Raw genomic sequence first — 144,179 nt, forward strand, 5'->3', positions numbered from 1 at the left:
ATTTACATGTTTTTTTTTTTATTGTAATGTTTTTTTTATAGTAAACATTTTATTTGGGTAGTTTTGGGAGGGTGGGAGGTAAACAATAGACTTATAATGTAAATGTGTGTTAATTTGTATTTATTTTTACTTTCAGTTGTAGTATTACTTTTTGGCCACAAGATGGCGGCCATGAGTTTATTTACATGACGTCACTCTAAGCATAACACACACTTAGAGTGACGCATCGGGGAGGGAACAGCCAGAAAAAGCACAGCTTCCGAGAGAAGCTGTCGCTTTTTCAGCGGGGGAGAGGAATCAGTGATCGGGCACCATAGCCCGATACATTGATTCCGTGGCTACCGAATCTGCGGCCGGGAGTGCGCGTGCACGCGCGCGATCGGCCGCGGGAGCGCGCGGTAGCGCGCATGGTTCCTGGACGTAGTTTCTACGTCCAGGAACCAAAATAGGTTAAAGAGGAACTGTAACATCAAAATGTATCCTGGGGGGTACTCACCTCGGGTGGGGGAAGCCTCAGGATCCTAATGAGGCTTCCCACGCCGTCCTCCGTCCCTCGGGGGTCTCGCTGCAGCCCTCCGTACAGCGGCAACGTAAATATTTACCTTCCCGGCTCCTGGCCAGGCGCTCTGGTGGCTGTCGGCTCTGAAGCAGGCGGAAATACCCGATCGTCGTCGGGTCTGCTCTACTGCGCAGGCGCAAGTCTCCGGCGTCTGCGCAGTAGAGCGGACCCGACGGAGATCTGGTATTTCCGTCTAGTTCCGAGCCGAAAGCAGCCACAGCGCCCCCGCTGGAGCCTGCAAAGATAGGTATGGAACTGACAGTCGGGTTTGTTGCTGGCTGTTCGGAGGGCTGCAGCGAGACCCCCGTGGGACAGAGGACGGCGTGGGAAGCCTCATTAGGATTCCGAGGCTTCCCCCACCCGAGGTGAGTACCCCCCAGGGGATCTTTTTGATGTTACAGAGTCTCTTTAAAGCAATTTAAAGGCCACTTCCGGTTTTTCTATCCAGATATCCGAATCCGCCCGGATACCCCAGATACTGAGGTCGGATATCCGATTCGGATCAGAAAATTTTGAACTCGGATATCCGACACGGATCGGATATCTGGGTATCCGGATCTGACTCCAATCCGGATTTTGAAAAGGGGTATCCAAGCAGCACTGATCGCAAGTATCATCATTTCACAAATACAGTTATGCCCACATAACTCAATTTTGGTTTGTGCTGTGGGCAGAGAAAAGGCTTCCTCTGCATCACTCTCGCATACAGCATCTCCTTGTGTAAAGTGCGCGGAATGGTTCAACTATGCACAGTGACTCCATCTGCAGCAAGATGATGTTGTAGGTCTTTGGTGCTGGTCTGTGGGTTGACTCTGACTGTTTTCACCATCGCTTTTGTCTCGCTGAGATTTTTCTTGGTCTGCCACTTCGATCCTTAACTTGAATTGAGCCTGTGGTCTTCCATTTCCTCAATATGTTCCTAACTGTGGAAACAGACAGCTGAAATCTCTGAGACAGTTTTTTGTATCCTTCCCTAAACCTTGAAATTGCTAGTGATTTTTAAATCGCTACGGTTTGCCTAATAACATAGGAATCGCGGTAGGTAATTTCCACTACCGCGATTCGTCTATTACTTAAGCGCAATTGCACGGCGAAACAATTTTTGCCGTGATTTTGCTATGCAGTACATTGCATAGCAAGATTGCAATCGCCGGCAAACTGCACTCAGACCAAAGGGGGCTGAATAATTACGTACACACCACTTTGCAGTTATTTATTTGTAAAAAATGTTTGGAATCATGTATGATTTTCATTCCACTTCTCACGTGTACATCACTTTGGATTGGTCTTTCATGTGGAAGTCCAATAAAATTGATTCATGTTTGTGGCAGTAATATGACAAAATGGGGAAAACTTCAAGGGGGCCGAATACTTTTGCAAATCACTGTATCTTGCTTTACAAAACACATTTAGGGCTTGATTCACAAAACGGTGCTAACTGTTAGCACGGGCGTACTAACAGTTAGCACGCGAAGTGCCGCTCACAGACTTTTGCACACGCAATAATGCGGATCAGGCGGTATAAGTTAAGTATAATTTAAACCCACAGATTTTATTTGCATATCCATCCTGGTTATTACAACATTTAGATTATGTTCCTAGCACAATGTATGGTGACAATATTGTATTTGTTTTTTGATTTCTCATTGTACACTATCGATGATTATGAGACCTTATTTGCAAAAATAATAGTAATATACCCTCATGTCATACACATTTAAAAAGCCAAGTTCCTAAGGTAACAATGCATGTTTTTTTCTCTTATATTCTGTCACTTTGTTTTTATTTTACAAGTCTTTTATTTTGGTACAGAATATGCAAAAATTGAATTGCTTTTGTTTCAGTTTGTGACTAAAAAGTATACACAAGACATGGGCCTCAACCCTAAAACTCTCTAAACTCCATTCTATAACTTATCAGGGTTAAAATGTTACCACATATGTCTCTTGTAGTTTTGCTAAGACTTTCCCAAGTTTGATCATAATTTTGAAAATTACTTTTTTCATGTTGGATTGAGTTTTTCCCTACCCATTTTTTTATGTGACGTGCATCCAAGCTTTAAAGAGGAACTCCAGTGAACATTTTAGTGTTGGCAGGTGATGTAGCTGCTGCATGGTTTTTGGCAGTTGGAAGCAACTGTAACAGCTATTTTCCACAATGCAACAAGGTTCACAGGCAGGAAACTGCCCAAAAAAAGTACGTACTTTTCTTGTGGGAGGGGTTTCACCACAATATCAGCCATACAGCGCCCCCTGATGGTCTGTTTGTGAAAAGGAATAGATTTCTCATGTAAAAGGGGGTATCAGCTACTGATTGGGATAAAGTTCAATTTTTGGTCGGATTTTCTCTTTAAAGAGAACCCGAGGTGGGTTTGAAGAATATTATCTGCATACAGAGGCTGGATCTGCCTATACAGCCCAGCCTCTGTTGCTATCCCAAACCCCCCTAAGGTCCCCCTGCACTCTGCAATCCCTCATAAATCACAGCCATGCTGCTGACAAACAGCTTGTCAGAGCTGGCTGTGTTTATCTCTATAGTGTCAGTCTGCTGCTCTCCCCGCCTCCTGCAGAACTCCAGTCCCCGCCTGCATCCCTTCCCTCCATGCTGATTGGAGGGAAGGGACAGGGGCAGGGACCGGAGCTATGCAGGAGGTGGGGGAGCAGCTGAGACTGACACTACAGATGTAAACACAGCCTCACAGCATGGCTGTGATTTATGAGGGATTGCAGAGTGCAGGGGGACCTTAGTGGGGTTTGGGATAGCAACAGAGGCTGGGCTGTATAGGCAGATCCAGCCTCTGTATGCAGATAACATTCTTTAAACACACCTCGGGTTCTCTTTAAGATACACCACAATGGGCTTGATTCACAAAGTGGTGCTAACTGTTAGCACGCCTGTGAAAACCCCCTTAGCACGTCTAAACCAGCTTTTCGTGCAGAAAACTTTATCTGCGCGAAGTGCCCATTAAAGCCTATGGGACTTAGCGCGCGCATAGGACTTTGCGCGCATAAAACTTTGCGCGCAAAACTTTGCGCGCGATCTAATTGAGAAATCCGGTGCTAACCTACTTAGCACCCTGGTTGACACGTCTAAAGACTTTAGACGTGCTAAGTATGTTAGCACTGCTTTGTGAATCAAGCCCATTGTATTCTACAACTCTTCACAGTTAAAATTATATCACATGTGCCTCATTTAGTAACAAACTGGTGGTGCACTCTCCACAAATACACTGGATAAATATATGCGTCTAGTTAGGCTTAGTTTATTATGCTGTTGGTTATCTTTTACAGCAGAGAGGAAGTTCTAAGTTTAGGTCCACTTTAAAAAACATGTAATAGGGAGGGTGCGCCACCTACTGGCAAGCAGCTGTGATCAGCGCACATTAGATAAACAATTCAGGTCCTGGCACTAGACAAACCTCTTGCAATATAATTTATTAGGTTGAAATTGTTAAGATGCATTAGTTCTGAAACTATGTATTAGAATACGTGTCAAAAGACAGGAGCGATATCCAGCAGGTCATTAAAAGGTGAGTAATTGCTGGCAATATAACAGGAAAATATGCTTGGTATCTAAGATATCTAACCTAAGATACTTAAAGCGGACCTGAACTCAGAACTTCCTCTGTGCTCTAAAAAATAAGCAACAGCATAATAACCTTTAAAGAAAAACATGTCCTTGTTACAGTTTATAGAGCTCTTGCAATACATTTGCAGTGTGTCTACTTCCTTCTTTCATGGAAGCAGACATAGGGTTAACATCCTGTGTTTACAAATTAGCTGCTCTGCCGAGGCAACACAGCTGAGAGATCAAATTACAGTGGTGATTAGTCACAGATGAGGGGGATTTAGACAGAATTAGACATGCTAAACTCTCTACATACTGTGTATTTCTTTATCACCTTTTATTTACATTTTTTTTAACATAGAGTTCTACACAGTGATATATCAACAATGGCAGTGACTGGCTACATTTACCGTAAATCTGACTGACATTTTGTCTTCTCATCTTATTCTGGTACGTTTTGGACAATTTCAGCACAATAAATGACAGAATATTGCAAAAGTTTTGCCTAGCAGCAGATCCTGGATCCTTTACCTTCACAGTATTCATATTCACTGATAACCTGCCTGGTGGCTCTAGAGTGAAGAAATGATTGACTTTATTGGAGATAATTCAGGTTGGAGTGAGCGTGAGATGTCTCCCAGGCACCACTGCTCAATATATGCAAATTAACCATTGTTGCCCTTAGAAGCTAAACACACCTCCAGAACCGCTGGAATGCAATGATGTGTCAGCTTGTTAATTTGTACAGAGCCATAATAATCCAACATGCATACAGACTGTTTTGGATTGTTTAATCCTCATCAGTGCATGGCATGGATTAATTTGGCTTTATGGAGTAGGGCTTGTAACACCGAGAAGTACAGACTAACCAGCAAGCTCATGGTGACCCAGAACTCATTGGAGTGTGTGAGGGGCTGACACATCATTGTTTTCCAGCGGTTCTGGAGGTGTGTTTAACTTCTAAGGGTAACAATGGTTAATTTGCATATATTCAGCAGTGATGCATTGTGGGAGACATCTCAAGCTCACTCCAACCTGAATTATCGCAAATTCTTTCTGTTTTAACAAAGCAAATTTTTGTTTTTCTTAGTATTTTAGTAAGGGGGCTTTTAGGACCATTGTAGCCCCTCACACACTCCAATGAGTTCCGGTTCACCATGAGCCTGCTGGTTAGTCTGTACCTTTATGGGAGATGCAAGCGACATCCTCTGCGATTCTCTGTAACTAATCAAACTGAACAGGGTTTTTTTTTTTTTTTTTTGCCTCCATGCTTTGAAACCAAAAATTGATTCTGTGTCGATCTAAATCAGTAGCCAATTCCTTTACAATCGGCCGATATTGTCCATCCTGTTCGATCCAGTAAATTGGTCGATTCGACAAGATATCTGCCAACTTCCATCAATCGAGCAGAATGGAACATAATCCGATAAAATGATGGAATGGGATGGTCGATTGAGCAGGAAAACCGTGTCTGGTTATACTTTCTGTGTTGCCTAAATGACAAGACTGACCATACAGAAATATCTGGGCATTTATCATAGTTCACTTGTACCGTACTATATGTATTTAGTAGAGATGATTGTAATCTGCTAATTAAGACTACGTAAAATTTTGCGTAATCCATTCGTAATTTTTTGCTGACTTTAGTGGTTAATAGTAAAGCCTCCCATATGTGTTATCGTCACCGAAATGACTACATATGGTAAGGGGAATAGTGGGGAAAAATGTAAAAAAAAATAAAAATTTAAAAAAAGACCTTGTAGTTTTTGAGCTAATCGATTTTAAAAATGAAAAGGGCCAATGTTTTTTAAACTTGGAAAAATGACAGTTTAACCACTTAAGGACCAGGAGATTTCTGTGTAATCTGTGCTGCGTGGGCTCTCCAGGCCGCAGCACAGATTGTGATTGCTGCAGGGCGATCAGACTTCCCCCCCTTTTTTCCCCACTAGGGAGATGTCCTGCTGGGGAGGTCTGATCTCTGCTGCTCTGTGTGGCGGAGCGGGGGAGGGGGGCTCCTCAAAGCCCCCCTCTGCAGTGATATTCCTCCCTCCCTCTCCACCCCTCCCTCTCTCTTTGGATCTGGGTGGCACAGGATGGCGATCCGTCCTGTACCGCTTCCAATAGGGTTTAGCCTATCAGACGGCGGCGATCCCCGGCCAATCAGCGGCTGGGGATCGCCGATCTCCTTTATGGCGCTGCCGTATTGATGTAAACAGCGGGGATTTCTTCCCCGCGTGTTTACAATTAGCCTGCGAGACGCGATCGGAGACTCGCAGGCTGTTCACGGAGACACCCTCCGTGAACTGACATGGAACGGCTGTTTCCATGGAAACACCACTTTGACCTGCCGACGCCTATCGGTGTTAGGTGGTCGTTAAGTGGTTAAAAAACATTTTTCCTTTGCATCTTCTCAAAAACTACAAGGTCTTTTTTTTCAAAAATTCATTTTTTTTGTAGTAATCACAATTTTATTAGATCAAAATCATAGCTGTACAATAATCAGAGACATCCAATCATAAAATTACAGTGCGGAGACCAAGAAAGCATTTATAATATAAAACTTCATATGCTTAAACAGTGCCCTGGTCTCAACACGATAACCGTACTATTTAATTGTTAAAGAGAATCTGTATTGTTAAAATCGCACAAAAGTAAACATACCAGTGCGTTAGGGGACATCTCCTATTACCCTCTGTCACAATTTTGCCGCTCCTCGCCGCATTAAAAGTGGTTAAAAACAGTTTTTAAAAGTTTGTTTATAAACAAACAAAATGGCCACCAAAACAGGAAGTAGATTGATGTACAGTATGTCCACACATAGAAAATACATCCATACACAAGCAGGCTGTATACACCCTTCCTTTTGTATCTCAAGAGATCATTTGTGTGTTTCTTTCCCCCTGCAGCTATCTATCTTCCACTGAAGTGTCAGGCTGTTTCTTCCTGCAGAGTGCAGACAGCTCTGCCTGTATGTAATTCCTCTGTATGTGAAAGCCCAGCCAGCTCAGAGGACGATTTATCCAGCTTGTAAAAGATAAGAGAGAAGAGAGAAGCTGCTCTAATCTAAATAACACACAGGCAGTGTGCAGAGAGAGGCCTGGATGGGGGAGTTCATAGCAGAACCACAACACTGAAGAACTTGGCAGCCTTCCAGACACAGGCTGACAAGTCTGACAAGAGAGAGATAAGTTGATTTATTACAGAGATGGTGATAGTAGAACGTGCTGCAGTAAGCCAGAACACATTAGAATAGCTTTTGGAACTTGTAGGATGATAAAAAACAGGATGTAATTTTTGTTACGGAGTCAACATTCCAAAAAGATCTCCATTTTTCTTTTTATTTGAACAATAAGTTCAAGGAAAAGAAGAGCGCAGCAGGGGGAAAATGAAGGTAAGAGAAGAAGAAAAGAAGAAAAAAACAAAACAAAAACAAGAAACCGAATACACATTCACAGTCGATCTTCAACAAGAAGTTAAAGAGGAACTTCAGCCTAAACAAACATACTGTCATTAAGGTACATTAGTTATGTAAACTAAAATAGATAGGTAATATGATCTCTTACCCACCCATTGCCTGTTAAAAGAACAGGCAATTGTTTGTGATTTCATGGGGGCAGCCAGGGCCGGGCCGAGGCATAGGCTGGAGAGGCTCCAGCCTCAGGGCGCAGTGTAGGAGGGGGCGCAGAATTCATTCAGGTGTCATTCCAAATTGTGTTTGAAGCAGAAAGAAATAAGAAAAGGGGATACATGGCAGTGACTGCAAGCCAGATAACTAGATATTAAGGTGTTGGGGAGGTTGAAGGCCCTGTGGCGCCTCTTAGTCTAATAGCAATCAGTGTTTGATGGCTCGGGTGGCAGGGATGGAGGGGCGCACTTTGGTGTCTCAGCCTTGGGTGCTGGAGGACCTTGTCCCGGCTCTGGGGGCAGCCATCTTTTTGGTTGAAAGGAGGTGACAGGGAGCATGAGACACAATTCCAACTAACCTGTGTCCTGATCACCCCTTCCAGCTGCACACGCTAGGCTTTAAATCTCAAATTCAAAATTGAAAAAAAAAAATTGCGCCAAAACAGTAGAATGAGAAAAACATCATCAGAAATCCCATCATGCTTTGCACAGCATCAGGGGAAAAATGCCCGGGCAGTTTTCTTCTGTGCAGCTAAACATGAGGCTTGGATAACAAAAACAAAGTTCTGATGCTGTGAAACTGTTAAAGAAACACCAAACCTTTTCAGTGCTGCTGAGTAGATTTTTAGTCTGGAGGTTCACTTTAAATTTGAAAAATTCTCAAATTCACTCAATCCCACTAAGGCATTGACCATATACATCAAAGTCTATCTCTATAATCTAGCCAGTATGACCACGGTCTAAGGAACCTGTCCCCCTTATTCTGTGCGGAAAGTGTTCCTCTATTCTCATCATATTGTTCAACGTCTCTACTAGGTCCGTCTATCCCAGAGGAACATCCACCTAGCATTAGCAATGAGATACCTAACTGAGGCCATTATATGACTAAGGATTGACTCCTTTGTAAGTTTAACTTTACCGGGGAACATGGATGGTAAAGCTATTTCAGAAGAGTGGTCAATTATTTGACATGCATTCATCTCTTCATACCACTTAAAGAGACACTGAAGCGAAAAAAAAATTATGATATAATGAATTGGTTGTGTAGTACAGATAATTACTAGAACATTAGCAGCAAAGAATATATTCTCCTATTTGTATTTTCAGTTATATAGTGTTTTTTTTTATAACGTTGCATCATTCTCTAATATTTGCAGTTTACACACTACTCGGCATTCTAAATGATTTCACAGAGCAGGCTAGTGAACTTTTAAACTGTTCTCTGCAGAAAAAAACAAAATACAGTGCCAGACACTTGAGATAACAAGCTGCAGAAGACAGAGCTCTCTGCGACTTTGAAAGTCGTGTAGCTCAATGGCTCTTTTGCATAGATAACAACTGGAGTTTCTTAACTCTTCCTGTCCTGGAAACAATATTATACTCTGCTCCTAATGTTTTATTTCTTAGCTGTACTACACATACAAATCATTATATCATATTTTTTTTCACTTCAGTGTCTCTTTAAAAGCAAGTTCCCATATACCACGCACCCTGTCACAATGCCACCACATATGCAGGTAGTCTCCTTCCTTTTGTCCACATCTCCAACACATATCCGTCGTTCCATCCTGCCACTTGCAAACCTGGGCTGGGGTACGGAACCAACGAGTTAAAAACCTATAGTGCCTGTGCTTGAAATAGAGGACCTGTGGGCAGACGCGTATCTGGAGGGATGCAGATATGACACGTGCCCCAGGCGACCTCCCTCTTTAATCATCAGGGGGGGCGCAGAGCTGCTGACAGCATTCCTGAGTCTAAGGGAATAACAATCATCCAGCAGCCTGCCCTTCTCAGCCTTTGTCATATATCTACATTACAAGCTATTGAGAGGTGAGCACCGAAGTTTTCGCTCACTCCCTAATAGAGATCATGTCTCAGTCCCCCGAGATAGCAGCAGATGCTCCTGGTCTGGAGGTTACAAGATCTCACATCCATTCAGCTCTGTCATTCACACATTCCTCAGCCTTATCTCAGTGTGCTGTTTACTTACTTTTATTTATGGCACTCTCTGCACTTTAACCATTACGCTGCTGGCATCTCTGTGGCCAGATTTAACAACCTCTCTCTTGTACAGTGTACCTCAGTTGTTAAAGAGTAACTGTCAGGCTGCAGAAGCTAATTTAAACCTCTAGTCTCCTGTGTTAAACAGTTTAGAAGGAAGCCAAAAAGACATTACTGAAGATAAAGATCTCTCTTACCTTTGATGTATGCTTATCAGCAAAGCTTAGAGCTAAGCAGGACGCAAGCCGCATAACATACTGCAAAGCATTCTGGGGCCCTCCCCTCGGCTGCTAAGGAGAAGACGGGATCAAGTTTCAGCAGCTTCTAAAACTCAGTCCAGCCACAGCACAGATAAATCTCGGGGCAGCGTACACTGCAGGAGTCCGCTATTGTTCCTAGCCACATGGCTCATTAATATTCACTGCAAACTAGTGTTATTCAGAATGAGCTGTTCTGTGATCAGAAGCAGGCAGGACATGACGACACATTTGGCTTCACAAACATGGAACCTGCCATGAGCTGTCAGGAGCATCATTCTCTGCATATACTATATACAAATTCTGTGAAATCCAAACGTGGACAGTGAAATGCATATGTAATGTAAGTACAGCCAATCTTTAGCTACTGATATATGTGTTTATTTTCTCTGAGACCCTATACCTAACAGCTCCTCTTTAAAATGCATTATATTTCTTTTTTTTTTTTTTTTTTTTTTTTTTCAAACTCAGCACACAGACCCAAATTCATGAGTAATCAGTTACATGTGGCATTAGCAATACTATTTTATTGCCGTACCCCTGAACTGAATTGTGTGATCATCATGGTTTGGTAGAAGCTACATAGAAGCATTTTCAGTCTTTTTCACACCCTACCTCATCATTAGACGACTGTTGCTGAGCCTGGTATTTGGCTATCCTTCTCAAAAACACAACCTTCACCCATACAACCACACCTTCTTACACATGCCCTTTTCTCCCATGCCCTTCTCCCCTCCCCAGCCACCCCTTCAGATGACCTAACTAAGGTTAGTTGTGAGGCTTCTCCACACTTCTTCACATCTGGCTGCATGTCCCCGCCCCTCATTCATACATAATTCATCCATCCCAACAAACCATTCCCTTGTATCCAAAGTGGCCGGATTTTTCCAATTATTAGCAATAATGCTTTTAGCCACTATTGTGCCATATTCTTTGATCAGTAGGCATCCGGGGCTTTCTTTTTTTTTTTCCATATCTGTATAACTAAAGATTGCTTCTTTTGGTGTAAGCTCAAATTTTTCTTTTAGCAGTTTCCCAGCCAGGAGGCAAATATCATCCCAGAATTTTTTGGCAATCGGGCACCCCCACCACATGTGCAAAGTATCTCCATCCCCCTGTCCACATCTCCAGCACAACACCCTGCGCCTTGCAAACTTGCTAACACAAAGTGGTGTCATATACCATCTACCAATTGTTTTAAATTGTATCAATTGTAACCTTGGGTCCTGAATTTTAAAATTATTTGCCCATATCTGTGGCCAAGCTCCTTCCAGACTGACCCCCAGCTCTCTTTCCCATTTCTTACAGTATGCCGGGAGGTCCCGGCCATAATCTGCAGCACAGATGTCTGAGTATAAACTAGAAATTGATTTGTTCATTTTTTTCCCCAGATAAAGATGTTTCTCAAAATTATTCAGTTCCACCCTCTGGACAAACCGTGAAATCCATTTTTGAGTAAAACTGTGTATCTGAGAAGAACCCCATAAGCTAACCTCATTATTACTTTCAAAAATCGACTTAATTCCCAGAACACGGCTACCTCTAACATCAATGAAGCGAGTTTCCCGACTTATATTATATTTGCCAAACCAAGCTGGGTCAAGACCTGGGGGAAAGTCTGGGTTATCTCGTAAAGTTGTCAAGGGAGAGAGCCCTGTATTTTCTTGCCATTTTTTAATTATCCCGAGCAATGATTTTAGGGTTGGTTTGATCAATGGATGGGACGATAAATTGTAGACCCTATTAATATTTTTAGGAATCCAAGTAAAAACAAGGTCCAGATCGGATTCTTCCTCCTCCAGCCGTGGCCATATCTTATCATTTATATCTGTGGTGGTCTCTATTTTCCAATCTAGGATTCTTGTCAGGTGTACACTTTTATAATAGTTATATAAATTTGGAGCGGCCAGTCCGCCCTGATCTTTTCTTTTCATGGTCAGTTTGTAGTTAATTCTACGCTTAGAATTGCTCCAAATAAAATTCTGAAATATCTTGTGCCAGTTCTGGAACCATGCAGTACGGATGGCTATCGGTAAACTCTGAAACAGAAAAATAAGTTTGGGGAGGATCAGCATTTTAATAATGCCGATCCTGCCGATTAAATTGAAAATGCATTATATTTCTATCTCAGTACCTATCTACTGATATTTAATAGGTTGTCAGACTTTTATTATGTTATAATTGTCACTGCAAATGTTCCATTGCTTTCATTCATATGAGAGTGGTGGCTGCCAAATGTATTTCCTTTTAAACAATACCAGTTGCATGGAAATCCTGCTGATCCTTGTGGTCACTAGGGTCTAAATCACACGTCTGAAACATAAATCACACACCTGAAACATGCATGCAGCTAATCTTTTCAGATGTGTCATAGACATTTGATCTGCATACTAGGGTCTATGGCAGGGATCACACTTGTTTTTCAGTTTTCAACTCGGCTTTTTCTGCGCACATTTTCTGCACACCAAGTGTGTTTCTATGCAGAAAAACTTGTGCTTTTTTCACAACAGCTAATGTAATTGATACAGAAAACTGATAAAATGTGCACAATTATCATGCAGAATGTCAGTTTTTTTTCTGTGCAAGAAAAACACATTAAGTGTGAACTAGCCCCTTGATTAACATGAGTTTTCAGTTTTTCTGTGCAGAAAACGCATATGAAAACAGTCAAGTATGTTCCCTGCCTTAAAGGGAAGGTTCAGGGAGGGTGGTTAAAAAATAAAAATCAATTTCCACTTACCTGGGGCTTCCTCCAGCCCGTGGCAGGCAGGAGGTGCCCTCGCCGCCGCTCCGCAGGCTCCCGGTGGTCTCCGGTGGCCGACCCGACCTGGCCAGGCCGGCTGCCAGGTCAGGCTCTTCTGTGCTCCAAGGCCCGGCACTTCTGCGTCCCACGCCGGCGCGCTGACGTCATCGGACGTCCTCCGGGCTGTACTGCGCAGGCGCAGTAGTTCTGCACCTGCGCAGTACAGCCCGGCGGACGTCCGATGACGTCAGCGCACCCCGGCGTGGGACGCAGAAGTGCCGGGCCTTGGATCGCAGAAGAGCCCGACCTGGCAGCCGGCCTGGCCAGGTCGGGTCGGCCACCGGAGACCACCGGGAGCCTGCGGAGCGGCGGCGAGGGCACCTCCTGCCTGCCACGGGCTGGAGGAAGCCCCAGGTAAGTGGAAATTGATTTTTATTTTTTAGCCACCCTCCCTGAACCTTCCCTTTAAAGTATTAGAGGCAGTGGATCAGAAGGATAGCCTCATTTATTTCATGATGGGGTTACCCTGTCCAAAAAGGTCAGACAGGATGCTGTTGATTGTAGGTGTGTGTGTGTGTGTGTGTGTGTGTGTGTGTGTGGGAAGGGGGGGGGGGGGGGCTGGGGGGCACAATTTTAGTATTTGCCATGGGCGTTGTCTTGCCTAGATACACCACTGCCTGTGGGTACAGAGCCAGTGCCTTTTTCCATTCACATCACAGAGAAAGATTTCCACTTTCTATTGAAAGCATATATGCTCAAAAGGGCTAGGGGCTAAATGTAGAAGAATCTGATACATTTTTGAAAGAATATGTTCTGGCCTGGTTTCCCTAGCGCTCAAGGAAAATACATTTTTTGACTTGTTTCCACTATCCCTCTTATCAATTTTGGTGACAATAGCATGTGTGGGAGGTCTGCTATTAACCGCTAAAGTCGGTGGAAAATTACACAAAGTATTGAAATGATTGTTCCTGATTACGTTTGCATACAAAATGAATTACGATTTTTCCCCAAATTTTGCATTAAGATTTCAATCATGCAAAATTTGCGTTCATCGCTAGTATTTGGTAGGGATTGTGGGAAATGGCCATTTCAAATTCCACGAAAATACTGATTTCCTTTAATGCCAATTTATGATTTCCCGAGTTCTAATTTTCTGATTTTCAGTTTCGCCGATTTTTCTGAGGAGTAGTTTATGAGATATTTTTTGCATCAGAGAATGCAAAAAATTTAAAAGTTGGAAAAACGGAAATTGGAAAAATGGAAAATAGTCTGAAATTACAATAGTGATCAGAATTCTGCAGAAAAATTCAGCATTCTCTGATTGGTCCAATGCTTCGAGTTCAGTGATTGGGCTAAAATTAGAGTTGAGGTAAATCGGATTTCCACAGAATTCCGTTTTCTTGATTTCCGAATGATCACATTAACAGTCCGTGGAAGTGTAATGTTAACCTCTGCACTGCTACGGGCTGTGTGATCATTTCATGTTTGTTTTGTTGTGAGACACTCAGCGACATACTTATGAATGATTAGAGGTGAAACACCCATAAGAAGTATGTTATTTTCCACCCACAGACACTGGCGTAGATGATGTGTGGCGGCAGTGCTGCTCAGCGCTGCTGGTGGGCTTAGGATAAGCTGATTATATTCTGGGTGGATACAGTATACTAGTCTGTGTGTATTTATAGTCGCAGGCAGCGCTCTGAGACAACCGTGGATGAAACACCTGCTGAAACACTGACAGCTCCAGACTTCTTATACTTCTTATGTACACATATACAGGTAGTTCCCGACTTACAAACGACCCATCGATACGAATAGCCTGACAATGTAAAACTTGGTTGTGGGAGAACAAGTGAAATTTTTTTTTAATTTCAAAAAGACTAGTTTTTGAGAAAATTTATTTAAATAATTCTAAGAAATAATAGTTTTTAAACCGGTAAAATCATATTTTTGCTGCAGTACACTGAGGAGACATGGGGACAGAGGTGACACAGCGGGGGGACACTGAAGACATGGGGTAACAGAGGTGACATAGTGGGGGGACAGAGGGGGACACTGAAGAAATGGGGGAACAGAGGTAACAGTGGGGGAACACAGGTGACATAGTGGGGGGACAGTGGGGGACACTGAAGAAATGGGGGAACAGAGGTAACAGTGGGGGAACAGAGGTGACATAGTGGGGGGACAGAGGGGGACACTGAAGACATGGGGTAACAGAGGTGACATAGTGGGGGGACAGAGGGGGACACTGAAGACATGGGGTAACAGAGGTGACATAGTGGGGGGGACAGAGGGGGACACTGAAGGCATGGTGGAGCAGAGGTGACATAGTGGGGGAACAGAGGTGACATAGTGGGGGACAGAGGGGGACACTGAAGGCATGGGGGAACAGAGGTGACACAGGGGGGGGGGGGGACAGAGGGGGACATTGAAGACATGGGGGACAGAGGGGGACACTGAAGATATGGGGGAACAGAGGTGACATAGTGGGGGGACCAGAGCCGGGACAAAGGCCTCCAGCACCCGAGGCTTAGACACCAAAGTGTCCCCCCCATCCCTCCCACCCCAGCCATCACACACTGATTGCTATTAGACTAAGAGGCGCCCCAGGGCCCCCAAACACCCCAACATCTTAATCTCTAGTTATCTGGCTTGCAGTCACTGCCATGTATCCCCTTTTCTTATTTCTCTCTGCTTCAAACACAATAGGGGAATCATAGCTGAGTGAGTCGTGCGCCCCCTCCTACACTGCGCCCTGAGGCTGGAGCCTCTCTCGCCTCTGCCTCGGCCCGGCCTTGGGGGGGGGGGGACAGAGGGACAGAGGGGAAAACTGAAGGCACAGGGAAACGGAAGTGACACGGGGGGGGGGGGGTTGGGACAGGGGATATAGAGGAGGTTCAGGGGACAGAGATTTCACAGTGTTTCGACTTATGGACAGATTCAGCTTAAGAACAAACCTAAAGTCCCTATCTTGTTTGTTACCCTCCATTTGTAGAGATTTCAGAACTATAGACTAGTGTTCCGCCAATCTACTCTGACATGTGCAATCAATAGTAATCTAATTTCTCGCCTACCTGAAGAAGGTAGGAGGTAGACAAGAGGTGGGGTTTCCGGTGTCTGGAGGTGGGACAACAGCAGTCTGTGGCTGTGATGTCAGAGGCCCCTCCCTGAATAGCATAATTCCCCATCCTCCAGGGTTGCATACTGGACAAAAAGGCAAAAAATAAATAATAATTTTGGATATGTGGATTGGGAGGTGATGGTGTACTTTTTTTTTTTTATTACCACAAACAACAGTGCATTTGAAAAATGCAACATAAGTGAAAACGCTAAAATGTATAAAACATGTACATGTGGCCTGCAAAGGGCATATGTTTGTGGAAAATGCATGTAAACATAATTGGTGTAAACTAAACTTAAAGAGGAAGTGTAGTGAAAATAACATAATGAATCAGTGGCGGACAAAGCCAGCGATGGGCCCCTGTGCAGAATAATATATAATAAGTGGGCCCCATGTGAGTGGGTGTGGTCATAACAGATCATGGTTCTATCCAAACAATGCCGATAAGATAAAAGTACATGAACCCAGGTCACATTCTGTAGGCTCTGTATTACTGTAGCACACATTTTAAACTTGTATATGACTGGGGCACAGTATTAATACCGTTTCTCTTGCGTTTCAGAGAGAATTGCGTGGAGAAAAGCCTAAAGAATAATCAGGACCTAACTGGTGCAATTGCATGGGCCCTAGAGGACATGGGGCCCCTGTGCGGCTGCAAGGCCTGCACAGGCCTATGTCCGCCTCTGTAATGAATAAAATTGCTTATTTTTTACCATTTGTATTTATAAATGATTTAGTCTGTGTACGGAATTTTCATTACTGAGAGTTCTATGCATAGAGGGACATAATGTTTGGCAGATGGAAAAAGACGTTATTTCCCAGAATGCAACGAGGTTCACAGACAGCAAACTGTTAGGACCATGGTCCTGATATCCCACTGTGGGAGGGGTTTCACCACAATATCAGTCATACAGACCCCCCCTGGTGATGATTTATTCAAGAAAAGGTAAAGATTTCTCATGGGAAAGGGAGTCTCAGCTACCGATTGGGATGAAGTTCAATTCTTGGTTAAAGTTCCTCTTTTGCCCCCTTCTGAATATTTTACAAAATCCAAAAAACAGTGGCGTGGTTCCAACTACTCACCCTCCTCCTCTCTCTCCGATACAGGACCTATCCTCCAGAACAAATGTTGTTGTGCCTACTCTTGTTATGGGCGGGAGGAGTCATGTGACTACACTGTTATGGAGGGTCCTTAGAAGAGAGAGTGAATGAAATGAAATGAAAGTTTTGCTGAGGGTCCCCATAATTTGTATTGAGGATGTGAGGGACCCATGATTTGTACTTAAACCCAGAGGCGGGACAAGGTCCTCCAGCACCCAAGGCTGAGACAGCAAAGTGCGCCCCTCCATCCCTCCCACCCCAGCCGTCACACACTGATTGCTATTAGACTAAGAGGCGCCCCAGGACCCCCAACACCATAATCTCTAGTTATCTGGCTTGCAGTCACTGCCATGTATCCCCTTTTCTTATTTCTCTTTGCTTAAAACACAATAGGGGAATGATAGATGAGTGAGTTGTGTACCCCCTCCTACACAGCGCCCTGAGGCTGGAGCCTCTCTCTCTTCTGCCTCGACCCGGCCCTGATTAAACCACAGTTTGTTGGTCTCATATACGTTAAATTTCAGGGAGCCTTTTGGCGTTCCTTGCAAAGTAACCCCTTTGTGTCTGATAATCAAGTACTATCGCTTCTAAGATGGTGGCGCCAAATCTATGCCATACCATTCACTGATCTGAAGGTTTTTAAGTCCTTATTTCTTGGTGGAAATAAGTCTTTCTGCTCTCCCTACCTACCCACCTTCAAAATACTCTCCATACTCACCTATGGTGGTTCTCAGTTTTAGTAACTTGGGTAACTTGGCCTCATCCTCCATGTAAAAACGCGCACTGGGGTCCCAAGCTCCTTAGTTACGCCACTGACAAAGAGCCTGAACTCGTGAAGTGTAGCAGCATTTCTCACCATTACCATGAGTAAGATGCCCCGGTGGTGGGTCCTGTTTCTGTTCTCCACATCCGGGTACGCTGGCGACAGGTGTACGTTATAACATAAACATACAGAAGACATGCACTGACTTCCCTGTGGTGCGGGGCTGTTCTGATTTGTATTGCTAATAAGCCCTTCATGTTCGTACTGTATTACGTTGACCTTCTAATAACCCCGATGCCTCCCACTGATGTTCTTGCCGAGCAGCTTCTGCGAAATGACAAGAGGCAGGCTATAAATTAAAGCAGCACCACTCCATGTTTGCCTCTCCACCTCTGCTGGCAGTAGGCCCAGATAGGCTAGCTACCGGCAAACAGTGACAGGGTTATTTCCTGTGATTCCCGCTCATCTTTCTCTTGGCTCCCTCTAGCATATAATCATAAGTCTAGACCTTCTGTTGCTTCTGGAACAGTCATCGCTTCGTCTCGTTCCACCTGCATCAGCACCGTCCCACAGGGCTGCCATCAGGATTGGTTGAAATTTTGTGGGAAGAGGCACAGCTACTGTGGGGATCAGCCCTTTCGCCTGCAGGAAGTCCCAAAGCTGTGGGGGGTCCTAACTACTCACCCTCCTCCTCTCTCTCCGATACATGGCCTTCCCTACAGAACAAGTGTTGTGCCTACTCTTGTCATGGGAGAGAGAAGACATGTGACCTTGGAAGAGAGAGTGAATGATGGGGGAAGGGGGGCATCAACTTTTGCTGAGGACCCCATGATGTGTGTTTAAACCTCATTTTGTTGGCCTCATATACATTAGCCTTTTTGGCTTCTTTGCAAAGTAACCCCTTTGTGCTTCCAAGATGGTGACACCAAATCCATGCCCCATCATTCACTGATCAGAGGGCTTTTAAGCCTTTATTTTTGGGAGGAAATAAGTCTTTCTGCTCTCCCTACCTACCTACCTTCACGATACTCTCATACTCATCTATGGTGGTTCTCGGTTTCAGGTGGGTAACATGGCCTCATTCTCCAAGTGGACAGACATGATCTTCACCCTAAACTTTGAAATCACCCTAAACAGCGCTAGGGAGATTAGATTTGTGAGCCCCACTGAACAACATTACAGAACCACAGGTCTAAATGTATGATATCCCACAGGAAATCTTTGCATCCCCCCCATACTTGTTTACCTGTTTAACCCTCATTTAACAATTGTGGCCCCCATACAGCCTCATGGAACCTAAATTATATCCTTATTCTGCCATATTACAAGTGCAGCCTTATGCCCCCCCCCCCCCCCCATTATGCCTCCCATAAGCAATGCATGAATCCTTATGAGGCACATGTACCGTAACAAGTGTCTTCTTGTAGGCTCAAGATAAAGAATGCAGCCTCATCCCCTTCCCCATATAACAGGTTTCACTGCAGGCCCCCAATATAGGTAATTCTTATAACAAAATAGCAAGAACAGCCTCATTGCCCCTCCCATATGAAGTGCTGAGAGGCATTGGGTGACATGATTAACCTCATACATTCAGTAGAAGTCATTGAAACAAAACCCTCTGCTAGCTCTGCTAGACTACTAGGTCCATGTGAAGTGAACCAAGCCATGAACTCTGATCACAGCTTTGTTGGAGAACCTTTGTACTACCTGACCAGGTGAGTGCTGTAATTGCGCAAAAGGTGGATCAGCGCATCACCAGGCCGCCTCCGAATGGCCTCGAATCAGAGGTGCGCTGAGCCCCCCCAAAAACTGCAAACGCACCTTGAACCCAAACGGAAGCTCTGCATATACACCAAAAGCAAAGCTGTTAAGTGGGAGCAGCTGACCAAAATTGAATTAAATTAGTACATGGCAGGGAAATGAACTGCGCTACTTAAAAACAGACTAGTGCCTACCTGCAAAGGAGTGCAAGCCCCACTTGTGGGGTCGAATACACACCGAGCATACACATGACCTGTCTACCACTGGAGGATGTTGGTTTCCTGTAACAGCTTGCATGCAACCTATTAAGTACTCATCCCTCCCACTGCGAAGAAGTCAATCCTTTATGGGAGGGGCCTAACACTAACTAAATCCTAACCAATGTATATGCATAGCCTGGGTGCGGCTAATCAAATAAATTCGAAAATTTGAAATTGCGCAAAAGGTGGATCAGCGCATCACCAGGTCATGTGTATGCTAGGTGTGTATTTTATCCCACAAGTGGGGCCATGTACTAATTTAATTCAATTTTGGTCAGCTGCTTCCACTTAACAGCTTTGCTGTTGGTGTATATGCAGAGCTTCCGTTTGGGTTCAAGGTGCGTTTGCAGTTTTTTTGGGGGCTCATCGCATCTCTGATTCGAGGCCATTCGGAGGCGGCCTGGTGATGCGCTGATCCACCTTTTGCGCAATTTCAAATTTTCGAATTTACTTGATTAGCCGCACCCAGGCTATGCATATACATAGGTTAGGATTTAATTAGTGTTAGGCCCCTCCCATGGAGGATTGACTTCTTCGCAGTGGGAGGGACGAGTACTTAATAGGTTGCATGCAAGCTGTTACGGAAACCAACATCCTCCAGTGGTAGACAGGTCATGTGTATGCTAGGTGTGTATTTTATCCCACAAGTGGGGCTTGCACTCTTTTGCAGGTAGGCACTTGTCTGGTTTTAAAGAGAGTCTGAAGCGAGGATAAATATCCTGTGTGTGCCCCTGCTAAACCGCCGCTATCTCGCGGCTTAACGGGGGTCCCTTCACCCCCAAATCCCCTCCGTAAAGCGGCGGAGCGCTTCCGCATTGGGGCAGGGCTAACCGCCTCAGCCCTGCCCCACACGCGTCTGTGAGACGCGTATCTCCGCCTCTCCCCCGCCCCTCTCAGTCTTCCTTTATTGAGAGGGGCGGGGGAGAGGCGGCGATGCGCGTCTGATAGACGCGACTGGAGGCAGGGCTGCAGCCGTTAGCCCTGCCTCCAGGAAGGGAAGATTTACGACCAAGACTACGACCAAGTCTTGCGGGGGTGGGTTTGGGGGTGAAGGGACCCCCGTTTAGCGGCGCGATAGCGGCGGTTTAGCAAGGGCACACATGCCCCTGCTAAGTATGAGCTCTGAAGCGAGATTTATTCTCGCTTCAGAGTCTCTTTAAGTAGCGCTGTTCATTTCCCTGCCAAGTGCTGTAATAACAGTGCAGGAGATTTGGGTGCAGCCGGCGCCACCATAGGCTGTAATAGGAATTACGGCTATAGTGGAGCACAGTCAGTAACTTCGGTGCCGTCAGAAGACAAAGCTGAAGTTGCTTCTAAAACACTGTAATTCGCCTTCCAGCAATAATTGGAAGCCGGATTACATTATTCCCCACTATCCACGTGGACCTGGAGGGGTAATAGTATTTAACGCTGCCAGGAACTTGAGCAGCAGCAGGATAAGCATACCGGCTATGTCCTGCTCCTGCTCCCAAGTCTCCTGGCAGCCAATTCATATATATGCCTGCTAGACTACTAGGTCCATGTTAAGTGTACCAGGCCATGAACTCTGATCACAGCTTTGTTGGAGGACCTTTGTAATACCTGACCAGAGGCCTGCTTCAGCGTACAGGATACCCCTTTTTAAAATTCGAATTGCTTCGGATCCAGATACCCAAATATCTGGATCCGAATCTGAACTTTTTGGTATACGAGTAAACTCGGATATCCGAACCCAATATCTGGCCGGTTTCGGATATCTGGATAGAAAACCAGAAGTGACCTAAAATGGCTTAAAATGCTTACAAAAGTCTCTTGAAATGGCAAAAACCCCTTTCGGAGGTCCCTCTCTCTTTCTCTCTCTCTCTCTCTCTCTCTCTCTCTTTCTCTCTAACTATCCGCCCGGATTTTGGATTTCGGATGGGAAATACGAGTTGTCTCGGATAGTCTATTCGGATTTAAAAAAATATCTGAATTGCTATTCAAAGTTCGGATAGTGGAAAAAGTTCGGATTATCTGGGTAGTTCGGATATCCGAAATCTTGCTGAGCACTACTGGTACTGGGCAGTTTTTGTGAAGTTTTGAGTTGTTGAGAAAGATCCTGCAGCTTTTAAGCCATATGTTAATTCCACCCACAGGTGATTTGCCCATATCTGACATGTTGCTGAAAAACAGCTGAAAGATCTCTTGAAAACAAAGCTGTCTACTTTAAACTGGTAATCATCGAATCTGGTAGTTAGGGAAAAAGTAAGCCCTCTAAGAGTAATGTGATTTCGTTTGGGCTAAGTTCTCTGGTAGAGAGGCTGATCATGGAGCTTTCTATGATCCTTTTGGGTTTGCATAGGGTGAGCAGGGTTCTGGTTTCTGATTGCGTACCTATAATTAAGCCGCCGGTAAATTTGGGTGCAGGGTAAAGCTGAAAAACGGCTCACCTTACTCCTGGCAAAAGTCCCGGTGGCGTTAATTACTATTCCCCCTCCAGGTCGCTGTGGATAGTGGGGAAAGATGTAATTCGGCTTCCAGCTATTGCTGGCAGACAAATTATGCTGTTTTTATAGCAATTTGGGCTCAGTGTTTTGACGGCGACCAAATTACTGTCTGAGCGCCGCTTTAGCCATAATTCCTATTACAGCCTATAGTGGCGGCTGCGCCAAAATCTCTGGCACTTCTTTTATTTGCTTCATTCTGATTTCAGATTAAAAGGTGTGCAGTCTCACAGCTGTTTATTCCGCCCCAGGAGGACACCCAAATTCAGATTCACCTGCATTTCTAAAGCAAGACCAGTGGACGAATAATGGAGGAACTGTTGCACACAGCGGTCAGATTGAAGACACTGTGAGGTTGGCCTACTAAGGTTGGAGAATACTGGAAAAAATTATTGATCAAGCAAACCAGTATTGGATAATAATTTAAAGATGGTCTCCTGTTGGGTGCCAAAAGTTTGGATCCCTAACCTGGGTCATTCCAGGCTGTCTTGGATTTATTAAAAATGTGTTCTTGTGGGATTACAACAAATTTTAATTCACTAACTTTTTGCAATATTTACCATTTTACGATATATGATCCGGAGAACGGTTACATTTTTTTTTATCTCTGCATAGTAGACACTTTTCACAAAATCCAGCCCTGGTTTGATGGACTACTTATGTGGAGTCGGAGCAATTTTGGAGTACCTGTTGGAGTCGGTGGTTTCATAAAATGAGGAGTTGGATGATTTTTGTACCGACTTCAAAGCCCTGGCTCTTCACCCTTAATAGATCGGCCCCTGTATCTTGCTGGACCATGGGCAGTCCAAGATGATCGTCAAGAAGACTGCAGTGTTGTTTTTATAGGCATACTGTGTTTCTTAGAGTGCCTATATTGGTCTATTAGTACACTCCTTGGTAAGCTGTCCACTTCCTGCTTATTAGTTTCCACATCACTTACAGTTCTTTGATGTCATCGGCAACACCAATCCCACCATCGAGTCTGTAGAACATTCAGGGAAAACCATAACGGGGTTTGTTTTTGTAAAAATAAGCAATGTGAATAGCACAGCACCCTCCATGCACAGCAAGGAAATAGTCTCACTAACCCTATTAGTTAATTATCTCTCCTACAGATGGCTGCCGCAGTAATCCTCTTTCCTTCATCGTAATCCATTTCAAAGTGACCACTCAGAAGAAAGCAGATTCCTTTTTTCGTTTGGATCAGCAAACATGCCCAGAACCAGGAAGGAGCCTGGTGGCTTTCCACTAAAAGAGCCTTTTCCAAAATAAGTGACGGCTGTTTCCTCTATTTGTTGAGGATGGGAAGGGAGTATCGTGGCAGAGAAGCTTCGCTGACCAGTTCCATTGCATATTCCTGGATGGACACCAAATAATCTACCGATGTGGTGGTGAAAAAAGGTAGGTCATCCCAATATAGCTTATTACTGGTGTTTCCTTGTGCATTCCTGCTGTGGGCAGGGGCCTAGCAATAGCCATAGCAGCCATAGCAACTGCTATGGGGCCCTGAAGAGGAGGGGGCCCAGATGGTGCTTGATGGATGCTCTTTGTCTCTCCACCCACTGACTTAGTCTCAGTGCCCATGGACTACACACAGCATAGATTGCATGAAAATGTATATTGCACAGTCAGCGGCGTAGCTAGGGAGCTGTGGGCCCCGGTGCAAGTTTTACATTGGGCCCCTCAAGCACTCAATATATAACAATTGATACAGTGCACCAAAACCTTCCAATGTCATCCTCAGTATTAGAGGTGCAAGAAGGGGATGGGGAACAGTTTGTTAATGATTACTACTATCCAAATCATCTATAGAAGTGATTATTACCATCACAGGATCAATAAACAGTTAATACTTTGTTTGAGGAAGACCCCAATGGGGCCCTTCTGGCCCAAGGGCCCCGATGCGGTCGCTACCTCTGCAACCCCTATTGCTCTGCCACTGTGCACAGTAAACTCATATCCATAGTGCAGGGACAGGTGGCATTACTTTGGAATGCCTAGATCGGATGGCATCATAAAAAATTTGCTAATGGGCCCCATAGTCTCTAGTTACACTACTGGCTGTGGGGTAACATGTTGGCCTGTCCCATCTCATCAAATGTATGTTTTTGGCATCAACCAGGGGCGTAACTAGAGGGGAGCAGCCCTGCTAACACCTGCGAGCACAGAGCTGAGGGGGGGGGGGGGGGGGGGCTGGGGGCAACTACTAACCTCCCCTTCCTCCAATACAGGGGAATATACTTCAGATCAGGTGTTTTGTGGATACACTTGTTATGGGTGTGACGATCATGAGGGCTACATTTGTGTTATGACCCTTGTGAGATGGGCCTCCAGGCCATGAAGGCCACCAAGGGGAGGCAAGGAAAGGGGTGTGACCATTGGGGGGCCACCATCAAAGTTTTGCTGGGGCCCCCATGAATTGTAGTTTCGCCCCTGGCACCAAATGGATAAAATGAAGTGAACACAGATATTCTCATTTTTTTCCTCAACCTGACCTATGTTGACCTTATTCTCCCATCCTAGTCTAACGCTACCTTCTCTCTCTAACCGAAAGGAAAGAACGCAAATGATGGTGCTTCTTGGCATAATTTGTATGGTGAGATGCTATTGTTTATTACAGGCACATATAATGCAAATTGTATGCAACTTGGAATTGGGCCCATCCAGGGCCAGATTTCTGGGAAGGCCACAAAGGCCCAGGCCTTGGGGGGATGCAGCCCAAGGGGGCACCTGGACATGAAAAAGAGGTTGCCACATATTAAAGAGGGAAGCTGATGCCCTAGGGCAGTGATCAGCAAACTTGGCTTTCCAGCTGTTTAGGAACTACAAGTCCCATAATGCATTGCAGGAGTCTGATAGACACAGTCATGATTCATAAAGGCAAATGCATTGTGGGACTTGTAGTTTCTTAACAGCTGGAGAGCCAAGTTTGCAGATCACTGCCTAGGGAGCTGTTCATGAAAGTGCTTCAGTATATGGATCTTACACATGGATGTGGGGGCTGCACATAGAATGGGAGGGGCACACTGCACAAGGAAGGGGAGTTCCAACACACTTGTCAGCTGCAGCTGCATAGCTTCCAGCTGTCCCTCTTTTGGAGGGACAGTCCCTCTTTGGGAACCAAAGCCCTCTGTCCCTCTTTCTCCCTCATTTGTCCCTCTTTCTGGACTCTTGTACAGATATGTGTAAATATGTATTTTATCTACTGAAAAATGTGCTTAGTTGACTCTAAACTTTATTCCCATCCTTTAAATTGATATATATTTTTTTATTTTTACATGTTAATATAAAGGGAAATGAACCAGGATAAAATCTTTATGGCATGTGTGACTAGTAGTGCGTCAGGGGTGTGATTAGGGGTGTGGCAGGGGCGTGGCTTCAAGGGACACTTAAGTCAAACAAAAAAAATGAGTTTTACTCACCTAGGGCTTCCAATAGCCCCCTGCAGCTGTCTGGTGCCCTCGCCGTCTCCCTCCGATCCTCCTGGCCCCGCCGGCAGCCACTTCCTGTTTTGGTGACAGGAGCTGACAGGCTGGGGACGCGAGTGATTCTTCGCGTTCCCAGACACATTAGCACCCTCTATGCTGCTATATGGTATATGATATATGCTATAGCAGCATAGATGGCGCTATTGTGGCCAGGAACGCGAAGAATCACTCGCGTCCCCAGCCTGTCAACTCCTGTCACCGAAACAGGAAGTGGCTGCCGGCGGGGCCAGGAGGATCGGAGGGAGATGGCGAGGGCACCGGAGAGCTGCAGCGGGCTATTGGAAGCCCCAGGTGAGTAAAACTAATTTTTTTTTGTTTGACTTAAGTGTCCCTTTAAGTGTCCCTCTTTCTCATCTCAAAAAGTTGGTATGCAGCTGTTTTCTAACTGAGCAAATTGTCCAAGGAGAAGGCTGCTGGTGTCAGAGGTCACGTGGATACACAGTACACATGACGTGATCACGAATGATTATTTTGAGTAGTGAAAGTCTACTGTGAGAACATCGCTTAATACTAAACCCCCTGACCTTGCTTGATCTTCCTAATCAGGACAGAAAATCCCTGTACTGTAGTTTCCCTGGGTGCACCTTGCCTCCATTGACATCAAACGAATGCACGCTATGTTTTGGGTGGAGGCTGGGAAGTCAGGCCTGAGGCCCACTAGAGAGCTTTCTGCAGCGTTTTATAACCGCCGGCGCTAGGGCAATGAAAGGCAATAGTGGTGATCCTACAGTAGCGATTGTGATTTTCCGAAATGGCAATCGCAGCATTTTTGGAGCAATTGTGCTTCAATGCAAAAGAAAAATTGCTTTGCAATCGCCGTACAAATCGATTTTGCAGCACTTTTACTACCCAAAACCACTTACTTTACCCCCAAACCCTTGCGAAATTGCAATCGCTATAGAAATCGATGGCATTCAATTGAAAATCGCTTCAAAATCACCACAAGTTGATCCGGAAAAAGCTGTATAAAATCAGTACAAAATCGCATAGCGATTGCGAGTTGCTATTTCTAGTGGGCTCCAGCCAGACTCGAAACTGATATCTAAGTTTTTTAAGTACACTGATAGGTCGAGACACTTTCTGCTTCTGAACTCTTCAGAATTGTTTTTGTCTTCGTCCCTTTCAGGCCCAGAGAAGTGTCAGTCTCTCACATGTGTAATCTTCACTTATCTTTTGCGCCTTAAAGGACAACTGAGGCGAGAGCAATATGAAGGCTACCATATTTATTTCCTTTTAAGCAATACCAGTTGCCTGGCAGCCCTTCTGATCCTGTCTCAAATCCTTTAAGCCATAGCCCCTGAACTAGCATGCAGCAGATCAGGTTTCAGACATTATTGTCAGATCTGACAAGATTAGCTGCATGCTTGTTTCTGGTGTGATTCAGACACTACTGCAGCCAAATAGACCAGCAGGGCTGCCAGGCAACTGGTATTGCTTAAAATGAAATAAATATGACAGGACCTGGCTATACAATAGCCTAATCCTAACTGATGAGGATTTACAGCCATTAAACTCTTGCCTGGGAGAGAACAACTTCTGAGTGCCAGGGATAGATACAAAAGGGTCAATAGTTCATATATTATGGTTTAAGCTGTGCATATATGCTAGATTAAACTCGGCCTAAACTGATAACGACCGCTCCTGCCAAGAATTTAGCATGTGTACAGCAGCTCCCAACCCCCTCGGCCAGCGGTTAGCCTGGTAGATTGCATAGTAACAGAACAGGCTAGCAACTCGCCTGCACATACCCGGCCCTGCAATGTCGTACGGGGTACGGGTTCTGAACCCCACTGGGCAACATGCCTCATACATGTGTATGAGGCTACGGAACTCTTTCAGACTGTGTGAAATACTGTTTCTTTCAGTTGAGCAGAGACAATACAGCCTTAAAGGATACCCGAGGTGACATGTGAGATGATGAGATAGACATGGGTATGGACAGTGACTAGCACACAAATAACTATGCTGTGTTCCTTTTTTTTTTCTCTGCCTGAAAAAGGTAAATATCAGGTATGTAAGTGGCTGACTCAGTCTTGACTCAGACAGGAAGTGACTACAGCGTGACCCTCACTGATAAGAAATTCCAACTATAAAACACTTTCCTAGCAGAAAATGGCTTCTGAGAGCAGGAAAGAGATAAAAAGGGTCAATAGTTCATAGATTTTAGCATAGATTTTAGCTCTGGCATACTTCAATGAATGTGTCATTGAGCAAAAACAATAAAACAGTTAAAACTTAAATAGTAGATTTAAACATAAAATAAAACTGTGGAATATCTTAAAAAGTCATTTTTAGAAGAAGGAAGATAGATACAATTGTTTATTTCATTTGTTTATTTTCGCCTCGGACAGGACGCCCGAGGCGAAAATAAACTAATGAAAAAAACAATTGTATCTATCTTCCTTCTCCTAAAAACATTTTCTCTGGTGCAGTTGCTTATCTTTTAGAGCAGAGCAAAAGTTCTGAGTTCACGTCCACTTTAAAGGACTTAAAGTGGACGTGAACTCAGAACTTCTGCTCTAAAAGATAAGCAGCTGCACCAGAGAAAATGTTTTCTTTGTTACAACTCACAGAACTCTTGTAATAAATCTGCAGTGTGTCTACTTTCTGCTTTCATGGAAGCCTGCAAAGGGTTAACATCTAGGGCTCGATTCACAAAGCGGTGCTAACCCAGTTAGAGACTTTAGGCATGATAACCATTGCACCACACTAGTGAAAAGCCAGTTTAGGTGTGATAAGTTTAGGCATGATAAGTTTAGGTGTGATAAGTTTAGGCATGATAAGTTTAGATAAGTTTAGATCGCTTGCAAAGTCCAGCACGCAAAGCAGCGCCATTAAACTTTATACGAAATGCACCAGACTTTGCTAGCGTAAAACCTTTGATCAGCTGTGCACTGTGGTGCTAACGCAGTTGGCGCTTAAACTTATCATGCCTAAACTTATCACACCTAAACTTATCATGCCTAAACTTATAGCACCTAAACTTATCACACCTAAACTTATCATGCCTAAACTGAGTTTAGGCATGATAAAGGGCTTTTCACCAGCGTGCTAACTGTTAGCACCGCTTTGTGAATCAGGCCCTAGGTGTGATAACCATTGCACCACACTGGGGAAAAGCCAGTTTAGGCGTGATAAGTTTAGGCGTGATAAGTTTAGATAAGTTTAGATCGCACGCAAAGTCACGTACGCAAAGCAGCGCCATTAAACTCTATGCAAAGTGCACCAGACTTTGCTAGCGCAAAACTTTTGATCAGCTGTGCACTGCGGTGCTAACCCAGTTGGTGCTTAAACCTATCACGCCTAAACTTATCACACCTAAACTTATCATGCCTAAACTGAGTTTAGGTATGATAAAGGGATTTTCACCAGCGTGCTAACTGTTAGCACCACTTTGTGAATCAGGCCCCTTGTATTTACAAATTAGCTGCTCTGCCGAGTACTGCCGAATTTCTGTCCTGACACAGCTGAGAGCTCAAATTACACTTGTGATTACTTGAAGATGAGCAGGAAGTAGATAGGCTCTTCTCTTTAAAAACCACACAGGGTGTATTCTCTGTTTTCCTTGTGTCCTTCAGGTCCACTTCAAACTTACAGTACTTTTTTAGCTTCTACGCAGGAAATAAAACTGTTGGATTCTGAAAAAAAAAGGTAATTTTTAGGATGAGTAGGATAGATACAATTGTTTACCTCAGCAGTTTATTTTCACCTAGTGTTTCAAGAGATGTAATCACATCAATGGGAACTACATCCCCCAGCGTGCATCTCGCATCCCCAGTATGCATTGCGGCGGCCAGAGACTTAGGAAGTCCCTGCGGGAACCTGTGGTTCTGCATTACCGGGACATACAAAATGTTGGACTCCATATGGAATGGGAGTCGGGGGCTGGGAAGGGGTGGTATTGAGCAGCATCCCATAGGTAAGTAGGTTAGTTTGAGAAGTTTTCAAAATGTCGCGCAAAGTTCCCTTTAACCTCCTGAGCGGTATGCCAACACTGTGTATACCGCTCGCTAGAATCACGAGTCCTCCAGGAAGAATGTAATATATGTAATGCCCCCACAAGGTTTAGCTAGCACTAGGCTAGCTAGCTAGTATAGGTAGCCAACACCCCTGATCCAGCCGCTTAATACATTACACAGCCTGGCTCCCGGCACAGATCTGGTCTTTCTGTGGGGAGGATTGAGTCTGCGCATGACGTCGGTGACGTCATGATGTCATGTACGATCATCCCCATAGAGAAGACCGGAGCAGTGCGGGGAGGCTGCGCCGATCACTGGATAGAGGCCGGGTAATGTATTAAGCGGCTGGATTGGGGGGATCCGTAGATACCTTGTGAGGAAATGCGGAAAAGCGGCCGCTAGTACTCAAAGTAAGGCGGCTGATTCCGCGTTCAACATGGCAGCTGGTGCGCAGTCGGAGCACGGAGAAACCGCCGCATGCCCAGACAACAGGGCGGCAGATTCCGTGTTCTGACGCGGCAGGTAGCACGCATAGGCCTACTCTTGTTAGTAATGCGGAATGCGGAGAAAACGCCGCACGCACTGACAGCGGTGCGGCGGATTCCGCATTCAACACAGCAGGAACATTACAACACATGTCTGGTGTGGCTGGGACTGATAGTCCACACTGGCTCAGGAGGACGCGCGCGCGTGCAGAGAGGCAGGGCCTTTATGACAGTCAGAAGGGAGTCAGCTGACCAAGCTGGTCAGCTGACAATTTCAGCAACTTCCATTGGTCCAGCACTTAGGGGAGGCGCTAGAGAGCGCTGGTGTATATATACTGGGTGCTGGTCATTTCTCTGGTGTCTGGCGTTGCGATCACTATGTGGTAGCACTCAGACCTTGTCAGTATCTGTGTTTATTAGACAGTTTCGTAGGTGTTGATGATCACGGAGCTCACACCTTAGCCTAGGAATTGTATTATTATCTGTGTTATTATCTAGACCAGTTTCCAAGGTGTTGATGGCCAAGGAACTCACACCTTAGTCTAGGAATTCTGTACCATCTGTATCATTATTATTATCTAGTCTAGTTCCTGCAGTGCTGAGAATCAAGGAGCTCACACTCAAGTCTAGGCATTGTTGATTATCTGTTATGACCTTCTGCTTTCCTGACCATTCTTCTGATCTCTGATTCTGTACCTTTGTCATTCTGATACTCTGTTGCCAAACTCTGCTGGTGTAAGGATTCTGCACCTGTCTACTGTCTCTGTACTTTATCTGTCCGTGTGTTAACGACCTGGCCTGTCCGACCTCGAGAACTCTCCTGTTAAGAGATAGTTCACAGATCTGTCAGTGACACTCCCTCATTGGTGTCACTCACGTTCTGTCCTTCCCACTCTCTGTCTAGCTCCACCCCTTGGGGAGCTTCTGACCTGTGGAAGGAACCTGATCTCAAGCAGTATCTCTCACTGTTTAGCACCCTTCTCTCGGGTGCTCTCCTCAAAGTATTACGGTTGCACTATACACTCTTTATCACTCAGGTGTTCAGAGGTTAGAGATATATCTGATTATCGGTGATACTGCAGATCATCAATAATCGGGTATATATCTGCATTCTCGGTGATACTGCAGATCACCGGTAATCAGATCCTCTTTGTGTTACACCGATCGTTACATACCTATACCAGCTAGCCTAGTGCTAGCTAAACCTTGTGGGGGCATTAAATCTATTAGATTCTTCCTGGGGACTCTAAAGCTGCAAAACCTCCTGAGCGGCGTAACGCTCAGAAGGTTAATATCTATTAAGGGAAATGCTGCAGGAAGACAAGATTACATTGTAGACATCCCTTTGCCATATTGTGATGATGGTGCAGTTTCAGATATGTGGATGAAGTGTGGACTACCTTGTACTTCTCCTATTCTGCCCCCATTATACATCACAACACTTCTCACCTGGGTACAATGCGGGGCCACCATCAGACTAGGTGCGGGCGATGGGCGTTTTCACTTTAAAAAGATCAGGGGAAATAGAAATGAAGAAGTTATTGACTTAAAGGACAACTGAAGCAAGAGGTATATGGAGGATGCCATATTTATTTCCTTTTTAGTAATACCAGTTGCCTGACAAGATTAGCTGCATGCTTGGTCCTGGTGTCATTCAGACACTGCCACAGCCAAATAGATCAGCAGGGCTGCCAGGCAACTGGTATTGATTAAAAGGAAATAAATATGGCAGTCTTCATATCCTTCTCACTTCAGTTAACCTTTATTCGTGGGCACAGCACAAAACAGCTGGCTACTGGGGGTCGGAGAGTGGAGGAAAGTAGAGATCTGCCAATAGGAACCATGAATCTCCTAAACATAAAAAACACAAATGAGTGACTTCATTTCTAGCCAGAATATTACTTCTGAGGATGCTACCTATACAATGTTTTTGAAATGAGCTGCGTAATATGTTGGCGCTTTATAAATACAATAAATAATAATAATAATAATAATAATAATAATAATAATAATAAATGATGCAAGTGTAGCTTGGCTAATAGGATAGAGGTGAATGTATGCAGGGCCAGATTTCTGGGAAGGCCACCAAGGCCGGGCCTTGGGCGGCAGCTGGCCAAGGGGCGACTGGACATGGAAGAGGGATTGCTGCATATGGAAGAAGAGGCTGCACATGGGGGCAACACATAGAAGAGGGGAGCTGCTGCACATGAATGTTAGACATGGAAGAGGGGGCTACACTGGGTGCTGTACAAGAAAGTTGGCCTAGGGGTGGAAAAATAAATCCGGCCTTCAATGTATGTATCATCTGTGTATCCAGCGCCTGGCACACCTACAGATTCTCCCTTTGTAAAAAGTTTTTTCATTAGATAGATTCTGGGTGACAAAGGGATTTTGCTGCTGTGCTTGTGAATTTAATCCTATTGTGGTCAATTAAGAACATCGTATTATGTCACCATCACAGACTCAGCTATCTCACCCTCCAGTTTCAGGGATAACATTCTATTGGAGGAGGGCCGCGCGGCACAGGTGTGATGACATCATCAGAGCGGACAGTGGCATTATGTCATAAGGAGCAATTCAGTTATACCGTCACACAAAACACAAGGGCGTTGTTGCAGACTGCATTTTTATGGCCACTAATCAGTTATTCTTGTCTGCTGCTTTATGTTTAGTCCAGAAAACTGACAACTGACTTAGGCTGGGTTCACATATGACATGGGCTTGATTCACAAAAGAGTGCTAACTGATAGCACGGCCGTTTTCGCACAAATTTTCCCGTTTCGCATGAACGCGAATTTCTGTGCGCAAACAATAACGTTTTTGCACACAAAGGCGAATTTAACTTTATCGTTTCGCGCGAAAAATCGCGATTGCACAAAACGGTAACATTCGCGTGAAAACGGCCGTGCTATCAGTTAGCACTCTTGTGAATCAAGCCCTAGTGTGAAAGGCTGCGTTTTATGTCATGTTTTATGTAAATGTTGTGTACATTTTTTTGTACGTTTTTACTGCGTTATTCATGCGTTGCGTCAGTTCACACATACAAACACATATGCGTTTTGTAGACGTTTTCCATGCGTTTTTATATTTCCATTTATGCAAATCACATGGAAGACAACAGGAAGCGGAAATACAGCAAAACAAATTATTTTTTGGTAGAAACGCATATAAAAGCGCATAGGAAACGCATCAAAAAGGCATACCATTGTGTTCCCACTGACTTCCATTATGTGCGTCTTGGCAGCGTTCATGAATATTATGCAACAATACCAGCGTTTTAAAAAATGCAGGTTTGAATATGCGTTCTTTCCTGCGGCCCATAGACAATAATGCAGATTTTCCGCAACGCTAGCGTCTCTACTATGTGTGCACCCAGCCTTAGTGGTGGTGCTTGAGGAGAAAAATATTAGTGCAATTTAATTTAGATGGCTTTTTCATTTTCTTATTATTTGCTAGCTAAAATAACCTTTCAATCCCTGAGAGACAGTTTCATGGTTGTCATATTATTTATTGTAGTTTTGCATCGTTTGGGGAGAGAAGAGAACCACTTTGGGACCTGTTATTCTTATTATTAATTATTGTATTTGTAAAGTACCAATATATTACACAGCGCTGGACAATAAATAGGGATACAGACAATGGTAGGTGAACATAATGTAACACATGAGGCTTGATTTACTGAAGTGTGCTAACAGTTAGCATAACAGTGATAAGCTGCTTTGCACATGATATTATGCGCGCAAAGGTTTGCACGCGTAAAGGTGTGTCTTCGCCCGAACGGCGTTATGCTTCGCGCGCAAAGTATCATTACGTGCTAAGTATCATTATCACGTGAAGTGACTGCATATCACGCAAACGATATGTAAATAATAAATTATTACTGTATACAGTACATTACACGGCGCGTGTTAAACTTTACACGCGCCGTATTTCATTATCTCACATGTTAATGTAAGCACCATTGCTGATTTCATTGCCAAACTCTATCTTCTGATGGCATGAAGCGCCATAGCTTTCAATGGCATTCCGCACTTGGCGCGTGAAGCCTAATGCCGTTCGTGTGATAAAACGTAACACGCGAACGGTGGAAACTGTTCGTGCGCATAATGCTTTGCACGCTCGTTTGCGAGCCTTTACACGTGATAACTGAGTTATCACGCTTTAGTGAATCAACCCCCAGGTATACAATGGAGGACAAGGTTATACAAGGCAACAGGGTACAAGAAACATGATCATGCGACTTGGGAACTGGCTACAGAGATCCAGTAACTCAAGTCCGAGTCATTCCATGGGAAAAGTGCCCAATGATGGGGGCACATGATCAATAGGGTAACCCAGGGAAGGGAGGACCCTGCCAAAGGCACAGGCACATTTTACATTAGGGGTGACAGCTCCAGGGGATTCTCTGCTCGTCCCGATATCGCTCACCATTACCACCGAGCACCCGATCAAGCATGTCGGCGCTACAGCTTACAGCGCGGATCAGTAAATAATGGCGCACACCCCTGATGCATAAAAATGGCGCCGCATTAAAAAGATACGCTTATCGCTATTTATCGTTAGTACTGCATAATAGTGGCCCACACAGGGAAAAAAGAAGAAAAACGGCACACAGTAACGTTATTTATCAATAGGGCCGTTCATATGCCAAACAGCAGATGTTATTGCCCACAGTAACGTTATTTATCAATAGCGCCCTACATAAGCCAAACTGCAGACGTTATTTAACTGCAAGCCGGTGAATGGATTTAATGTAACACTGTCAAGGTTGGGGTTAGGCACCACCAGGGGAGATTTAGGGTTAGGCACCACCAGGGGGGTCTTAGGGTTAGGCACCACCAGGGAGGTGGTTAGGATTAGGCACCACCAGTGGAGTGATTAGGGTTAGGTACCACCAGGGGGGTGGTTAGGGTTAGGTACCACCAGGGGGGTGGCCTGGAACTGGCCAGTGAAACTCCTTTGCACTACAAAACGCAAACGCAATGGGATCGAGTTTGCGATTTTCCAGTGCAATTTTTTTGGCATTTACAACTGTGTAAATTGGCATCACAACGTATTAGTTTAAACTAGTCCTGCAATTATTATTTCGAACTTCATGTGCTGGCTTTTTGCAAATCGCATGCAATCGGAATTGCAGAAAAACACAATCAAGAGCCCTTAAAGGGAACCTGAAGCGAGTAAAATTATTTAAAATAAAAACATGACATAGCTGCAAATGAGTATTACATACTTACCTCACCGTCAGTTCCTCTCAGAAGCTCACCATTTTCTTCTTACACGGATCCCTTCCAGTTCTGACAATATTTTGTCAGAACTGAATTATACCAGTTGCTGTCAGTTATATATCAGCAGTTGTGTCAGTTAACTTACAACTGAATGTGCAAGGTAAAGTCCATGTTCCATTATGGCTCAAGTGGGTGATATTACAGTTTAACAGTGTGCTGACCAGAAAGCTGTTATGGGGTAACGGCCATTTTTAAAATGGAGGACAGAGAATTCCATTGATCACAGTGGACAAACAGGGTGCAGGAGAGGAGAAAGAGATTGAAGAATAGATTACATGGGAGGCAAGTATGACTTACATATGGTTATTTTTACGTTTTATTTTCAGTTCAGTTTCTCTTTAATGACGAGTCTGACAGACACAGTACCAAGCTAGCTGCATACAATTTGCATTTGATATGCATGCAATCTGGTATTATTTGCATCTCTTTCACCCTCTGGTCCTGAGATCCTTGAAGCCACTTGGTGATACATTACAGTGAGTCTGAAGCCAAATTAAAAAAACAAAAACAAAACAGATACTTACCTGACCGATGGGTCGCAGACTGCTCTCTGCCACAGTGGGAGGCTTTAGAAGTCTTCAGGAGCCCGATTGCTCTCGCAGACGGGCCGCTCCGTACTGCATATGTGCAAGCACGCTTTCTTGCGCACTCACGCATGCGTAGTATGGAGCTGCCCCTCCCGAACACTTCCGAAGCCTCCCACAGCAAGGGATTCAAATGGAGGTGCCAGCGCTGGAACGGGGGGCCCGTGAGAGGAGACGGAAGGCTCCATAGCACCCAGAGCCTTCCCTCTCCTTCAGTGAGTATCTGTTTGTTTGTTTGTTTTTTTTTTTAATTTGGCTTCAGACTCCCTTTCAGGGCTTTATCACATTTTGTGTGTTTTGATGCAACAGCCACAGGGCTTGATACACAAAGTCGTGATAACTGTTATCACGGCTGTGAAAAAGTGCTTTGCGCACGTTTTCGCGCAAAAAAATGTTATCACGCGGCAAAATTCGCATTCGCACGATAATGCGAATTTTCACGTGTTAACGTTCGCATGATAACACAAATTTATCGCTTGAATGCAGAACCTTAATGTGCAAAAATCCCCCTCCTCGCCTGAACTCAAATTTTTGCGCGCGATAACCGTTTTCACGCTAAGTTTCGCGCTAAGCACTTTTCACAGCATGCAAACCGTTATCACTGCTCTGTGAATCCAGCCCACTGTGGGCATTTTCCAAGTCCATAGATTTTCATTTTACCTTTCACATCTAACGCTGCGTTTTTGTGCGTTGCGTTATGCATTACGATGTAAATCAATGTAAATCGCAAGCTCCAAGAAAAATGTTTCAACACACACAGTCACAGTTGAAAATCAAAAAATGATAACATCACCTGTGTTTTTTCCAACGTGCTGTAATGGATTGAAACCACATTAAAAACGCATACTCGTTGTGGTAAAACGCAAAGCACAAAAAACACACACACGCACGCATACATAAAAATGTATGCGTTGACCTTTCACCAACGCATTGGCCTCAATTCACTAAGCTTATCTCCTGTCTTTAATAACGTTTCTAGAGTTATCACCATGGTGATGAGGTATGTCGTATTCAGGAAACATTTTACCTCAGGCAAACCTAAAGTTAACTCTTCTGTCTTTAAATTGGAGCTGGGAAAAAAGGGCGCATGCCGCTAGTGGACAAAAAGGGCGCCGCCATTCACTCCCATAATAAATAGCGTTTAATGGGCGCCGGGTAGGAAAAAAGGGCGCCGGAGCTAAATAAAGTTTATAAACGGCGCCAGGAGCTAAATAAAGTTTACAAACGGCGCCCGGAGCTGTTTAATGATTTATAACTGAACTTGTGGTGATTTACGTTTATAAAATGCACCCGTGCCGAATAACGTTTATGAAAATACTAAACATATTTATCTTATTTAAATAATTAAAACATTATTTAAAGTTTTATCCCTTACTGTTTGTAAAACATTATTATTCACAAAATAAAGCGATCAGTACGTAACGTAAATTGCAAAATATTTTTTTAATCCACAATTAGTAAAACATAATTATCCACATAATAAAGGGGGGTCTTAGGTTTAGGCACCAACAGGGGGGTCTTAGGTTTAGGCACCAACAGGGGGTCTTAGGTTTAGGCATTAACAGGGGGGTCTTAGGTTTAGGCACCAACAGGGGGGTCTTAGGTTTAGGCATTAACAGGGGGGTCTTAGGTTTAGGCATTAACAGGGGGGTCTTAGGTTTAGGCACCAACAGGGGGGTCTTAGGTTTAGGCACCAACAGGGGGGTCTTAGGTTTAGGCACCAAGACAGGGGTCTAGGGGTTAGGGGTAGGTACAGGGAGGGTTACTTAGGCACCAACAGGGGGGTCTTAGGTTTAGGCACCAACAGGGGGGTCTTAGGTTTAGGCACCAACAGGGGGGTCTTAGGTTTAGGCACCAACAGGGGGGTCTTAGGTTTAGGCACCAAGACAGGGGTCTAGGGGTTAGGGGTAGGTACAGGGAGGGTTACTTAGGCACCAACAGGGGGGTCTTAGGTTTAGGCACCAACAGGGGGGTCTTAGGTTTAGGCACCAACAGGGGGGTCTTAGGTTTAGGCACCAACAGGGGGGTCTTAGGTTTAGGCACCAACAGGGGGGTCTTAGGTTTAGGCACCAACAGGGGGGTCTTAGGTTTAGGCACCAACAGGGGGGTCTTAGGTTTAGGCACCAACAGGGGGGTCTTAGGTTTAGGCACCAACAGGGGGGTCTTAGGTTTAGGCACCAACAGGGGGGTCTTAGGTTTAGGCACCAACAGGGGGGTCTAGGGGTTAGGGGTAGGTACAGGGAGGGTTACTTAGGCACCAACAGGGGGGGTCTTAGGTTTAGGCACCAACAGGGGGGTCTTAGGTTTAGGCACCAACAGGGGAGTCTAGGGGTTAGGGATAGGTACAGGTAGGGTTCTGTGTAAGAGTAGGCTTAGGTATAGTTTTAGTAAAATTTTAGTAATAATTACTAATGTATTACAACACTTATTACGAACGTAGTTATATTTATATCATCTTTATAAACAATATTTTCAGATTTTATTATAAGAACAAACCATAAATGACGGTTATTCACAATAATGTACAATTATAACAATTAAACATATATTATTGGTTTTTTTATAAACGTAATTATAAGTTTAACTTTTGAAACAGGGAAGATTAACGTTTTCACAATTTCCGATTTCATAAACATTATTTAATGATTTATAATTTTGTTAAACATTATTTGTAAACGAAATATAGCACACTATATTTATAAACCCTATTAATGATTAATTATTATTTAGAGTTTACACCCCGCGCCCTTTTTGTCCAGGCGCCCTTTTTGTACGTACGCCTTTAAATTACCTCTTCAATCCTTAAAATAACTCCTAACAGGCTGTTTATTAACTGCGTGTGAAAATAACTAAAGAAGAGGTAACTTAAAGAGAACCTGTACTGAGTAAAAATATTTAAAATAAACACATAAGGTAACTTCAAATGTACATTAAATAGTTACCTTGCCATCAGTTCCTCTCAGAAGCTCACCATTTTCTTCTGACAATAATCCCTTCCAGTTCTGACAATATTTTGTCAAATCTGAAATATATCAGTTGCTGTCAGTAAAATATCAGTTGCTGTCAGTTATAGCTGAGAGGAAAACTGATGTACCAGGTAATGTCCATGTTTTCCTATGGCTCAAGTGGGTGATGTTACAGTTTAACTGTGTGCTGACCAGAAAGCTGTTATGGGTAATGGCCATTTTCAAAATGGAGGATGGAGAATTCCATTGATCACAGTGGACAAACAGGATGCGGGACAGGAGAAAGACACTGAGGAGTAGACTACATGGAAGGTAAGTATGACTTGTGTATGCTTATTTTGACTTTTAATTTTCAGTTCAGGTTTTCTTTAAAGGGAACCAGAGCGGATCAAATATGCATACCTGGGGCTTCCTCCAGCCCCATACGCACGGATCGCTCCCACGCCGCCGTCCTCCGCTGCCTGGAACCGCCGATACCGTGTCCCGTCATTACCGCCAGTCGGCCGTCGGACGCGTCCAATTCCCCGCATCACAGTGGGCTCCCTCCATACAAGTACGCGTGCGGCTGCCTACTGCGCAGCCGCATGCGTACGGGTATGGAGGGAGCCCCTGTGATGCGGACAATTGGCCGCGTCCGCCGGAAGTGACGGGCCCGGTACCGGCGGATCCAGGAAGCGGAGGATGGCGGCGTGGGAGCGATCCAGGCTTATGGGGCTGGAAGAAGCCCCAGGTATGTATAAACTCTTTTTCTATTTTAAAAAAATCATTCCTCTCTGGTTCCCTTTAAGGAATGAAGAGATAAGATAACTCTCTCACTGTGTGGAGGTAAGTTTTCTCTTGCCTTATTATCTCTAGCATGATCTTAGTGAATTGAGGCCAATCTCACATATGAAAGAGCCTCTACGGGAAGGGAGCACACTTGCTAGACTGGCGAGAATATTGTAGCAAACAGGAAAACGTGCCCCAACCGCACTCATAATACACGTCAATGGGACACTTTTTTTTTCATTCATCCACAATACATTTTCGCTTTCTTCTCAGCTGTAAAAAAAAATCGAACATCCTTCTGCTTTTTCCTGCATATTGCATGTGCTTGTAATCCTATTGTATTTCAATGGAAAACGGCAATCACATACAAAAAGAAAAAATGCACATGGAAACTAGACTATGGTAGGAATGAAAGTGTGAGCTCCTCTGAGGACAATCAGTGACATGACTATGTACTCTGTAATTGCTGCAGAAGATGTCAGTGCTATATACGTAAATACACAATAATATGGTAGGATATTAGACTTTGACTATGGTAGGATTACGGTAGATTGTGAGCTCCTCTGAGGACAGTCAGTGACATGACTATGTACTCTGTAAAGTGCTGCAGGAGATGTCAGTACTATATACGTAAATACACAATAATATGGTAGGGAATTAGACTTTGACTATGGTAGGATTAGATTGTGAGCTCCTCTGAGGACAGTCAGTGACATGACTATGTACCCTGTAAAGTGCTTCAGAAGATGATCCCTAAATATTGAGGGCATCGTCATGGACTCGTATGATGTCATTTTACATGAAGTTTATTATGCTTAAAGGACCGCTATCTAAAAAAAAAGTTGGCAGTTAAAATCTGACAGAACCGACAGGTTTTGGACCAGTCCATCTCCTCATGGGGGATTCTCAGGGTTTTCTTTGTTTTCAACAGCATTTCCTGAACAGCAGTTTAACTGCCAGAATAGTAAGATACCAACCGACCTCCCTACTCATTTGCACACTATTGTGTCATTTAGACTTTGCAACTGCTGTTTACTAAATGCTGTTGAAAACAAAGAAAACCCTGAGAATCCCCCATGAGGAGATGGACTGGCTGGCCCAAAACCTGTCGGTTCTGTCTGATTTTAACTGCCTACTTTTTTTCGCGAGAGTGGTCCTTTTAGTATGATTTGTTATGAATTATGAATGTACTAATAAAGCTGTGGCCTTTTTAATTCCAATGGTTGTCACAGTCACTTTGTTGGCACTTAAAGGGAACAGGGCCGGTTCAAGTAACAATTGGGCCCTAGGGCAAAATTAGCCTGGGGGCCCCCCAACAGACACCCCCGACCAAAAAGCGTCATTAGAGGCCCTTTGTTGCAGCCAAATTTCCCTCCTGGGCCCCTGAGCTGGCTACTGACCCTCCCCCAATCACCTCCTAACTTAACAGACTCTGCAGAGTCCCTGGGGAGCAACAGTTAACATGGGGGAGGGACACCTTGGGGGCCCCTACAGGCTCTGGGGCCCTGGGGCAATTGGCCATTTTTTCCTATGGTAGCTCCGGCCCTGAAAGGGAACCTGAAGTGAGTAAAATAATTTAAAATAAACAGGACGTAGCTGCAAATAAATATTACATACTAACCTCACCGTCAGTTCCTCTCAGAAGCTCACCATTTTCTTCTTACAGTGATCCCTTCCAGTTCTGACAATATTTTGTCAGAACTGAAATATACCAATTGCTGTCAGTTATATATCAGCAGCTGTCAGTTACAACTGAATGTGCAAGGTAATGTCCATGTTTGCCTATGGCTCAAGTGTGTGATATTACAGTTTAACAGTGTGCTGACCAGGAAGCTGTTATGGGGTAATGCCCATTTTTAAAATGGAGGACGGAGAATTCCATTGATCACAGTGGACAAATGGGATGCAGGAGAGGAGAAAGAGATTGAGAAGTAGACTACAGTGGATGTAAGTATAACCTGTGTATGGTCATTTTTACTTTTTATTTTCAGTTCAGGTTCTCTTTAAAGAGAAACCGTAACCATGAATTGAACATTATTCCAATCAGTAGCTGATACCCCCTTTCCCATGCAAAATATATTCATTTTCACAAATGGATCAACAGGGGGCTTTGTCTGGCTGATATTGTGGTGAAATCCCTCCCACAGTGTGATGTCAGCGCCTCACAGCACTGAGGTCCTGACATCACACTGTGGGAGCCATGTTGCATTGTGGGAAATAACAGCTGTTTCCAACTGCCGAAAAAGCAAGCAGCATCTCCTTGCAGTGACATCACCTACCAGCAGTAAAAATGTCACCATGCGATAAATGTCAGAATGTAAATCAGGGAGAGGAAAGATTTTACAATGAGCAAGCACTGACTAAATTATCTATACATAATTATTGTAAAAATTAAGCTCTTTTTTATTACATTATTTTCACTGGAGTTCCTCTTTAAAGTGAACCAGGAGGCCGCAATAGCAGCATAGGGGGCGATATACAGGCTGGGAACGCAAACAATCACTTGCGTCCCCATGCCTGTCGGCCGGTGACGGCCAAACTGGAAGTGCTCGCCGGCGGGTCCTGGGACATTGGAGCGGGGCTGCGAGGGCACCGATCGGCTGCTGGGGGCTGAGGGAAGCCCCAGGTGAGTAAATCTCATTTTTTACATTTGACTTAAGGATCACTTTAAGGCAGTGAAATGGGGCCTGCCCAGATAATGTGCATCAGTGTGTGTATAAGGCCGCCTGCTGGTCCTCTCTCTCAGCTTGGCCAGGGCTTCGGGTGGCTGGCTTGGATGGAGTTCTGAGAGGTCCGGGGGCGGGGCCTGCATCTTATGCATTGTCTTGCGTGATGGTTTCGGCATTTGCCACACCTTCCTCAGGAAGACCTGAGAAGAAAAAGCAAGAGAGAAAATAATTAGATTACTAAATATATTTTTTACAAAAAACGCATGTGATTCGCATACAGTATGCTGTACGAATTTAAAACGCATATAAAATGGCAATGCAAATTCCCCTCTAATGCGACTTTTGTGGGGCTCATAAACTTATATCATTTGCGCTTTCGTATGCATTTTCCGATATGCACCAAAATGCATGCGTTTCTTGTAAGTGTGCTCCCTGCCGATGATGAAATTATTTAGCGTCTCTCCGTCACCAAATTCACAATACACAATTGCAAAACGCGAAAGTGTTTTCCATTTTGCATTTTACGGTTTTTACTATGTTGGCCTCAATCTAAACACAGGAAAAGTGCAGCAGAACTAAGATTACCTTTATAGAAAATCGGAAATGCATTCAATGTGTATGAATTCCCACGATTCAAATTATTATAACTTTAGGGAACTTTTCCACTACCCTCTGTTTTGCGATCTGATTCTGAAACGCTAACGGATCGCAAAATGCAGGGTACTTTTAAACATATGGAAATGGCAGCGCCATTTCCATTAGCGAGATCCGATTGCGTTGCAATTTTGTCCCGAGTGCACTCGTCGTCTTGCCACATTTTGGATGCAATTGAGCTCTCTATACTGAGTATAGTAGCACAATAGCATTAGTTGAATTTTTTTTTAAACGCTATCACATCGCAGCACGATTGTGATTGCGTTCGTGTTTCATAGTGAAAAAGAGCCCTTACTGTACTTTACCTTTCTCAAAAACCAATTGGAATGCAGCTGGTGTGACAGGGCCATCAGAAGGAGCCCTGCCTGGATACGGAGGCGTGATTTGACCCTAATCCACGGAGCTGATGACCTGATTAACATTTGTGCAGGATTAGGTATGGAAGCTGCTCTCTCGGTGGGAGGTGCTCCTACAAGTAATACGTTACACGATCAGTCTCCATGCCAGGCTTCTGCCCTCTGCGCCATGTACCCTGTGTTATTACAAGCATCTTCCTGATCTGTACCTGGCAGGTTAACGCCAGGCTTACAGGAAAACATAATAAGCCAATTCATCAGAAGACTCTCCCAGCCTGCTGCGTCTGTAAAGACATGTTCAGGACAAACCCCGGAATGATTTGGAAACCCGATATCTTCCAAGAACCAATTTCTCCTCTTGTTATTTGTAAAAATAACATATCAAGTTAGGCTGCTAGCGATGCCCAAGATGTGTTTACAGTCACTTACTGTGACATGCGATGAGATGTGGCTACAAAGTAGAAATCTGTAATTACCGTAATGCTCGACCAAGGCTGGCGGGAAAAGGGCAAACGTCTAAAATTAGAGAGATTCAAGCCAGGGTCCCAGCGCTGCAAGACAAAAGTGCTAACCACTTCCGCACCATGCTGCCCGAGTGTTAGCAGCATCATATAAATGCATAATAATAATTATTATCATTATCATCATTTTGCTAATACATTTCCTTAAAAAATGCCGTACAATAATGTCTCAAACCGACGAGGCCGAATATGCAACCTTGCTCTAATTTTAGAGGTTTGCCCTTTTTATGTGGAAGGAGTTTGTATGTTCTCCCCATGTGGTGGGTTTCCTCCATTTCCTCTCACATTCCAAAAACATACAGCACCCCCACCACCGACGGTGAAAGGGCTCACCAGATAGTTGCCACCTCAGACAACAGGTGGATCTATCGTTCTATGGAATTCTATCCAGCAGATGTATCCAGTTACCACAGTCAGGTCTTCCTCCCAGAAAAAGCAACTCTTTATTCCAGCTTCAATTCTATTCAGGTCAATATTTTTACTTTATGTGAGCTGGAATAAAGAATTGTTTTTATTGGGAGGAAGACCTGACTGTGGTAACTGGTGAATACAGGGGTGTAGCAATAGGGGATGCAGAGGTAGCGACCGCATCGGGGCCCTTGGGCCAGAGGGGCCCCGTAGGGCCCTACCTCAACTACAGTATTAGCTTTCTGTTGGTCTTGTGCTCATAATAATCACTTCTATAGATACTATGAATAGTAGTAATCATTAACACACAGTTCCCCATCTCCTTCTTGCACCTCTGACACTGTAGTTGCCATTGGCAGGTTTTGGTGCGCCGAATCAATTGTTATGTATAGAGTGCTTGGGGGGGGCCATTTTAAAACTTGCATCGGGGCCCATAGCTCCTTAGCTACGCCACTGGGTGAATACATCTGCTGGATAGAATTCCATAGATCTACCTGTTGTCTGAGGTGGCAACTATCTGGTGAGCCCTTTCACTGTTAGTGAGGGGAGGCCGGGCCAAAGCATAGGCTGGAGAGGCTCCAGCCTCAGGGCGCAGTGTAGGAGGGGGCGTAAAATTCATTCAGCTGTCATTCCTAATTGTGTATTAAACAGAAAGAAATAAGAAAAGGGTATACATAGCCGTGACTGCAAGCCAGATAACTAGATATTAAGGTGTTGGGGAGGTTGTGGGCCCTGTGGCCCTCCTAGTGTAATAGCAATCAGTGTGTAACAGCTGGGGTGGGAGGGATGGGGAGGGGCCTCTTAGTGTAATAGCAATCAGTGTGTGACGGCTGGGGTGGGAGGGATGGAGGGGCGCACTTTGGTGTCTCAGCCTTGGGTTCTGGAGGAACTTGTCCCTGCTCTGGGGAGTACAGTACCACCTGGGGTGCCTTGAAAGAGGAAGCGGCTTACTATATACATGGATGTCATTTCCACTATCTATCTCTCTTAATATACAGTATTGTGCTATGATTTGTATCTCTTTATAGGGAGTTTGTTCAGTGTTGAGTGGTGTGTGCAGAAGGATCGCTATAACTACTAATAATGGCAGATACAGTTAGGGCCCTTTTCCATTGTAAAGTGATGCGAATGCGGCTACCTCACCACATCGCATCACTTCCGCTGCTGGTCGCATCAGTTCCGCTGCTGGTCGTGTCACTTCTGTTGCTGGTCGCGTCACTTCTGCTGCTGGTCGCGTCACTTCTGCTGCTGGTCGCGTCACTTCCGCATTGGGAGATGCAGAATTGTATGGAGGGGACTGCGGGCAGTGGCGTAGCAATAGGGGGTGCAGAGGTAGCGATCACATCGAGGCCCTTGGGCTAGAGGGGGTCCACCCCTCAAACACAGTATTAGCTCTTTATTGGTCCTGATTTATATTCACTTTATAGTTTATAGTAGTGATCATTAACACACAGTTCCACATCCCCTTCTTGCACCTCTGACACTGTGGTTGTCCTTCATTGGTTTAGGTGTGTTGTATCAATTGTCACCTATAGCATGCTTGGGAGGGCCCCAATGCTAAACTTGCACTGGGGCCCACGGCTTCTTAGCTACGCCACTGACTGCGGGCAGATGCAGCTACGCGAGAATCTGAAGCATGCTGCAGATTCTCAGATCGCTCCGCACAGCTCAGCACACAATGCACAGAGTGGAAACTGTTCCATTGCCACGCACTGGGATCAGGACACCCACGGTGCGATGCGGGCGGCTATGTAGCCGCATCGCATCGCTTCTAATGGAAATGGGCCCTTATTCTGATGCCGCCTGTATTTGTTTTCAAAATATTTTTATTAGGTGGAAATGTGATAGAAATTATTCAATTATATTTTCAAATAACAATGGAAATTTGCCACCAATTTTTTTAAAGTGAACCTCCAGACTAAAAATCTACTCAGCAGCACTGAAAAGGCTTGGTGTTTCTTTAACAATTTTAACAGCATCGAACTTTGTTTTTCTTACCCAAGCCTCTCCCTTCAAAGAAATCTTCCCAGGCATTTTCCCCCTGATGCTGTGCAAAGCATGATGGGATTTCTGATGTTGTTGTTCTCCTTCTGCTGTTTCGGTGCTAACTTTTTTTTTTCCATTTTGAATTTGAGACTTGAAGCATAGCGCGCGCAGCTGGGAGGGATGATCAGGACACAGGACAGTTGGAACTGTCTTATGCTCCCTGTCAGTCACCTTCTTTCAACCAAAAACATGACTGCCACCATGAAAAAGATGGCTGCCCCATGAAATCACAAACATTTGCCTGTTCTTTTAAAACAGGGTGGGTAAGAGATTATATTACCAATCTATTTTACTTAACATAACTAATGTAACTTAATGACAGTATGTTTGTTTAACCCTCCTGGCGGTTTGTCAAAAAAATCCGCCAGGGGGCGATCGGAGATCAAGAGATCCCGTTCAAAGAACGGGATCTCTTGGAGGGCTTCCCCCGTCGCCATGACGACGGGGCGGGATGACGTCACCGACGTCATCGACGTCGTGACGTCAAAGGGGACTCCGATCCACCCCACGGCGCTGCCTGGCACTGATTGGCCATGCAGCGCACGGGGTCTGGGGGGGGCTGCGGCGACGCGTATAGCGGCGGATCGGCGGGTAGCGGCGGCGATCGGGCACTGCACGCAGCTAGCAAAGTGCTAGCTGCGTGCAGCAAAAAAAAAAAATTATGCAAATCGGCCCAGCGGGGCCTGAGCGGTGCCTACCGGCGGCATAGCCCGTGCTCAGCACGGGCTTACCGCCAGGGAGGTTAAGCTAAAGTTCCCCTTTAAGTGGTTAACAGCAAAAAAAACAAAAACACAAAAACCAACAGGACAAGTAAATATTACAGTATGGATAAACTTACCTAAACAAAAAAACAGTATAAGATGTCTTGTTTAAAATTACATCATCATGATTCTGCCTGTATTTGTTGGGCAGCTTACCTGTACATAGGCAGTACTGAGTTTGCGCTGCTGCTGCTGCTATGCGCAAGCCAACATAATAACAGGTTTGCAGGAAAGCTTGCTTTTTGATAGTTGTTAGTGTTTTGTTTTTTTTAATACTTTTGAACATGTATTTTACATACAGGAAAAAAAGTAATGTTCTTTTGAGTGCACGTTATAACACATCAGAGAGCCTTCTATGCATCCAGGTGGCAGATCTTATGCCATTTATAGATTTGATGTAATCCTATAATAAACTATAATCTATATACAGTACGTCACTAGAAATCTGTTTCCTGCTCAGATATAAAGGAAGGAGGAGCTTCAGGGACCAACAATCCTATCATGGATTAAGGTGTTATTATGTAACTGTAGCTAAACAGTGAGCAAGGGAAGAGATAGGGAGAAGCAATGACAGGAGGATGGTGATGATATCACACAGATTTACATGGAGGATAAAGATGTATTAGTAGGCAGGATGATGTCATAGCCAGGGGCATAACTTGAAGTAGGCGAACCTCTCGCAAAATGTTGCCAGCCTGGCCCTTTCCTGTGCCCCCTTCTCAACTATATAGCAACGTCAGTGGAGTAACTAAGGAGTTCAGTAGCCCCAGTGCAAGTTTTACGTGGGGCCCCAAGCACTCTATTGATAGGGAGCCCCAAAAAATACCAAGGACACCTGCAGTGTCAGAGGGGTGTATTTAACCACTTAAGTACTGGCGGTCTCTTGCCCCCCTAGAGACCGCTGGTACAGAAACGGCGGAATCCCGACGGAATACGTCGCACATACACATCGCAACCACCCGCACCGCCGTACGTCGGGATCCTGGGCTACCCACTCTGCCGTCTCTATGACGGCAGAGTTCCTGTGAGCCGGTCAGGAGCCGCTTTCATTGGCCAGGAGCAATGAAATCATAAGACTAGCGACAAGCAGATTGTCGCTAGCCTGGTGATATTTTCAGGGGGACAGCAGAGGGCAGGGGGGACTAGCGGTGCCAATAGAGAGACACAGAGGCATGCCATTGTGCACATGACATGCCTCTGGGTCCCATTAAGATTTCATTATTCTGCCTCATGTTCTCTTTCACCCCTCAGCTATACAATGTATAGCTGAGAGCCTGAAAGCATCTTTAGAAGTCCCTCCAAGGCTCCCCATTAGTCCATCAACAGACCAGTGGGAATCTGGAGGATTCCCATTGGTCTGTTAATAGGCCGATTGGGAGCCCTGGAGGGACTTTTAAAGGACAACTAAAGAGAGCGGTATATGGACACTGCCGCATTTATTTCCTTTTAAACAATAACAGCTGCCTGGCAGCCCTGCTGATCTATTTGGCTGCAGTAGTGTCTGAATAACACCAGACACAAGAAAGCAGCTAATCTTGTCAGATCTGACAATAATGTCAGAAACACCTGATCTGCTGCATGCTTGTTCAGGGGCTATTGCTAAAAGTATTAGAGGTGGTGGATCAGCAGGACAGCTGGTATTGCTTAAAATGAAATAAATATAACAGCCTCCATATCCCTCTCACTTCAGCTTTCCTTTAAAGAGACACTGAAGCGAGAATAAATCTCGCTTCAGCGCTTATATTCAGCAGGGGCATTTATGCCCCTGCTAAAACGCCGCTATCCCGTGGCTAAACGGGGGTCCCTTACCACCCAAATCCCCTCCGTTCTTTGCGGGGATCTCATCTGCATTCAGGCAGGGCTACTGGCCGCAGCCCTGCCTCACACGCGTCTGTCAGCGCGTATCTCCGCCTCTCCCCCGCCCCTCTCAGTCTTCCTTCGCTGAGAGGGGCGGGGGAGAGGCGGCGATGCGCCGCTGATAGACGGTGCTGAGAGGCAGGGCTGCAGCCGTTAGCCCTGCCTCAAGAGCAGCAAAATCTACGACCAAGTTGGTCGTTGATTTTGCAGGGGGGGATTTGGGGGTGAAGGGACCCCTGTTCAGCCGCGGGATAGCGGTGTTTTAGCAGGGGCACACATGCTCCTGCTGAATATAAGCTCTGAAGCGAGATTTATTCTTGCTTCAGTGTCTCTTTAAAGATGCATTTAGGCTCACAGCTATACTTAGGTGGTGAGAGGAAATGTAAGGTGGTGGCAAACTATGAAGAGCTTTGTATAATAGGATGAGGACTGGATCCTTGGGTAACAAGTAGCGAATGGAGGTATTGGCAGAGAGGGGCTGCATCAGAGAAGCGGGAGGAGAGGTGGATGAGGCGGGAATCAGGGTTCAGTAGGGACTGGTGAGGTGCCTGTCTGGCTTTTTGGTAGACCGCAGAGATGCATCCATCTGAAAATGGCGCCTGTGAATAATGGCGCACAGTGTTGCCGCTAATCCGTTTGCCGCTTATCGCTATTTAACGTTAAAGCCTTATTGTTATTTAGCGTTAAAACCTTATTGTTATTTAGCGTTAACACACAGAACCCTCTCTGTACCTATCCCTAACCCCTAACCCCCCCCCCCCCCCCCCGGTGGTGCCTAACCCAAACCACCCCCTTGGTGGTGCCTAACCCTAAGACCCCCCCTGGTGGTTCCTAACCCTAAGACCCCCTGGTGGTGTATATTGTACTGTAACTATATCTAACCCTACTCTCACACAGAACCCTCCCTGTACCTATCCCTAACCCCTAGACCCCTAGACCCCCTGGTGGTACCTAAGCCTAAGACCCCCTTGGTGGTGCCTAACCCTAAGACCCCCCTGGTGGTGCCTAACCCTAAGACCCCCCTGGTGGTGCCTAACCCTAACCACCCTCCTGGTGGTGCCTAACCCTAAGACCCCCTGTTGGTGCCTAACCCTAAGACCCCCCCCCCTGGTGGTGCCTAACACTAAGACCCCCCCTGGTGGTTCCTAACCCTAAGACCCCCTGTTGGTGCCTAACCCTAAGACCCCCCCTGGTGCTGCCTAACACTAAGACCCCCCATGGTGGTGCCTAACCCTAAGACCCCCCTGATGGTGCCTAACCTTGACAGTGTTACATTAAATCCATTCACCGTTTTGAAGTTAAATAACATCTGCAGTTTGGCTTATGTAGGGCGCTATTGATAAATAACGTTAGTGTGTGCCACTATTGATAAATAATGTTAGTGTGTGCCGTTTTTCTTCTTTTTTCCCTGTGCGCCATTATTATGCAGTACTAACGATAAATAGCGATAAGCGTATCTTTTTAATGCGGCGCCATTTTTATGCATAGGCGCTGTGCGCCATTATTCACTGATCCCCGCAGGGATGGGTGTTACAATTGTGGAATTCTGGAAATGTTTTTGAGATGGAAGTAGCAGCAGGTAGTTAATATGTGGTCTAAATGAGAGTGCAGAATCTCTAAATGAATGGCTCCCTGACAAGTGCAACCATCTTATTTTTTCTATGTTCTTAAAGTTAATGGGAAGCACTTAAAAAAAATCAAACATACTTACCTGTGGAGAGGGAAGGCTGTGGGTCCTATACAGCCTTCCTGTTCCTCTCCCGATCCCTGCATTCCAGCTGTGTCATCCATGCTTAAATCCCCTGCAGGAGGCTTCAGAAGTCTTCAGGAGCTCAAGTGCTCCCAAAGACAGCCGGCTTCCTATTGTGCATGCAGGTCCAGTACGGAGCCGTCTTCGGGAGCACTCGGGGGATTTGAATGGGGTGAACGAGGGCACCGTGAGGAGAATGGGAGGGCTCTATCGCACCTAGAGCCTTCCCTCTCCTTAGGAAAGTATCTTTTTGATTGTATTTTTTTTTTTTTTTGCACTTCCCATTTACTTTAATTCAAAACTAGTAGTCAGTGGTGGCAGGGGATTTGGGCTAATGGGCAGGGCCGGTTCTCTCATGAAGCAAGGTGAAACATTTGCATCAGGCATAGAGATTACAGGGGCAGCATTTTTGTACCTTCCTGAGGTGGAATGGAGTGGCTGAGGGTGAGCAGCGTGTTTGTCACAGACTCACAGCCAGCCAGTGTGCTATTGTGCTGAGCTGCAGCATGTCATGTGAGAACATTAAATGAAGGAGAGTAAATTGTCCGGGGCTGTGTAATCATTCCAAATAGGGGGGGGGCATCTTCACAAGTTTGCCTCAGGCAGCAAAAAGTCGAGAACCAGCCTTGCTAACAGTGCTATTGCTTTGGGGAGATTCCTGCTTCTCCACAGTAGTGGTGGCTCAGTCAAGCCCAGCATGTAGAACTGGGGCTAAATCCTGGCTGAATGTTTGCTGAAATAATCACAAAAGATCAATTTAATGTCTGTACTTGGCTCAGAAAAGGATTAAGATAATCCCCTGGCTTTTTGTTTTGTTTTAGAAAATGTGGTGGAAGCTAGCATCCACCAGGCCCCTAGACTCTCTCCAGGCCCTAGGCAACTGCCTAGGTTTGCCTAGTGATGACCCAGCTCTGACTTGGCTTTTGATTTTGGTTGCACTGTAAATGTGCCCATTAACAATACAATATTTTACGCAGATGCGATCATTCGATTTGATTTGCGGGAGCAGAAGGTAAATATTGATTGTTCGCACTTCTCTCTTCAGATATGATTATGAAATCCAACATAAAATCCAACATTCTGATCGACAAATTCTGTATTCCAATCAACCACAAAATCATTTCTTTCACGTCAATATTCCCCACATGCTGCATAGTTCTCTGTACAATTTAATCATAAGAATTGGATCGAATGATTGCATTTGAGAAAAATATAGCACTATTAATACAATTTTTTTTCTTTTCAGTTTGAGAAGAACTACAATTAATTTTACGGATAGATAGATTGATCTGATTAATGTATCACACAAATATGCTTGGGTCTATTAATTATTATAATTTATATAACACCAACATCTTTCGTAGCACTGTACACAGTACAAAACAATTTACAGGGGCGTAACTAAAAATCACCGGGCCCCCCTGCAAAACTTTGGATGGGGCCCCCTCCCCCCCTCACTTTCTACATAGGTAAACTGAGAACCAATGTTATTTAATTGGCTAGTGCACTGCACACTTGGATGTGTTTTCCTCATGCAGATAAAAACTGACAGACAAGTGTGCTCACAGCCTCAGCTTATTACACTCACTCTATCCCCTGATGGAGCAGAACTGTCTCTGCATACTTCTCCAGCATCACTACAGTACACAGCACTTGGGAAGGGAGTAGAGGGATTGGAGGCATTGTGCTGTACACAAAAGCCTGCTGCACACTAAATAGGGACTGTCTACAAATCTCTGTCTACAAAACTTTGTATGATTCCTTATCAGTGGCTAAACAGATGCTGTCATTAGAACAACTGTGCTGAGAGGAGAGTTTTTTTTATTTCTGTTCACTTAGTTGTCAGTCTCTCAGGACAGGGAAAATACATTTCTCCTCTCACAGGGCTCCCTGAGGCTTCTGGGCCCCCCTGCAGCTGCATCCCTTGCTAGGTCTATTGTTACGCCCCTGAAAACAAATATTGGGGAACATACCGTATATACATGAGACGTTCAAGATACTGTACATTCATGACCTCCAGTAATACAAGTACAAATACATACATCGTTAATGTGTGGATTGAGACATCACTAAAATTGGTACACGTTCATAGGGTAAATTACAGCAAAATAAGAAACAATAGCAAATTACAGCAAAATAAGAAACAATAGGAGGAGGTTCCTGCCCTTGCAAGCTTACAATTTAAAGGGTAGTGGGGGGGGGGGGGTGGAAACAATAGGGAAGGATACACAGCGGATGGGGAAGTGAATTTGCAATACTACCTACAGCAAATTATAGGCTTGTCCAGTGGTGGGCCGAAATTTCACATCGAAATTCGCAATTACGCATCGTAATCGTAATGCGAAATTTCAGAGAAAATCATAATTCATTTTGTATGTAATAGTAATATTTCATAATTTCGTGTAATTTTTTGCTTTATTTTTGCGCAATTTTGCACAACTTTGTGCCAAATTTAGCAGTTAATACCAAAGCCCCCACACAAGCTATTGCTACCAAAATTGCTACATGTGTTAAGGAGAATACTGGGTACAAGTCAAAATTTTTTTTCAAAAAGACCTTGTAGTTTTTGAGAAAATCGATCTTGAATATGCAAAGAAAAATGGTTTTTAAACTTTTGTTTAACCTCCCTGGCGCGTAGGACGGGCTAGCCACTGCAGGGGATCACATGGCCCCGGGAGAATTTTTTTAAATAAAAAGTGTTGTATATTGTTAAAGGGTACCCGAACTGAAATGTGACATGATGAGATAGACATGTGTATGTACAGTGCTTAGCACACAAATACCTATGCTGTGTTTCTTTTTTTCTTTCTCTGCCTGAAAGAGTTAAATATCAGGTATTTAAGTGGCTGACTCAGTCCTGACTCAGACAGGAAGTGACTACAGTGTGACCCTCACTGATAAGAAATTCCCCTTTTTACCTCTTTCTTGCTCTCAGAAGCCATTTTCTGCTAGGAAAGTGTTTTATAGTTGGAATTCCTTATCAGTTAGGGTCACACTGTAGTCACTTCCTGTCTGAGTCAGGACTGAGTCAGCCACTTACATACCTGATATTTAACTCTTTCAGGCACAGAAAGAAAAAAAGGAACACCGCATAGTTATTTGTGTGTTAGGCACTGTACATACACATGTCTATCTCATCATGTCACATGTCACCTCGGGTATCCTTTAAGCTAGCACTTCGCTAGCTAACCATGTGCCCAAAGTCCTTCTGGTTCCCACCGACCGCCGCCGCAATACGTACCCCCCCAGAGATTCCACGATGGCGCAGCCTCCCAATCAGCTCCAGGCTTCACTATGGGGAGGATCGGGACTGCGCATGACGCCATAGCGACGAGTGAAGCTCATTGGTGAAGCTGCGGCTCTCGCGCCAGGTAAATATTCCCGGCGGCGATTGGCGGGATCAGAGAGGTGCCGGGGGACTTGGGGCACATAGTTAGCTAGCTTAGTGCTAGCTAACAAATAAAAAACATTTTTTATTTTTAAAAATCCCTCCCGTGGACGCAGCCACTGCAACTGCGTACCACCAGGGAGGTTAAAAAAACTTTTTCCTTTGCATTTTTAAAATCGATTTTTTGTGTGACTTGTACCCACTATTTCCTTAACATATGTAGCAATCTTGGTGTCACTACCATGTATAGGGGTTTTGCTATTCACTGCCAAGTCGGGACGAAATTACGCGAAAATGACGCAAAATTTTAGGCGATATTACGAATAACTATATGAAATTAATTGAATTTACTAATCGTAATTACGTATAAGCGTGCATGCAAAAATGCATGCAATCCTAATTAGCTGGTTACGATCATCACTGGACTTGTCTGAATAGGTGTGTTTTCAGAGTATGTTTGAAGGTTTTCTGTTTTGGAACGTGATGGACAGGCTGAGGGAAAGAGTTCCAAAGGAAAGGGACTGCCTGTGAGAAGTCCTGGATGCGAGAGTGAGAGGAGGTGACCAGGCTAGAGAACGAAACGGTCTCCCGGGAGGAGCGTAGGTGGGGAGGTATCTGGAGATTAATGAGGAAATGTATGGAGGTGACAGTTTGTGTAGAGCTTTGTATGATAGCGTGAGAAGTTTAAACCAGATCCTTTGGGTAACCAGTGGAGAGATTAGCAGAGAGGGGCTGCCTCAGAGGAGCGGGAGGAGAGGTGGATGAGGTGGGCAACAAAGTTCAGTAGGGATTGGCAGAGAGGGGCTACATCAGAGGAGCGGGAGGAGAGGTCGATGAGACAGGCAGCAGATAAATAAAATAAAAAATGACTATCCTACACCATTCAATTTTCATAAAAATTGATCCGAAAAATCAGCCATTCCCAATCGACTTATATAGTTGAGTCAAAATAAATAAATAAAACAACAAAATCTTTCAATATTTCTGTACAACCGATTGTTTTTACAGAATTGCTGTAAAATCAAATCATTTTATTGTCTTGTGTGTGGCCCTCTTAAAAGAATACCTTAGCGCGGGGAAAATTTTAAAAATGGGAGATGGGAGGAGGCATGTGTAGGAAGTAGAACCTCTCCTCATGCCCTCCGCTCCCCCGCTCTCTTCCAATCCAGCTCTCTGCACTACAGAGTTGTGACAGAAGTTGCTTTGGGGGGCTATTAAAATGTTATGTGGGGACTGAGGGGGACAGCGGAGAACGGGGGGAGTAGTAGGTATGAGGAGAGGTTCCTACACATGCCTGCTCCCCCCGTTTTTACATTTTTTCCCAGCGCTAAAGTATCCATGAAAGTGAACTTTCATGAGCGTTACGCCGCTCAGGAGGTTTTGCCAGTTTGTGCCCCCAAGTATAATACATGAGATCCCATGCCTGAAAAACCTTTAGCTAGCACTAGGCTGGCTAGTAAAAGTGCCCGGCACCCCCCGAACCCCGCCGCTCCCCCGTTTATACATTACCCAGCCCGGATCCAGCGATCAGCGCAGCCTCCCCGGACAGCTCCGTCTTCTCTATGGAGAGAATCGCACATGACGTCATGCGCAAACCTGATCCTCCCCATAGAGAGAACTAAGCTGTGCAGGGAGGCTGCGCAATCACTGGATCTAGGCTGGGTAATGTATAAACGGGGTGATCAAGGGGTGCCAGACACTTGTACTAGCTAGCCTAGTGCTAGCTAAAGGTTTTGCAGTCATGGGATCTGATTTATTATGCGTGGGGGACTCCTGAGGCCAGGCCCAACAGTCGCGTGAGTTGATCTGCCTGTTAGATTGGGCAGACTGCCTGTTATCAGTTGCTCGTCTAGTCGTTTGTCACATGTTCACTCACCCAACTATCGTCCAACAGACCAAGTTTGGATGATAGTTGGGCAATTAAGTTGCATGTATGTATGAGCTTTTAGCCTGAACTGTCATTTTGTCCATTTTGCGTTTTTCAATGATTTGGAGGTGCGGAAGACAATCCACCTCCGTTATCTGCTGTAATCACTGGATTTACAGAGTTCGGAGAAAGCTCGTCTGTTTCTCCTTGAAGAGCAAGTAATGGTCACACGTGTCTGGGAAGGTCATGGGCATTCCATACTGTTGTGACGGAGCCAGACTCATCAGCTCATGTTCTTTTTATAGAGTAAAAGGCTGCATTAATGTCTATCCGCTGTGATCTCATTAAGAAGGCCTGTTTGGTCTGCTTCCCATACTCTGTGCGTTGTAAGAATGTTGGCAATATACACTCATGTACAGAGATTGTTACATTAAAGGACTGCTATTGTGAAAAGAGCAGGCAGCTAAAATCTGACAGAACTGACAGGTTTTGGGCCAGTCCATCTCCTCAAGAGGGATTCTCAGGGTTTTCTTTGTTTTCAAAAGCATTTCCTGAACAGCCATTGTAGTCTAACTGACAAAATAGTGTGCAAGTGAGTAGGCAGGCTGGCTGGTATCTTACTATTTTGGCAGTTAAAGGACAACCGAGGTGACGTGTGATATGATGAGATGGACATGCGTATGTACAGTGCCAAGCACACAAATAACTGTGCTGTGTTCCTTTTTTTCTTTCTAAGCCTGAAAAAGTTAAATATCAGGTATGCAAGTGACAATTTCTATCTGGGTCGGGACTGGCTCGGACGATAGCATAACCCTCACCAATAAGTAATGACAGCCATAAAACACTTTCCTGTCAGTAAATGACTTCTGGGAGAAGAGAAGAGATAAAAAGAGTCAATAGTTCAGACTTGAGCTCTGGCATACTTCAATGAAGGTGTCATTGAGCAGAGACGATGAAACAGTAAAATCTTAAAAACTAGATTTAAATAAAAAATAAAACTGTGGGATACCTGAAAAAATTAATTTTTAGAAGGAGGATAGATACAATTGTTTACCTCATCAGTCCTTTAACCACTTAAGGACTGCAGCCTTAAAACCCCTTAAGGACCAGACACTTTTTTTTCCATTCAGACCACTGCAACTTTAACGGTTTATTGCTCGGTCATACAACCTACTATCTAAATGAATTTTACCTCCTTTTCTTGTCACGAATACAGCTTTCTTTCGGTGCTATTTGATTGCTGCTGTAATTTTTAGTTTTTATTATATTCATCAAAAAAGACATGAATTTTGTCAAAAAAAATAATTTTTTAAACTTTTTGTGCTGACATTTTTCAAATAAAGTAAAATTTCTATATACATTTTTGTCTAAATTTATTGTGCTACATGTGTTTGATCAATAAATAGACACTTATTGGATTTTTGTTTGTTTGGGTAACAGTTATAGTGTTTACAAACTATGGTGCAAAAAGTGAATTTCCCGTTTGAAGCATCTCTATCTTTTCTGAGCACCTGTCAGGTTTCATGAGGTGCTAGAATTCCAGGATAGAATAAATACCCCCCAAAATGACCCCATTTTGGAAAGAAGACATCCCAAAGTATTCAATAAGAGGCATGGTGGGGTCATTTGTAGGGTGTGTTTACTGTCCTGGCATTTTGGGGGGTGCTAAATTGTAATCACCCCTGTAAAGCCTAAAGGTGCTCATAGGACATTGGGCCCCTTAGAGCACCTAGGCTGCAAAAAGTGCCACACATGTGGTATCGCCGTACTCAGGAGAAATAGTATAATGTGTTTTGGGGTGTATTTTTACACATACCCATGCTGGGTGGGAGAAATATCTCTGTAAATGAGAATTTTTTGATTTTTTTTTTACACACAATTGTCCATTTACTGACATATTTCTCCCACCCAGCATGGGTATGTGTAAAAATACACCCCAAAACACATTATACTACTTCTCCTGAGTATGGCAATACCACGTGTGACACATTTTTGCAGCCTAGGTGCGCTAAGGGGCCCAACGTCCTATGAGTACCTTTAGGATTTCACAGGTCATTTTGAGGCATTTGGTTTCCAGACTACTCCTCACGGTTTAGGGCCCCTAAAATGCCAGGGCATTATAGGAACCCCACAAGTGACCCCATTTTAGAAAGACGCCACCCCAAGGTATTCCGTTAGGAGTATGGTGAGTTCATAGAAGATTTAATTTTTTTGTCACAAGTTAGCGGAAATAGATTTTTACTGTTTTTTTTTTTCACAAAGTGTTATATTCCTGTAACTTGTGACAAAAATGAAAATCTTCTATGAACTCATCATACACCTAACGGAATACCTTGGGGTGTCTTCTTTCTAAAATGGGGTCACTTGTGGGGTTCCTGTATTGCCCTGGCTTTTTAGGGGCCCTAAACCGTGAGGAGTAGTCTAGAAACCAAATGCCTCAAAATGACCTGTGAAATCCTAAAGGTACTCATAGGACATTGGGCCCCTTAGCGCACCTAGGCTGCAAAAAAGTGCCACACATGTGGTACCGCCGTACTCAGGAGAAGTAGTATAATGTGTTTTGGGGTGTATTTTTACACATACCCATGTTGGGTTGGAGAAATATCTGTGTAAATGAGAATTTTTTTTCCGGGGCGCCTAGAGGCGCTCCGAATGCGGCTATCAGACTGCAGTGGCACTTTGGCCTGAGGAAGTGGGCTAGATCCCACGAAACAGGTTGCCTGTGCTTATTAATAAACATTTCTGTGATTTGTCGTCTATGAGGTAAGACACCTCAACCTATTAGTTTTTAGTGTTTTTAACTTTTTTATACTCCATTGGGCGCCTCTTTATTCCCTTCTGTGTCCTACTCCCCCCCCCCCCCCCCACGTTCCAGTGAGGGGAGTCCCATGCACCGTACTTGAGTTGGAATCCACACCACATCATAGTTTTAGAGTGCATGAGGTTCTTTACCAAGAGAGCGACCGCCTCCAGGATCACTGGCATACCTGAGTGGAGTCAGGTATAAGACACTCCACCTGCCTTAAAGAGAAACTCCAACCTAGAATTGAACTTCATCCCAATCAGTAGCTGATACCCCCTTTTACATGAGAAATATAATGATTTTCACAAACAGACCATCAGGGGGCGCTGTATGACTGATTTTGTGCTGAAACCCCTCCCACAAGAAGCTCTCAGTACCGCGGTACTCTGGGCAAACTGCCACAATGTAACAATGTTCACAGACAGGGAATAGCTGTTTACAGCTGTCTCTAACAGCCAAAACAGCTAGGAGCAGCTACATAACCTGCCCACAGTAAAAATGTCACCATGTAATAAATGTCACAATGTAGATCGGGGGGAGGAAAGATTTTACAATGAGCAAACACTGACTAAATCATTTATACATAATTATGGTAAAAAAATAATGCACTTTTTTACTACATTATTTTCACTGGAGTTTTTCTTTAAGTGGTCGGTTGCCCCGTGTGCAACTCACCTTTGTGAGTATTCCCTTTTCATACACTTTACTTATCCATCTACCTGTGATATACTGCACAATTTGGGCTCCCGTTGTCTTTGTGTTTTTTTCCCAGTACCCTATATCTTCAGTGGAATACCCCTTTTTTGCCATGGTGGACTGCTAAATGTAGGGGGTATTCCTCCGAGACTACCCAGGAAAAAGAGCACCTACCTAGTAAAAGGGAGTACTTGTGAAGTAGAAAGCTGTGGTCACAGAGTTTTGATTAAAAAGAAAATCAAAACTGATCTTTACAGCGCCACAGCTATTGTACAGTGTTTTTTGCAGTGATCAGAAAAAAGACATTCTGTCACTGCGGTGGGGCGGGCTGAACGCAAGTGCAGTCGAACGTTCAGGCCTGATCGGTCAAAGACTGCGTTTTTAGTGTACCCTAGTGACCCTAATATAGATCTGACTGCGATTAGTAATAAGCACTTACAGATACTATATAGTAGCAATGCTGATTAGCGACAGTGATGATGCTAATCAGCAACTAATTAGTGACTGCGGTGTGGTGGGCTGGGTGCTAACTGACGCTAACTACCCAACGAAGGGCCCTAGCTAGTGATTAGAGGGGAGAATAAAGGCAAGCAATGCACTGGCGAGGTGATTAGGGGGGATCTGAGGGCGATCTGAGGGTGTGGGCGGGTGATTGGGTGCCCGCAAGGAGCAGATTAGGGTCTGATCTGATGGGTAGCAGTGACAGGTGGTGACAGGGGGTGATTGATGGGTTATCAGTGGGTGATTAGAGGGGAGAACAGATGTAAACAATGCACTTGGGAGGTGATATGAGGGCGGGTCTGTGGGCGATCTGAGGGTGTGGGCGGGTGATCAGGTGCCCGCAAGGGGCAGGTTAGGGTCTGATCTGATAGGTGGCATTGACAGGTGGTGACAGGGGGTGATTGATGGGTGATTGACAGGTGATCAGTGGATGATTACAGGGGAGAATAGATGTATACAGTACACAGGGGGGGGGGGGGTCTGGGGAGGATCTCAGGGTGTGTGTGTGTGTGTGTGTGGGGGGGGGGGTGATCAGGAGCCCCTAGGGGGCTTATTAGAGCCTAATCTAAAATATAGCGGTGACAGATAGTAACAGGGGGTGATTGATGGGTGATTAGGGGGGTGATTGGGTGCAAACAATGGTCTGAAAGGGTGAGTGGTGCTGTGGGCGATCAAGGGGCAGGGGGGACAGGATCAGTGTGTGTGTGTTTACATACACCGCTGCCTCCTCCCCTGGTGGTCACTTGATCACTGGGACCACCAGGGGAGGAGGCAGCCTGTATAATACACTTTGTATACATAACAAAGTATATTATACACTTACCAACGGTGAGATCGGAGGGTTAACAACCCGCCGGTGCTGCTAATTGGCCGGCGGGTTGATTTCGCGGGTGGGCGGAGCCTAATGCCGGTGGATGCGCGCAATCCCTGGCTAATTAGTCCCCCAGGTGCCGCCGCCGAACGGCGTTACACGGTCCTGGGGGAGCCACCTTGCCGCTGCCCGTAGGTAGTGGGCAGTCGGCAAGTGGTTAAACTGCTTTTCAGGAAATTATGTTGAAAACTGCTCATGCGTGAGAAGGCACTGTAAATTGCTGTAGCCTGTATTTTGTGATCAATTAGCGATCGGAATCAGATGACAAAACAAAGGGTAGTGGTCCTAAAACCTGTTTCCCAGTGGAAGGGGGGGGGGCGCCATTAGGGGCGATTAGGAGATTACTGATCGCCGCAATGGCAAAAGCAATGCATGTAGCCTTTAGGGAATGATGGGGTTGTGATACCCGATCCCAGAACGGGAATCGCAAACACAATCGCCATGAAATATCAGCAAAGACTTTTCAATATTTTTCAGTGTGAAATAGCCCTAAATTTAGAATTATTGGAGTTTGCCATTTTTTTTCAAATGAATGCTTCTTGGAAGTGAACTAGTAAGGACTGCGTCTGCGCTCCGATGTGACTCCATGGTGGGTCGTGTGTCCAGTGCCGGTACCGAGCGCTAACAAGTGGTGTTAAAGCCACTGCCATTTGCCTGCATTTAAAGAGAACCAGAGACAATTAAATAGCATATTTATACATACCTGGGGCTTCCTCCATCAGCCTGGATCGCTCCCACACTGCCTTTCTCCGCTGCTTTTGTCCGCCGGTACCAGGTTGCGTCATTTCGGCCAGTCGACGCAAGCGCAGTGCGTTCCCTCCGTACTGCGCAGGCGCATGCATACAGAGCCGGAGGGAGCCATTGGGCATGCGGAAGACTGGCTGCGTCCGGCGGAAGTGACGGGACCCGGTACCGGCGATAGAGGCAGCTGAGGATGGCGGCATGGGAGCGATCCAGGCTTATGGGGCTGGAGGAAGCCCCAGGTATGTATAACATCTTTTTTTTTATTTGTAAAATACGTTAGTCTCTGGTTCTCTTTAAATTGCACCCAAATTGCAGCGGCGGGCGGCAGACATGGTGCTGAGCTGCTCGGCAATGCAATGTCTGTAAAAGTCATGCAGGACCTGAGTTTGTGATTTTCTATTGCAAAGGATGCATTGCATGCATTTAAAATGGACAAGTCTGAATGAGTCCCACAGATGACATTGGGTCTGTCAACATGTCTGTTTATCTCGGTTGCAGAAAATGGTGCAGTTTTGTGTGTAGTGTGAACCAAACCATAGAGTTTCACCAAATTATTAATAAACTCAGTAATTAAGTCTCATACACAGGCCAGATGGAGTTTGCCGAGGTGGCCATCCCACCCGAGAATCTAGCATGAGGTAATTTAGAGATCCGGCACATTGACTCTTTAAGGGCTTCTTCACACTGAGGCCTTGTTTCCATCTGTGCGCTTCTGTTCACTTTTCAGCAACATGTATCAATCTGTAACACTGATGTGCTGGTAAAAAGCGGACAGAAGCGGATAGAAGCGCACAGATGGAAACATAGACTAAGGGCGCTTTTGGCTTTTTTTAAGCGCCTGCGATTTTCAAATTCGCGAAACCGATTGTGCAATAATTCTCTATGAGAGAGTTCACATCTGAGCGGTTCAATTCTGATCCGCTCACCAAAGCACTGCCTGTACCATTTTTGGGGCGATTTGCCCAAATGGAAGGTATAGGGAAATCACTGTATATAGCGATTTCCCCAGTGCTTTTAAGAATAAATACATTGTATTTATTCTTTTCTGGGTCAAAGAGTTCACTTGCTGACTTGCGTCAGAAAGTGAGAAAACAATCGCTCTGCACTTTACAAATAATCGCAATGTGCAGGTAAGCTAAAAATAATCACGCACAAAATCGCAAAACGCTGGCGTCATCGATTGCAATTTTAGATGTGAACAAGGCCTAAGCGATATATGAATGAGAGCTCTGTTCCCCTTCTTACCCCGCCCACCGGAAGCTGCTTCATCATACCCCTCCCCCTCGTTCCACCCCCCTGTGGAAACAGTACATGCTGCTTGGCTATACCTGCTAGGCATTTATTGAAAAAGGTGCATGAAAATTTGGGAGTTTTGTAATCCCGATTTTACTATTAGTGCACTAAATACTGAATTATTACTATGAGTACCTAACCCTACTCTCACACAGAATCCTCTCCCGAGGCTTAACCGTAACCCCCCCCCCACACACACACACACACTAACACCCACCCCCCGCACAAACACCCCAACTGATGCTTAACCCCCCCCCCCCCCGCACAAACATTCTACCTGACTCCTAACCCTAACCCCCCCACGCCTAGCCTTAACAAATCCTATCGACACCCCCCCCCCCCCCCAATTTCCATAGAAGTGAAGCTGGCAGGTAAATCTGCCAGAAAATTGTATGGTGTGTACCTAGCATTAAAGGGGACCTTAACTGAGAGGTATATGAATGTTTCCTTTTAAACAATACCAGTTGCCTAGCAGCCCTAATCTCTTTGGCTGCAGTAGTGTTTGAATCACACACCTGAAACAAGCATGCAGCTAATCCAGTCTGACTCCAGTCAGAGCACCTGATCCACATGCTTGTTGAGGGGCTGTGGCTGAAAGTATTAGAGACACAGGATCAGCAGGAGAGTCCGGCAACTGGTATTATTTTAAAACGAAAAATCCACATCCTTCTCAGTTTCGGTTCCCTTTAGGACAATGATTGAAGATGTGTATGCAGCTCTACTTTATAACCTGACTTTTGGTGATTCTACCCACTTCATCTACTTCCTTTCTACTTTTTAATAAAGGACACCGGAGGCGAAAATAAACTAATGAAATAAACAATTGTATCTATCTTCCTTCTCCTAAAAATGACTTTTTAAGATATTCCACCGTTTTATTTTATGTTTACATCTACTCTTCTAGTTTTAACTGTTTTATTGTTTTTGCTCAATGACACATTCATTGAAGTATGCCAGAGCTAAAATCTATGAACTATTGACCCTTTTTATCTCTTTCCTGCTCTCAGAAGCCATTTTCTGCTAGGAAAGTGTATTATAGTTGGAATTTTTTATCAGTGAGGGTCACACTGTAGTCACTTCCTGTCTGAGTCAGGACTGAGTCATCCACTTACATATCTGATATTTAACTCTTTCAGGCAGAGAAAGAAAGAAAAGCAACACAGCATGATTATTTGTGTGGTTGGCACTGTACATACACATGTCTATCTCATCATGTCACATGTCAGTTCGGGTATCCTTTAATGTCATATGTTGTATTTTCACTTTTGTAGCATCAAACACTTGCAAAAAAGGCTAACACTTTTCTGTAGTTGCACAAAATGTGTGTGCTATAAATCCCAAATTATAAATATCTATGAATGTGTGTGTATAGATAGATAGATAGATAGATAGATAGATAGACAGAACTACAGCCCTGGGATTTGCTGCAACCACGCTGTCACCTTCCTGGGCTCTCTAATACCGCCCTGTGTCATGCTAATCCCTGGTAAGCCTCGTAGTTCTGTGTCATGTCCTGTTGGGATAGCGCAGTTGTCATTACATCACTGGAGGATGAGGCTGCAGGTAGTATAAGCCTGAGCTCTTCACCTGCTGGGGCTGAACTGGCGAGTCAGGAAAAGACAGCGCTGGATATTTGGGTGCAGCCGGTGCTGCCATAATATGAACTACGGCAATAGCAGCACTCAGCCAGTAATTTGGGCGCCGTCAAAATTACTATAAAAACAGCCTAATTTGGCCGCCAGCAATAGCTGGAAGCCGAATTATGTATTTTCCCCACTATCCATGGCGGCCTGGAGGAAGAATAGTAATTAACACCATCAAGACTTTTTGCAGGATCAGGGTGGGCCGTTTTTTGGCTTTTCCCTGAGCCCAAATTTCCCAACGCCTTCATTAAATGCATGCCTGAACTTGTCAGCCAAATTCCCACAGTTCTCTCATAGTCCAGTCTGCTTCTGCAGGGTGTGTATAGTACAGAATCTGTTTCATCAAGAATCCCAGAGTCCTAGAATTCTCTATGCTTCTGTCCTCTCTAATTGCAAAAGGTAAATACATATCTATTATTATTTATATAGCGCCGACATCTTCCACAGCACTGTACAGAGTATATATATAGTCTTGTCACTAACTGTCCCTCAAAGGAGCTCACAATCGAATCCCTGCCATAGTCATATATGTCTATGTATGTATATTTTAGCCTAGGGCCAATTTTAGGGGAAGCCAAATACCTGATTTGTATATTTGTGGGAGGAAACCAGAGTGCCCACAAGAAACCCACACAAACACAGAGAGAACATACAAACTCATTGCAGAGGTTGACCTGGCTGGGATTTGAACCAGGGACCCAGCAATGCAAGGCAAGAGCACTAACCACTACGCCACCATGCTGCCACACCATGCACCTGCCGCATTCATGTCACTGGGAGCATTCTGCACCTGTGCGGTTCTACCTGCGCAGGCACAGAACACCCCCGGCGATGTGAATGCACCAGGAGCGTAGCAATAGGGGTTGCAGAGGTAGCGGCCGCATCGGGGCCCTTGGGCCAGAGGGGCCCCGAAGGGCCCTCCCTCAACTGCAGTATTAGCTCTCTATTGGTCCTGTGCTCATAATAATCACTTCTATAGATACTTTGAATAGTGGTAATCATTAACAAGCTGCTCCCCATCCCCTTCTTTCACCTCTAATGCTGTAGTTGCCATTGGCAGGTTTTGGTGTGCCGTATCAATTGTTATGTATAGAGTGCTAAGGGGGCCCCATTACAAAACTTGCATCGGGGCCCACAGCCCCTTAGCTACGCCACTGGAATGCACCGTGGATGCGCAGAACAGCCCGATTGACCAGACTGAAGGAGGATTACCAGGGCTGATAGTGGGCGAACAGAGGCACCCGGAGAGGATGGCTAGGGAGGCAACGGTGGGCATGGGGCTGGAGGAATTCCCAGGTAAGTATGAATTCTTTTACCCCCCCCCCCCCCCCTTGTCTCTTTTTAACTTGTTTCTTTAAAAAGCTTTGAAGTATCATATTATTATATTGATTATACATTCATTTTTTATCATTTCAGTGCACAATAACCATCCAGAATGAACTCTGTCACAGCGGACGGGTTTCCACCGAGTCCCGGTCGGCCTTTCCCACCTGTGAGTCGGCCTCATGCTGTTTCTGAGGTGCCCCCTGCTAAGAAGATCACCTTCTACAAGAGCGGAGACCCTCAGTTCAGTGGAGTAAAGTTGGCCATTAATCGGCGTAGTTTTAAGAGTTTTAGTGCCCTCATGGACGATCTCTCCAACAGAGTCCCTCTGCCTTTTGGGGTCCGGACGATCACCACCCCCCGGGGGACGCACTGTATAAACAGACTGGACCAACTTCAGGATGGTGGAAGCTACATCTGTTCCGATAAGAAATATGTGCAGCCCATAACCGGGCGTAAAGCGGGCGCTCATAGGGTCAGTCGCCCGGTGAGCGCTCGAAAGCAAGGCCAACAGGATGAGGCGGAGGAGGAGTATTCTGCAACCCATTTTCAGCAGGTGCCGAAACTCCGGAAGAAGATCGTCCTGGTGAAGAATGGAGACCCGACCGTGAGACGATCCATCCTTCTGAACCGACGGAACGCCCGGAACTTCAAAACTTTCCTGGAGGATGCTTCGGACCTCCTGCACTTCACTGTGCGCAGGATCTACACGATGGATGGCAAGAGGGTAAGTCATCATCACAGAATGCAGATTAACAATGTGGGCAGAGATGGTCATTGGCAGGGGAGGACTGGGACCTTTTGGCCTGGGGGAAAACACAAACCAGAGGCAGCCCCAGCCCAAATGACGTCACACAGGCACCCCACGTCGTGTATGCCAGTAGTCACGTGGAGTGCCAATGCGGAAATACAGGCAAAGGGTGCACATAATACATTTGAGGGACAACGGCCAGGGTTTATGTCATGTCTATCATTCGTGGTTATCGCATGCCGTGATTATCGCACCTGACAACCACATTGGCCTGAGATTTCCCAACATCTCAGATTGATACATTCAACCAATTTCCACCCAAAATGTTTATCTGATTCGATAATATCAAAACGGATGGTCGATCGACTATTAAGTCAACAGATGTATGGCCACTTTAATTCCCCAAAGCTCATTCCTCCCCCCACACACTTTTGTCCTCCCCTTCGCCACCATCTCTACTAATCCCTCGAATATGCCCCTCTTCCACCTCGGATATCTCCTCCCCCATTACCAGACACATCCTTACTGATCTCCCTGCTGGCACCATGATCCCTGCCTCGTTAATGCTAATTTCCAAAGTTTCGGTATCCCTCCTTCCATCACTGTTTTCACTCCCCCCCAAAATCCATGCTTTGCTTACCTGCTTTTTATTGGTGGTCACACTGGTCAGTGTCAGTGAATCACTGCCTGCCCACGACCTACTTCACTATAGTGTGAAACCCTATAGGCCACATCCATACTCGGTACTGACAGGTGGAAAAGCCATAATGATTCGATCATAGTGAAAGAATCTGTTCGTAACAATTGATGCATGTATGGCCAGCTTTAGATTATGGTTTCTAATAACAAGATTAGAGAGAGGAGAAAGAAAGCAAAGCAGAGTTGCAACGACTCGGAAGGGGAATAGTATTTAACACCGCCAGGGAGTTTAGGGGCAGCAGGAAGAGCCGTCATTCAGCCCTCCTGGCGCCCAACTTACCCGCAGCATACAAATACTAGGGGCTCAGACACACTATAAGCGCTTTTATGAGCACTTTTTAGCCATCAGAACTTTCTGAGAGCTTTTTAAAAATGGCTTCCATTGACTTACATTAAAATCATGGTACAATCATGATTACGGTAAAATCGCTCAGAAAAGCGCTTATAGCGTGTCTGAGACCTTATGCAGAGAAGGGGAGAAACTGTGAGGAGAGAAGAGCTGAAAGAGAAGGAAGAAAATGGTTAAGTGACAAGACAATATGTTCTGTACAGCGCTGCGGAAGATGGTGGCGCTATATAAATACTAAATAATAATAATATCAATAATTTGCCTCACCAGGATTGCACTTTTATTTAGCTTTCCTGTATAAGAAGAAGACACAGCCACCCAGCACTAGGGGAACAGGGAAACAAAGGTGAATGAGGGAGGGCTGGTGCACACCAAGAGGGCTTCTGAGCGATTTTCAAATCGACAGTGATTTGAAAAGCGCTTGGCTAATGTTACCCTATGACAGTGTTCTCACAGCAGCATTGTGATTTTTTAAAAATCACAAACACACTGCATGTAGAATTTTTTGGAGCGATTCATTCAAAAATCGCTCTGAAAATCGCTTCACAAAATCGCACTTGCAAATTGCTAGCGATTGCTATTGTGATTTTGGCGTGCACTAGCCCAGAGAGAGGAGGAGTGGAGAGAGACTGAGAATAGCCTGAGATAGAGCAGAGCTGTATTGCAGTCTCACATCACACAGAGGCTACTTGCCTATAATATGACTCCTGTCCCTGCCAGTCTCTTACACAAGTCAGAAAGCAGCTCTCCTGGAGTCTAGGGACTGTCAAAAACGTTTCAACTTGTTTAAAGCCTTGTCCACACATGCAGTCATTAGAACAATGGGGAGAAACAAGACAGATGTTTGCCCACGGACCCTCCAGGCAAGCTCTGCATCATGCTGTGTATATTTACCAGCTTGCCTGCCCTCTAATTGCACTTTTCAGCTAGCCTTGAGTTTCACATTGCCTTATAACAACAAACCTGAATATACCAGACACTGGACTGGCCCTAAATCACTAAATGAAAGGAGGCCTGGGGGGAGATTGCCCCCCTTCCCCCCTGGCCAGTCCACTATGTTTTTAGCAAAATATCGTGGGCAGAGGTTGTCCCAAGTGAAATTTTCATGTCATAATGATCAGTAGTTCCTTAGCTGTAGGGTGATGAAGGAATTTGTAAATGTCGATTTATTTTCTTGCAAAAAGCAAAGCATAGCTTCTCCACCACCCAGGCAAAGATATCTAATAGACAAAAGGAAAGGAGAAGCGCTCCATAGGGTGATAACGTTTTTACTTCTACAAGACACACAAATAAAACCACTTGAGGACCGTAGGCTTACAAGTTACACCCCCTAGTAAACCAAGCTATTTTTTTGCAATTCAGCACATTGCAGCTTTAATAGCTCGCTGCAGAGCCACACAAATTAGCACACAAATGATTCCCTGCCCCCTTTTCTGCCCACCAATAGAGCTTTCTGTTAGTAGGCTCTGATCACTGCTGCCAGTTTTGGTTTTTTTTTAATACATTTTTTATTTTATTTTTAATAAAATTGGTCTTTTTTTTAACTTTTAGATTTTCTTGTCGATTGTGATGGATAGAAAGCAAAGATTGGTTTGTTGATGGTGTAGTAAACGATTGTACTTCCGATCAGAATTATCAGATCGATGGAACGATTTTTCGCTACAAATTAGATCATTAGTGGCCACCTTTAGGGATCCAAATGGTTGAGGGCTGGATGCGGGCTTCCCAGTCGGACTTCCATGTGCCAGTGACATCACAACACATTTCAGCGTATCCACGCCTTCGTTAGGGGAGTCACTGGCACACATACGTCACTATAGATACCTTGGTGCGGTAATGCAAAAAATGGTGCATGTAAGCTCGTGTTTTTGCCGGGAGCCCAAACATAGTTTGGCTCAGTGGGCATTGTGGCGTTGCCATGGTGATTGAAGGGGGTATTTTTTATCTTTGTTTTCTTTCTTCCTCATTTATTATTATCATTATATAATTCCATTGATTTATGATTTATTATCCATAATTAATTTTATTGGCACTATTATTATTATCATTCTTATTCTGTATATTTTATTCTGTCATTATTCCCAACATTATCCGGTTATCCTGTCAGTTTTATGTGAGAAAGTGTTCCCTGAGCTGATTCCTCACTAAGAGACAGCTCAGCAGCCAAGACATCCGTATCTCCATGGAGACTCTCGTGTGTGGGGCGCCACGTCATTACCGCCTCCCAGTGGAATGACGTGGATGGCCTCTTGCGGATTGACGTGTTTGGCATTTCATTAAAAGCCGAACCAATCTTAGCTGTTCTTGGCCCCTTGCAGCATGACGTGGACACATGTCCCTAATACCTTTCCCAACCTCCCCCTGTGCATCACCATGGCGACGCACAACACCCTCTGAGCCACAACATTTTTGGGTTCCATGCTAAAATATATTTTTTCTTGTTACCGTGCTGACATTTCTATGGCGACATGAACACCTATGACCTCCTTTTGACCCGACATGTGAGTGCCACTCACCATGGCCAACTCCCTTGGCCTAGTAAAACATACCAACACCCCCACCCACACTGCAGGACACACTCTCGATTTTATACTCACTAAATCCACCACCATTACAGACCTTGACTTCGCACCCTTCCCACCCTCAGACCACCACCTTCTCACCTTAAACCGCCTCACGGAAGGCATCTCCCAACTACCAACCCACCCACCTGGTCGATGGCAGCGAGACCTACAGTACATCGGCTCAACCCTAGTGTCCTAATCGACCCCCTCCATGCCCTCTCCTCCTTTCTCCCCACCCAAACATGTCCTAATCTTGCTGCAGCTCAGTATCATCAAACCCTCTCATCGGCCCTAGAGGAAGCTGCTCCCCCAATATTCTGCCGCAACCGCCCCCTAACCCCCAGCCTTGGCACACCACCCATACACGCAATCTCCAAAGGGTAACGTGCCACTGAACTGAAATGAAGGAAAACTTGACTCAACCAGGATTTCTTACAGTACAAGGCTAGCCTGCTGCATTTCTGCATACTGCCCTTGCTGATGCAATGCAGGAATACTTCACCAAGCTCATCGGAGCACAAGCTTCCAACCCCCTGCTATCTCTTTGCCACTTTCAACTCCCTGCTTAAAAGCACTCCCCCACCCTACATTTGCACCCTTTCTGCCACAGATTTAGCCACCCACTTCACCAACAAAATGGTCTCCATTTGTCAGGAAATATCCAGCCTTCAATCCTCACCTCCCACCCCTTCCATCCAGCTCCTCCACCTTATCCTCCCCTCACCTGCTTCACTCCTACTACCACTGAGGAAGTCAACCACCTACTGCAGACTTCCTATACCACTACCTCCCCTCTTGACCCCATCCCTTCTGACTTACTCCATCATCACTTCCCGGATTTGGCCCCAGTCCTCACTGCCCTATTTAACCTCTCCTTATCCACAGGCACCTTCCCCTCAGACTTCAAGCAGGCCACTGTACTGCCCCTGCTCAAGAGACACTCCCTCAACCCCTCACTACCCTCCAACTACCACTCTATTCCCCTTCTACCCTTTGCCTCAAACTCCGTGAGCTTCTGGTTCACAAACACCTGACCCAGTACTAGGGTGACCAGGTGTCCTCTTTTGCAAGGACAGGTCCACTTTTCCCGACCTGTCCGGGGCATCCTGGCGGGTTTTAGAAATGTCCGGGTAGTGAAGAGCCGTTTGGGAGCTGAACGAGCCGGCTCTTTCAAGAGAGCCGAGCGACCAAGCCAGAAGAGCTAATGCTTTCTAAAGAGCCGGAATTTCCATCACTAGGCTGCGTCTCCATCATCAGCTCCCAAAGAGCCAGCTCGTTCCAAACGGCTCTTCGGCAATCAATCTCTGTTGCTCTGCTCCGTCTTCCGCCCTATCCACTGAGAGCAAATTGCGGAGCAGAGGGGCAATAACTTTGCCCGGAAAGGAGAGGTTTGAGACAGGTCCAGGCCTGGATTTACATCACAGAAGCCTACAGGCACAGATGTCCTGGCGCCCTGGACTTTGCCCTCCATGAACCTACACACCGCCTGCAGAACCGCACCACAACTGTGCTGGCTGGCCCAGCTGTCAGTTCTCCATGGCTTCCCCAGTTCATCATAGCTACAGGTGTCCCTTAGCATTAGGTAGCCAGAGGTACCCTCAGTATTAAAGGAATACTATCGATTGAAAAGACTTTTTTTTTTAATACTCTATATTAGTGTACACATTACCACTAGTGCTAGGGGCACTTTATTTATTCACCCAGGTCTCTCTCTCGCTATCCCTGCTTAAAAATTCATTTCTCACACAGCTCATAGTAGTTTGGGTCACCCTGAGCTGCTTGGTTACTCTGTCACACAGCTCACAAATATATGTCACTGTGTCACTCACAGCATGCAGCAGACATGAGGAGAAATAGGCTGATCTGAGGTGGTAACAGGTAACTAAATGAGCTGGAATATTGCTGGAATATAACTAGCTATACCACCAGTCTGTGTTTACACTCAGACTGGCTGCCTGCTTGAGGTGATTCACTCCAGGCTGCATCCACTTTACAAGCTGCTGAGAGGGGCAGACCACTGTCTACAATTAGCATTGTTAGTATCTTTATCAGTCAAGAGAAGCAAAGATAATAAACACACATTGCTAGAATCTTTAACCCCTTACCACCATATCAATAAGATTCTTTCAGTAAGGTGATAATTAAACTATAAACTGAGGAGTTGATAGCAACTCCCCTGTGCAGAGATATGGTCTAGCCCTCTGGGAGCTCAGTATTAGATACATTTTGTATCCAACACTGACCCCAAAACTGACTGAGGATTTTACAGCTGAGAGGAACAGCTGTGTGAGGAATCAAATTGCTCCTATTACTTGCCCTAATGTGTGCTACAACATACAGCATTTAAAAATAAATGCATACATCGATAGTATTCCTTTAAGTACAGTAGCTAATAGTGCCCCTGACTGAGGGGAGATCTCATCAGTAGAATACTGAGAGCTGGGTTAGTGATATCTTATTTACACTCTGCTCGGGACTCTGCATAGGGAAGGAGGGAGGGAGGCACTTGGGAAGGGGAGTGAGCTGCCTTTCCATCATCAGGCGCATATAGGCATGAGCCTACAGTGCCTTATGGTAAATCCAGGCCTGGACAGGTCTGTAGCTGTTTAGAGCATCTGGGTCTAAGGATGGTTTCTTGAGTAGTGGTATGACGATTGCTTCTTTCAGACAAGAGGAAACCACCTTTCTTGTAAGGAACCGTTGACTATTTAGTGGAATGCCGGTGTAAATAGCTCAGGGCATTTCAACATGAACTTAGTGGAGCCAGGGACCAGATCGCAGGTAGTCTGGCAAAGGTTTGAGAGGATATCCAAGATGTCTTTTTTAGTGATTACCTTGAAATAAGACCATGGTGGTAGGCTATTTTGGCATCCATTATTTGGCTCTGCATAGGTTTCGGGGCTGTGAATTTAAGTGCCAGATCGTATGGAGGAGACTTTGTCTGAGAAGAAGTGAGCACATTTCTCGCACAGTTCCTGTGAAGGTCTGATGCTGGATTTCCGGCAAGATGGATTGCAGAGATTGTCAACCGTGTGGAAAAGTTGGGCAGGTCTGTTGGCTGCATTTGCAATCTCGTGAGACAGTAATAAGGACTTCTTTTTGTTGATCAGCGTTTGATATTTTTTCAGGTGAGCAATTAGGGAAAGTTTGTCTTCAGGGGACTGTCGTTCCAGCCTGCGTCCCTGTTTCTTTAGTTCCTTTACAGAGTTGTCAAACCAGCGAGTGTGATGTAATGGTGGGGAACGTTTAATCTTTAGGGGAGCTATGGAGTAAAAAGCGGCTGAGACATTGTGGTTATATTTCAAGAAATCCTTTAATGAGAAAAAGCTCCCCTGGGGGGTACTCACCTCGGGTGGGGGAAGCCTCTGGATCCGATCGAGGCTTCCCCTGTCCTCCTCGGTCCCACAGCAGCGGCGAAAAAACTCCCAGAACGGCAGGGATGTAAATATTTACCTTCCCGGCTCTAGTGCAGGCGCAGTATCGGCTCTCCGCTCAGAGATAGGTGGAAATAGCCGTTCGCTGTCAGGCTGCTCTACTGCACAGGCGCAAGAGCGGACCCAACAGAGATCAGCTATTTTCGCCTATCTCCGTGCGGAGAGCCGCAACAGCGCCCCCACTGGAGCCAGGAAAGGTAAATAAATCAGCTCTTATCAGCGCTTGTCAGCCTTGTTGAGAGAGGATTCCAGGACACTTGCGGGGAGCCAGCGCTGGATTGCCTGCAGCTACAACGGAGGGAAAAGCCTCATTGGGATCCTGAGGCTTCCCCCTACCGAGGTGAGTACCACCCAGGGAACTTTTTTTTGTTACAGGTTATCTGTAAGGACCATGAATTCAAGACCTAAGTGGTGATCTGTCAGTCCGTCTACATTGAGATTGTTCTGAAGGTGTTGAGTTGACAAACATTTCAAGGAACGATGTTTTATTAGTTCTTTCACTTGGTGTTTTGTAGCCGGTGCTGTAAAGGAGAAGTGGACCATGTGGTGGTCTGACCAAGCTACTGGATCAATTTTCACATTGGATATTAGAACTTCCGAATGGAAAATGAGGTCCAAAGTGTGTCCTTTTTTGTGGGTATGGAGGTTGATGGCTTGAGAGAAGCCCAGTTCATTCATGGAAAGAAGTCACCCCTAAATATTGTCTGTAACCTTAATTAATGTCCAGCACTGCGTAATAAGTTTGCGCTTTATTAATACAATAAATAAATAAATGTTTTACGATGTTTATTACGACTGTAAATATTTATATTCATTTTCATTGTTATAGACGATATTTAGCAATTTTAATACTTTTATTTGAACATATTTATTATTCTATCTCAGAAAAAGGTAAAGGTATGATAAAAATATTGTTTTAGACAATATTTAAAAACTTCAGCTACACCCCACGCCCTTTTTTCCTTGCGCCCTTACTTGATGTATGCCACCACAGTTAGCATTTGCATAAATGTGGAAGCATGCCTAGGCACCTGATACTTATGCACAGCATGCTGCACCTGTCACTATTAGAAGCGTATCCCAGAATTCAGTGCAGGCATGCCAGCTCTGAGCTTGCAGTTTAGAGGCACTTTGAATACTTACCATTGCATTAACAGATTAAAGTTAATTAACTTTTAATCAGGCTTTGTTCCGTCAGGGTTTGCCCTGGTGGCATTTATAGAGCTGCTGCTGAATTATTTATATTCGCGATGAGTCTTCTCGCTTTCTAACCAGGGCCCTGAGTGACCTTGTCCCAAGATGCCCCAAACTAGACAAAACACAACAAACTTTACCAAGAAAGTTATCTTACTGTTTAGGTCTCTCAGCAGTGGTGTAGCAATAGGTGGTGCAGAGGTTGCGACCGCATCGGGGCTCTTGGGCCAAAGAGGCCCGAGGGGCCCACTTTCAACCACATTATTCGCTCTTTATTGGTCCTGTGCTGATGATATTCACTTCTGTAGATGCTTTGAATAGTATTAATCTAATCTTTAACAAACTGTTTCCCATCCCCTTTTTGACACTATGGTTGTCCTTGGCAGGTATTGGTGCGCCATATCAATTGTTATAAAAACAGGGAACACCAAGAGCCCCAATGGTGTAATTCGTACTGGACAAGGTGGCAATAAGTTTGTATTGCTAAATACTCACAAGTCAGGGTCACCAGCAGGCAACCACTGTAAAGGCAGGTGGGGAGATTGTCCTGAACCCACTCAGGATTAAGAGCTGGTCCACACTAGACACAGTTGCAGGACGGACACTGCAGTCCGGATCAGGGGAAGTACCCACCGTACTGCAAACTGATGAAAGTGCATCAGTTTTGCATCAGTTTCCGTTCAGGTTTTTCCCTGACAGAAAACGTCTCCATCATTAGGAAGCAGTGGGAGGATTTTTTTGGGCCAATCATAAAGCTCAGGCTATCCGTTTTAACATCCGTTTTTTTGCCTGTGGAGCTGGAGATGCGTTTTCTCATTGCTTTCACTACCCCCTGCGTGTATCCGTGGTCCTGATCCGTTGCGTGAAAATGCAGCAGATCCGGACCTTCCGTTCAGGTTTTGAAAACGGATCCCCGCAAACGCAGACGGATCCGTTTTTTACTTGGGTGAGGCTGGCTGCTATTTTCAACATTAGTATCCGGGACTCCGTTTTTCATCCGGTTTGAAAAACGCAGCCACGGATACGTTTCCGGACCTAGTGTGGACTAGCTCTAAGAAGTGGCTCTCTGTAGACAGGAAGAAAGGGTAGCAACCCTCCACCAAGTGTGAACTCGAAATTGTATACAATGAACAGAGGCGCCAAAAGTATAAGATTACATTAAATGAGCTTAAAAACCATTTTAAATGGCAAAATTGAAGGAGGAAGTGGTGGTCTTACCTCCCTCAAGCAGACACGACAACGACTGCGATTCAGACAGTCAAACACATTTATTAGGAACTCCAAAAAGAAATGCGACGCGTTTCGCAGGTTCAACCCCGCTTCATCAGGCAATATAGGGAGGAGTATCAAACAATCTGCACAAGGATTCGAATTAAGCGCCTCTGTCAAGGCAGACTCTTTTTGGAGTTCCTAATAAATGTGTTTGACTGTCTGAATCGCAGTCGTTGTCGTGTCTGCTTGAGGGAGGTAAGACCACCACTTCCTCCTTCAATCTTGCCATTTAAGTTTGTTTTTAAAGGGACACTTAAGTCAAACAAAAAAAATGAGTTTTACTCACCTAGGGCTTCCAATAGCCCCCTGCAGCTGTCCGGTGCCCTCACCGTCTCCCTCCGATCCTCCTGGCATGATTTTAAAAAATAAAATTTTTTAAAAAAAGTGCTGCGCCCCCTCCTGGGCGATGCAATTGTATCGCCCAGAGGGTTAAATGAGCTTAAAGGGACACTTAAGTCAAACAAAAAAAAAATGAGTTTTACTCACCTGGGGCTTCCAATAGCCCCCTGCAGCTGTCCAGTGCCCTCGCCGTCTCCCTCCGATCCTCCTGGCCCCGCCGTCAGCCACTTCCTGTTTCGGTGACAGGAGCTGACAGGCTGGGGACGCGAGTGATTCTTCGCGTTCCCAGACACATCAGCACCCTCTATGCTGCTATGTGGTATATGATATATGCTATAGCAGCATAGATGGCGCTATTGTGGCCAGGAACGCGAAGAATCACTCGCGTCCCCTGCCTGTCAGCTCCTGTCACCGAAACAGGAAGTGGCTGACGGCGGGGCCAGGAGGATCGGAGGGAGACGGCGAGGGCACCGGACAGCTGCAGGGGGCTATTGGAAGCCCCAGGTGAGTAAAACTCATTTTTTTTTGTTTGACTTAAGTGTCCCTTTAAGCTCATTTAACCCTCTGGGCGATACAATTGCATCGCCCAGGAGGGGGCGCAGCACTTTTTTTTTTAATTTTAAATTTTTTAAAATCATGTAGCGAGCCCTGGGCTCGCTACATGATAGCCGCTGCGCAGCGGCATCCCCCCACCAACTCCGATCGCCTTTCGGCGATCAGAGTAAGCAGGAAATCCCGTTCAGAACGGGATTTCCAGCTGGGCTTCCCCGGTCGCCATGGCGACGGGGCGGGATGACGTCACCGACGTCATGACGTCAGAGGGAGTCCCGATCCACCCCTCAGCGCTGCCTGGCACTGATTGGCCAGGCTGCGCAGGGGGGCCAGGAGGGGTGCGCGGCACGGCGGGTAGCGGTGGATCGGCGGCGAGCAGCGGCGATCGGAAGTTACACGCAGCTAGCAAAGTGCTAGCTGCGTGTAACAAAACAAAAATTATGCAAATCGGCCCACCAGGGCCTGAGAAATCCTCCTGCGCGATATACCCCGAGCTCAGCTCGGGATTATCGCCCAGGAGGTTAATCAAATCTTATACTTTTGGCGCCTCTGTTCATTGTATACAGTATCAATTGTTATGTACGGAGTGCTTGTAAGGCCCCATTGAAAAAATTGCACCGGGGCCCACAGCTTCTCAACTATACCACTGTATCTCAGAATAGCGTAATAATAAGGAATGCCACAAAGAAGATAGATTGGCACTTGCAACTCAGCGGTATAAAATAGCTTTATTCATATGGGTATTGCAATATAACACATAGCAGTTTGTTTGCATATAGTTCCTACCCGATTCCTAGTAGCTGTGGGGTGAGGTGGGAGCGGTGGACAGCCTGACGATCGTTTCGCTCACTAGAGCGTCCTCTGAGGCTTTGCGCACTCGCAAAATCCGTCTGACTCACCAGGTTTGAGCACGCAAAATATGGTATAAGAAACCCGATCCTTCAGAACATCCATCTTAGAATCACTTTATTGCACTATCACCGAGAACTGTAGTGCCTGTGCTATCATCTCTTTTTATTGATTATAATAAGGAATGCAGAGGCTGTGGCCGTACTGGGGCCTCTGGATCTGAGGGGCCTCCTTGGAACCTTCCTACAGTTGCTGCATTAGCTCTTTATTAGTGCTGTAGTGGTACTGATCACCTCTATATGTGCTTTGAATAGTGGTAATCCTTAACAATCTATTCCTAGCCTAGAGGTATGGCAGAGATGTGACTGGAAGTGTGGCAGGATGTGTAACAGGGACGTGACTAGAATTGTGGCAGGAAGTGTGGCATGCTACTGAAAGCATGGAAGGAAGACGTGGCAGGAAGTGTGGCAGGAAGTATGGCAGAGATGTGACTAGAGGTGCTGCCCAAATGTGATTGAAAGCATGGAATAAAGTTTGAAAGGCACATGACTACAGGTGTGACAGGATGTGTGGCAGAGATGTGAGTGGAAGGGTGACAGTATGTGAGACAGGCACAAAACTACAGGTGTGGCAGGAAGTGTGGCAGAGAAGTAATTGGAGGTATTGGCAGGAAGTGTGTCAGGCACATGACTAGAGGTGATGCAGGTAGGGATGGTCAATGAGATGCAAATGATTTTGAGTTTGCAGGATTATGCAAATTTTGTATGCAAATGAATGCAGGTTGAAAATGGACCAAACACATTTTACTTTAGCAGGATTTGATTGGTTAATGTTCAAGCTGCATAAATGTGCATACACATTTGCATAATGCTGCATGAACTCAAAATTATTTGCATCTCACTGACCATCCCTAGTGTCAGGAAGTGTGACAGGCACATGCTAGAGGTGTGACAGGAAGTGTGGCAGAGATTTGAGTGGAAGTGGGGCAGAATGCGAGACAGACACATGACTAAAGGTGTGACAGGAAGTGTGGCAGAGATTTGAGTGGAAGTATGGCAGGAAGTGTGACAGGCACATGCTAGACGTGTGACAGGAAGTGTGGCAGAGATTTGAGTGGAAGTGGGGCAGAATGTGAGACAGACACATGACTAGAGGTGTGACAGGAAGTGTGGCAGAGATTTGAGTGGAAGTGTGGCAGGAAGTGTGATAGGCACATGCTAGACGTGTGACAGGAAGTGTGGCAGAGATTTGAGTGGAAGTGTGGCAGGAAGTGTGACAGGCACATGACTAGAGGTGTGGCAGGAAGTGTAGCAGAGATTTGAGTGGAAGTGTGGCAGGAAGTGTGACAGGCACATGACTAGAGGTGTGACAGGAAGTGTGGCAGAGATTTGAGTGGAAGTGTGACAGGCACAAGACTGTAGATGTGGAAGGAAGTGAGGCACAGTCAGGGCCGGATTTGTACTTTCCAGCGCCCTAGGCCGGCTGTCACCAACCGCCCCCCCCCCCCTCCCCATTCTGTCCAATTCAGACTAGTTTGAATGGGCCCTCCTCTGTTTTGCTGCTTTGCCCTGTTCAACAAAGAAGCAGTGCATGCTCTATCCACTCCATGTAATTTTGCTCTCCTGTCTGCATGCACAGCAGGCGATAGTGTTCTGGGCTTGCATACTTCAGAAATGATGCTCATGTATGAGCAGCACTTGTCAAGTACACATACCCATAACACTCCCTCGGCTCCTGTGCACATGCATACAGGAGTGCAAAATCACAGGGAGCCCCAGTGGACATCGCTGCTTCTTTGTCCTCTGTGCTACTTGCTGCCGTCAGAGCCACAAATAGGGGACAGTGCAGCACAATGCAGAGAAGCCCATCCAAAACAGAAGACAGGTAAGTAGAAGGATCCGACACTACACACACTGGCATATATGTAGTGTAATGCTAGGTACACATGATGCAATTTTCTGACAGATTTACTGTCAGGTCGATTATTTCCATCATGTTTGAACTGATTTCAATTTTTCGATCAATTTGCTGTTCACTTCTATGAAAAATCATTCAGAAAATTGATTGGAAAGCAGATCGGACATGTTGGAAATAGTCGATCTGACAGTAAATCTGTCAGAAAATTGCATTGTGTGTACCCAGCATAAGCTCAGGTGCACTTTACACAGTGACAATTTAGCACTTAAGACAGATCTTAAAATCAGTCAGCAGGAAGTTTTGTATCAGAATAACACTTTTTATTGGCTAACCAAAAGAAAAACAGTGAAACTTTGGTTAATGAGCCATCTTCAGACTTTGTTATTGTATACAAGATGTTAGGCACACAGCTTTATATATACAGTCAGCAGGAGATGCATTGATTGTTTTGTAAATATAAATAAATGTAACACAGTTGTCATTCTGTTTCAAAACATCCTACTTTCATTGATGGCTAACACAGTACTTTGCTGGCAAAAAAAGCCAGGAAAGAGTTAAACTCACACAAAGAATGTTGTTGTCATTCTCTAGGAGAAAAAAAAAGCCATAAAATTAACAGATCTGAGGTCTTTAACAGCACTGACCTACTAGTAATAAACCATCAGTCAGGGAGAGGGGAGAGCTGCTAATTCCTGCCCGTGAATGCGTGCTGCATGAAAAAAACTAATCGGAACTCAAGAGTTCTGCTACTTGAGCCCATATATTTTTCTTCTCACAGCAGATTGTTTGTCCCCTCTCATCATACAGGCGACAGCAGATGCTGAGTGACTGGCATAACACACACTTTGCACAAGTGAGAGAGATGCAGGGATCTCTGGAATTCAGGCAGACCAAAGCAAAGCAGGAGAGGTGATTTACTTTGACATGTGACCTCTTATCTCTCCAAGTCCTGCGCCCTGCTGATTTTTATCGCCCTAGGCCGTGGCCTCTGTGACCTTCCCAGAAATCCGGCCCTGGGCACAGTGTAATTGGAGGTGTAGCTGGGCTATGACTAGAGGTGTGACAGAAAATGTGGCAAGTGTGTGACCGTAGGTGTGGCAGGGGCATGACTAGAGGTGGGGCAGTAAGTGTGTCCCTAGAATTTTGGCTGGAAGTGTGATAGGGACATGACTAGAGGTGTGGATGGGTGTGACATGGCACAAGCATGACTGGATGTGTGGTGAGAGAAGGTGTGTCTCAAATATATTTACTCAAAAAGATGGTCCTCTTGACACCTTATAAAGCTGGTATGTGATCGAGGTTAAGAGATTTAGCATGACAGTAAATGGTGACCTGCTATTGAACCTTTCTCGTTATCTAAAAGTTATGTAATCCTTTTGTTCCAGGTTGAGAACATACAAGCTGTTTTGCATTCACCCAGCATCCTCATCTGTGGGGGAAGAGAACCCTTTAAACCCATCCAATCGGAAAATGTGCACAAGAGTACCACTGAAAAGCTACCGGGCCTCCGATCCCAACACAATGGCAACAGCGAGGTCATGGACAACAAGAAAAATGGTGAGGCCACACTGACAATTCATGATCATTGTTGCCAAATCATTATGTATGAAGCTTTCTTGTTAACGCTATTATTATTATTCATTTGTAATAACAATAATAATTCCATCATTTGTATAGCGCTTTTCTCACGTCGGACTCAAAGCGCTTGAGAGCTGTAGCCACTAGGGGCGCACTCATTAGGCCTCCCTGCAGTGTAAGGGAGCGTCGGCCAAGGACTCCTTACTGAATAGGGGTTTACTAAATAGGAAGAGAGAGTTGAGATTCAACCCGAGAATCGAACCCTGGTCTCCTATGTCAGAGACGGGTTCTGTGGAGTCATCAAATTAACAAAAACAGACACTTACCTAGGGCTTCTATCAGTCCCCTGTAGCTGTTATGTCCTTCGCCATCCTCCTCCAATCGCTCGTTCCCCACCGCTGGGCAGTTTATTCATCTAACAAGACGAATAATGCGCGCTCCCGCTCTCGTCTCCGGGAGCTTACTGCGCAGGCACAGTATGAGGTTTTCTTGTACTGCGTCTGCGCAGTAAGCTCCCGGAGACGCGAGCAGGAGTGCGCAGTGCGCGGCGACAGTCGCGCTGCCACAGACACGCGTAATTAGACCGGGAGTGGCGGCGGGGAAGGAGTGATCGGTGGAGGACGGCGCGGGTCATTACAGCTACAGGGGGCTGATAGAAGCCCCAAGGTAAGTGTCTGTTTTTGTTTATTGGATGACTCCACAGAACCCCTTTAAATGACTCACTAGGTGACCAAAAAAAATGTAGTTTTATTTACCTGGGGCTTCGTCCAGTCCCTACAGGACACATTTGTCTCTCACTGCAGCAAAGCTCTTCTCCCGTCTCCACTGGCAGCCTCTGAAGATCACCGTCCCCCTGGATTGGTTGGTGTCTTCTGCTCATGCGCGGGTATGTGCCCACTCCCACCTCATCAGGAGCATAACTACAGGGGCTGCCAGTGGGATCTCAGAGAAGACAGGAGCTGCGGTGAGGGACACACATGACTTGTATGGGCTGGAGGAAGCCACAGATAAGTAAAAATACATTTTTTTTGGTCACCTCATGAGTCCTTTAACCAATTAATTGTTAGTACTACAATATTTTCTGCAAAGCTTTATGAAGTTCACAAGTCACATTATGAAACTTATAAAACTCTGAGTCCACCTTCACAGTCTATGACAAAAGGACACCTGAAGTGAGAGAAGTATGGATGATGCCATCCTTTTAAACAGTTACTTGGCTGTCCTGCTGATCCTCTGCCTCTAATGTCTCTGACAGATGTTTCTGACTGAAACTTGATAGGATTAGCCCTATGTTTGTTTCAGGTATATAATGATGCATGAAAAATCAGTAGGGCAGCCAGGCAACTGGTACTGTTAAAAGGAAATAAATATGGCAGCCTCCACATCCCTCTCAGTCAGTTCAGGTATCCTTTAACTCCCCCTTCATTTCCCTATTCAAACAGCTGAAAAAGGGACATCTTATATTTCTATGTATCTCTAAATAACATCTTGCGTTCCATTCTCACTAGTGGCTGCTGGGAAGTTGATGAAACTACTATGAAACCAAATGTTTTATGAGAATAATAGTTTATATTTTATGCCACTCATTACTAAGCTCTGATTTCACTTAGTAAACAGACATCACGCCTTCTACAAATTACCATTTACCCTCATGAAAATGGTGCGTAGACTCTTCTAAATTATCCCAGCACATAAAGACGACAGTGGGAGTGGGTGAAAAAACTTTTTTTTTCCAGAGTCTCTGGCCAATGAGGAGAAGGCAGGGCATCACAAACCCACCAATGTTATGTCTTTGTCTCACCATAAAACTGATTGCAGCGTCAGCAGACCGGTGACACTCGCGGTGGTTAAGTCTCGGAGCTCAGGCTTGGATTTGCAGCCAGAAAAGTCTAAACAGGAGCGGCGTCCCACAGTGGTGATCCCTTCAGCTTTAGCATCTTCAGCTAATCCAAGGGGTCCTGGAGGCACGTTTGATCTTGGGCAGGAGGCAACTTGTACAAACGCACTTCAAAGTTTAAAGGTCCAGCAGAGAGCACTAGTCTGTCTCGTGAGAACCTGGTTCCACCAGGAAGAACTCGAGGCTCCTCAATCTTCCTAATTCTTTTCATGTAAACTAAATTAATTCTGAACACCTCGTAACTAAGCAGTGATTCACTGTCTGCAGTTACTTCTTAAAGTAAACTTGAGATGGGACAAAAGAAAAAATATATACATACCTGGGGCTTCCTCCAGCCCTCTCCAAACTAATTGCTCCCTCACCGTCCTTCTGGGCCGCCTCCATCGTCCACAATTGGCCCTGGACAGTCCTACGGGCCGGGGGGAATTGTGCGGCCTGGCCGCATGGGTGCTCCAGTACCCATTATGGGAGCACTACGGGGGAGCGCCTGTGTGTGGCTGGACTGCACCTGCGCCGACCAGAGGATTTTCCGGGGCCAACTGCGGACGATGGACGCAGCTGAGAAAGGCGGCGAGGGAGCGATCAGCCTGGAGGGGACTGGAGGAAGCCCCGGGTATGTATATATTGTTTTCTTCCTCGCTATCTTAGGTACCCTTTAAAGCAAACCTGAACCAAACTTCTAGAGGCAGAGAATTAGCAGGACAGCCAGACAACGTGCATTGTTTAACCTGATAACGACCATGTCACGCCGATGGGCGTAAATGCGGTGGCAGCCCCAGGACCGCCTAACGCCAATTGGCATCAAGTCCTGGGGCAGGGTTTTGCAGGAGTTTGCGCGTGCCAATGCGTGTGCATCTACGCTTGAATGACGGAGCTCCGCTCCGCCATCAGTCTCCCAGTGGTGATCGCCACCAGGAGACTGTTAGACGGCAACTAACGTAGTCTAATAACACTATACAGCGCTGCAATCTAAGGCAGCGCTGTACTGGGAACAGCCGAGTGACATGGCTGTCCCCCTGGGGGAGACAGGAGCAATCGGCTCTCATAGGCTGATGCCTACGACAGCCGATCGCTGTCATAGGCTGGCGGCGGGTGGGAGGGTTATAAAAATAATTATAAAATAGCTTTATTTTTTTATTTTTTTTTTAAACCCACAATAAATATTTATAAAAAAATAAATAAACATCTTGGGAGCAATCATAGCCCACCAACAAAAATCTCTGTTGGTGGGCAGGAAAGGGGGAGGGGAATCAATTGTGTGCTGAGCTGTACGGCCCTGCAGCGAGGCCTTAAAGCTGCGGCGGCCTAATTAGGAAGAAATAGCCTGGTCAATAGGGGGGTGTAAGCCCAGGGTCCTCAAGTGGTTAAAAGGAAATAAATATGACAGCCTCCAAATAACTCTCTCCTCGGATTCAATTAAGCACCCCTTGACTGTCATATACAGTATATTTGATAATAGTACTCCAAAATTATTTACAAATGCTTTCCAAATATTGCTTTATACTTATTAATTAAAATAAACATACTGTGATGGATTGCTAGTGACAAGTTTAGGTACCCCCTGAGCTCAACCTAAGTATCTCCTGGGGTACGCCATGTGTTAATCTAGGGTCCCTTTTATGAATAACTAGGGATGGTCAATGAAATGCTAATAATTTGGAGTTTGTGCCAGTTTTATGCAAATTCATGCAGCTTGGATTTGAACCAGTTGTTACATTTGTTGGATCTGCATACATTTGCATCGACTTAGAATAATAAGTATCTCATTGACCAACCCTACAAATAACATTGTTTACCTAGTGTCACCTCACCTTGCTGCTACTGCTGCAGAATTTCCTGCCTTTGTTTCATGGGCACTGCCATCTTGCTTTTTCTTAAAGGGAACCCGAGGTGAGGAAATATAGAGGCTGCCATATTTATTTCCTTTTAAACAATACACGTTGCCTGGCAGTCCTCCTTATTCTGTGTCTTTAATAATGTTAGCCATGGACCCTGAACAAGCAAACTGCAACACACAAAATTGCTCACTACCAGTTCAGACATCGGTATGACAGGCAAAGGGTGTATGACCGTACACCTGATTGGCTGACTGGCGCCTGCTGGCCAGATAAAGGTAGGAAATTGCCTGAACTGGTAGTGAGCAATTGTGTGTGTTGCAGTTTGCATTCAGTTTGGAGGTGATGGGGGCGAAGTCCCTGGAAGTGAGAGAGCCAGGGCTCGCCCACATTTCCCTCTGGGTATCGCATGGTGGTTTGGGGGCCCCAGTAAGGGCTCGTTTCCACTATTGCGGTGCGGAATCGCCTGGATTCCACCGCGGACAAAATCGCATGCGGATGCGTTTCCGCATGTGGATTTCCCAGCGATTTCGCATGCGATTTCGCATGACAAGGAGCCAGGCGAATTTAACCATGTCACTGCCTGTGTAAAGCTCCATAGCTTTACATGCGAAATCGCACGCGAAATCGCGGGGAAATCCGCATGAAAAAGCCGCATGCGATTTCCCTATTAAAAGCATTCCTGCCGCACACGAAATCTGGCGGCTCTGCCGTGCAGATTTCCCCCGCACGCGAAAAAACGCACCCGCACGACGCACAAGTGGAAACAATCCCATCCACTTGTATTGCCTATGTGAATCCACATGCGATGCCTGCATGCGGATTCGCTATAGTGGAAACGAGCCCTAAGTGAGAGAGACTGGGGCCCCCGGCTGTCGTGCGAACCAGTGTTTGTGACCCTGAACAAGCATGCAGCAGATCGGGTACTCTGACTCAGCTGACACAGGTTTAACTGGATTAGCCATATGCTTGTTCCAGCATTTTGACTCAGAGACTACTTATGCCAGAAGATCAACAGGACTGCCAGGCAACTGGCATTGTTTACAAAGAAATAAATATGGCAGCCTCCGTATATCTTTCACCTCGGGATCCCTTTAAGGTGCACCATACAGTTTATTTAAATGTCGTCTCAATTCTAGAATTACAATCTATTTTTCTGACTGATTGTAACTTTACAGACATCTGACCAATGTCACACAAGTGTTCAATTTTCCCCCAATTATTATTATTATTTTTTTTTAATGCTGAAAATTTTTCTTGGGTCTACAAAATTAGGGTTAGGTGTTTTAAATAGATTACACATTAGATTCAATAAGCACAATGAAAACCTACAAAAAGTAAAACTACTATACCATTTGTTTTGCCCAATAAGACATTCGATTAGACAAATAACATCTAACTGGGCAATAAATCGTGTTTTCCACAATCAACCTAATACGAGATCAGGAATGGCTGTTCTTGGTGATTGTAATGTTGATGATAGGTTGATCGCGGCACCAATCCACGGTGCGATTGTATAGTGTATGCTCAGGTTTAGGGAACAACCAATTATTTTATCTAAATATTGATCAATTTTATATTGGGCAGGTCCGTTCTTTAGCTATTTGATACTGGTGGGAACCTGGGTCTAGGTTTGTTTAAGTTTTATAATTCACTTAGCCCTCTAGCAGCCAATTTATTTAGAGTCTTGCAACTAGTGCTCCAGGCAAATTTATTTTAGCAAATTTTAAAAAAGGTCTTCTTTATTACATTACCTTCCTTCTAATTAGTACTGCCGTAATGTGTATTTATGGTCACTTGTCACTAGGGGGCAGTGTTAGACAATAACAGAGAACTTCTGCTTTCAGTTTGTATATATTTTGCTAGTAGAGAGAGATCAAAGCATTCCAACAATTTTCAGCACACTGTGGTCAAAAGGAGTGTACTTATCTCAAATGAAATAACTTTATTGAAGCTGCTAATGGGTTAAACACAAAACTAACAAACTGTTTACATTGTCATCATGTGAGCCCTCCATTTTGAATGCATTCATTAATCAATGCATGTTTTCTTTTATTTTGGCATGTTGACGCCCTTCAGCAAACTTCGGACTTAAGGCCAAGAAGAGCGTTATCCATCCTCGATCTGCATCCAGCAATAAGACCAGGTTCTCCCTGTCGTCAGAGAAATCCTATCCGAATGGTGCGAACATGTCACCGGCTAACAGCGGCTTCGCCTCTAGCCCACATGGAAAATCAGAGGACACGGCGCACTCGCTTGTGAACGATGACATTGAGAAAAAGGTCCATGTGAACAAGGACGGCAGTCTTTCAGTGGAGATGAAGGTGCGTTTTCGGCTTCTCAACGAGGAAACCCTTCAGTGGTCCACACAAATAAAAAAATCCGGCAAGGGAAAGTGTGAGCAGCTCTATTTATGTGATGAAAATGACAAAAAAGAGAACCCAGAGACATATTCCGAGACAGATGAGTCATTTTACCCGTGTGATGCTGACTCGTACAGTTCAAAACTCAACGATGCAGATTTAGAGGACATGTACTGTGAACATTGTGGCATGCAATGTCAAGACTATGACATTTGGAAGAACCCAATGCATGTCAATACCAACCCAAAAGAGGACTACGTGAAGAGGGCAACCTGGCAAACTCAGTCAACAGCTTCCAGCACTTCTTCACATCACAAATTGGCGTGCGAAGAAAAAACATCCGCAGGTAGTCTCCATAGCATGTCTTCGGAAGAGTACACAGAGCATGTTCTTCACAAATCTACTTGCTATTCTGAAACCAGAGAAAATGGAGAGACCACTATAAGATACTCAATGGTTAGTCAGTGTACAAGTCGTAGTGGTCAGTCATCTGCAGCCTCAGATGTGGATGTATCTTCAGATAAACCCAGGAAGAACACAGGAGACAGCCAGCACAGGTCATGTTCTAGCCACAGGAGTCAAACATCTTTGCACAGTCAGCATTCTGAAGGACAGACGAACTTGAAAAGTCAAGGTGGAAGCTTTGAAGACTGCAATGAAACGTCACCCACACCTTGCTCTGGGGGTGAATTCTGCAGCCAGAGAGTCAGTGCAGTTTCACAATCTTCACTGCGCTCCAGAACAAGTCGGAAGAGTCTGCTCAAAAGAAGCAGTACTCACTCCAAGAGCTTTGGGTCCAACATAAGCTACAAAGAAGACGAAGAAGAAGATGAAACTAGTGCCAAAGCGACTCTGAAAAACATGCTTGGCATTTCCACAGAAAATGAAGCTTCTGAACAACACAGCGGTAGTGAATGCACTCAACAACCAGAGGCCACAAATGAACTTAATACAACTGATGGGAAAGAAAATGGAGGGCATGCAACACCAGATGTTACTCTGGGATCCAACAGTAGTGAGTGTGATAAATGCTCAACCAAATCAAGCTGTCATTCCAAAACTTCATCCAAAAGGAATGGACGAAACAAGTCCTGTGGCCAAAATAATGATCAAGTTTCATGCTCTTCTCCTGCATTGTCTGATGTTTCTAAACAAAACAGGGAGAAAATGTTAAATCACCAGGAAAGTCTAGAGACCTGTGAAGCCACTACAGCAGACGGTAGATCTAGTTGCTCCAAAATGAGTAGAAAATCCTATGGTGAAAGCCGTGGACAGAGCATTCAGTCTAACCAATCTCTCAAGTCAATGCCGCCACTGGCAGAGCCAACTTTAGCTCATGAGCTAGAAGACCAACAAGTAATAGACCAGGAGGAGAGTTGTAAAGAAATTCCAGAATCCTATCACGAAAGAGAATCTGAAAACTGCACAGCAGCTACTGTAGATGAAAATGATCTAGCCAGTCCTCCTATTTCACGGTCATCGAGTAAGTCGGAATCCTTTAGTTCTAAATGCAATAACATAAGCTGTCCAGAAAAGGACAAAAACTACAGTCTTAGCTCAAGAGTTTCATCAGCAGCTGAGAACAAAAGTAAACCTGTTTCCCCTGAAGTTAGTGATCAGAATTCTTCAAAAGGAAGTGCCAGAGAGATGTCTCAAAACAGTCAAGAAGATGAAAAGCCAACTGACCAGCGAAAAGCTTCTGAAACATGTAGCAAAATATCAGGCTGTGATGCTAATGGCATCCATAGTCCATCACCACCAAAAGATAAACCAGTCAACAGGCATTTGCGATCATCTCAGTATAAGTATTCCAGTGCCAGTTTGAGCAGTGACCCAATGAAAAACATGAATGGAGAAAAGATGGGCAGCTCAAGGTCTTCAACCCCAGCATCAAAGGGGATGATGGCCTCAAAGACCAGTATTGAGACCTGCAAAATGCTAAAAAATGCTGCATCGTGCAATAGTACAGAAGATATTCTCAATACCAAAAAGCGCAAAAACAGTTCTAGCTCTACAAAAAGAAAACTCAAAGGAGGATCACTCGATTCTGAAAGCCACAATGAGCTTATACCTTCTGCATTGCCTAATGTGACCCCAGAAGAGGTAGTAAATGAATGGCTAAAGAAAATACCCTCAGAGACTATGGCTGTCGAATATGAAGTTGAAGAATGCCAGAAAAAGGTCAGTATGGAAAATGAAGCTTCCAAAATGGACTCTGATAAAGCAGACATTGGTGAAGTGAATGAAGTCGTCACAGAAATACAGGCCAATGATCAAGCAGAAAAGGTGACTGATGTGGGTGATATCAATACTATCAATGAGACAGAGTTCACAAATTTGTGTGATAAAGTAGAAAATGACGAACGTTTCTTAGCCAATAACCTCAAAACAAATAGTGAAAATAACAATGCCGTAACAGTTGAGTCTACTTGTAATAAAAAGATATTTCCGAACCATGTACATACATCTGTGCAAATAATGAAAGCACTGCTAAATCCTTTACAGGAATCCAAATTTGACCGGTCGAACAGCTTACCAGAAGTATCACGAACGATGGGAAGAAAGCTCAGCAACTCCGCAAAAGTACTGATCTCATGTCTTGCGAGTCTTCACCTTCTAGATGATGGCCCAAAAGATCCCACAAAAATCCCAAATGACTTAAATACTCCCAAGTACATTGAGCTATTAAACATATTTCAGGCACTATGGTCAGAAGGTCCAAACAGTAAGAGTATAACTAGTATGAAGTCTGTAAAGCACTATTCGAGAGAGGATGAACTGACTCCTGTTTCATCTTCTGGAGTTGATATCAACAGCGGATATGGTGGATCTGGTGATGGCAGTATAACTGGTGGAGGTGACAACATGGTGACAACTGAAAAGTCAGAGGACAATAAATTAACGGCAGTAGCTGAAGAAGTGGAATGTACTGCTAAATCTATCCCACAATGTGTGAAGAAACCTTCTATTTCTGCAGATCAAGATGACGATATTAGTCAGCCACCAACATCAGAAGCTGTTGATGCTGGTTTTGATGAGGCTAAACCATGTGTCATGGATGAAAATATGAATGAGAAAAAGGTGGGCAACAGTTTTGACAGAGATGTAGAAGACACTGCTGTAAAGCATGAAAATAGCGATCCTATGAACATCGTAAATAATGAGCATACAGAAACTGCAGCAGAACAAAGCACGAGCATGAGTGACACCATGAACATTCATAGTCATAGCGGGAATGAGACAAAATCCAACGAGTCTAACTCACAGGAGACAAATTGCATCAATTCTCCTAGTGAATGTCCATCAACCATCATATCTACCTCTGATTCAAATGGCAAAAATGATCCAATCTCTAATAATCTGGGAGGCGAGACAGACCCAGTTTGGGTACTCAAGCTACTGAAAAAAATCGAGAAAGAGTTTATGACTCATTATGTGAATGCCATGAACGAATTCAAGGTGAGGTGGAATCTAGAGGACAATGAAAACCTTGACGAAATGATACTGGAGCTTAAGAACGAGGTAAGCCAAAGGATTCAGAAAAGTATTTCAAATGAACTGAAGAAAATTAAAAGTCGAGCTGCAAATAAGGTGCCAAGACCACCTGATGACGGTCCAAGGCGCAAATCTTCTTTGCTGGCAGAAGAAAGGAGAAGACGCCTGCAAGCACTGCACCGAAAGTCCATCCACAATTACATAAGTAGTGAAAACAAGGATGGAGGCACAAATGACTCATGTGAAACTGATGAAGAAGATCTTACGTTCAGTGCTTCTTTTGCTGATGACAGCAGCGGACTAGCTAACGATGACTTCTGCCCATGTGATAAATGCATAAGACAAAAGAGGGCATTAAAACTAGCTAGGCCAAAGCCTCCTGCTGTGGATGCTCCCATCATTAAAGCATTTGACCTTCAGCAGATCTTGAAGATAAAGAGAGAGCAAAATGAAGCAAATGATAATGGCGCAATCGTTTCATCAGTTCAGGAATGTAAAAAAGATGAGGAGTCTGCAACAGGAAAAGATTGTTCTAATGGTGGAAAGGATGAAGAACCTACTGAATGTGAAGCTGACAAAGTGAAAATAACAGAATCAGACATTTTGGAACAGGAGAATCAAGATAATGAGTGTGATATCCAGGAGGACATATCTGTAGTTGAAAAAAGTGAAGTCTGCGAAACAGAAGATCTTCAGTGTGAAGCTATGCATGAAGAACAAGTGGAGAACAAGGATTCTGAAGTGGAGAACAAGTCCCCTGGGGACTTAGCTGATGAAATAGAAAATGTCAATACTGAGGAATCAGACAAAATTTCTACAGGTGTTGAAGAAAAACAGCTGAGCATAGACTGCCCACAAGATGACCACAACACAGCAGTGAGTGGAGAAGTGGAGAACAAAGATTCTGAAGTGGAGAACAAGTCCTCTGGGGACTTAGCTGATGAAATAGAAAATGTCAATACTGAGGAATCAGACAACATTTCTACAGGTGTTGAAGAAAAACAGCTGAGCATAGACTGCCCACAAGATGACCACAATACAGCAGTGAGTGAAGAGGAAAATCAAAATAAGCAAGAGGATTGCCTTGAAGACCTAGGTGAGAAACCTGGTCAAGAGGTGGCATCTGAACATGAGGAAACTGCAGAGGTCTCTGATTCTGAGGGTGAGCCACATTTGCCAGATAATGGTGATGCAATGGATAAATGTCCAGAAAATGGTGACTGTCATGAAGAAAAAAAATCCGATAACCCTGTCATCAACACAGAGGAAGACTCTGAAAGCGAAGAAAGTGAAACCGTGGAATCTCACAGTTCATGCATCCAAAAATCTTGTTTGGGTCAAGCCTCTCTTATAACACAGAATGGCTCTGCCGAAGAACCAGAGGAAGAATGTAAAGAAGTGAACAATTCCTTAGGAGAAACATCACCAAATGGACATTCAAACGGTTCGGACAGCAAAAAATCACAAATGTACCCTGAGAGTTCTGAAGAGGAGGACGGGGACTCTCCACGAGCAAGCCCAGTTGGTATAACTAAAAGTGTAAGTACTGGGAAGGTGTGTGTGAACAACAAAGAAAGTTTTGAAGACCATGAATCAAAGAAGGGTTTGGAGGATGATGTTCTTGATCAAGATGACTTTGACTTTTAGGGAAGCTAATTTTTAGATATCTTCAATTGCAACCGACATGGGAAGTTACACAAGCCCACGCTGAAGAAAAAAATGGTAGAAACTATACTTACAACGCAATTTATGATTTGTTTTTCCACATATTTAATTTATTCACATTATATTGCTAGTATGGCTAAAGACAAAAAAAAGTTGTAGCAGCATTTTTTTCTTCACTTAAAACTGTAACTTAATATTTCTGCGGCACTGTTGGGTTTCTTGATTTAATTAGCATTGTCACAAAGATTAATTGGCCGGTAGATCCAGGACCATGATCAAGGCCGGATTTGGATATATTACCGCCCAAGGCCCACTATCACCAACCCCGCCCTTGGAGGGAGCACAGGACCAGTGCTCCAATACTCTTCCCTGTGGAAGCAATGCAGCCACGGACTGTGATTGTGACTGCTGTGGTTTACATGTTTGGCAGTCTAACTTCCTTAGTGTGCCAGCCCGCTGCCCGCCCCTTGCTTCCTCATGCCCTAGGTCATGGCCTTTGTGGCCTTGCCTCAAATCCGGCCATGACCGTGATTGGCTCACAATACCACAGGTGAGATGGTCAGTTTGATGCTAATAGTTCTGCCATTTATACAGATTTATTGCAAGCTGTATGCAGCTTGGACATGGGCCAATAAAATGCATATTATCTCTAATGAAAAATAAATTAGTTCTGTCCAATTTCTAGATAAAGCCAATTTAGTGTATTTTTCACTCCATAAGATGCACCTGAACATAAGTTACACCTAGGCTTAGAGGAGTAAAACCAGAAAAAGAATCTAAATAAGATGCCAGGCATCTTCTGGAATGGCCCCGTTTACACTTAATCAGTTGCTCTCAGTTAAAACTAAAAGGACAACTGACTTTCAAAGTAATGCCCATGTTTTCCTATGGCACAGTTCACACTATAGGCGTTTTAACTGAAAGATTCTCCGGTCCTCCAATTATCTCCTCCTGACCTACCCACACATTTCTCATTCCCATGCAGGCTTACAAGACTTCTGAAGAACTGCCCCCACCCTATGGAACTCCCTTCCACTCCCCCTCATACTTTCTCCTTCCTTCAACACCTTCAAGCTAGAGATGTCGCGAACGGTTCCCGAACCATTCGCAGGCGAACATCTCTGCATCACTGGGACTTCTACTACTTCCGGGTCGCTATGACCCGGAGTAGTACGCCTGCGCTGCCTGGCGGAGCGCGTCCTAGATCGCGCTCCTGTTGCCGGGCACTTTCTGCGCATGTGCGTGACGTCATGAACGACGTCACGCTCATGCGCAGAGAGTGCCCGGCAACAGGAGCGCGATCTAGGACGCGCTCCGCCGGGCACTGCAGGCGTACTACTCCGGGTCATAGCGACCCGGAAGTAGTAGAAGGCCCAGAGATGTTCGCCCGGCGAACGGTTCGGGCCATCTCTACTTCAAGCAAGCCCTCAAAACACATTTCTTTAAAATGGCCTACCCCACATCTACCCCACTCTAAATCTCTCAGTCAACCACCTTTTCCACAGTCCTACCTTGTGTGTCCCTCCCCCACCCTTTAGATTGTAAGCCTTTGGCAAGGCCTCCCCCCTCCCTTAGCGTGTCCTTCTTAATTTTATTACCCCAACAATAACACCCTTCTCATGGACTAACTAGGACTTGGGACTTGTTTTGCCAGGTCTCTGTAAAACAAATGTTATACCCTGATTGCATGTATAACCTTGTGCTAGGTTGTATAACCGTTTGCTACCTCTCTGTCTGTCACCCCTTGTTGCAATGTATGTATCCCTATTTATGGTCCAGAGCTGCGTAATATGTTGGCACTTTATAAATACAATTAATAATAATAATGCACTGCTATAGAGAAGAAAAAAAACGCGTACCAACTGATTAAGTGTAAACGGGGCCTTAGTGTCATCTCCAGGTGTCCCCTCAAGCTGCCTCCCCTGCTCCAATGCTAAAACAGAGCCTACACCAGGTCTCCTCCCAATCTGTCTCCCCTCCTACCAAGGAAATATAGGGCTGATATCAGATCTCCCCCAAGCGGTCTCTCCTCCCCCTTCCTCGAGCTCAGAAGGATCCTCTGAGGCCCCCGCAGAGTTGTGGCAGTGGAGCTCATCTCTGACTAGTGTGCTCCTTCCAAATCCAAATCTAAAAAGCTTTATTGGCAGGACCAAATACATTTAGCATTGCTAAAGCAAAACAAAACCTTAACATGGGGGGAGGGATTGTGGGAATAAGGGAAGGTAATAGATATACAGTCCATAGGAGTGTGGGGGACGTAAGGGATGGTATGGGGGGATGAGATATACAGTTCATAGGGGAGGGGAGTATAGGAAGTATACAGTCCATGTGGTATCATGTTCCTCTCAGTTGGTGGCAGGCAGTGATTTATCGGGCAGCTATTTGCACAGTTTTTTTCCTCTTCGCCCAGTAGGATGTAGAGTTTCCTCTCCTCATCTGTGGAGGTGAAATCTGGGATGTGGGCGGAGAGTCTCTGGAAGTAAGCAATCCTCAATGGTGTATATTTGCTGAAGTGTAGCAGGAAGTGAGCCTCATCCTCCAGGACCCCCTGGTCACATTGCCTGCACAGTCTCTCCTCCCGGGGCTTCCATGTCTGTCTATGTCGCCCTGTCTCTATCTCCAGGTTGTGGGCGCTCAGACGGTACAGGCTCAAGGTCTGTCTGTCTGTCTTTGTGGTGGTGTAGCCTCTCCAGATATGGAGCCGTTGTGTACTCTCTCTGCAGTGATTGGTTGACGGTGAGTTTCTGGGATTTCTTTATGTCACTTCTCCATTCCTGTAGGTATCGGTGAAGTGTCTCTCTCCTTCTTCTTTCATCCTCACTGATACCCCTGTGTGTGACCTGGAGACGGTGGAATGTACATGAGGTTACTCTGCTGAGAACGTGGTGCATCCTCGAAAAGGGGGTAGTGGAGACCTGACACTGGCCCTATATCAGCTTGGGGAGAGAAGACAGCTTGGGTTGAGACCTGGTGCCAGCCCTTTTTTTGATCCGTTATGGCCCATACTCACGGGCGGCAAAAGTGGCCTGTCGCCAGCACACGTGAGCGTGTGGGCGACAGGCCGGCGACAGCTCCTCGCCAGGTCCCTCCGCGTACACACGCAGAAAAGGGACCAGCGGCGCGACGGAAGCTGTCGCCGACATTCCTCCTCCCCCCGCCGGAAGCTCTGAGTACCTCAATAGAGGTTGCTGTCGCTAGTCTGCGTACTCACGCGGACTAGCGACAGCTGCGGCGGAGTTGCGGCGGCGACTGTCGCCAGGCGATTGAACATTTCAATTGCCTGGCAACATCAGCGACGGGCGACAGTTCGGGGTGCGCGCCCGTTCCGGGCGACAGTTCGGGGTGCGCGTGGCCCATACTCACGGGCGACCTGTCGCCGCAACACGCGCGGCCCGCGTGTTGCGGCGACAATTGTCCCTCGTGAGTATGGGCCATAAGATGTACAGGCATGTTCCTTTCACTTTTTCGGGTGCTGGGAGGGTTCTGGGTCTTGTCCAGAAACAACAAGTATCATGTAAGAGTGACTTGTCCTGTATTTTGTACCAATGTCTGTCTTGTCATGTATATCAATGTCTATATACTGTTTGTAAGACTTAACCACCCTGGCGTTCTGATTAAATCGCCAGGGTGGCTGCGGGAGGGTTTTTTTGAAATAAAAAAAAAACTATTTCATGCAGCCAACTGAAAGTTGGCTGCATGAAAGCCCACTAGAGGGCGCTCCGGAGGCGTTCTTCCGATCGCCTCCGGCGCCCAGAATAAACAAGGAAGGCCGCAATGAGCGGCCTTCCTTGTTTTGCTTAGATTGTCGCCATAGCGACGAGCGGAGTGACGTCATCGACGTCAGCCGACGTCCTGACGTCAGCCGCCTCCGATCCAGCCCTTAGCGCTGGCCGGAACTTTTTGTTCCGGCTACGCTGGGCTCAGGCGGCTGGGGTGACCCTCTTTCGCCGCTGCTCGCGGCGAATCGCCGCAGAGCGGCGGCGATCAGGCAGCACACGCGGCTGGCAAAGTGCCGGCTGCGTGTGCTGCTTTTTATTTCACGAAAATCGGCCCAGCAGGGCCTGAGCGGCAGCCTCTGGCGGTGTTGGACGAGCTGAGCTCGTCCAGACCGCTCAGCAGGTTAAAGAGGAACTTTAACCAAGGATTGAACTTCATTCCAGTCAGTAGCTGATACCCCCTTTCCCATGAGAAATCTTTACCTTTTCTCCAATAGATCATCAGTCACATGTGTGTGGCTGATATTGTGGTGAAACCCCTCCCACAGTGTGATGTCATGACCATGGTCCTGACAGTTTGCTGTCTGTGAACCTCATTGCATTGTGGGAAGTAACGGCTTTTTTCCAACTGCCAAGCAAGCAGCATCTTCCTGTGTACAAAGAACTCTCAGTAAAGAACATTCCGTACAGATCACCTGGCAGAACTAAAGATGTCCCCACCAGTGATACATTTCAGAATGTAAATCAGGGAGAGGAAAAATTTTACAATAGGCAAACACTGACTAAATCTAAAAATTAATATTGTCAAATGTAAGCAATTTTATTTATAATGGTATTTTCACTACAGCTCCTCTTTAAATGTACGGGGAGATGCTCTGATAGATAACAATCATTGTGCAGAGGCTGCATGGACAATTTCACTACACGGGGAAGAATGCAAGAATTAATAAAATACAGGTACATGTATTCCAATGATTACTATACATAAACATTTTGAGTTACTCCTCCTGAGTGTTAGCTGTGTTCCTTAATCATTTTTGGTTTGTGTAAAGTCTATCTCATTGTGTAAGCTGTTGTACATTAATGACAGAATCACTTCAAGCACTTTATGACTGTGTGGGATGGGGCTGTGAATGTATTTACCAATGTGACATGTCATAAAAGTATGTTACTTTATTGGAAAATAATAAAAAAACAAAAATAAAATACGTAGCTCTGTGTTTTTGGGGTGAACAAATTCAACTTAGACTCGATACAACAACCAGGGCAGTTTCTGGCCATTTTGGCGTCCTAGGCAAGGCTTAGGCAACTATTGTCTTCCTACCTCAATCTAGTGAACAGGAAGATCATAACCTGCATCAATTAGTTTGTGAGCACCAATGACAAATTACATTTTTTATATATATATATAATTTATATATTAGTTTTCATAGAAATAATAATATTCCTCAAAATAAGTTTGTCATATGATACACAAATTATTACCAGGCCATATACAACATCTCACTGGCCCAAACTCACTGAATCCATATAAGAAATCCTTCCAATTAAGGTTGTGAGGGGTGTGTATCCACTTTATAAACACACACGCGTGCTAAACGTCAGCAGCCTGTTTAGCGCTAATGGAGCAGTCGGATGCCGAAGCGCGCAGTGGGCGACACAGGACAGGTAATGTATAAATGCACACAGGGGACACATTTATACACTAGGGGGCAGCGGTGATGCACTGAACAATCCCCGAGAGATTTCATGCTAAGATTGATGGGGAATGGGCCTGCGGTGTATGGGCAGCCGGCAGATCTCTCTCTAATCAAATCCAATCAGAGAGAGATTTGTCTCTTGGTCGATTCTGCCCATCATCTCTGACAACTCCTGGCTGGCTGTGTGAGGAAGTCTCAGACAAGGAGGATTGTACTGCTTCCCCTGCAGAGCCAGTCCAGGTTTGGGTTGTGAGGGGAGTGGGAGGGAGAGGAGAGCAGGGCCGCCTTTGAACATGATGTGCCACACACCGCCACTAATCTGCCACTCCCCTGCTTGTTCTGTAGAAAATGCTATGAGACTACAAGAAAATGGCCACAAATGCAGACTCCGGTGGCCATTTTCTTGTAGTCCCACAGCAATTTACTACAGTACCGCATGAGCAGAGGAGGAGGCAGAGTGTGGCACATCAAGCTGGAAGGGGGCCCCACTCTCCACCCCCTACCTTCCCTCCTAACAACTCAATTGCAGCAGAGGCAGCTGGGGAGGGCAACCCCCAACCCCCCCCCCCCCCCCCCCCAAAAGCTGTTTATATATGTTTATATATGGGGCTGTTCACCGGGTCCCAGACACACTCGAGCCCCATAAACCAGGCCCCCCTGTGATGCCCCATCGGTGGCCTTGTAAAGGACACCTGAACTAAGGGGGATATAGAGGCTGCAATATTTATTTCCTTTTGAACCATACCAGCAGGGCTGGCCCGCTCATGAGGTGGGGTGAAAAATTTGCCTCAGGCGGCAGATCTGGGGAGTGCCGGCACCCGCTGCTGGGGGCCGCCCGCCGAGCTGGAGGGGTAGCTGACAGAAAGGGGGTATTGGGCCTAGTGGTGGGGAGGGGAGTCAGACCCCCCTCCCTCGCCTGGGTCCCCCGATCTGCGCTCCTCCTCCAGCGTTAACTACCAGCCTGCATATGATGAAGAGGCAACGGGCGGGGGAATCACTCACCTCTTCCGCGTTCCACCCCGCATTCCCCACCGCTAGGCCCAATACCCCCTTCCTGCCAGCTACCCCTCCAGCTCGGCGCCCCCCCCCCCCCCCCCACACGGCTGGGGTGGGGGGGGGGGGGTGATTTTTTCTAATTTTGCCTCAGGCGGCAAAAAGTCTAGGGCCGGCCCTGCATACCAGTTGTCTGGCAGTCCTGCTGATCTCTTTGGCTGCAGTAGTACCTGGATCACACACCTGCAACAGAAGTCCGACTAGATTAGGCCAGACTTCAGTCAGAGCACCTGATCTGTTCAGGGACTGTCTAAAAGTATTAGAGGCAGAAGATCAGCAGGACAGCCGGTCAACTGGTATTGTTTAAAAGAAAATAAATATGGCAACCTCCATATCCCTCTCAGATGTCCTTTAAGAACTGTTGGCCATTCTTCTCCGGGGACGAGAACTGTACAGACATGCTGCTCGGCAATGGCTGTACTATGCCCCTCCCCTTTCATATCCTCTTATTTGTTGCATAGCTCTGGTTTAGCTTTGGTAATTACAGTTTCTGTGTAATCAAAATTTGCAGTTTCGCAGAATTTTACGAGTATTACATTAACCTCCTTGGCGGTATGGACGAGCTCAGCTCGTCCATAACCGCTGGAGGGTGCCGCTCAGGCCCTGCTGGGCCGATTGTAATAATTTTGCACTTTGCTAGCTGTGTGTGACTTATGATCGCCACCGATCCGCCGCTACCTGACGCGTAACACAGGCCCCCCCCGGGACCCCTGCACAGCCTGGCCAAACAGTGCCAGGCAGCACTGTGGGGTGGATCAGGAGTCCCAGTGACGTCACGGCGTTGATGACGTCACTCCGTTCATCGCCATGGCGACGGGGGAAGCCCTAAAGAAAATCCCGTTCAGAACGGGATTTCTGGACGGGTCTTCGCGCCGGCGGAAATCGGAGGGGTGGGAGGGAATCTGCAGGGAGGGGGGAATCATGTAGGAAGCGCTAGGCTAGCTACATGATTTAAAAAAAAATAATAATTAAAAAAATAGTGCGCAGCAGCCACCCTGGTGAAATCAATAGAACGCCAGGGTGGTTAATTGACATTACATAAATATTATTACAACTGGCAAAACAAGTGCTTGCTAGAAGCAAACATGCCCTATATGGCTCTGCAGCTGCCACAGCTGGCCAGCATGGAGAAGCACTTCAGTGGTGGTTGTGTCAGTGGCGGCAAGCCAAGCTCACTCTTAAGTATCCCATCTGGCAATACCCATATCTGGAAGCGGTTAGTATTTCCTATCGCTGTGACCTTGATTACCCCACAACAAAAGTTAATAACACGTATTGTGATTGTTTCCTGTTGTTGTGAGTCACTTGTCTCTGAAGAGAGCTCTGCTTTGGCCGGTGAGCTGGACATAAAAGGTTGTCCTAGCTGCAAAGGACAGAACTGCTAGTTAAGTGGCTTCGTAATAAAAGAGCACCAGTCAGAGATGGATTAAGGTTTAATGTGACCCTAGGCAAGATAGCAGGTCTGGTTCATCCTACATCACAGTTTTTCTGGTAAGGTGAAGCGATAGCAGAGATAAGAGGCAGTGTCAGCCAGGCCTCTTGGACAACCAGCAGGCCCTAGGCATTTTCCTAGCATCTTTTGTGGACAGGTCGCCCGTGAGTATGGGCCGTTGAACAGGCGCGCACCCCGAACTGTCGCCCGTCGCTGATGTCGCCAGGCGATTGAAATGTTCAATCGCCTGGCGACAGTCGCCGCCACAACTCCGCCGCAGCTGTCGCTAGTCCGCGTGAGTACGCGGACTAGCGACAGCAACCTCCATTGAGGTATGCAGAGCTTCCGGCGGGGGGAGGAGGAACGTCGGCGACAGCTTCCGTCGAGCCGCTGGTCCCTCTTCCGCGTGTGTACGCGGAGGGACCTGGCGAGGAGCTGTCGCCGGCCTGTCGCCCGCACGCTCACGTGTGCTGGCGACAGGCCACTTTTGATGCCCGTGAGTATGGGCCATAAGAACCTCTCCACTTTATGGACTGGCCTTTCCTCAGTTCTGGTGAGGCAAACGTGGGTGCTATAAGCTGGGAGTTCTTTGGCAACAAAGAATCTTGTGTCCACTAGAGTTGGGCCGAACGGTTCGCCTGCGAACGGTTCCATGCGAACTTCCGTGGTTCGCGTTCGCGTCCCGCAGGCGAACCTTTGCGGAAGTTCGGTTCGCTTCATAATGCACATGGAGGGTCAACTTTGACCCTCTACGTCACAGTCAGCAGGCCCAGTGTAGCCAATTATGCTACACTAGGCCCTGGAGCCCCACCCCCTTTATATAAGGCAGGCAGCGGCGGCCATTACGGTCACTCGTGTGCCTGCATTAGTGAGAGTAGGGCGAGCTGCTGCAGACTGTCTCTCATAGGGAATGATTAGTTAGGCTTAGCTTGTTCCTGGCTGCATACCTGTTCTGTGAACCCACCACTGCATACCTGTTCAGTGAACCCACCACTGCATACCTGTTCAGTGAACCCACCACTGCATACCTGTTCTGTGAACCCACCACTGCATACCTGTACTGTGAACCCACCACTGCATACCTGTTCAGTGAACCCACCACTGCATACCTGTTCAGTGAACCCACCACTGCATACCTGTTCAGTGAACCCGCCACTGCATACCTGTTCAGTGAACCTGCCACTGCATACCTGTTCTGTGAACCCACCACTGCATACCTGTTCTGTAAACCCACCACTGCATACCTGTTCAGTGAACCCACCACTGCATACCTGTTGTGTTCAGTGAACCTGCCACTGCATACCTGTTCTGTTCAGTGGACCCGCCACTGTATACCTGTTCAGTGAACCCGCCACTGCATACCTGTTGTGTTCAGTGAACCTGCCACTGCATACCTGTTCTGTGAACCCGCCACTGCATACCTGTTCTGTTCAGTGGACCCGCCACTGTATACCTGTTCTGTTCAGTGAACCGGCCACTGTATACCTGTTCTGTTCAGTGAACCCGCCACTGTATACCTGTTCAGTGAACCCGCCACTGCATACCTGTTCTGTTCAGTGAACCTGCCACTGCATACCTGTTCTGTGAACCCGCCACTGTATACCTGTACTGTTCAGTGAACCCGCTACTGCATACCTGTTCTGTTCAGTGGACTCGCTACTGTATACCTGTTCTGTTCAGTGAACCCGCCACTGTATACCTGTACTGTTCAGTGAACCCGCCACTGCATACCTGTTCTGTTCAGTGGACCCGCTACTGTATACCTGTTCTGTTAAGTGAACCCGCCACTGCATACCTGTTCTGTTCAGTAAACCTGCCACTGTATACCTGTTCTGTTCAGTGAACCCGCCACTGTATACCTGTTCAGTGAACCCGCCACTGCATACCTGTTGTGTTCAGTGAACCCGCCACTGTATACCTGTACTGTTCAGTGAACCCGCCACTGCATACCTGTTCTGTTCAGTGAACCTGCCACTGCATACCTGTTCTGTGAACCCGCCACTGTATACCTGTACTGTTCAGTGGACCCGCTACTGTATACCTGTTCTGTTCAGTGAACCCGCCACTGCATACCTGTTGTGTTCAGTGAACCCGCCACTGTATACCTGTACTGTTCAGTGAACCCGCCACTGCATAACTGTTCTGTTCAGTGAACCTGCCACTGTATACCTGTTTTGTTCAGTGAACCCGCCACTGTATACCTGTTCAGTGAACCCGCCACTGCATACCTGTTGTGTTCAGTGAACCCGCCACTGTATACCTGTTCTGTTCAGTGGACCCGCTACTGTATACCTGTTCTGTTCAGTGAACCCGCCACTGCATACCTGTTGTGTTCAGTGAACCCGCCACTGTATACCTGTACTGTTCAGTGAACCCGCCACTGCATACCTGTTCTGTTCAGTGAACCTGCCACTGTATACCTGTTCTGTTCAGTGAACCCGCCACTGTATACCTGTTCAGTGAACCCGCCACTGCATACCTGTTGTGTTCAGTGAACCCGCCACTGTATACCTGTTCTGTTCAGTGGACCCGCTACTGTATACCTGTTCTGTTCAGTGAACCCGCCACTGCATACCTGTTGTGTTCAGTGAACCCGCCGCTGCATACCTGTTGTGTTCAGTGAACCTGCCACTGCATACCTGTTCTGTGAACCCGCCACTGTATACCTGTTCCTTTCAGTGAACCCACCGCATCAGTGCGCATACCTGTGCAGTTAAGTGAACCCACCTACCTACGTGAGTGCACGCAGTGTGATATACCACTCCGTGCATACCCGATATGGACAAAACAGGTAGAGGAAGAGGTAGTGCCAGAGCCAGAGGAAGGCCACCCGGCAGGTCTGCGCGAGGTCGTGTAAATGTAATTTCGTGTGGACCTGGCCCACAGTACAGTGCTCGGAAGAAGGCACGTCCCATCACCTCCCAAGATTGTCAGGACGTGGTTGAGTATTTAGCGACACAGAACACCTCATCTTGCTCAGCCACCAGCGCTACTACTAGCACCACTTCCGCTGCATTTGACACTTCGCAAGAATTATTTAGTGTTGAAATCACTGATGCACAGCCATTGTTGTTACAGCCAGATTAATTTTCACCAGCTCACATGTCTGAGTTACGCGGCAACACTATGGATGTAACGTGTAAGGAGGATGAAGGACCTACTGATGGTGCATGTTTGGATTTGTCTGAGGCAAGCAAAGCTGGGTAGGATGATTACGATGATGACGATGATAGGGATCCTCTGTATGTTCCCAATAGAGGAGATGAAGAGGGGGACAGTTCAGAGGGGGAGTCAGAGAGTAGTAGGAGGAGAGAAGTTGCTGAAAGAAGCTGGGGCAGTGTCCGGCACCATGTATCGCCACCTATGTACAGCCAGCCAACTTGCCCTTCAGCATCAGCTGCTGAAGTCCCCATAGTGCCCACATCCCAGGGTGGCTCAGCGGTGTGGAATTTTTTTAATGTGTGTGCCTCAGATCGGACCAAAGCCATCTGTTCGCTCTGCCAACAAAAATTGAGCCGTGGAAAGGCCAACACTCACGTAGGGACAAGTGCCTTACGAAGGCACCTGGAGAAAAGGCACAAACAGCAATGGGATGGCCACCTGAGCAAAAGCAGCAGCAGCACACAAAAGAAAAGTCACCCTCCTTCTCCTCTTCCTCCTTCAGGTGCATCATCTGCTTCTGCCGCTTTCTCCCTTCCACCTTCACAGGCACCCTCCTCCACTCCGCCTCTGCCCTTGAGCGCTTCCTGCTCCTCTGCCCACAGCAGCAGTCAGGTGTCCGTGAAGGAAATGTTTGAGCGGAAGAAGCCAATTTCGGCCAGTCACCCCCTTGCCCGGCGTCTGACAGCTGGCGTGGCGGAACTGTTAGCTCGGCAGCTGTGTACCATACCGGCTGGTGGACTCTGAGGCCTTCCGTAAATTTGTGGCCATCGGAACACCGCAGTGGAAGATGCCAGGCCGCACTTATTTTTCGAGAAAGGCCATACCCCAACTGCACCGTGAAGTTGAGAGGCAAGTGGTGTCATCTCTTGCGAAGAGCGTTGGGTCAAGGGTACACCTGACCACGAATGCCTGGTCTGCCAAGCACGGGCAGGGCCGCTACATTACGTACACAGCCCATTGGGTCAACCTGGTGGTGAACGATGGCAAGCAGGGCGCAGCGGACCAAATTGTGACACCTCCACGGCTTGCAGGCAGGCCTCCTGCCACCTCCTCTCCTCCTGCTACATGCTCTTCGCTGTCCTCCTCCTCCTTGGCTGAGTGGCAGTTCTCCTCTCCAGCTACACAGCCCCAGCTCCGCAGGGCCTATGCTGCATGCCAGCTACGACGGTGTCACGCCATCTTAGACATGTCTTGTCTCAAAGCGGAGAGTCACACTGGAGCAGCTCTCCTGGCTGCTCTTAAGAAACAGGTGGATGAGTGGCTGACCCCGCACCACCTGGAGATAGGCAACGTGGTGTGCGACAACGGCAGCAATCTGCTTGCCGCTTTGCATATGGGGAAGCTGACACACATACCCTGCATGGCACATGTCATGAATCTAGTTGTTCAAAGATTTGTGGCAAAGTACCCTGGCTTAGCGGATGTCCTGAAGCAGGCCAGGAAGTTCTGTGGGCATTTGAGGCGGTCTTACACAGCCATGGCACACTTTGCGGAAATTCAGCGGAAAAACAACATGCCGGTGAGACGCCTCATTTGCGATAGCCCGACTCGCTGGAATTCGACCCTGCTTATGTTCTCCCGCCTGCTAGAACAGAAGAAAGCCGTCACCCAGTACCTCTACAACTACAGTAGAATGAAACAGTCTGGGAAGATGGGGATGTTCTGGCCGACAACTGGACACTGATGAAAAATGCATGCAGGCTCATGCGGCCAGTTGAGGAGGTGACCAACCTGGTGAGCCGCAGTGAGGGCACCATCAGCGACTTAATTCCCTACGCTTACTTCTTGGAGCGTGCTGTGCGTAGAGTGGCGGATGAAGCTGCGAATGAGCGTGACCAGGAACCGTTACGGCAGGAACAGGCATGGGACCAATTTTCATCAGACCCAGCTGTTTCCTCAACACCTGCGGCAGCACAGAGGGGGGAGGAGGAGGAAGAAGAGAAGTCGTGTGCAGAAGATGAGTCAGACTCAGAGGATGATGAGCAAGGTGTTTCTTTGGGGGAGGAGGAGGAGGGGACGGTGGCAGGAGAACACCCGCAGCAGGCGTCGCAGGGGGCTTGTGCTGCTCAACCTTCCCGTGGTATTGTTCGCGGCTGTGGGGAGGAGGTTGACTTACGTGACGTCACTGAGGAAGAGCAAGAGGAGATGGAGGGTACTGGATCCGACTTTGTGCAGGTGTCGTCTTTTATGCTGTCCTGCCTATTGAGGGACCCCCGTATAAAAAAAACCTCATGGGGAATGAGCTGTACTGGGTGGCCACACTACTAGACCCTCGGTACAGGCACAAAGTGGCGGACCTGTTACCAACTCACCTGAAGGTGGAAAGGATGCAGCACATGCAGAACCAGCTGTCAACTATGCTTTACAATGCCTTTAAGGGTGATGTGACAGCACAACGCCAGCAAGGTACCACTGCCACTAATCCTCCTCCCGTGTCCACGCAGTCAAAGACAGGATGCTCCAGCGATCTCATGGTGATGTCGGACATGCGGACGTTCTTTAGTCCAACGCCTCGCCGTAGCCCTTCCGGATCAACCCTCCACCAACGCCTGGAACGGCAGGTAGCCGACTACCTGGCCTTAAGTGTGGATGTAGACACTGCTGTGAACAGCGATGAGGAACCCTTGAACTACTGGGTGCGCAGGCTTGACCTGTGGCCAGAGCTGTCCCAATTTGTCATCCAACTTCTCTCCTGCCCTGCCGCAAGCGTCCTGTCAGAAAGGACATTCAGCGCAGCTGGAGGCATTGTCACTGAGAAGAGAAGTCGCCTAAGTCACAAAAGTGTTAAGTACCTCACCTTTATCAAAATGAATGAGGCATGGATCCCGGAGGGCTGCTGCTCGCCCCAAGACTAAGTCAGTCCCCGCACACACAGCATCTCTGCCTGCACACCGTGTGACTGGCTGCCTGGCCTGCCCCAAGAAGACTAAGTCGCTCCCAGTCCCTCCACACAGCATGTCTGCCTGCAGGCCGCTTGACTACCTTCTCCGCCACCACCAACAGGGTCCGGGACTCCAGGCGGATTGCTGAATTTTTTAGGCCGCTGCGGCCGCTGTAATAATTTTTCTGGTGCGTGTACATGACTGCCTAATTTTTCTGGCTGCACTGCGGGCAGCTGCAACAACAAAAGAAAAGGCATGTACATGCGCCCATTCCCCTTCGTGATCATTACTTGCCGTGGTGAAGGGGCTTGCGTATCACAATGAAGCAATGACCGGCACCTAGATGAGTGTCTCGGGGGGCACACCCACGATAATAAGGTCGTTGCCTCATTGTGATCAGACCAAATTTGATCAGCTGGACAGTCACTGTTCTGTCATTCAGCTACATCAGCCAGGCGACCATATGGGCTGTAAAGCCACCAAAACCTGCACTCTCGCCATGGTGCGCACCAGTCCAGCACGGCCGTCACTACACAAACAGCTGTTTGCGGTGCGTTACACGGTGAGTTTGGTGTGTCAGTGTGAAGCAGTACCTTAATTACACTACCTGATTGATGTATACACATGCAAGATGTTTTAAAGCACTTTAGGCCTGTCATTTAGCATTCCATGTATTTTCTGCCCTTAAAACGCTGCTTTGCGTCAAATCCATATTTTTCCCGGGGACTTTTGGCGTGTATCCCACTCCGCCATGCCCCCCTCCAGGTGTTAGACCCCTTGAAACATCTTTTCCATCACTTTTGTGGCCAGCATAATTTTTTTTTTCAAAGTTCGCATCCCCATTGAAGTCTATTGCGGTTCGCGAACTTTAACGCGAACCGAACGTTATGCGAACCTAAAATCGGAGGTTCGGCCCAACTCTAGTGTCCACAACGTGTTCTAGTTGATCATTATGCTTGCTTAGGCATTGCACCCTGGGTAGTCCTGCATCAGCTGTCAGAATTGAGTCTGATAGTCCTAGAGTTGGCACCAAACCAATTATCTCTATTGCACAAATAAATGGCACAATCTTGACAACTTTTGTACGAGACCACAAAAGAAAGATCTCCACCCCTTGTCCTAGGCTTTCTTCACCTTTTCTGATCTGGGCCGTGTCACTGTAAGGTTCTAGAAGAATCGATAAAGTTTTGACTATCATTGACTCAGGGGCCTGCTTCTGCTTTCAGGACTGTTCTCTTGCATCATAATTTAATAAGGAACTGTCGTGAAAATCTTAAAATTTAAAACACATACAAATAAGAAATACATTTCTTCCAGAGTAAAATGAGCCATACATTACTTTTCTCCTTTGTTGCTGTCACTTACAGTAGGTAGTAAAAATCTGACATTATCGACAGGTTTTGGGTTAGTCCATATCTTCATGGGGGATTCTCAGCATGGCCTTTATTCTTTATAAAGATATTCCCTGATAAAGATTTATACACTGATGCTGGCCAGCCTCCCTGCTCATCATACACTTATTTGGCAGTTGGACGGAGCAACTGCCATTCACTAAGTGCTTTTAAAAAGAAAACCCTGAGAACCCCCATGGGAAGATGGGCTAGTCCAAAATCTGTCAGTAATGTTAGATTTCTACTACCTGCTGTAAGTGACAGCAACATAGGAGAAAAATAATTTATGGCTCATTTTACTCTGGAAGAAAAGTACTTCTAATTTGTATATGTTTCCATGTATTTTAAATTTTAAGATTTTCGCGACAGAGGTCCTTTAAACTTCCTCTCTGCAATAAGGACTAGACAATATACATCCAGTTACAGTAGATGATGCAACAGAAAACATATCTGGACCAGTCACTCAGGACACATGCCCTCTGCTTATTAATATTGTTTTGTCATTATTCCATCTCCACTCTTTCCAGTTATTCTTTCCTCACTATGGCTGCAGGTGTACACTCTCTATTCACTGGCATCTGGTAAACACAAGCAAGGGAACCTGTGCTCATCCTATGGAGAGCCCACAACTTAAAGCGGATCCGAGATGAAAAACTAACCATAACAAGTAACTTGTCTATATATCTTATGTACAGTTTAGATGGTTTAAACAGCAAATCTGTCTGCATACTGCTTTAATAAAATATGATTATTTCTTCCTGGGATACAATGACAGCAGCCATGTTGTTTGTAAACATTACACAGAGGCAGGCTTATCTGCACCATCAGCACTCAGGGCTCGTTTCCACCATAGCGAATCCGCATGCGGCGCCGACATGCGGATTCGCTTGGTACATTGAAGTGGCCGGGGCTGTTTCCATATGTGCGGCATGCGGGAGCGATTTGGCGGCGGGCCAAATCTGCACGACGGGACCCACAGAATTCGCCTGCGTCGGGAATCCATGCGAATCGCCGCTAATGTATTTAATAGGAAAAACGCATGTGTTTTTTACATGCGTTTTTACCCGCGATTCGCGTGCGATTTCGCACCTTTTTCAATGTTATTTTGCCCTGGCAGAGTCATGGTTACGCGAAATCGCGGGTAAAAACGCATGCGGAAACGCATCCGCATGCATTTTTAGAAGCGTCGGGATGCCGGCAAAATCGCGTCGCAACAGTGGAAACGGGCCCTCAGACTGAAAAAAACGAATCCCCCCTCCTCCCCTCTGCCTCTGAAATCTCTGGCTAGTAATACCTCCCCCTCCTCCTGCCCAGACTGAGCTCCCATGAGCCCTTGCTATTGCCAAGGCTCTCTGAAAACTGTGGGTGGGGCTTATTTAGTTTATAGGGAATTAGAGTAATAAAACAAAAACAAAAAAGTATTTGGCTTGAGGAATGCCCTATAAACAATAGGAAAGGAACACAATTATGCAATGAGTAAAAGTTCATCTCGGATCCGCTTTAAATGGGAAAGGAGGTGTTGGAGGGAGTGGTCAATTCACACACAAACAAAGATTAACCCTCCACAGAGTCCACACTCATACACTCACATCAAGCAGGAACCTCTATTTATAATAAATACAACTTGCACAAAATTCACACTCAGTTGCACTAATTTGAATGAAATTTGTTCTCGGTTGTACCAATGGAGGATGTTTGCATGCGAAGGCATTTTGTACTAAACCGATTCATCGGGATGAGGTCCCTCCAGCAAAAGGGGTTCTTTTAGCCAGGTGCTCCACCCAGCTAGATTTAATGAGCACCCAGCTGTCATCGGCCAAGTAAGTTTGCACCTACAAGGAATTTGTCTTGGCAGTTGCTTAACAAACACAAACAAAAACAATACATGACAGACAGTGTGTATATTACAAGTCAAGGACATTATGCAAGTATAGTGGCAGTAAGCAATGTGAGAATTGTTCATTTACAGTTCTGTGCTGATTACTTTCAAGTCCTAGCTATAAGCAGAGTTGCGCACAGAAGCACTGCATTCTCTTATATTGCCCCACCCGACTGGAAAATAATTCTGGGGAGAACACTGGGGCTGGAGAGGGTTGAGTAGGACCCCAGACCTACTCAATACTTTGGGGATTACTGCGTCGATGGGCCCTCAGGGAACCCTCAGAGAACGAGTTGGTATCCTAGAGAAAGACATATGTCATCAGCAGGCTAAAAATACCTCACATACATTTGGCTGGATGGTGTAATGGTTAAGGGCTCTGCCTCTGACATGGGAGACCAGGGTTCGAATCTCGGCTCTGCTTGTTCAGTAAGCCAGCACCTATTCAGTAGGAGACCTTTGGCAAGTCTCCCTAACACTGCTACTGCCTATAGAGCGCGCCCTAGTGGCTGCTGCTCTGGCGCTTTGAGTCCGCCAGGAGAAAAGCAGCGATATAAATGTTATTTGTCTTGTCTACATTTTCCCTCGTGCTGCAGTGGCATAGCTAAGGAGCTATGGACCCCTATGCAAGTTTTAAAATGGAGCCCCCCCCCCCCCCCCCCCCCCAAGCACTCTATACATAACGATTGATACGGCGCACCAAAACCTGCCAAAGGCAACTACAGTGTCAGAGATGCAAGAAGGGGATGGGGAACAGCTTGTTAATGATTACCAATATTCAAAGTATCTATAGAAGTGATTATTTTGAGCACAGGACCAATAGAGAGCTAAAACTGCAGCTGAGGGAGGGCCCAGATGTGGTCGCAACCTCTGCAACCCCTATTGCTATGCCCCTGCCGTGCTGCCTCTGTCCCATAGAAGTGCACCCCTTTTGTCCTGTGCCCTTCTTTCATTCTGCTATGATCAGGCAGATGTCTGCTGCAGAAATTTCAATTAGTCCATGGGGTAGACACTTTAACGTTCACCAGCAGGCCAGCATGACATTCTGTTCTGCAACACAGCTCATTTCTCAGTGTTGTTGATGAACCTCCCGTCGTTGCGACAACAAGAGATGAAGAGGAAGCGACACTTGGAGAAAGCATCTGAAGGAATATTGGCCCGCCGCCCGTGACATCGCTTCACCGACATACAATAGATACCTGGAAATATAGATGTAATGAGCATCTTTGTATGTGTCATGCCGCTGGAATTTCCGCCAGTGCCTCGAAAACAGTGACATATTCCCTGCAGGCAGCTGCAATACACATTAGCATGTTTGCTGCATAACAGGAAGTTGTGAACTAAGCGGGAAATGATGCTCTGGGATTTCTGCAGGAGAGTCTTCCAGAGGTTATCTGCACGTCTCCTGGAGACTAGGGAGAAGGGGGGGGGGGGGGTACTTCTACAAGTAAGATGTCTACAACACAACACTAAACAAAAACATAGTTCCCCAGATTTCCAGAGCCATGCCAGCATTTTAAAGATGGGCCTCCGCTAATGTTGTCTAAGGGAATTGGCTGAGAGCTCCCTAGCTCTTGGTGCACAGGCAGTGGTCTTACACGTGTGAGCTAGGGAGGGGACAGCCGTAGTGTCAGAGAGGAGTAAGCAGGGGAGGGGACAGCTGCAGTGTCAGAGAGGTGTAAGCAGGGGAGTAACAATGAATATACAAGGCTGCGCTGCCCACTCAATCCTATCGCAATTTGCAACACCAATCTCCCAAATCCCCTTCTCAGTTATTTGTATCTTATCAGTCCAATACTGCAGTTTCCAGAAACAGTTCCTGTGTCTCAATATTTAAAGTTCCACAGATTGATATTCAGAGCTTACTGCAGCCAAGTTCACTATAATTTGTGGTGGGATCGCTGTATCAGGGTTCCAGATGTCAGAATATGTCAAGTAGATGAACTGCGCTCTCCACCTTCCTATAAAACAACAAACAAATTGCACATAGCGTGACTCCATACACATGCACTTTGCCACATACAGTCAATCACCACTGTGACAATTGTGCTCGTGTCGCACTCGTGTATCCACTCCCAATTTAGATTGCGCTCACCAAATAGCAGCCACCTCAGAATCAGGTGGGTCTAGCGTATTTTTCACACACAAACTCCAGGCATATTTAAAATCTTCAATGATCTGTTTTAATGTCGCTTTGATCCTCTCCGGAATCATGAAAATGTAAAACACATAAAATACATCATAGTGTAAACTGCATAAAAAAGCACGATAGCCCGCGCAGTGAATGCGCACTCACTTATATCTTCTTGCCATATAGCACATCATATAGGCGGCAGGGCCGGATTTGTACCTTTCACCGCCCAAGGCCAACTATACCGTCTGTTTGGTTGTTATCTCTGTGTGCCCCAATGAGAATTCTACTTATTTTCCATTATTGGATGTCAGTTGTCACAGACAATGACTATTTTAGTAATATGCGTATAGATTATAAGTTATGTTTTCCTTTAGAAATTTTATGTTATGTTTGCTATCTCATTAATGATGGAACCATTGTGTCACTATGAGAGTTAGGCTGAAATGTACCTGCAGGATAGAGCTTACAGGTCTTGCAGGGACGACACATGTACAGACAGGGAGTTTGAAGGTTAAATCTGTCCTTGTAGATAGATAGAATAGCTTTACTGCCCCTCACTGTGCCGCCCCTAAATTTCTGGTGCCCTAGGCCATGGCCTATGTGGCCTTGCCAGAAATCCGGCCCTGATAGGCGGCAGCGAGATCTGTCCTGGCCTCCGGGCATGGGGTGAACGGCGTCCCGTATCCCTCCTGGTGACCCTTTCGCCTGGTCTGCGCTGACTCGCGTCCTCCCCGCTAAGCTGTTCCTCAAACACTTCCTAGTGCAGTGACGTCAGACGCGCCGGCCGTAGCTCCGCCCTACGCGTTTCGTCTAGTCAGACTCATCAGGGGCTGACGTCACTGGCGCGCTCCGTCCTCTTATACTGCACTCCTAGTTCTATTGATGGAAACTTAGATGGAAAATGTGTCCCCAGACTTAGGACTCCACAAACATGGATGCCGGCATAAGTGGCCATCCTGATTCAAGAAATCAAAATTTCAATGTTCAAAATAACTAAGCTAATTCCTACTTGTCTATATGAATGCTCCCTCAGTGTTTCATATTGGGCTAATATTTTAAATTACGCTCTTACCTGTTGGATCACTAGTTTGTATTAATCCCTATGATAATGGGATCACTCTAAAAAACTGACAGCCGTCTAAAAACATGTTCGCCCGGAGGGTGTGACAAATCGCGCTGTCCCCCCCCCCCCACACAGCTGTGCCTCATACTATACATCCCCACCCCCCAAATCAAAATACACCCCCCCCCCCCCCCCCCGTACTCATTATTATTATTAAGAATGATTTGCGGTTTAATAATGAGTACGGGGGGGGGGGGTGTATTTTGATTTGGGGGGTGGGGATGTATAGTATGAGGCACAGCTGTGTGGGGGGGGGGGACAGCGCGATTTGTCACACCCTCCGGGCGAACATGTTTTTAGACGGCTGTCAGTTTTTTAGAATGATCCCATTATCATAGGGATTAATACAAACTAGTGATCCAACAGGTAAGAGCGTAATTTAAAATATTAGCCCAATATGAAACACTGAGGGAGCATTCATATAGACAAGTAGGAATTAGCTTAGTTATTTTGAACATTGAAATTTTGATTTCTTGAATCAGGATGGCCACTTATGCCGGCATCCATGTTTGTGGAGTCCTAAGTCTGGGGACACATTTTCCATCTAAGTTTCCATCAATAGAACTAGGAGTGCAGTATAAGAGGACGGAGCGCGCCAGTGACGTCAGCCCCTGATGAGTCTGACTAGACGAAACGCGTAGGGCGGAGCTACGGCTGGCGCGTCTGACGTCACTGCACTAGGAAGTGTTTGAGGAACAGCTTAGCGAGGAGGACGCGAGTCAGCGCAGACCAGGCGAAAGGGTCACCAGGAGGGATACGGGACGCCGTTCACCCCATGCCCGGAGGCCAGGACAGATCTCGCTGCCGCCTATATGATGTGCTATATGGCAAGAAGATATAAGTGAGTGCGTATTCACTGCGCGGGCTATCATGCTTTTTTATGCAGTTTACACTATGATGTATTTTATGTGTTTTACATTTTCATGATTCCGGAGAGGATCAAAGCGACATTAAAACAGATCATTGAAGATTTTAAATATGCCTGGAGTTTGTGTGTGAAAAATACGCTAGACCCACCTGATTCTGAGGTGGCTGCTATTTGGTGAGCGCAATCTAAATTGGGAGTGGATACACGAGTGCGACACGAGCACAATTGTCACAGTGGTGATTGACTGTATGTGGCAAAGTGCATGTGTATGGAGTCACGCTATGTGCAATTTGTTTGTTGTTTTATAGGAAGGTGGAGAGCGCAGTTCATCTACTTGACATGTAAGCAGGGGAGGGGACAGCTGCAGTGTCAGAGAGGTGTAAGCTGGGGAGGGGACAGCCGTAGTGTCAGAGAGGTGTAAGCAGGGGAGGCGACAGATGCAGTGTAAGAGAGGAGTAAGCAGAGGAGGGGACAGCTACAGTGTCAGAGAGGTGTAAGCAGGGGAGGGGACAGCTGCAGTGTCAGTCAGAGAGGTGTAAGCAGAGGAGGGGACAGCTGCAGTGTCAGAGAGGTGTAAGCTGGGGAGGGGACAGCCGTAGTGTCAGAGAGGAGTAAGTAGGGGAGGGGACAGCTGCAGTGTCAGAGAGGTGTAAGCTGGGGAGGAGACAGCCGCAGTGTCAGAGGTAGGCAGAGGAGGGGACAGCTGCAGTGTCAGAGAGGTGTAAGCAAGGGAGGGGACAGCCGTAGTGTCAGAGAGGAGTAAGTAGGGGAGGGGACAGCTGCAGTGTCAGTCAGAGAGGTGTAAGCAGAGGAGGGGACAGCTGCAGTGTCAGAGAGGTGTAAGCTGGGGAGGGGACAGCCATAGTGTCAGAGAGGAGTAAGTAGGGGAGGGGACAGCTGCAGTGTCAGAGAGGTGTAATCTGGGGAGGAGACAGCCGCAGTGTCAGAGGTAGGCAGAGGAGGGGACAGCTGCAGTGTCAGAGAGGTGTAAGCAGAGGGGAGAGCTGCAGTGTCAGAGAGGTATAAGCAGGGGAGGGGCAGACGCAGTGTCAGAGAGGAGTAAGCAGGGGAGGGGATAGCTGCACGTCAGAAAGTTGTAAGCTGGGGAGGGGACAGCTGCAGTGTCAGAGAGGTGTAAGCTGGGGAGGGGACAGCTGCAGTGTCAGAGAGGTGTAAGCTGGGGAGGGGACAGCTGCAGTGTCAGAGAGGTGTACACATGGGAGGGAAAGCTGCAGTGTCAGAGAGGTGTAGGCAGAGGAGGGGACAGCTGTAGTGTCAGAGAGATGTAAGCAGGGGAGGAGACAGCCGCAGTGTCAGAGAGGTGTAAGCAGGGGAGGGGCAGCTACAGTGTCAGAGAGGTGTAAGCAAGGGAGGGGACCCAGTACAATGGGTGCATTATAATATTGACCATCAACAAATTGGGGCACTACAATAAAAGGCATTATTACAGGGTCACTAAAATGGAGAGTGCTAAAATTGGGCACGATATTCAGGGGTCTAACTACAAATCATTGAGCTCCTCAAGGGGCTCATCTTCTAGTGGTCATATCGTATGTGAGGCTGCTGTGACAGTTCTGCTACAATAAAACTCCCTGCACTTTAACAAGTGTGGCCACAACAAAACCTGCTCGAGAATGGAGGGGGGGGGGGGTCGGACGTTGGGCAGGGTGACACGCTGCATTGGAGGCTATAATTCCCCCATGCAGGGTCAGACTGAGGCACCGAGGGAGGGCCCACCAGAGAAATGTCAGCTTGGAGCCACGGTCCCATGATTTGGAGTTTGTATACTTATGTAGAGTGTAAAGTCCTGCAGAAGATGTAAGTGTTACATAAATACACAATAATATGGTAGGCCATTAGACTATGGTAAGGATTAAATTGTGAGCTCCTCAGATGACAGTCAGTGACATAATAATGCAAGGCTGGCATGTCATGTGACCCAAAGCAGGTCACATAATAGCGTATCTATTTAACAGCCCCCGAGAGATTTGGGCGCACGGTAAAGCCGATATACGGCTTACCCTGCTCCTGCACAAGTCCCAGCGGTGTTAATTACTATTCCCCCTCCAGGCCTCCATGGATAGTGGGGGAAAGATGTAATTTGGCTTCCAGCTATTGCTGGCGGCCGAATTACTCTGTTTCTGTAGTAATTTGTGCTCCGTCTTTTGATGGTGCCCCAATTACTAACTAAGCGCCCCTATAGCCGTAATTCCTATTATAGCCTATGGTGGCGCCGGCCGCGCCCAAATTTCCCATAACATGCCAGGGCCCGTGCATGGACATAGGGAAGCTGCAGAAGTGTAAAAGACGGCACCCAGAGAACTGGCAAGTTGCTTCTGCTGCACAAAACCTTTGCACATAACAAAAGCACAGTCCCCATTGTCCACCTCAGGCATGCCGGTTAATTGAGACTTCAGGGTGCCTGAGTTCCGGATAAAGGGGACTTAGCTGTATTATCTTTTTTTTTGAAGGACTCAGCAAATACTGTATATTAAGAAAAGGTGGGGGGAAAGGCTGCGCGTCCCTAAACACATGCTGCAATTGAATGGTTAATCGCACAGGCATACACCGCCTCTGCCAGACTGAAAAATGCATGCCCTGCATCCAAAACAAGTGCTAACATTTATTAACCTAGGAGGAACTTTAGCTTCCAATATGGTTTGCATGCAAAGTATATTATACTCAGGGCCGTGCAGAGGGTCCTTAAGTGGGGGGTGCTCAAATTTAAAAAAGGGGCCTGGCAATGCCCTTCCCCGCATGCCCCCCCCCCTTCCCGTTTCTGGCTAGAGGGGTATTGATTGTCATGCTGCTGAATGCAGATGCTGGGTGCCATGTGGATTCTGGGTGGGAGTACAGAGTGCCATGTGGGTTCTGGCTATGGTTGGGTATCGAGTGTCATGCGGGTGTTGATTGCAAGAACTTAGTGCCATGTAAGATCTGGGTGCATGTACTGGATGTCATGTGGGTGCTCGGTGCAGGTACCGGGTGTGACATGGGTGCGAATACTTGGCGACATGGCTGTTCTGGGTGCTGGCTATGGGTAGGCTTTGGGCATCACATGGGTTTTGAATGCAGGTACTTTGGGTGCGGGTACTGGTTAAGTGGATGCTTGGTGCAGATAGTAGGGGCCATGTGGAAGCTGTGTGCAGGTGTGAGTACTGGGTGCAATTTTAGGCCTGGGTGCAGGTACTTGGTGGCATGTGAGTGTGAGTACTAGGTGCCAGCTATGAGGGGAAGGGGTGGATGCTGGGAAAAGTCAGTGTGGGTGCTGCAGGAAGGGGCAGGGCCATGCAGAGGATCCTCAAGGGTGTGGTGCTCAAATTTGAAATCGATAAATTGTGTATGTTATAACCCCTCTCCAGAAAGAATAAGGCAGTCTTAACCCCCCCCCCCCACCACCACCACCACCACCACACACACACACACGCATACACACACCTTTATAGCAGTGTCAGGCAGACTTTGTGTCTCCTTCCAACTCTTTTGGTGCTACCACCCTCAAATCAGCAGTGATTGGTGCCCACTGTTAGTGGGTTAGAGTGGGCACAGTGGAGCCCACTATGGAGGCACAAACTCACCTTTCATTACTGGGACTTCTGTCCCTCTTGATCAGCACCCAATCCTCTTTTCAGGCAAAGCAGTGGTTACCAATATGCAGTGGTTGCTAAGCATTAGTAGATGCAAAACTGCAGTAAGTGCCAAGGTGCAGTGGGTGCCCAGATGCAGTAGATGGTAAGACGCAAAGGTTCACTTTGTGGTAAGTTGCAGTGGGTGCCGAGATGCCAAAGTAAAGTCTGTGTCAAGCTGCTTTGGGTACCAAGGTCCAGTTTGTATTGGGTGTTTATTTGCAGTGGGTGCTATGCAGTATTGGGTGCTGAATGAGTAGCAGATGGTGATAAACAATAGTGGGTGCCATGTGAGTGTTGGACATGAGTGAGTAGGGAGTGCCATGTGTGGTCTGGATGTGTGCCATTGGAGAGTACTGTGTCTCATATGGGTTCGGACCAAGCATGGGTACTGGGTGCTGGCCATGGACGGGTACTAGGAGTATATAATGGCTTTGGAACTTGGTGATGTGTGAGTACTGTGCCATGTGGGTGTTGATTATGGGGGTATGTGGGTCTTAGGTGCAAATACTGAGTGCCAAGTGGGGACTGGGAGTGAGTACATTGTGACATCTGGGTGATCGGTGCTGGCTAGTGGGGTATTTGTTGTCATGTGGGTGCTAAAGGCAGATGCTGGGTGCCATGTGGGTTCTGGGTGCTGCACAGGGTGTCATGTGGATTCTGGCTGTATGGGTGTTTATCAACCATCATGTAGGTGTTGATTGAAGGTACTCAGTCCCTTTTGAGTTCTGGGTGCAAGTACTGGATGTCATATGTGAGTGCTTGGTGTGGGTGCTGGGCACCAAGTGGAGGCTTAGTGCAACTGGAACTACTGCATATGAAACATGTGGGTGTTAGGTAGTGTTGGGCGAACATCTAGATGTTCGGGTTCGGGCCGAACAGGCCGAACATGGCCGCGATGTTCGGGTGTTCGACCCGAACTCCGAACATAATGGAAGTCAATGGGGACCCGAACTTTTGTGCTTTGTAAAGCCTCCTTATATGCTACATACCCCAAATTTACAGGGTATGTGCACCTTGGGAGTGGGTACAAGAGGAAAAAAAAATTTAGCAAAAAGAGCTTATAGTTTTTGAGAAAATCGATTTTAAAGTTTCAAAGGGAAAACTGTCTTTTAAATGCGGGAAATGTCTGTTTTCTTTGCACAGGTAACATGCTTTTTGTCGGCATGCAGTCATAAATGTAATACATATAAGAGGTTCCAGGAAAAGGGACCGGTAATGCTAACCCAGCAGCAGCACACGTGATGGAACAGGAGGAGGGTGGCGCAGGAGGAGAAGGCCACGCTTTGAGACACAACAACCCAGGCCTTGCATGAGGACAAGAAGCGTGCGGATAGCATGCTTTGTACCACCATGCAGTCATAAATGTAATAAAGATAAGTGGTTCAATAAACAGGGACCACGCGGCAACGCTAACCCAGCAGCAGCACACGTGATGGAACAGGAGGAGGCGCAGGAGGAGAAGGCCACGCTTTGTGAGACACAACAACCCAGGCCTTGCATGAGGACAAAAAGCGTGCGGATAGCATGCTTTGTACCGCCATGTAGTCATAAATGTAATAAAGATAAGAGGTTCAATAAACAGGGACCACGCGGCAACGCTAACCCAGCAGCAGCAGCAGCAGCAGCACACGTGATGGAACAGGAGGAGGCGCAGGAGGAGAAGGCCACGCTTTGTGAGACACAACAACCCAGGCCTTGCATGAGGACAAAAAGCGTGCGGATATAGCAGCAATGCTTTTTGCCGCCATGCAGTCATAAATGTAATACAGATGAGAGGTTCAATAAACAGGGACCGGAAACGCTAAACCATCCCAGATGTTCATCGGTCATGTTACTTGGTTGGGGTCCAGGAGTGTTGCGTAGTCGTTTCCAATCCAGGATTGATTCATTTTAATTTGAGTCAGACGGTCTGCATTTTCTGTGGAGAGGCGGATACGCCGATCTGTGATGATGCCTCCGGCAGCACTGAAACAGCGTTCCGACATAACGCTGGCTGCCGGGCAAGCCAGCACCTCTATTGCGTACATTGCCAGTTCGTGCCAGGTGTCTAGCTTCATGCCCGGTTTCAGGTCCAGCGGTGCCAGCCACAAATCCGTCTGTTCCTTTATTCCCCTCCAAATTTCCTCCCCTGTGTGCTGCTTATCCCCAAGGCAGATCAGCTTCAGCAACGCTTGCTGACGCATGCCAACAGCTGTGCTGCACTGCTTCCACGATCCTACTGCTGCTGGTGCTGGGTTAGCATTTCCGGATGAGGTACAGCTTTGAGATGCGTTGGAGGAGAAGGAGTCAGAGAGGTAGGTGCTGCTGTTGTTATCCAGCTGTTTGCGGCGTGGGCAACACCCGCGCCGTAGCAGGTGAGGAATCGCTGCCAGGCTCCACAAGGTTCACCCAGTGCGCGGTAAGGGAGATGTATCGACCCTGGCCGAACGCACTCGTCCAGGTGTCAGTGGTGAGGTGAACCTTGCAGGCAACGGCATTCTTCAAGCTTCGGGTTATTTAGCTGACCACGTGCTCATGCAACTCAGGCACTGCAGAGCGCGCAAAGTGGTAGCGGCTGGGAACCACGTAACGTGGGATGGCCACTGACATCATGCCCTTGAAGCTGTTTGTCTCCACCACTCGATATGGCAGCATTTCGCAGGCCAGAAGCTTGGCTATGCTGGCTGGCTGTTACTGCCACGGCCCGGGGGTCATTTGCTGGCAATTTCCTCTTGTGCTCAAACATCTCAGAAACAGACAACTCAACCGTAGCGCTGCACACCGAAGGGCTGTTGGTTGTTGTGTTTGATGAACACTGGGAGACCTCAAGAGCACTAGTCCGGAAAGTGACAGTGTCAGCATCGTCTGATGTTTGTGAATGTTGTGAACCACGCAATGGCTGGGCTACTGCTGCTGCTGAGGCGGGTCTGGTGGTGAGTCTGGTGAACCCAAGGGAGGCAGTGTTGCTGGTGGTACCCTGTCCTGCCGCGTTTGCCCACAGAGTGGGATGTTTGGATAGAATGTGGCGGCTCATGCTGGTGGTGGAGAGGTTGTTAATACTTTTCCCCCTGCTCAGGCGGGTCTTGCACACCTTGCAAATCGCCATGGTAACATCCTCAGTGCAGTCTTCAAAGAAAGCCCAGACTTTAACTGGCTGAGGACTCGGACCTCGTGCGTGATGTGCTGGTGCTGCTTAACCCACTGCTGGACGCTTGAGAGGTCATCCAAGTAATTATCTGGTCCTGTTCTTTTGGATCTGTGAGGGTTGTTGTCCTGGACAACATGGGCAGTATTGAGTGGGTTTTCTTGGGTGCTCCCCTGTGGCCTGTACGTGAACCGTCAGGGGAAACACCTCTTCCCTTGCCCCTCCCTCTTTCACCGGATTTCTTCCTCATTTCACTTATCCTTAAAGTACACGCTGACTGGCAGCAGTACAGTGGCAGTACAGAAATGCTATACAGTGGTGGGTGAGCGGTGTACCACTATTGTCAGCAGTGACACAGAGCACAATGCTATACAGTGGCGGGTGAGCGGTGTACTACTGTTCCCAGCAGACACAGAGTGGAAGTAAACACAATGCTATATAGTGTGGCTGAGCCGTGTACACAGAGTGGCATTAAACACAATGCTATATAGTCTGCTATATAGTCACCCCGAACAGGGTGATGTTCTGCAGAACCCGAACAGTGGCAAACACTGTTCGCCCAACACTACTGGGAGGGAACGCAGATTTTAGTACCTAAACACACGATACAACATGTTTTCCGGGGTCGGACTCTGAGGCACATACAGATGGTCCCGATCATCATCCTCATCATACAACTCTTCTCCTGAGTCTGACCCACCCACCACCTCTGCCACCCCAACATCCCCAGACACAGACCCCTCATCGTCCTCAACATTAACTTGGGATGCTGGCCTGAGCCAGACCTCCTCCTCCACATCAGGCCCCATCATCTCCTCAATGGCAGCCCTCATTAATCGCTCTGGCGACGGACTGATGGACACAACGTTCTCCTCCGGGGAGGGCTGCTGCTGACCACTGGCTGCTGGGGTGGATGTTATAGCTTGCGTGGGGCGTTGGCTGTTGCTGTTGTTGGGAGTGCTGCTCACAGCGGAGGTCTCTGGGGAACTCATGTTGAGCTCATATAGTGGTTGACGGTGAGTGGAGTATTACTGATCCCAGCAATATACACACTGACTGGCAGAGTACGCAATGCTATATAGTGTGGCTGAGCGAGGTACACAGAGTGGCAGTAAACAGAATGCTATATAGTGTGGCTGAGCGAGCGGTGTACCACTATTCCCAGCAGACACAGAACAGTGAACAGAATGCTATATAGTGTGGCTGAGCGAGCGGTGTACCACTATTCCCAGCAGACACAGAACAGTGAACAGAATGCTATATAGTGTGGATGAGCGAGCGGTGTACCACTATTCCCAGCAGACACAGAACAGTAAACAGAATGCTATATAGTGTGGCTGAGCGAGCGGTGTACCACTATTCCCAGCAGACACAGAACAGTGAACAGAATGCTATATAGTGTGGCTGAGCGAGCGGTGTACCACTATTCCCAGCAGACACAGAACAGTGAACAGAATGCTATATAGTGTGGCTGAGCGAGCGGTGTACTACTGTTCCCAGCAGACACAGAACAGTACACAGAATGCTATATAGTGTGGCTGAACGAGCGGTGTACTACTGTTCCCAGCAGACACAGAACAGTACACAGAATGCTATATAGTGTGGCTGAACGAGCGGTGTACCACTATTCCAAGCAGACACAGAACAGTGAACAGAATGCTATATAGTGTGGCTGAGCGAGCGGTGTACCACTATTCCCAGCAGACACAGAGTGGCAGTAAACAGAATGCTATATAGTGTGGCTGAGCAAGGTACACAGAGTGGCAGTAAACAGAATGCTATATAGTGTGGCTGTGCAAGCGGTGTACTACTATTCCCAGCAGACACAGAGTGGCAGTAAACAGAATGCTATATAGTGTGGCTGAGCGAGGTACACAGAGTGGCAGTAAACAGAATGCTGAGCGAGCGGTGTACTACTATTCCCAGCAGCGACACACAATGACTGGGGGGGACCCTGGCTAGCGTGGCTGGAGCGCGAACTACCCTGCCTGCCTACCCAAAGCTAAACCCACAGACAAATGGCGGAGATATGACGTGGTTCGGGTATTTATTTACCCGAACCACGTGACAGTTCGGCCAATCAGAGCGCGTTCGGGTCCGAACCACGTGACCCGTTCGGCCAATCACAGCGCTAGCCGAACGTTCGGGGAACGTTCGGCCATGCGCTCTTAGTTCGGCCATATGGCCGAACGGTTTGGCCGAGCACCGTCAGGTGTTCGGCCGAACTCGAACATCACCCGAACAGGGTGATGTTCTGCAGAACCCGAACAGTGGCGAACACTGTTCGCCCAACACTAGTGTTAGGTGCAGGTACTGGGTATCACATAGGTGCAAATACTTGGCGCCATGCCTGCACTGGGTGCTAGCTCTGGGTGGGTGTTGTGTGTCACATTGGTTCTGAGTGCAGGTACTTCGGGTACTAGTACTGGTTATGTGAGTGGGTGCCATGTGGAGGCTGTGTGCAGGTGTGAGTAGTGAGTGCCATGTTGGGGCTGGGTGCAAGTACTGTGCCATGTAGGTGTGAGTACTGGGTGCCAGCTATAGGGTGAAGGGGTTCAGGTATTGGGTGTCATGTGGCTGTTTGATGCAAGTACTAAGTGCCATATTGAGGCCGGATGGGAGTATTGGGTGCAGGGTGCTTGGTGCAAGTACTGGGTGCTTGCTATAATGGGGGTTACTGGTTGAGTGTAATGAGGGTGCTTAATATTGGTGGGATTGCTGTGGGTGCAGGGGGTGGGAGGTCACTGTGGGTACTGCTATGAATGGCATAGTTGCTGCTAGGGGAGGTCGAGGTCAGTGTGGTTGCTGGGGGAAGGGTAGGTCACTGTGGGTGCTGCGGGGAGCAGTAACTGTGGGTGCTGTGGAAAGTAGAGGTCAGTATGGGTGCTGGAGGAAAGGGAGGTCACTGTGGGTCCTTTGGGGGAGATCACTGTGGATCTCGGGAGGTAGAGGTCAGTGTGGGTGCTGGGGGAAGGGTAGGCCACTGTGGGTGCTGAGAGAAGTCAGTGTGGTTACTGGAGGAGGGAGTGGATGCTGGGTGTTGAGAGAAGCCACTGTGGGCACTGGCAATGGGAGAGGTCACTGTAGGTGCTGCTTTTGGGATGGGAGGTCCCTGTGGGTGCTGCAGGGGACAGGAGGGTAGCCACTGGAGGAGGGAAAAATCACTTGGGTGCTGGGGGAGGGATAGGTCAGTGTGGATGCTGGGGTAGGCAGGATCACTGCTAGAGCTGAGGAGGGAGAGGTCACTGTGGGTGCTGGGGGAGGGAGAGATCACTATGGGTCCTAGGTGGAGGGAGAGATCACTGTGGGTGCTAGGTGGAGGGAGAGGTCACTGTGGGTGCTGGGGGAGGGAGAGGTCACTGTGGGTCCCAGGTGGAGGGAGAGGTTACTGTGGGTGCTAGGGGGAGGGAGAGGTCACTGTGGGTGCTATGTGGAGGGAGAGGTCACTGTGGGTGCTGGGTAAGAGAGAGGTCACTGTGGGTGCTAGGTGGAGGGAGAGGTCACTGTGGGTGCTGGGGGAGGGAGAGGTCAATGTGGGTGCTGGGGAGGGAGAGGTCACTATGGGTGCTGGGGGAGGGAGAGGTCACTGTGGGTGCTAGGCGGAGGGAGAGGTCACTATGGGTGCTGGGTAAGAGAGAGGTCACTGTGGGTGCTAGGTGGAGGGAGAGGTCACTGTGAGTGTTTGGGGAGGGAGTGGTCATTGGGTACTAGGTGGAGGGAGAGGTCACTATGGGTCCCAGCACCCATAGTGACCCCCAGTGGAGGTAGAGGTCAGTATGGGTCCTAGGTGGAGGGAGAGGTCAGCATGCCACACTAGGATTCCTGTGTGGGCCTCTTCACTTGAAAGTGTCCCAGTCGGGGGCGGAGCTTCCCGCGGGTGGGCGGGGCTTATCGCGGTTGGGGGCGGGGCTTGTTTTGCGCGGCGAGAGGGGTCTTTTTTGAAGATTTTAAAAAAGGTGCACGTGCCTGATTATACTAGACACTTGCGCCACGGTGAGGCAAACCTCCGGGCAAGTGACCTAACCTAAATTTAAAACCTTGGGAGCAGCTAAGCAAAAAAAATGTGTAACTTACATTTGTTAGAACAGCGAGGAGAACGCCAGCGCATACCACTAAGGCTGCATCTGAAATGACCACCAGCTCAGTGTTCAGCACCTACATAGATTTTCTGCACACTTCACATTCAATTGCAACATGTGTTTAGGGACGCGCAGCCTTTCCCCCCACCTTTCCTTAACTTGGTAACTATGTAACTGTCAGGTTAGCTGCTCCCAGCTCCTCCTCCTGAGTTTCCTGTTTGCATGATAAGTAGTAGCAGATTTGCATATGATTTGCATCTGAATTGAATGCGAAGTGTGCAGGAAATCTATTTAGGTGCTGAACACTGAGCTGGTGGTCATTTCAGATGCAGCCTTAGTGGTATGCGCTGGCGTTCTCCTCGCTGTTCTACCAAATACTGTATATTGTATATTGTGTCGCCACTACAAGGGCAGCGGCACATCAATTACTGGCAGGTTTTATTACCTGCAAATTGATTAGATCAGGCTGTTACAAGAACAATGTAATATGGTATAAGAGACAACAGTGGCAAGCCAACACTGCCAAGTTGGATTTACTATTACAATCAACAAAGTGCAAATTGTTTTGTTTAAATTGTATAAAAGTGCAATTTTGTGCAAGAGAGGCATGTTACCGTAATACCACAGAAAGTGCCCTGCTACACCCACCATCACTCTCTCGAATCAGAATAATTTATTTCGCCAAGTACAACGTGAGTTGTACCCGGAATTGATTTTGGCACAGCAGGGTCGGACGGTGGTGGTACAGTACAGAAATTGAACAGGCAGCATACAGTAGGTACACAGTAAATACATATGGTGCATACATATATACAGCGATACATACAGTAGGTACAATGCATAATCATGGTAACATACCTCTTATGCACAAAATTGCACTTAATAGAAGTTATACAACTGAAATGGAAACTTGCACTTTGTTGATTATAATATTCCATTTTAATAATCTCAGCTTAAATGGAAGTTCCGAGGAGCATACAAAGCAATAATCTACTTACCTGGGGCTTCCTCCAGCCCCTGGCAGCCGTCCTGTGCCCTCGCCGCAGCTCCGGTGGCTCCCGGTGCAGATGCCAACCTTGCCAGGTCAGCATCTACTTGTGCTCCAGCATGCAGCTCATGGAGTCACACTGACATAATCCGGACTGTACTGCGCAGAACTACTGTACATGCGCAGTACAGTCCGGGTGATGTCAGCCCGACTACGTGAGCCGCACACTGGAGCGCAGTAGACATGCTGAGGAGACCCCGGGCCACCGGCGGGGAACAGAGCTGCGGCGAGGGCACAGTACAGCTGCAAAGGGATGGAGTAAGCCCCAGTTAAGTAGATTTTTGCTTTTTATGCACCTCGGACCTTCCCTTTAAGTTGCCCCTGACTTTTTATACCACATTTCTTTTTCAGCCTGCTTTCTGCACCTCAATTTTAATCACCCCCGTCCCCCAATGACCCCATTCCCAACCTCCTGCTGGATGCTTGCCAGTTGCTAACTTGACCAGCATGCAGAAACAGTCACTCTCCTCTAGCAGGCAGTCACACTGTCTGTGTGCTTCCTTCTGTCTTCTTGAATGAATTGATCCAGTTCCACCCTCCAATCCCCGAGCCTGGCTGTAGCATCCAGGCGGTTGCATCCTTGCTCTCTCTCCACTCTTTCCAACGATCACCACCCTTGTGGCAGGTGCTCAGCTCTTCTTATAGATGGTAGACATTCAAACTGCAACTGATGACATCACACGGAGGCATAACTCATTCAGAGTCTTGGAAGTTGCATGTCATGTGGAATTTAATTTCTGTACCTACAGAAGGGCCCACCTGAGGTTTCCCCATCCCCTGGTGGTCCAGTCCGGCTCTGCCCCCATTCCCCAGGACACACTTCTTGTATGATTCCTAGCTGATGGGCCTCATACAGATTACCATAAAGAAAGTTGGGAAGGGGTGGGGGGCTCAAAGTTTTGCTTGCTTTGTAGTCACCTCCCTGATTCTGCATGCTCACTCCAGGCTCACTGAGCTGTGAAAGATGACCCAAACAAAAGTAAGGAGGCTGCTAGTACTGACTAGCAGGGCCGTGCAGAGGATTCTCAAGGGGGGGTGCTCAAATTTGAAAAAGGGGCCCTAATCGATAAATCGTGCTAAATTGTGTATGTCATACCCCTTCTCCAGAAAGCACTAGGCAGTCTTAACCCCCCACCACACACACACACACACACACACCTTTATAGAAGTATCAGGCAGACTTTGTGTCTTCTTCCAACCAACTTCTTTGGTGCCACCATCCTCAAATCAGCAGTCATAGGTGCGCACTATTAGTGTGGGCACAGTGGAGCCTGATGTAGGCATGGATTCACCTTTCATTACTGGGACCTCTGTCCTTCTAGACCAGCACCCAAGCTTCTTTTCAGGCAAAGAAGCAGTGGTTGCCAATATGCAGTGGTTGCTAAGCATTAGTAGATGCAAAACTGCAGTAAGTGCCAAGGTGCAGTGGGTGCACAGATGCAGTGGGTGGTAAGACGCAAAGGTCCAGTTTGTGCTAATTTGCAGTGGGTGCCGATGTGCCAAAGTAAAGTCCGTGTCAAGCTGCTGTGGGTACCAAGGTCCAGTTTGTATTGTGTGTTTATTTGCAGTGGATGCTATGCTGTATTGGGTGCTGAATGAGTAGCAGAAGGCGATAAACAATAGTGGGTGCCATGTGAGTGCTAATTGGTACAGGGAGCCATGTGAGTGTTGGACATGAGTGAGCAGGGAGTGCCATGTGTGGTCTGGATGTGTGCCATGGGAGAGAACTGAGTCTCATATGGGTTCAGACCAAGGGTGGGTACTGGTTGCTATTTGAGTGCTGGCCATGGATAGGTCCTAGGTGCATATAATGGCTTTGGAACTTTGTGCTGTGTGAGTACTATGCCATGTGGGTGTTGATTATGGGGGTTATAGGGTGTCATGTGGGTCTTAGGTGCAAATACTGAGTGCCAAGTGGGTTCTGGGAGCGAGTACATGGTAACATCTGGGTAATGGGTGCTGGCTAGTGGGGTATTTGTTGTCATGTGAGTGCTAAATGCAGAAGCTGGGTGCCATGTGGGTTCTGGGTGCTGCACAGGGTGTCATGTGCATTCTGGCTGTATGGGTTGGTGTCAAGCATCATGTAGGTGTTGATTGCAGGTACTCAGTCCCTTGTGAGTTCTGGGTGCAAGTACTAGATGTCATATGTGAGTGTTTGGTGTTTGTTCTGGGCACCAAGTGGAGGCTTAGTGCAACTGGAACTACTGCAGATGAAACATGTGGGTGTTGGGTGCAGGTACATTGGTGCGAATACTTGGTGCATTGCCTGCACTAGGTGCTAGCTATGGGTGGGCATTGTGTGTCATGTGGATTCTGAGTGCAGATACATCGGGTGCTAGTACTGGTTTATGTGAGTTCAGATAATGTGCAAGTACTGTGCCAAGTGGGTGTGAGTACTGGGTGCCAGCTATAGGGTGAATGATGCAAGTACTAAGTGCCATATGGAGGTCGGATATAAGTATTAGGTGAAAGTTGCTTGGTGCAAGTACTGGGTGCTTGCTATAATGGGGATTACTGGTTGAGTGTAATGTGGGTGCTGAATATTGGTGGGATTGCGGTGGGTGCAGGGAGTGGGAGGTCACTGTGGGTACTGCTATGAATGGCATAGTTGCTGCTAGGGGAGGTAGTGGTCAGTGTGGTTGCTGGGGGAGGTAGAGGTCAGTGTGGGTGCTGGGGGAAAGGTAGGTCACTGTGGGTTCTGTGGAAGGAAGAGGTCAGTATGAGTGCTGGAGGAAGGGGAGGTCACTGTGGGTGCTGGGAGAGGTCATTGTAGTTATTGGAGGAGGGAGTAGTTGTGGATGCTGTGTGTTGGGAGAAATCACTATAGGCGCTGCCTTTGGGATGGGAGGTCCCTGTAAGTGCTGCAGGGGACAGGAGGGTAGCCTCTGGGGGAGGGAAAGATCACTGTGGGTGCTGGGGGAAGGATAGGTCAGTGTGGGTGCTGGGGTAGGCAGGATCACTGCTAGATTTGGGGAGGGAGAGGTCACTGTGGGTGCTAGGTGGAGGGAGAGGTCACTGTGGGTGCTGGGGAAGGAGATGTCACTGTGGGTGCTAGGTGGAGGGAGAGGTCACTGTGGGTGCTAGGTGGAGGGAGAGGTCACTGTGGGTGCTAGGTGGAGGGAGAGGTCACTGTGGGTGCTGAGTAAGGGAGAGGTCACTGTGGGTGTTGGGGAAGGAGATGTCACTGTGGGTGCTAGGTGCAGGGAGAGATCACTGTGGGTGCTAGGTGGAGGGAGAGGTCACTGTGGGTGCTGGGGGAGGGAGAGGTCACTGTGGGTGCTAGGTGGAGGGAGAGGTCACTGTGGGTGCTGGGGAAGGAGATGTCACTGTGGGTGCTAGGTGCAGGGAGAGGTCACTGTGGGTGCTAGGTGGAGGGAGAGGTCACTGTGGGTGCTAGGTGGAGGGAGAGGTCACTGTGGGTGCTAGGTGGAGGGAGAGGTCACTGTGGGTGCTGGTGAAGGGAGAGGTCACTGTGGGTGCTAGGTGCAGGGAGAGGTCACTGTGGATGCTAGGTGGAGGGAGAGGTCACTGTGGGTGCTAGGTGGAGGGAGAGGTCACTGTGGGTGCTAGGTGGAGGGAGAGGTCACTGTGGGTGCTAGGTGCAGGGAGAGGTCACTGTAGGTGCTAGGTGGAGGGAGAGGTCACTGTGGGTGCTGGGGGAGGGAGAGGTCACTGTGGGTGCTAGGTGGAGGGAGAGGTCACTGTGGGTGCTGGGGGAGGGAGAGGTCACTGTGGGTGCTAGGTGCAGGGAGAGGTCACTGTAGGTGCTAGGTGGAGGGAGAGGTCACTGTGGGTGCTGGGGGAGGGAGAGGTCACTGTGGGTGCTAGGTGGAGGGAGAGGTCACTGTGGGTGCTAGGTGGAGGGAGAGGTCACTGTGGGTGCTAGGTGGAGGGAGAGGTCACTGTGGGTGCTAGGTGGAGGGAGAGGTCACTGTGGGTGCTGAGTAAGGGAGAGGTCACTGTGGGTGCTGGGTGCAGGGAGAGGTCACTGTGGGTGCTAGGTGGAGGGAGAGGTCACTGTGGGTGCTGGGGGAGGGAGAGGTCACTGTGGGTGCTGGGGGAGGAAGAGGTCACTGTGGGTGCTGGGGAAGGAGATGTCACTGTGGGTGCTAGGTGCAGGGAGAGGTCACTGTGGGTGCTAGGTGGAGGGAGAGGTCACTGTGGGAGGGAGAGGTCACTGTGGGTGCTGGTGGAGGGAGAGGTCACTGTGGGTTCTAGGTGCAGGGAGAGGTCACTGTGGGTGCTAGGTGGAGGGAGAGGTCACTGTGGGTGCTAGGTGGAGGGAGAGGTCACTGTGGGTGCTAGGTGAAGGGAGAGGTCACTGTGGGTGCTAGGTGCCGGGAGAGGTCACTGTGGGTGCTAGGTGGAGGGAGAGGTCACTGTGGGTGCTAGGTGGAGGGAGAGGTCACTGTGGGTGCTGGGGGAGGGAGAGGTCACTGTGGGTGCTAGGTGGAGGGAGAGGTCACTGTGGGTGCTAGGTGGAGGGAGAGGTCACTGTGGGTGCTAGGTGGAGGGAGAGGTCACTGTGGGTGCTAGGTGGAGGGAGAGGTCACTGTGGGTGCTGAGTAAGGGAGAGGTCACTGTGGGTGCTGGGGAAGGAAATGTCACTGGGGGTGCTAGGTGCAGGGAGAGGTCACTGTGGGTGCTAGGTGGAGGGAGAGGTCACTGTGGGTGCTGGGGGAGGGAGAGGTCACTGTGGGTGCTGGGGGAGGGAGAGGTCACTGTGGGTGCTGGGGAAGGAGATGTCACTGTGGGTGCTAGGTGCAGGGAGAGGTCACTGTGGGTGCTAGGTGGAGGGAGAGGTCACTGTGGGAGGGAGAGGTCACTGTGGGTGCTGGTGGAGGGAGAGGTCACTTTGGGTGCTAGGTGCAGGGAGAGGTCACTGTGGGTGCTAGGTGGAGGGAGAGGTCACTGTGGGTGCTAGGTGGAGGGAGAGGTCACTGTGGGTGCTGGGGGAGGGAGAGGTCACTGTGGGTGCTAGGTGGAGGGAGAGGTCACTGTGGGTGCTAGGTGGAGGGAGAGGTCACTGTGGGTGCTAGGTGGAGGGAGAGGTCACTGTGGGTGCTAGGTGGAGGGAGAGGTCACTGTGGGTGCTGAGTAAGGGAGAGGTCACTGTGGGTGCTGGGGAAGGAGATGTCACTGTGGGTGCTAGGTGCAGGGAGAGGTCACTGTGGGTGCTAGGTGGAGGGAGAGGTCACTGTGGGTGCTGGGGGAGGGAGAGGTCACTGTGGGTGCTGGGGGAGGGAGAGGTCACTGTGGGTGCTGGGGAAGGAGATGTCACTGTGGGTGCTAGGTGCAGGGAGAGGTCACTGTGGGTGCTAGGTGGAGGGAGAGGTCACTGTGGGAGGGAGAGGTCACTGTGGGTGCTGGTGGAGGGAGAGGTCACTTTGGGTGCTAGGTGCAGGGAGAGGTCACTGTGGGTGCTAGGTGGAGGGAGAGGTCACTGTGGGTGCTAGGTGGAGGGAGAGGTCACTGTGGGTGCTAGGTGGAGGGAGAGGTCACTGTGGGTGCTAGGCGCAGGGAGAGGTCACTGTGGGTGCTAGGTGGAGGGAGAGGTCACTGTGGGTGCTAGGTGCAGGGAGAGGTCACTGTGGGTGCTAGGTGGAGGGAGAGGTCACTGTGGGTGCTGGGGAGGGAGAAGTCACTGTGGGTGCTAGGTGGATGGAGAGGTCCCTGTGGGTGAGGGAGAAGTCACTATGGGTGCTTGGGGAGGTAGAGGTCAGTATGGGTCCTAGGTGGAGGGTGAGGTCAGTATGCCACACTAGGATTCCTATCCAGGCCTCTTCACCTGAAAGTGCCTCAGGCGGAGGCGGGGCTTCCCGCGGGTGGGCGGGGCTTACCGCGGTAGGGGGCGGGGCTTATTTTGCGCGATCAGAGGGGCCTTTTTTGCTGATTTTAAAAAGGGGGGGGTGCCTGGGCACCCAGAGCACCCCCCTCTGCACGTGCCTGCTGACTAGTCTTTTCAAAAAGAGATTGGCAATGGCAGCTTTTGTTTATCCTGAGCACTTTACCTAAAATGTTTACTTAAAGGGAATCTGAAGTGAAAATAAACTTAAAGGATACCCGAAGTGACATGTGACATGATGAGATAGACGTGTGTGTATGTACAGTGCCTAGCACACAATTAACTCTGCTGTGTTCCTTTTTTTTCTTTCTCTGCCTGAAAGAGTTAAATATCAGGTATGTAAGTGGCTGACTCAGTCCTGACTCAGACAGGAAGTGACTACAGTGCAACTCTCACTGATAAGAAATTCCCTTTTTTATCTCTTTCTTGCTCTCAGAAGCCATTTTTCTGCTAGGAAAGTGTTTTATAGTTGGAATTTTTTATCAGTGAGTGTGCGCTGTAGTCACTTCCTGTCTGAGTCAGGACTGAGTCAGCCACTTACATACCTGATATTTAACTCTATCAGACAGAGAAAGAAAAAAAAAGGAACACAGGATAATTATTTGTGTGCTAGGCACTGTACATACACATGTCTATCTCAACATGTCACATGTCACTTCGGGTATCCTTTAAGAGATAATGAATTGTATGTGTAGTACAGCTTAGAAATAGAACATTCGTAGCAAAGAAAAGAATCTCATATTGTTTTCCAGTACAGGAAGAGTTAAGAAACGTGACTTGTTATCCAGGCAAAAGAGCTTCTCAGAGCTCTCCGACTAACTTAATCACAGACAGTCCTATTTTCTGAAGCACTTATACATCAAAGAAACAGTAAGACACAACTTCAGATAAGCTTTTGCTACAGGGGAGGTCAAAGGGTCATTAGCTCTGCCCTGTTTCATAGTTGAAAATACAAAATAGTGTTGTTTGTAATTGCAATATGACAGAATGATGCAATATTATAAAAAAAGCTATATAACGGAAAATAAAAATATGAGAATATTTTTCTTTGCTACTAATGTTCTATTCATTATCCATACTACACGCACAATTCATTATCTCATACGTTTATTTTTCTGCTTGAGTGTCACTTTAATACATAACTGTAATAAATGTGACAAATTCAAAACCTGCATACAGTACAACCTTGAATTGCAAGTCTCTTGGTTGGAAAGCTCTTTGCAAGACAAACAAACATTTGTATGAAATTTTGACTTGATAAGCAAGCAATGTCTTGCTATCCAATGATATACAAGCGTCCCGTCATCTTAGCCAATGGCTCTTCCCTCTTTGACGCTGCAGGATTATTGTACTTAATCAGTGTAGGGACTGTATAATGTCATGTACACAGAGACACACACCTAGCCGCTCACTCCGCTCTTCCAATGAACTTCGCCTGACCGCCCCCCGCATCACCCAATCCCATGCACGCCTCCAGGACTTCTCAAGAGCTGCTCCAACACTATGGAACTCCCTACCTCCACCCATTAGGGCAGCCCCCTCCTTCAACATCTTCAAGAAGGCCCTCAAAACTGGCCTACTACCCCTCAGAGGTGCTCTAAACCCACAGCTGAACTCTGGTTCCCATACCTTTCGTGTCCCTACCTCTACCTCTAGATTGTAAGCCTTTGGGCAGGGTCCTCCTCCTTTTGTGTCCTACCTGATCATGCACTTCCATTACTGTGCACCCATGCTATGCATCTGAGTGAACCTAACTTGCCTAATCTCCATGCTCCATCCAGTGACTGACTAAGCATTACCTTGTACTCATACTGTGCTGTGTGATCTGGTTTTCTTGTATTCATGTATTGTCATTGTGCTGTATGTCACCCCTAAATATTGTCTGTAACCTAACCTGTCCAGCGCTGCGTAATATGTTGGCGCTTTATAAATACAATAAATAAAATAAATAAATAAAATGTTTCAGTGAAAGTCTCAAAAGGAGACAAAAGCAACTGCCATAGGATAAGTTCCTTGTTAAAACCACATCAAAATAAAAAGATTGGGATGAGCCTACAGATAGCAATGATTCTGTTAGCTATAGTGAAAGTCTCGAAGCATAAAATAGGAGTGCATGCGGCAAGTGGACTAATTGGGCGTCGTCATAGGCGCCAATGTAAAATATTGGAATTTGGGCACCGGGTAGGAAATGTGGGCGTCCGGTAAGTAGCACCCTCGCGGAAGTGGTGGTGGGTAAGTGGGGATTAAGTTTAGGTAGGTAGTGTGTGTGGAGGGGGAGGTTTAGAGATTAGGCAGGTAGCGTGTGCAAGGGGGGGTGATTTAAGAGTTAGGCATTAGGTAGGTAGTTTGTGCAGGGGGGGTTCAGGGTTAGGCGTTAGGTAGTTCGTTTGTGCAGGGGGGGGTAAGGGCTAGGTGTCAGGTAGGTAGTTTGTGTGTGGGGGGTTGAGGGTTATGTAGCGTTGGATAGGTAGTTAGTGCGGGGGAGTTGAGGGTTAGGTGTTAGGTAGGTAGTTTGTGGGGGGAGGGGGATAAAGTTGCGTTTAAAGGGACACTTAAGGCTATAAAAAATGAGTTTTACTCACCTGGGGCTTCCACCAGCCCCCTGCAGCCATCCTTTGTCCACACAGTCTCACTCCGATCCTCCTAGCCCTGCCGGAAGCTACTTCCGTTTTTTTGAGACAGGCACCGACAGGCCTGGGAACGCGAGTGATTCTTCGCGTTCCTGGCCGCAATAGCAGTATAGAGGGCGCTATTGCGGCCAGGAACGCAAAGAATCACTCGCGTTCCCAGGCCTGTTGCCGAAAACGGAAGTAGCTGCCGGCGGGGACAGGAGGATCCGAGCGAGACTGTGTGGACACAGCATGGCTGCAGGGGGCTGGTGGAAGCCCCAGGTGAGTAAAACTCATTTTTTATAGCCTTTAGTGACCCTTTAAGGTTCAGGCAGGTAGTTTTTTGGGGGGGCAGGGGGGTTTAAGGATTAGACATTAGGTAGGTAGTGTTCGGGGGGGGGGTCATTAAAGGTAAGGTGTCAAGGCGGAGAGTTCTGTGTGAGAGTAGGTTCAGGTTCGGACATCGTAAAATATCAGTATTTAATACCGATATTTTACTATTGGCCTTACTAGCAGCCCAGATTTCCGGGCGCCTTTATTTGATGTACGCTTAAAGTCTTCCTACACAATAACCCTGATCCTCTCGTGTCCAACAACCACAATGCTTTTCAAAAGTAAAGTGCAGGTTAATTTGCTTTACTGTACACATTTCTACTTTATACAGTACAGTACTTTTTTGTTAAATATTTTTCCATAAATGTTTTTGGATTGTGGAATGAATTATCTGAGTTTCCATGAACTCTTATGGGGAAATTTGTTTTGATGTAAAAGTGCTTTTGGATTACAAGCATGCTTGTGACAAGACACAGAACATTTATATTGCACTTTTCTCCTGTTGGACTCAAAGCACCAGAGCTGCAGCCACTAAGGGCGCGCTCTATAGGCAGTAGCAGTGTTAGGGAGTCTTGCCTAAGGTCTCCTACTGAATAGGTGCTGGCTTACTGAACAGGCAGAGCTGAGATTTGAACCCAGGTCTCCTGTGTCAGAGGGAGTGCCCATAACATGTACACTAGACAAATTATGTTTGCAAACCAAGTTTCCACTGTATCTACTGTATATATATCTACTTTTGACAGGTAACTCACCTGGGTTTCGGCATTCCCCTGACGATATCTCCATTCAGTCAGGGGCACCTCTAGCTACTTATACTAATACTGAGGTTCCTCTAGCTACCTATTACTGAGGGTATCTCTGGCTACCTAATTCCAAAGGGGGCACCTGTGACTATTTACAACGGACAGGGGAAGAAAGGGAGAAGTAACAGCTGGGACAGCCAGCACACTTGCAGCTTGGTTGTGGAGAGGAAAGTCAAGGGTGCCAGAACATCTTTGCCTGTAGGCTCCTGTGATGTAAATCCAGGCCTGGATCACAGTGACCCGTCCCTAAACATCTGAATTGGTTTGGTGTTCTTTCAAAACAATCATGGCTGCCGCTGCTCCCATATGATTAGCCTGACACGACGATTCTTTTCAGTTCACTCAGCACCTTCAGCATGACTATATAAAGCAGTGGTGATTCTTGCATTGTGTCAGATTACCCTACAATGCGCTCACTTGCCTCATCTGTGATGGATCTCTCAGCCAAGCCTTGAGCGCTACGCAGCCCAAACCAATTTCCTTCCCCCTCCAGGTTTTATTGGCGTGACTTTTTATGCTAGGTGACACAGATTACACCGTGATTGGTGGGCGGCGGCCCAGAGAAACATACCCAAACAAAACACTGCATTTTTTTTCCGTGAAAGGTTTTAGCGATTTCGCCAACCTCCCCATCTGACCTCTGCCACGGCTCTCCGATAGTCTCACGCGCAATTCCCCTGCGCCCGGCGGCCTGCCACAAGATTTATGTAATCGGGCAGAAAAAAATGCTAACTAGTGCAATACCGTGATCAAATTTAGAGAGCAGACGTACATCAAGGGTCCCCTCTGCGGGCTCCTGACACCGACTTCCTGCACTGAAATAATGTTCGGGGGGCCTTGGCGGTCACGTTATAATTATTTTTCTCTGACACTCGCTTTGTTACGCCGCGCTAAGTGACTGCGTGTAAGTGACAGGCGCCCATAAGTGCAGCTGCTTTGTTAGTGCGGCCTAAACAAAGGTCTGGCTAGTTAATGCATACCAACGCCCACACGCTACCTGGGGATAAAGCAAGGCCCATATGTAAGACACTGGCAGTGCGTGGGCGACCACAGCAGCTGGAACGCCAAAAGAGAGACAGACCCATTAATCCACTCTTTAAATTAGCTTAATTTAGGCCTGAAACCCAGTGCAGCCTGTCACTTCTTATTGCATTAGGTGATTGCGAGCCGTAATGAGGGACGGCACAGGAAGTGCTTGGCATGGCTCAGGTCTCCGTTGATGGCCACGACCAAACTTGATTAGGCTGCTAATTAGCCAAGAAGAGAACATGACAAGAGAATAGAGGGGAGTGGAAGGAGCGATGCCTGGGTCCCTTGTCAGGGTTAAACACCGAATTGCTCAATTAAACGTGTGCTGGAGAGATTGTCTTCTTATAACCCGATCTCAGGTTTCTTTCAGGAAAGGGCTCAGAGGTTTCTGGTTGCCTGAATCTAAACTTTTGCTGAGAGAAACGGCTGTAGCCTCTCATTGTGACATAAGCTCATTTTGTGATTGAATATTATTAAAATTTCTTTTCCATTTCAGTCGGTGGACGGCTGACCAGATGTCCAGTGTGTGAAGGGAGCTTCCTTGTAACCATGGCAACAGCACAGGCATTTTCAAATGTCCCTGCTTGTATGATTGGGAAAACTTTTATGGGAAGAGAGCAAATGGCTCTTTTAGGCCCCTTTTTCACTTGCATTGAAAACCTGCGTTGCCTTAACCTGTTTTACCACAGGGTAAGGCAATGGCAATGCAAGGCAATGAGGCCTAGCACACGTACCGCGTCGCTCTGCGCTGGAAGTTTCCAATTCGCTGCCAAGCCCCTGCAAAGTCAACAGCGCGTTACCGCCACAGCAGCCGAAGGCATTGAAGTCAATGGGCGACACATACATTTTAAAAATATTGTTAACAGCAGTGCGGCGCGCAAGCGCGGAGCAACGGAAATACAACGGAAAAACCCCATGAATCCGAGTGACGTACTACCTGTCCATCGGGGAGTATGTCGAGGGGTATGCGGCACAATGCATATGACTCTGTCTGTGCACTCTGCTGCAAGGTCATATGTTTGTGGTTTTGTGTGTTTATGGTGTGATGCAGCAGCAGGGGCGGGACCCACACCCCAAGTGTAAAACCGGCCTGAATGTATTAAGAGCCCATGCTGTTACTTAGTCATTGCCTTTCACCACAACTCGTTATTAGAGATGTGATGGAAAATTTAACTTTCCATTTTTTTGCAGTGTATGGTCAAATTTGGAAAGTTAAAGTGTACCTAAACCAATTGCTAAACAAGAGATTCAATTACCTGGGGCTTCTCCCAGCCCCCTGCAGCCATCCTGTCCCGCCGCAGGGGGCTGAGAGAACTGCACACAAGTGGAATATATATTTGGCAGTCATGTGACACTCAGCACATGAGTTATGCGGTCAGCACATGAGTTATGCAGGCTCCGTATACACGCTGTAAAAGGGACGTCACACAGGTCGGCTGATGCGGCAGCCCTGTGACACTCAGCATACAAGTTATGCGGTCAGCACACAAGTTATGCGGCCTCCATATACACTCTGTTATAGGGACGTCGCACAGGCCAGCTGGTGCGGAAGTCTTGTGACAATCAGCATGAGTTATGCGGGCTCCATATACACGCTGCAATAGGGACGTCACACAGGCCAGTTGATGCAGCAGCCCTGTGACACTCAGCACATGAGTTATGCGGTCAGCACATGAGTTATGCGGGCTCCATATACACGCTGCAATAGGGACGTCACCCAGGTCAGTAGATGCGGCAGCCCTGTGACACTCAGCACATGAGTTATGCAGTCAGCAATTGAGTTATGCGGACAGCCCATGAGTTATGCGGTCAGCACATGAGTTATGCGGTCAGCACATGAGTTATGCGATCAGCACATGAGTTATGCGGTCAGCACATGAGTTATGCGGTCAGCACATGAGTTATGCGATCAGCACATGAGTTATGCGGTCAGCACATGAGTTTTGCGGTCAGCCCATGAGTTATGCGGTCAGCAATTGAGTTATGCGGTCAGCGCATGAGTTATGCGGTCAGCTCATGGGTTGTGCGGTCAGCACATGAGTTATGCAGTCAGCACATGAGTTATGCGGTCAGCACATGAGTTATGTGGTCAGCCCATGAGTTATGCGGTCAGCCCATGAGTTATGCGGTCAGCCCATGAGTTATGCGGTCAGCCCATGAGTTATGCGGTCAGCACATAAGTTATGCGGTCAGCCCATGAGTTATGCGGTCAGCCCATGAGTTATGCGGTCAGCCCATGAGTTATGCGGTCAGCCCATGAGTTATGCGGTCAGCACATGAGTTATGCGGTCAGCACATGAGTTATGCGGTCAGCACATGAGTTATGCGGTCAGCACATGAGTTTTGCGGTCAGCCCATGAGTTATGCGGTCAGCAATTGAGTTATGCGGTCAGCACATGAGTTATGCGGTCAGCACATGAGTTATGCGGTCAGCACATGAGTTATGCGGTCAGCACATGGGTTGTGCGGTCAGCACATGAGTTATGCAGTCAGCACATGAGTTATGCGGTCAGCACATGAGTTATGGGGTCAGCCCATGAGTTATGCGGTCAGCCCATGAGTTATGCGGTCAGCCCATGAGTTATGCGGTCAGCCCATGAGTTATGCGGTCAGCCCATGAGTTATGCGGTCAGCCCATGAGTTATGCGGTCAGCACATGAGTTATGCCGTCTCCAGACTCTCCATATACACGCTGTTATAGGGACATCACACAGGCCAGTTGTTGCGGCAGCTCTCTGACACTCTGACTCAGCACATGAGTTATGCGGTCAGCAATTGAGTTATGCGGTCAGCACATGAGTTATGCGGTCTCCATATACATGCTGCAATAGGGACGACACACAGGCCAGTTGATGCGGCAGTCCTATGACACTCAGCACATGAGTTATGCGGGCTCCATATACACACTGTTATAGGGACGTCACATAGGCCGGCTGATGCGGCAGCCCTGTGACACTCAGCACATGAGTTATGCGGCCTCCATATACACGCTGTTATAGGGACGTCACATGGACAGTTGATGCGGCAGTCCTGTGACACTCAGCACATGAGTTATGCGGTCAGCACATGAGTTATGCGGGCTCCATATACCCGCTGTTATAGGGACGTCACATGGACAGTTGATGCGGCAGTCCTGTGACACTCAGCACATGAGTTATGCGGGCTGTATACACACGCTGTTATAGGGACGTCACATGACCGGCTGGTACAACAGCAGCCGCACTGCATTATGCACACTTTGCACATCTGTGCTGGCCTCTACATGGGATAATGGTTACATTTCAGCTTGATATATGGTGGAGGCAATGTTATTAATGGTATGCAGCATTTTACCTTTAAATATTGTGGGCGGGTTATCTATTATGTCACAAGCAGCCATGCATGATATATGAACAGGCGTGATAATCCATGTACGTGTCCCTGTGAAATCTATACTGCTTAGAATGAGCTCAATCCACCCCCTGCGTGATTTCCATTACTATACGCAGCGCTGTGGATGAATACAGACAGTAATGATGTAAAGCGCAATTTACTATAGGCTTACACAAAAAGTCTTTTAAAAGGAAATCGAGGTGTGAGACATATGGAGGCTGCCATATGTATTTTCTTTTAAAGTGGACTTAAATACTCCCCTCTCATCTGTGACTAATCACAAGTTGTAATTTGATCTCTCAGCTGTGTCAGCTGACTGCCGCGACAGAAAGGCTAATTTAATATCACAGGTTTCGTGCAGTTTGTGTTGAAGTTTGCAATTTGTATTAAATGTAAACAACTTTGATCGAATTTGTATCATTTGCTCCAGTTTACTCTAAGCTCACTTTAAAGAGACACTATAGAGACATATAGCAGTATCCAGTAAATTATGTAACCCCACCCTCTCAGTAATGTCACCGCCTGGCCTCAGTGGCGTAGCTAAAGAGCTATGGGCCCCGGTGCAAGTTTTACATGGGGCCCCCCAAAGCACTCTATACATAACAATTGATACGGTACAGTAAAACCTGCCAAGGACAACCACAGTGTCAGATGTGCAAGAAGGGCATGGGGAACAGTGTGTTAGGGATTATTACTATTCAAAGCATCTATAGAAGTGATTATTACAAGCACAGGATCAATAGAGAGCTAATACTGTGATAGAGGGTGAACCCTTCGGGGCCCCTCTGGTCCAAGGGCCCCGATGCGGTCGCTACCTCTGCACCCCCTATTGCTACGCCACTGCGCTGGCCTGTTTAGCTATGTGGAGATCTTCTACCCAGAGCATTCTGGGAGACCTGGGGCCATATGCAATTTATTTTTTCACCTGAGTTTTCTCCTAGGTGAAAGTTTCAAACTTGTCAATAAAATGCCCTTTAAACCACCAGCAAGCAAACAAATACTGAAAATAATTTTTACAGTACTTTTTCACCTACTTTTTGGTACTTTTTCATTGCAGAATGCTAAAAAGCTATATTAACCACCTTAGCGGTATGGACGAGCTCAGCTCGTCCATTACCGCCAGAGGGTGCCGCTCAGGCCCTGCTGGGCCGATTTTGATAAAATAAAAAGCAGCACACGCAGCCGGCACTTTGCCAGCCGCGTGTGCTGCCTGATCGCTGCCGCTCTGTGGCGATCCGCCGCGAGCAGCGGCGAAAGAGGGTCCACCCAGCCGCCCGAGCCCTGCGCAGCCGGAACAAATAGTTCCGGCCAGCGCTAAGGGCTGGACCGGAGGCGGCTGACGTCAGGACGTCGGCTGACTCCATGACGTCACTCCGCTCGTCGCTATGGCGACGAGGAAAGCCAAACAAGGAAGGCTGCTCATTGCAGCCTTCCTTGTTTCTTCTGCTTGCCGGAGGCGATCAGAAGAACGCCTCCGGAGCGCCCTCTAGTGGGCTTTCATGCAGCCAACTTTCAGTTGGCTGCATGAAATAGTTTTTTTTTTAATTAAAAAAAAAACCCTCCCGCAGCCGCCCTGGCGATCTCAATAGAACACCAGGGTGGTTAAATCCAAAATGAAAAATTATCTCCTAGGAGAAAACTCAGGTGAAAAAGTGAATTGCATATGGCCCCAGGTGTATTGGCTACTGGCTTTAGAACTCTCAGTAATCAAACATTCTGTAGAAATCACCTGACAGGACTAAAGATGCCAGACAAGGTTAGGAAAGATTTTACAATGGGCAAACTGACTAAATTATTTATAAATATTTAAAAACAAACAAACAAACAAACAAACAAACAATTGATTTGATTTATTATGCTATTTTTACTACAGTTCCTTAACATGTACCCGAGGGGACATGTGACAAGATGAGGTAAACATGTGTATGCACAGTGCAAAACATATTAAAGGGACCCTGTGCAGTACTTTAAATCAAAAATTTCACTTAGCTGGGGCCTAATCCAGCCCACCGTAAGCCACGAGTTCCCCCGCCGTCCGCCTGGCTCTTCTGCAGGTCCCGCTGGCGGCTCTGTTAATGGCGACACCTGGGCCGAGTGTCTGGCTGACACTTCCTGCATCTGGATGCTTGGCTGCCACTACAGGTCATCGCGCCGGCTGATACGCATCATCACAGTGGTCGGTGTGACAGTACTGCGCATGCACGGTTTTGTAACTCTGAACCACGCATGCGCAGTACTGTCACGCCGGCTGCCTTGATGACGCGTAGCGGACGGCATAATGACGCAAAGTATCCAGATCCAGGAAGTGCCCGGGTGTCGCCGGTAATGCAGCCGTAAGGGGGACCCGCAGAAGAGCTGGGTGGACGCTGGGGGACCTCGCGGCCTATGTTGGGCTGGAGAAGTGGCATTTTTGATTTAAAGTACTGCTCAGGGTCCCATTTATAACCAGGCTGTTTTACTGGTTTTATTTTGCTGCCTGAAAGAGTTAAGCTGGCCATACACTAGGCCGATTCTCCGCCGATCGACAGCAGATTCGATCACTGGGATCGAATCTGCTGTCACATCGTTCACGCTACATGCTAAATTTCGATCTATTTCGTCCCGAAATAGATTGATCTCGTCGATCGCTCCGTGCGGGAAATTACCGTCGATCACCCATGGGTAGGGAGCGCGTCGCTAGCGGCGTTCGAGTGTCCGACGACCGACGTAATACAGCTGCAATACATTACCTGCTCCGCCGGCGCGACTCCCCAGGTCTCCGCTGGAATAAGTGAAGCATGCCAGAGACCAGACCAGACCAGAGCGGAGAAGACAGCGGAGACCCGGGAGTCGCGCCGATGGAGCAGGTAATGGGGGGGGGGGAGGGGGGGAGCGGCACCACCACCACCACAGATTGTGAATGGTTTCATGCTGAAATCGATTCACAATCTGTTTGCAGTAAAGGCAGCCATACGATCCCTCTCTGATCAGATTCGATCAGAGAGGGATCTATCTGTTGGTCGAATCTGATGGCAAATCGACCAGTGTAAGGCCACCTTTAATTTCTAGGCATGGAAGTTACAGCTTCTGTCCTGTCTGTGGGGAATATAGTATACATCACTGATAAGCATTGCAACTTACAGCCATAAACATTTTCCACCCCAACAGGGGAGAGCAGGGGAGAGATAGAAAAAGGTCAACGGTTCATGCATTTTCATGGACACTTAATAGGTTGCCACTGAGCAGAGACAACAAAACACTTACTCTACTTTGTGATAGTTTTAGATATACGGTAAAATAAAATCATGGGATATCGAAAAAAAGGAGAGCAGGGAAGAGATAGAAAAAGGTCAACGGTTCATGTATTTTCATGGACACTTAACAGGTTGCCACTGAGCAGAGACAACAAAACACTTACTCTACTTTGTAATAGTTTTAGATATAAAATAAAACCATGGGATATCGAAAAAAAGGTAATTTTTATGAGTAGGAGGATGAATACAATTGTTTATCTCATCTGTTTATTTTCACCTTGGGTTCACTTCAAGGTGATTCTGTGTACCGTAGGATGGGGCTAAGGGTGGAAAAATGGCTAAAGGTACATTTTTTCCCTGTAAATGTGTAAAAACTCCTCTCCTTAGACTGAGAATGACTTTAGTGAAGACCTCACCTGCCAGGTTCCGGCCCCCGACACAGAGATACTCCACTAATTCCCGAAACCGGCATCCCTCGGCCCCGGCCTCTGTCTACATCCCACATAAAAGCACCTTAAGATCAATGTAAACTTTTTACAAGGCAGATGAAAAGCTTGCAGGGAAGACGGCGCTTACACAACCCCAAATACAGAGCGCAAACACTGGGCTGCTGATCACACAGGGGGATTACACGCCATGCGAGCGCAGCTAAAGCCTCGTGGGATCTGGCGGAAGGCAGACAGGACGAGCAGAGACGCCGCCCGCAGCCAGTGCACCATGCTGGGAGAAGTGTGCACAGGAGGAGGCTGCTGTTCCCAACCGCCTGCTCCAGGCTGCAGAGCCTCAGGATACAGAGAGTCTGAGTCAGCTGGTGAAGTCAGAATAAACTCAGAGGCTGGATTCAGCTCCCATATCCCCGGCGTTAAGAGCTTGCAACAGCCTAATGTGTGCAAATGTGTATTGCGTGATTCAGTGCAAATAATACCGCTGTGTGAAAATAGTTTTGCGTTGCCTGAGCATAAAGTATATTGAGGAGTAATTTTAATGGCTAGTATACACCATACAATTTGCTGTAAGATTTTCTGTTAGATTTACCTGCCAGATAGATCATTTCCAACATGTTGGAAATGATCTATC

General features: G+C 46.8%; 1 protein-coding gene across 1 annotated transcript; it reads left to right on the forward strand.

The window, feature by feature from the left end:
- The first annotated feature begins 23,400 nt into the window (after positions 1–23,400).
- Positions 23,401–93,832, forward strand: RP1L1 (RP1 like 1). The gene is made up of 4 exons (XM_068280040.1): positions 23,401–23,620; positions 65,999–66,632; positions 81,211–81,382; positions 87,215–93,832. Exons 2-4 carry the CDS (start codon positions 66,018–66,020, stop codon positions 92,638–92,640), a joined length of 6,213 nt encoding a protein of 2,070 aa, XP_068136141.1. The 5' UTR covers positions 23,401–23,620; positions 65,999–66,017; the 3' UTR covers positions 92,641–93,832.
- Positions 93,833–144,179: the final 50,347 nt, after the last annotated feature.

Source organism: Hyperolius riggenbachi, chromosome 4, assembly GCF_040937935.1.
Source record: "Hyperolius riggenbachi isolate aHypRig1 chromosome 4, aHypRig1.pri, whole genome shotgun sequence".
In the NCBI taxonomy this organism is placed as follows: Eukaryota; Metazoa; Chordata; class Amphibia; order Anura; family Hyperoliidae; genus Hyperolius; species Hyperolius riggenbachi.

Coding starts and splice junctions, on each gene's coding strand:
- RP1L1 (XM_068280040.1), top strand. CDS start 66,018: ATGAACTCTGTCACAGCGGACGGGTTTCCACCGAGTCCCGGTCGGCCT. Junction 66,633..81,210: donor ACACGATGGATGGCAAGAGG/GTAAGTCATCAT, acceptor CTTTTGTTCCAG/GTTGAGAACATACAAGCTGT. Junction 81,383..87,214: donor CATGGACAACAAGAAAAATG/GTGAGGCCACAC, acceptor GACGCCCTTCAG/CAAACTTCGGACTTAAGGCC.